At 32.7% G+C, this 134,244-nt stretch overlaps 1 protein-coding gene and 1 non-coding gene across 8 annotated transcripts; one reads left to right on the top strand and one right to left on the bottom strand.

The window, feature by feature from the left end:
- Nucleotides 1–25,065: 25,065 nt before the first annotated feature.
- On the top strand, nucleotides 25,066–104,946 carry vap (RAS p21 protein activator vap). Of its 7 annotated transcripts, none has more exons than XM_073976377.1 (9): nucleotides 25,066–25,618; nucleotides 38,227–38,460; nucleotides 93,674–93,787; nucleotides 98,172–98,244; nucleotides 98,311–98,720; nucleotides 98,790–99,639; nucleotides 99,711–100,617; nucleotides 104,456–104,606; nucleotides 104,675–104,946. In XM_073976377.1, exons 2-9 carry the CDS (start codon nucleotides 38,232–38,234, stop codon nucleotides 104,821–104,823), a joined length of 2,883 nt encoding a protein of 960 aa, XP_073832478.1. In that variant the 5' UTR covers nucleotides 25,066–25,618; nucleotides 38,227–38,231; the 3' UTR covers nucleotides 104,824–104,946. The 7 variants fall into 7 exon arrangements, with proteins under 7 accessions (XP_073832478.1, XP_073832472.1, XP_073832471.1 ...); XM_073976371.1 differs by having other exon boundaries at nucleotides 25,130–25,618; nucleotides 93,422–93,787; XM_073976374.1 differs by lacking the exons at nucleotides 25,066–25,618; nucleotides 38,227–38,460 and adding exons at nucleotides 81,437–81,604; nucleotides 81,923–82,799.
- Nucleotides 104,947–125,934: 20,988 nt separating this feature from the next.
- Nucleotides 125,935–126,006, bottom strand: TRNAA-CGC (transfer RNA alanine (anticodon CGC)). Its single transcript has one exon. It is a non-coding gene; the product is annotated as a tRNA-Ala (tRNA).
- Between the last annotated feature and the right edge of the window lie 8,238 nt (nucleotides 126,007–134,244).

The following is a 134,244-nucleotide window of genomic DNA, read 5'->3' on the forward strand; positions in this document are numbered from 1 at the left end:
TTCTATTAAAATATGAAGAAAATGTAATTTATCAAAAAATTTCCTTTCCAATTTAAAAAAAAACAACAACTTCCACTGAGGGAAATTTTTATTTTTAACTCAAAATCACCTTTTCCCTACTCATTAAAAATAATAATTTTTAAAGCTTAACAAAAATTAACCAAAAAATTATTTCAAATTAAAAAAGCAAAATTAATTAAAAAAATTCAAATTAAAAAAAAATAGAAAAAGGAAAATGCAAAAACAAAATTTTTCCACAGAGGGAAATTTTTAAATAATTTTTAATTTTTCTCTAATTTCTTTAAAAATGTTAATTTTTAATTTTAACAAAATATTTCAAAAAATAAGTCACAAAATAAAAAAAAATTGACGAATGCAAAAATTTCTCTTTAAGGGAAATTTTTATTAATGAGAAAAATTGAATTTTTCCTTCATATTTTAATAGAAAAATTAAAAAAAAAAAAATTATTTTTATTGTATGCACTAAAAATCAAAAAAAAATTTTTAAGTTTTCTATTAAAATATGAAGGAAAAATTTAATTTATCAAAAAATTTCCTTTCAAAATGGAAAAAACAACAACTTCCACTGAGGGAAATTTTTATTTTATACTCAAAATCACCTTTTCCCTTCTCATTAAAAATAATAATTTTTAAATCTTAACAAAAATTAACCAACAAATTATTTCAAATTAAAAAAGCAAAATTTTTTCTTTATGGAAAATTTTTATTAATAACCAAAGTTAAATGTTTCATTAGTATTTTGGCAGAAATCTTTAACAATATTGATTTTGAATGAATACAAAAAATTCCCAAACAATTTTTCTTCAAGGAAAAATTTTGAGATTTGGTCCAGATTTTCTTATGGATTCCTAAAGACAAGAATTTCATCAAATGTCCCCTAAAACAAAGATTTCCTTTGAAGGAATATGGAGCTCAAAATTAAGTTAAATTTTGAGATTTAGTCTCCATTTGGTCCAGATTTTCTTATGGATTCCTAAAGACAAGAATTTCATCAAATGTCCCCTAAAAAAAGATTTCAGTTGAAGGAATATGGAGCTCAAAATTAAGTTTTTCCTTCTATTTTAGAAACAAAATTTTTCCAAAAAAATTATTAAAAAAATAATCTCATTAAGAGAATTTTTTATTTAATTTCCTTGCCTTACCCCTTGGCGAACAATGCCAACCTTTTTCCACTAATAAATTAGTTGTTTTAAAATAATAAAACAACAACAATGGGATTAAGCCAGACTATTTTGAAAAACAAAATGTTCGATATTTAATTTATATTTTAAAAAATATTGTGCCCAAAAACTAACATTTCAAAAAAAAAAAAACTGCGAAATTAGGCCAAACAAAAAGATCTAAGATTTTGTTTAAATGTTCACCAAAACAAAGATTTTTCCCACATTTTTGAAACAATTTTACTTAAAAAAATTTTCCCAAAAAATTATAAAAAAAAATCTCATTAAGAGAATTTTTAATAATTTTTATTTATACTTAAAAAAATGTTGTGCCCAAAAACTAAAATTTCCCAAACAAAATTCCCTCGACCCAAATTAAGAAACCTTCATAAAGACTACGAAATTAGGTCAAACAAAAATTTTTTGAATACTTATTTTAGAACCAGTTATTTTTCCAATATATTATGGTTACAGTTTTCCTATCTTCGATGACCCATAGTGACATTTTATGTAGAATATTTTCTACTTTAGCACCAATGTCCTAAAATTGAGTTTTGCAGGACATATTGGCTTAAGTCGAAGACCTTTAAATGTATCCCCAAAATACTTTATGTACTTCATTGTAGAACCAATGCTTTCTATTGTATAGATCATAGCTACAGATATCTTTTGTTCGGTGAACCACAGTGAAATTTGATGTAGAGAATTTTCACCTTTAACACCAACTTTCTAAAATACAGTTTTGAGGCACATATCGGCCCAATTTGAAAAGCTACAAAATTAACCCCAAAAATACTTATTTTGGTACTCCATTTGAAACCAATGATTTCTGTTTTATACTTCATAGCTACAGATATCTTTTGTTTTGTAACCCATAGTGAAATTTGATTTAGAATATTTTCACCATTAACATCAATGCCCTAGAATCTAAGGTAGATTATGGACCAATTGGAAAACTAAGAAATTAATTCAGAAAAATATTTGTTTATACATACTAAATTTGGAAACGATATTTTCTTGATATCTATTATAGCTAGAGGGTTTTTTCTGTCGGTGACCTATAATAGAATTTTATGTAGAATCTTTATTCCTTCCACAACAACTCTCTAAAGTGTAGTTTTGTGGAACATATCGCCCCAATATGAAAACCTTCAACATTAACCGCAAAAATGCTTATTTTAGTACTCCATTTGGAACCAAAGCTTCCAACGGTTTATAGCATAGCTACAGATATCATTTGTTCTGTGACCCATAGTAAAACTAAATTTAGAATATTTTCTCCTTTAACACCAATGCCATAGAATTGAGTTTTGCGGGACATATCGCTTCAGTTTGAAAATCTACAAAATTAACCCCAAAATTACTTATTTTAGTACGCCATTTGGAACTAATGTTTTCTAGGGTATATATCAAAGCGACCGATATCTTTTGTTCTGTGACCTACTGTAAAATTTGTTATAAAATATTTTCATCTTTAACACCAATGCCCTAGAATTGAGTTTTGCGGGACATATCGGCTCAAGTCGAAAATCTAAAATATTTCATATACTTCATTTTGGAACAAATGATTTATGTTGTATAGATCATAGCTACAAATATCTTTTGTTCGGTGACTCATAGTGAAATTTTATGTAGAATATTTTCTCCTTTAACACCAATGCCCTAGAATTGAGCTTTGCGGGACATATCGCTTCAGTTTGAAAACCTACAAAATTAACGCCAAAAATACTTATTTTAGTACGCCATTTGCAACTAATGTTTTCTAGGGTATAGATCATAGCTACAGATAGCTTTTGTTCTGTGACCTACTGTAAAATTTGTTATAAAATATTTTCATCTTTAACACCAATGCCCTAGAATCTAAGGGAGATTATGGACCAATTGGAAAACTAAGAAATTAATTCAGAAAAATATTTGTTTATACATACTAAATTTGGAAACGATATTTTCTTGATATCTATTATAGCTGGAGGTTTTCTTTGGTCGGTGACCTATAGTAGAATTTTATGTAGAATCTATATTCCTTCCACAACAACTCTCTAAAGTGAAGTTTTGTGGGAAATATAGCCCCAATACGAAAACCTTCAAAATTAACCCCAAAAATACTTATTTTAGTACTCCATTTAGAACCAACGCTTCCAACGGTTTATAGCATAGCTACAGATAACATTTGTCCGGTGACCCATAGTAAAACTAAATGTCGAATATTTTCTCCTTTAACACCAATGCCCTAGAATTGAGTTTTGCGGGACATATCGGCTCAATTCGAAAATCTAAAATACTTTATATACTTCAGTTTGGAGCAAATGATTTCTATTGTATAGATCATAGCTACAGATATCTTTTGTTCTGTGACCCACTGTAAAACTTGTTATGGAATATTTTCATATTTAACACCAATGCTCTAGTATTGAGTTTTGCGGGACATATCTCTTCAGTTTGGAAACCTACAAAATTAACCTCAAAAATACTTATTTTAGTACGCCATTTTGGAACCAATGCTTTCAATGGTTTATAGCATAGCTACATATATCTTTTGTTCTGTGACCCACTGTAAAATTTGTTATAAAATATTTTCATCTTTAACACCAATACCCTAGAATTGAGTTTTGCGGGACAATTGGCGCAATTCGAAAATCTAAAATACTTTATATACTTCATTTTGGAACAAATAATTTCTATTGTATAGATCATAGCTACATATATCTTTTGTTCGGTGACTCATTGTGAAATTTTATGTAGAATATATTCTTCTTTAACACCAATGCCCTAGAATTGAGCTTTGCCGCACATATCGCTTCAGTTTGAAAACCTACAAAATTAACCCCCAAAAATACTTATTTTAGTACGTCATTTGCAACTAATGTTTTCTAGGGTATAGATCATAGCTACAGATAGCTTTTGTTCTGTGACCTACTGTAAAATTTGTTATAAAATATTTTCATCTTTAACACCGATGCCCTAGAATTGAGTTTTGCGGGACATATCGGCTCAATTCGAAAATCTAAAATTTTGGAACCATTGATTTCTATCGTCTAGATCATAGCTACAGATATCTTTTGTTTTGTTACCCATAGTGAAATTTGATTTAGAATATTTTCACCTTTAACACCAATGCCCTAGAATCTAAGGGAGATTATGGACCAATTGGAAAACTAAGAAATTAACTCAGAAAAATATTTGTTTATACATACTCAATTGGGAAACGATATTTTCTTGATATCTATTATAGCTAGAGGTTTTCTTCGGTCGGTGATCTATATTAGAATTTTATGTAGAATCTTTACTTTATTCCTTCCACAACAACTCTCTAAAGTGAAGGTTTGTGGAACATATCGTCCCACTTCGAAAACCTTCTAAGTTAACCCCAAAAATACTTATTTTAGTACTCCATTTGGAACCAAAACTTCCAACAGTTTATAGCATAGCTACAGATAACATTTGTCCGGTGACCCATAGTAAAACGAAATGTAGAATATTTTCTCCTTTAACACCAATAGCCTAGAATTGAGTTTTGCGGGTCATATTGGCCAATTTCGAAAAGTATTAAAATAACCCAGAAAAGACTCCAAAAAATACTTCTTTAATAGGAACAATTTGAAAGCCATATTTTCTTGATGTCTGTTATAGCTACAAGTTTTTTCTTTTAGAGAACCCATAGTAGAATTTAGTGTAGAAAATGTGTTCCTTTGGAACCAAGCTGCTAAAATTAAATTTTAAGAAAATATTAGCCCAATTTGAAATTATCCCAAAAAAACTTTATTTTAGAACATAAATGAAATCCCATGTGTTCTATAAATTCTTTTTGGGCACAGACTTCTCTTGTTTGGTGACTTATTGTGAAATTTGGTGTAGAACAATTTTTCCATTGGGACCAACGTGGTAAAATTAAAACTTATGGGCGATATTGGTCCAATTCAAAAACATTAGTCATTAACCTCAAAAATTCTCTTTTTATTTGCTCAATATGGGACCATTATTTGCATGATATAGTCTATAGCTACAAATTTTCTTTTTTCGGTGGCCCTTTATGAAATCTGATGTATAATTTTTCCCTCTTTGATACTCTTCCCTTACAATAAAGTTTTGCTAGAAATATCGGTCAATTACGAAAAGTATCAACGTACCAAAAAATACTTTTTAATTGGCACAATTTGAAACTCATGTTTTCTGCATATTTTTAATAGCCACAAATTTCTTTTGTTTGGTGACCCATAGTAAAATTTGGTGTAGAATATTTTTCCCATTGGATGCACGTATCTAAAATTAAACCTAAAGGGAGAAATTGGCCTAATTCGGAATACTACGAAATAAACCTGCTAAAATGTTTCACACATATCGGAACCGCTATTTTCTAGATAACTTTATCTGACCCCTAGTGAAATTTGATGTAGAACATATTTTCCATTGGCACCAACATTGTAAAATGAAGTATTGCGGGTCATATCGGCTAAATGGAAAAACCTAACCATAAAATCAAATTTGTTATGTGCTCAAGTTGTATCCGATATTTTCTTCATACCCTTAAAAGCTACAGATTTTTTTTGTTCTGTGACCCTTAATGAAATTTGATGTAGAATATTTCTCCCTTTTGAAACTTTCCCCTACAATGAAGTCTTGCTGGAAATATCGGGCAATTACGAAGAGTATGAAATTATTCCAGAAAAAAACAAACAAAAAATACTTCTTTAAAAGCCACAATGTGAAATCCAAGTTTGCTGGATATCTTTAATAGTTACAAATTTCTTTTGTTTGGTGACTCATAGTAAAATTTGATGTAGAATATTTTATCCATTGGAACCAAACTCCTAAAATGGAAATTGAAGGGTGAAATTGGCCTAATTCTGAATACTACCAAATAAAAACCTAAAAATGCTTCATATACAGACAACAATTGATTCTGATAGTTTCTTGATAACCTTTGTAGCTACAGATTTATTTTGTTCTCTGACCCCTAGTGAAATTTGACGTAGAACATATTTTCCATTGGCACCAACATTGTAAAATGAAGTATTGCGGGACAATTCGACTCAATTGGAAAACCTAACCCTAAATTTTTATGTGCTCAAATTGTAGCCAATATTTTTTCATAACCTTAATAGCTACAGTTTTCTTTTGCTCTGTGACACATAGTAAAATTTGATGTAGAACACATTTTCCTTTGGCACCTACTTGCTAAATTTAAATATTCCGGGTCATATGGGATCAAATGGAAAACCTAACCCCAAAATGAATTTTTTTTCATGTGCTCAAGCTGTAACCGACATTTTCTTCATACCATTAAAAGCTACAAATTTCTTTAGTTCCGTGACCCATAGTGAAATTTGATGTAGAATATTTCTCCCTTTGACACTTTTCCCTACAATGAATTTTTGCTGGAAATATCGGGCAATTACGAAGAATATGAAATTATTCCAGAAAAAAAACGGAAAATACTTCTTTAAAAGCCACAATGTGAAATCCAAGTTTGCTGGATATCTTTAATAGTTACAAATTTCTTTTGTTTGGTGAGTCATAGTAAAATTTGATGTAGAATATTTTATCCATTGGAACCAAACTCCTAAAATGGAAATTTAAGGGAGAAATTGGCCTAATTCTGAATACTACCAAATAAACACCTAAAAATGCTTCATATACAGACAACAATTGATGCTGATAGTTTCTTGATAACCTTTGTAGCTAGAGATTTGTTTTGTTCTCTGACCCCTAGTAAAATTTGATGTAGAACACATTTTCCATTGGTACCAACTTTGTAAAATGAAGTACTGCGGGTCATATCGGCTAAATGGGAAAACCTAACCACAAAATCAAATTTGTTTTGTGCTCAAGTTGTACCCGATATTTTCTTCATACCCTTAATAGCTACAAATTTGTTTAGTTCCGTGACCCTTCATGAAATTTGATGTAGAATATTTCTCCCTTTGACACTTTTCCCCACATTGAAGTCTTGCTGGAAATATCGGGCAATTACCAAGAGTATAAAATAATTCCAGAAAAAAAACCGGAAATACTTCTTTAAAAGCCATAATGTGAAATCCAAGATTGCTGGATATCTTTAATAGTTACAAATTTCTTTTGTTTGGTGACTCATAGTAAAATTTGATGTAGAATATTTTATCCATTGGAACCAAACTCCTAAAATGGAAATTTAAGGGAGAAATTGGCCTAATTCTGAATACTACCAAATAAACACCTAAAAATGCTTCATATACAGACAACAATTGATTCTGATAGTTTCGTGAAAACCTTTGTAGCTACAGATTTATTTTGTTCTCTGACCCCTAGTGAAATTTGATGTAGAACATATTTTCCATTGGTACCAACTTTGCAAAATGAAGTATTGCAGGACAAATCGACTCAATTTGAAAACCTAACCCCAAATTTTTATGTGCTCAAATTGTAGCCAATATTTTTTCATAACCTTAATAGCTACAGATTTCTTTTGCTCTGTAACCCATAGTAAAATTTGATGTAGAACATATTTTCCTTTGGTAACTACTTCCTAAATTTAAATATTCCTGGTAATTTGGGATCAAATGGAAAACCTAACCCCAAAATGAAATTTGTTATGTGCTCAAGTTGTATCCGATATTTTCTTCATACCCTTAAAAGCTACAGATTTTCTTTGTTCTGTGACCCTTACTGACATTTGATGTAGAATATTTCTCCCTTTGACACTTTTCCCTACAATGAAGTCTTGCTGGAAATATCGGGCAATTACGAAGAGTATTAAATTATTCCAGAAAAAAAAAACAGAAAATACTTCTTTAAAAGCTACAATGTGAAATCCAAGTTTGCTTAATATCTTTAATAGTTACAAATTTCTTTTGTTTGGTGACTCATAGTAAAATTTGATGTAGAATATTTTATCCATTGGAACCAAACTCCTAAAATTGAAATTTAAGGGAGAAATTGGCCTAATTCTAAATACTGCCAAATAAACACCTAAAAATGCTTCATTTACAGGCAAAAATTGATTCTGATAGTTTCTTGATAACCTTTGTAACTACAGATTTATTTTGTTCTTTGACCACTAGTGAAATTTGATGTAGAACACATTTTCCATTGGTACCAACATTGTAAAATGAAGTATTGCGGGACAAATCGACTTAATTGGAAAACCTAACCCCAAAAAATTGATTCTGATAGTTTCTTGATAACCATTTGTAGCTACAGATTTATTTTGTTCTCTGACCCCTAGTGAAATTTGATGTAGAACATGTTATCCATTGGTACCAACATTGTAAAATGAAGTATTGTGGGACAAATCGACTCAATTGGAAAACCGAACCCCAAATTTTTATGTGCTCAAATTGTAGCCAATATTTTTTCATAACCTCAATAGCTACATATTTCTTTTGCTCTGTGACCCATAGTGAAATTTGATGTAAAATATTTCTCCTTTTGACACTTTTCCCTACGATGAAGTCTTGCTGGAAATATCGGGCAATTACGAAAAATATGAAATTATTCCAGAAAAAAAACAAAAAATACTTCTTTAAAAACCACAATGTGAAATCCAAGTTTGCTGGATATCTTTAATAGTTACAAATTTCTTTTGTTTGGTGACTCATAGTAAAATTTGATGTAGAATATTTTATCCATTGGAACCAAACACCTAAAATGTAAATTTAAGGGAGAAATTGGCCTAATACTGAATACTTAACAAATAAACACAAAAATTGATTCTGATAGTTTCTTGATAACCTTTGTAGCTACGGATTTATTTTGTTCTCTGACCCCTAGTGAAATTTGATGTAGAACATGTTTTCCATTGGTACCAACTTTGTAAAATGAAGTATTGCGGGACAAATCGACTTAATTGGAAAACGTAACCCCAAAAAAATTGATTCTGATAGTTTCTAGATAACCATTTGTAGCTACAGATTTATTTTGTTCTCTGGCCCCAAGTGAAATTTGATGTAGAACATATTTTTCATTGGTACCAACATTGTAGAATGAAGTATTGCGGGACAAATCGACTCAATTGGAAAACCTAACCACAAAATCAAATTTGTTATTTGCTCAAGTTGTATCCGATATTTTCTTCATACCCTCAATAGCTACAAATTTCTTTAGTTCCTTGACCCATAGTGAAATTTGATGTAGAATATTTCTCTCTTTGACACTTTTCCCTACAATCAAGTCTTGCTGGAAATATCGGGCAATTACGAAGAGTATGAAATTATTCCAGAAAAAAAAAAAACTGAAAATTCTTCTTTAAAAGCCACAATGTGAAATCCAAGTTTGCTGGATATTTTTAATAGCTACAAATTTCTTTTGTTTGGTGACTCATAGTAAAATTTGATGTAGAATATTTTATCCATTGGAACCAAACTTCTAAAATGGAAATTTAAGGGAGAAATTGGCCTAATTCTGTATACTACCAAATAAACACCTAAAAATGCTTCATATACAGAAAACAATTGATTCTGATAGTTTCTTGATAACCTTTGTAGCTACAGATTTGTTTTGTTCTCTGACCCCTAGTTAAATTTGATGTAGAACATGTTTTCCATTGGTACCAACTTTGTAAAATGAAGTACTGCGGGTCATATCGGTTAAATGGGCAAACCTAACCACAAAATCGAATTTGTTATATGCTCAAGTTGTATCTGATATTTTCTTCATACCCTTAAAAGCTACAGATTTTTTTTGTTCTGTGACCCTTAATAAAATTTAATGTAGAATATTTCTCTCTTTGACACTTTTCCCCACAATGAAGTATTGCTGGAAATATCGGGCAATTACGAAGAGTATGGAATTATTCCAGAAAAAAAGAACAGAAAAAAACTTCTTGAAAAGTCACATATGAAATCCAAGTTTGCTGGATATCTTTAATAGTTACAAATTTCTTTTGTTTGGTGACTCATAGTAAAATTGTAGAATAATGTAGAATATTTTATCCATTGGAACCAAACTCCTAAAATGGAAATTTAAGGGAGAAATTGGCCTAATTCTGAATACTAACAAATAAACACCTAAAAGTGCTTTATATACAGATTCTGATAGTTTCTTGCTAACCTTTTGTAGCTACAGATTTATTTTGTTCTCTGACCAATAGTGAAATTTGATTTAGAACATATTTTCCATTGGTACCAACTTTGTAAAATGAAGTATTGCGGGGCAAATCGACTCAATTGGAAAACCTAACCCCAAATTTTTATGTGCTCAAATTGTAGCCAATATTTTTTTCATAACCTTAATAGCTACAGATTTCTTTTGCTCTGTGACCCGTAGTAAAATTTGATGTAGAACATATTTTCCTTTGGTAACTACTTCCTAAATTTAAGTATTCCGGGTCATATGGGATCAAATGGAAAATCTAACCACAAAATAAAATTTTTTCATGTGCTCAAGCTGTAACCGACATTTTCTTCATACCCTAAATCGATGCAGATTTCTTTTGTTCGATGACTAATAGTGAAATTGGATGTAGAATATTTTTGCCTTTAACAATATTTCACTAAAGTGAAGTATTGCAGGAAAATCGGGCTTCATTGTGGAACATGAAACAAAGGGAATTTTCTTATTTATGAGAAAAATCAATATTTTTTTTATGCACTTTATATAAAAAATGTTATTAAAAAATAAATCCAAATAATATATAAAAATAATTTTCTTAAATCATGTTTATATCATTCTTAATTAAAATGAAATGATGATAAAAATGAACTTGTACGGTATTCTATTAAAAAAAAAATATTATCCTTTTTAATAAAATAATGTAAACAGACTTTTGTCATCCATGAACGTTGAATGGCAATTTAAAGGATTTTTATTTTTTTTTTGTGTATATTTTCCTTATTCAAATTTTCCCTTAATAAAAATTATTATAACAAAATTTTTATATAGTTATTAAGAAAACAAATCTAATTGTATGTTGTACAAAAAAAAACAAAATATGTATGTGGTTCCTAATCTAGTCCTTTATATTATATACAATATACTATATCTAAAGAAATATATAATAGTTTAAAAAACATACCGTTTTAATGGTATGGTTAAATGTGTATACATCAGTGTATTATTTACTAACACAAAAACAAAACCCAACAAAAAAAAAACTGCTTAAACCAAAAACCAACAATTTAGTTAATGTTAATAAATAATTTTTATTATTATAATTTAATATAAAATTTACTTAATACAAAATGTACTTAAAAACCAAATATGTTGCCATATGTATGTATATCCCAAAGAATGAAAGAAAACAATTTTCGTAAAACTTAACCTCAATGTTTAGTTTGTAAACCTCTCCAAAGAAAATGCTATGCCAATGTTTGTAATCCCAGCTTGCCATATTAGTTTTAGTTAAATGTTTTTCTTATAAGAATTTTGTTCATTAATTTTTATTCTTTTAACTTATAAGACATATCTTTTTGTTTAATTAGTTTTAATTTATTTAATAGCTTTTAATTTTTAGTTGTTATTACTTTTTGTATTATTTTAAAGATTTAGTTGTTTAAACTTATAAAAACTAAAATAAGTTATTACACAAGAAGGCCATTGCATAAAAATTAGGTAGACAAATTAATGGATTTGTCCCCTTAATAATAACATAGTGAAATGTGTACCCAGACCCAAATCATTGTCACCATTAAGACGTTATGTTCATTAACTTGTCTTCTACATGTTGTCAATTATGTTACACATTGACCTTTCTTAGTTAAGCCACGAGTATTGATGTACTTAATTCTTCTTCTTCTCTATTTTGCCATTATTCAAATGTACTTAAGTTTTTCTTCATCTGTAATTTTAATTGTCATTATTAGTTTTTAAAATGTAATATTTAGCAACAACAAAAAAAAGAGAAACACACACAAAGCCCAGAATCCTAAATGTATTTTTTCTGTCTAGTCTCTTTGTAAATAATATACAGAATATTTTAATAAAAAAAGAGTAAATTTATTATTAAATATTAAAAATGTGTTATTTTATTAATAAATATAGAATTTATTGGTCGGTGGTCTAGAGTGAAATTTCATGAGGAACAATTTTTCCATTGAAATCAACTTCCTTAAATAAAATTTTTAGAGGAAATTTTGTGCTTCCTTAAATCAGTATTTTATCTCATATGGGATTATAGCTACAAACTTTGTTTGTTAGGTGACTCATAATGAAATTTGATGTAGAATAATTTTTCCATTGACGCCAAGTTTCTAAAGTGTAGGATTGTGGGTGATTTTGGTCCAATTGAAAAATGTGCCTTTTCATAAAATCAATTTGAAACGCATATTTTCTTGATAAATATTAAAGCTAGAGATTTCTTTTGTTCGGCAACCCATAAATAAATTTTAAAATCCCTATTTTCTTGATATATGTTATAGCTGGAGATGTATTTTGTTCGGCGACTTATAGTGAAATTTAGTGTAGAACAAATTTTCCTTTAGCAGTAACCCGCTAAAGTTATGTCTTTTGGGATATATTAGGTCTTTTCCAAATAAAGTACGAAATTAACCTAAAAAATATGTTTACTTAAACTCATTTTGGAACTCTCTCACTTGTGCGGTCCCATTTCACATGCAGGGCAAAGTTTTAAAGTTTTGGGTATCGTGCCATCAATTCTGGTCAAATATGAATTGAGGCGGCTACAGCGTCTGGATCTTAACTGGACTAAAACCACTCTTTACAATGATACCCATATTAATTATCATTATCCGTTCAAAAATGACGAAGTTATAAACAAGGGAATTTCCGGGACTTCAAAGGCCAATATCTCGGGAAGTATGAAATTCCCCATGGTAAAATAATTAATTATTATGTGTGTTTGTTTACTCAAAATTTGTACAAATTGTTACTGGATGTTGTTCGTTTACTCTACAGTGCAATGCAAAAGACCTTAGCCGATTACAAGAACTTACTGGGCTTGTACAAATTTGTACAAATTGTTGAGTAAACGAACACATTAATTATTGTACCATGCATGGTGGGATAACACTATGTTTACATTTACGAAATCCACTCGATTTCAACTGTCAATTCCATTGCTCAAACGTCAAATGAAATCCACTCGATTTCAGATGAGTTTTCATTTGACGTATACGCAAAGGAGTTGACAGCTGAAATCGAGTGGATTTCGTAAATGTAAACATAGTCTAAGAAGGTATTACATCAAATCGTGTCAAACGTCAAATTTGCACACAATAATAGCCCTGTTCCTTTACGTTCAAGAATCTTCAAGTTTTACAACTTTTTACTCGAAAAGCGTTCCTTTACTTCAGACACAATACAATTCATATGGGAGCAGTTTTCAACTTTTACTACTTTTGCCGGTTTTACCATTTTCAGAAGTAAAGGAACAGACCAAATGCATTACTGTGAATTGTTTGTTTACATTTTGTATGTGATTTTATTCAAAATAACGCATTTTGACAACTGGAATGAAGATCAGCTGTTTCTTGCGTTACACCTAATTATTCCATCATGGTACCATGGAAATTAATTAATAATTAATTATTGTAGGTACCATGGGAATTCCCATAGATATATGTACATATGTATGTATCAGAGACGTACGCAGGGGGGCCAGGGGGCCCGGCCCCCTACCAAAATTGTTTGGTCCAATAAATTTTTTTTGAGCCACTTTAAGAAATTTTTACGTTTTTTCACTAAAATAATTTTTTACTTTTGGAATTTTCAAATGAAAACTTATATGCTGTTTATATTAGAGCTTTTTGCGGTGTTAACCTTCTTTATGAGGATTTGTTTGACGTATATGTAATGGAATTGACATTTAAAACCCAGTGGGTTTGTTAAAACCGGTTATATATAAACGTACTATTAGATTGTTCTGAATGTCATGTACTAAAAATTTAATTTATGAACAAGTTGTCTAAGAAATATTTAACATTTTTTGTTTGAATACTCTTTTTGAGAAAACTTCCAGTGAAATCTGTATTACTTCTTTTTCTCATTTTTTTATGGAGAAAAATTTATTGTTGTGCGTCATAAAGTGCTAATATCTGCTATAAGTAGCATACCCACCTGCATGTTTTCCTATCATTAACAAAGTTGTAGCTGAAAACAACCGCAAACAAAATTAATGCTCAAACATTGGTTAAATGGTATTAAAATCTGCTGCAATTTCGGATATTAGGCTAACGATAAAAATGTACCTCATCGAAATAATGGCCTTTGACTTCTCATATGTTTCGACAAAATCCGCTTCAAATAATTTGGTGTCGATTTAGCCCAGTTCTTTCGTCTGTCTGGCTCTAGCGCATGATAACTCTCGAACGGATCAACCGAACTTTAAGTCATATAGGTCCACTCCTTTTTTCCCACAAGTCTACCATTGTCGAAGGTCCAAATCGATTTCTTCGAGACATAGATTAAGTTCGAATATGGATTATATCGGTTCACTCCTTCAGGTACCTCCCATACAAAATTTCAATATCCGATTTCACCGAAACTTTGAACATCCTAAAATTACTTCTGGACGTACATATGTACAGTGGCGGCCAGCTAATTACGGACAATAAAGTCAGTTTAATAGATTACTCGATTTCATTTAAAAATGTAAAGATTTTGGTGAAATAAGTTTTCTATATAAGGTATTGCTAGAAGCACTATCGAGTGATGTCAAAACATTCTGAGAAGGACATCCCACTTCTCTAAAAGTGGCCCATATTAGCTAATTAGGGACATTAGTAGAAAAATCAACTTTAAGGTTATTTGATTCACATTTTTGTACAAGAATTGCTTGTATTAGTTAGTTTATACCCTAGACAGACGGCAGAGTTAATTTGCATTAAAAATGTCCTAATTTGAATTAATTTTTCACCCTGACAGACGATAGTATCTGCATTTATGAAACAGCTGTTTGTGTTGTTTGTTTGTACCCAGCAGACCATTTCATAAAGTTTTACAAAAGTTCGCCAAAATATGCGAAACAAATATACTTTCTACCATTGACCTTTTCACCACGATAATGCAAAAATAAATTAAATTTATTCGCGATATTTTTGAGTCCTTTTAATATTAAAAAATGTATCAAAACTCTAAGTCCGGGCCACACTAAGAGTAGAAAGTAAAATAAAATGTAAAATAAAACGGTCTGTTTGTTTCATACGAATATTGCAACAAAGCAAAATTGCAGAACACATGAAACCTTGTACACTAGTTTCTTGAAATTATGCATTTTTCCCAAAAAATGCGAAGTTTCATGTAAAAATTTCATTGAAATTACTCTAGTGTGGCTCGGGACTAAAGGAACATTTTAAGAAGATATTATTTTCGATAGAATTGGTATGGTGGGTAATGAAATGCTTGTGAAAATAAAAATTTTAAAAAAAGGATTTGATAGAAGGCACGAAAAACGATTAGCTGCTATTCTATTCGAGAAAGACCACTACTTATTTGAAAGAAACGCGAAAATTTCTGATTTGTTTTCCTTTTTTATTTTCTTAAACATGGAAATTTGACAAAAAAAAACAATTGATTTTCAATGCAAATTGTGTCTCAGAACATGAATATGCTCTCTCTCCTACATGAATACGGGCTCTCCTTTACAGCATTGCCATATTGAAAAACCTAAATTCAGTTTAAATTTCCTTTGATTTTGTGCATTAATACTATGTTTACATTTACGAAATCCACTCGATTTCATCTATCAATTCCTTTGAGTATACGTCAAATGAAAACTCATCTGAAATCGATTGGATTTCATTTGACGTTTGAGCAATGGAATTGACAGTTGAAATCGAGTGGATTTCGTAAATGTAAACTTACTATAAGAATGTGGATAATGCACGAAATAATTTGAATTAAGACAGTTAATGCAAATTAACGCTGCCGTCTGTCTAGGGTATTATAGTGTATTCAACTGATTTCATGCTTTACACCCACAGGACCTTTAAAGGACCGTAGTATTACTATAATCCCTTATAATGTGCTTTAGGCCTTATTTTCCGTTAATGCAGCGAAAAAACTTTTATTTATTTGGCTCTTAGAAACAAAAATTATATTTATAATAACCTCAGACAACATTCCGAGCCATACACTGTAATTACCGCTGCATACTGGGTGTAGATTTCTCCTTAAATTGCATATTAACCAGTTTGTGTGAGTCAACAGAGTAAAAATCCTATTTGAAGGATCTGTTATGAGGCATTTTTAAGTCAACAAAATATGGTAATATGGCCATTAATGCCGACATAATGTCAAAAAAAAAATATTTTGCCTCTACCTATAAAATTGAGCAAAATTTAGTGTGAGATCATTTACATACACAATTTTTACAAAGGCTGAAAAAACCCCAACATTGATGGAAGCCCCAGGGACCCTTGTGTTAGATTTTGTATGGAACGAAGTACATTTCCTCATCGAAACCAATCGATATTACTCATTTTTGAGGGAAAAGAAGTTGATATTACTGGAAAAATTATTCGGTGCATATAAACAGAAAGATGGTTTAATTGTATAGTTTTGAAATCTCACACACAAATTTTCCTCGATGCCGAAAAACTCCAGTTGTTGAAAGAAGTAAAAAATATTTTTAACACATTATGTCAGCATGCTAATTACCAGATTATCATATTTTTTTGATTTAAGAAAGCCTCATATTTCGTCCTTAAAATAGGATCTTCACCCTAGTTACTCATCCAAACTGGTTAATAAGTAATTTAAGGAAAAATGTATACCCAGTATGGAGCGGTAATTGCAGTGTATGGTTCGGAATGATGTCTGGGGTTACTAGAAATATCATTTTTGTTTAAAGAGCCAAAAAAAGATCTGCATATTCGTAGTGCTTTAATGGAAAATAAGGCCAAAAGCACATTATTAGGGATTATAATAAGACTTCGGTCCTTTAAAGGACTTGTGGTGGGGGTAAAGCATGAAATCATCTGTATACACTATTAACTAACCAAATACAAACAATTCTGTTATAAAAGTGTGTTCCAATTAACGTTAAGTTAATTTTACTACTAATGTCCCTAATTAGCTGACCAGGCTAATATGGACCATTTTTAGAGAAGTGGGATGTCCTTCCCCCACATATGGGGAATCTCAGAATGTTTTGACATCACTCGATAGTGCCTATACCAATACCTTATATAAAAAATTTATATCATAAAAATCTTCCCTAATTAGCTGGCCGCCACTGTATATCAAGTACCAAGAGGGTATATATGGGACAACATCTTCGGATACTTCCCTCACAAAATTTCAAAATAAGTGCAATATAAGGGCTGTTCGAGAATCCATTGGACATGTTTGCCAATGCTACTCCTTGCGGTCTTGTTTACAGCGATATTCTATTTTTCGTGGGTAAGTCGAATGCTTCCTGACATAACGGTTCAAAATCTTACCATGACCAACTAAAATGACGGATTGACACTATAACTATCAAAAGGAATGACTACCGAAGTTAGGTCTACTTCCACAATGGACCATTCTTGCAGGTATCTTCTCCACAAAAGTGCAAAACTTTTGCGCTCTTATCGAAGTCAAATTTATGATTACAACATACACATTTATTCGCAACAATCGTGAAGTTTTATACCCAAATGTTTCGATATTTTTGTCGGAAAGTGTATTCGTCAACGAAATTCTGAAACTCCCTTACTGCACAATTTTTAGGACAGAGATATTGGTTTTAAAGCCCATATTCGATCTGTCTATAGATTAAAGTCTATACTTTTAAGACTGATTCTTTTCTACTTGTTTTCGAGAAAACAAAAGTTATGAATTTTCATAAGTTGGTGCCGACAGAAGTGCATAATCTTTGGTCAAAGTCCTTGGAAAGTTTTAAATGTCATTGAGTTCATAAACATCTAATCGTATAATTAAGGTAGAAATAAGGCGGAACAACCATTGGGATATCAGTAGTGCGATTCTCTAACTCTTTTTTTGAGTTACCGACAAAAATCGTTAACATTAAAACGCAAAATTATGAATCAAAAGTTGGAATAAGAGTTGACAACACTGTTGCTATCGGTAGAACATTACGACTACTTTTTATTGGTCGCTAACTTACCGAATAATATCGTTAATTACCGAAATTATAAACATTTTAATTTTACCGACATTTGTCGGTAACTCAAAAAATGAGTTAGAGAATCGCACTACAGATGGAGTTTTTCCGACTTAACCTATTTTGTCAGGACTTAGCTAAAATTTTGCCGAGCCCGAATGTGGGTTTCGTAGTCTCAAACAGTACTGAGTGTAGAATTCGGAGTATATTGCCAAGTTTACACTTGCGCTCCAAAATCCACTGGATTTCACGAAATCCTGAAATACACCCCGGTGTTTACAATTATTTTTTTTTGATTTCAAACATATCACAATGATAAAGGTAGATGCATATTTGCAGCTGATCGAACATAAATTTTCAAAACAATTTATTGTAAATTGATTTAATCGTCAAAAATATGCGACAATATAGAACTTTACAACTTTATTTGGAAAATTATCGTAAAATTATCTATATATCGTATTAATTGTGTATAGTATGTACTAACAAATAAAAAAATAAAAAATTATTTTATCGTTGAGACATCATAATAATAAATTATGATAGATAAAAGTTTTGCTCAGAACCTGCAAAATATTAGTACTTGCAGTAGTGTTTCCATTTAGTGCTAAAAATGCGTTCCCGTACTCCGATATCTAGCAAGACTTGCACTTCTCTTTAAACAAAAATAGCGCCGAATAACACCCTCTTCTCCTGTTTTCTGCCATAAAATTTTGGCCTAGTAGAAACTATCAGCAAGCATGTTCATTGGTACCTAATATTATAGCTGATACGTTGATTTTGACATTTCTGCTGGAGTTTTTGCAATTTCCGTCATTTTTCCGTTCCCGCATTTTTTACGAAATTTGTATGGGGAAGCAATTTTTGACAATTCGGTCTATTTTCTAACATTACCATTAAAAAGGACGGGAACACAATGAAAAATAGCATTGTAACAATGTAATTTAATATCTTTTCACATTGTTTACAAATTTTGATATTAAAATTTTTTGTTCCAGCAATTCGCACATCTACCTTGTTTATTGTGATACGTGAAAAGTGTTGCAACTTTTGGTACTTTTTTAGGCAAAAGCAAGGTTGTATATCATGTGTACTGTGATTTCATCACGAAATGAGATGATTTCATTTTTGTATGCGAAATCATGATAAATTTAGCTTGATTCCGCGCGAAATCACGAAACGCCTTCGAAATCACGAAACGACGCCGAATGTAAACCAAGCATTACCCATAAGCTCAAAACATTTTCATGAAAATTTTCATAGTCTGACACAAGACTATGGAATTCCCCATGGTACAAAAATTAATTATTAATTAATTATTGTACCATGGAAATTAACTAATAATTAATTATTCTACCATGGACAATTCTCATAGAAAAATATGTATATATGTATGTATGTATATTGTTGTTCAGGATAATGAGATCTTTTTGTGGTGAAATTTTCAAAAGGATCGGGAGGTCGCTATATATCCGTCGTATGCCGCGGAGGTTACTAGGCGTTTACACAAGACAGATTGTCTGCAAATACAACTCTGATTCAACAACACATACATACATACATTCCATAGTAGAGTAAAATCATAAAATTGCTGTAGTGGGGAATTCGATTTAAGAACGCCTAATTTCATGCAATTTTTTAATGAAATTCACGCTAGTGTGGACCGGGACTTGCTGAAACGTCAAATGAAATCCAATGGATTTCGGATGAGTTTTCATTTGACGTATACGCAAAGGAATTGACAGCTGAAATCGAGTGGATTTCGTAATGTAAACCAAGCATTAGCTTTGTTCATTTACTTACCTGAGGTTACCATTTTTAACCTGCAAAGCATTCCTTAACCCCAAAAAGTGGTAAAACTGGCAGCAATTTTTAAGAGAGTGAGAGAGCAGATATGCCTTTCTCTTCTACCACAGGCTCTCTCATGAACATTTTTACCGGAAATGTAAAGGAACGAAAAAAATGAAGAGAAAGTCATTTTTGCTCTCTATCCTCTCTCACTCTCTTAAAAATTGCTTTCAGTTTTACCACTTTTTGGGGTTAAGGAACGATTTGCAGGTTAAAAATGGTAACAATCCCCAGTCCTGGTGGCATAACACTGTGTTAACACCAACAGACTTGACGATAGTCCCAATTTACATTAGGCGAGTTTACTTGCGGCAATTGTCAGTTTGTCGGTGAGAGAGGGTGTTGAGAGGCAAAGGGTTACCATATTCCTCACCCCTCTCTTCATCAAACTGACAATTGCCGCAAGTAAACTCGCCTAATGTAAATTGGGACATAGTTGTATGAAGTACAAAAAATGGTAACAACAGGTAAGTCTGTGTTTAGACACACAAATTTCTCGGGAAAGTAAATTGAGTTTTTGGGAGAGAGGGGAGAGGAAAGAGCTCCTCAATACTCTTTCCTACCCCCTAATGCCTAAAAACTGAATTTACTTTCCCGTGTGTCTAAACACGGACTAAGTAAAGGAACCCAACTGAAGAAATTTTTCTGTTAACTCCCTTGTTCTCTGTCAAATTATAAAGGAATGCCAGAGCCTCTTTGGAAATCCGCCTGCTTTCCCCTTTAGGAGGCTCTGACATTCCTTTATAATTTGACATTTGGGAAGCAAACAAAGCAAGCGACGATTGATTCTGTTCTGGCTTTTAACTCTCTGTTCTTCATTGAAAACCTGTGCTAAAACTGGAAGAAATTTTTAAGAGAGTGAGAGAGGAGAGATATCAAAAATGCCTTTCTCTTCTACCACAGGCTACCAGACAAATGTCTACTGGTAAAAAATGGTATAACTGATTTTTCGACATTTGTTTGACGGTTATTTGACAATGAAGAAAAAATGAACAAAAACAGAAGAAAAAGTCGAACGCTGTTATGTGTCCCTTAGATGCAGCCTAATGATGCCTAGATAGCGCCGGCCAACTCCGTCGACTCCCTTGGGGTGAGTCCCATCCCGACATCTGGCCCAGGAACATCAACAATAAACAACTGTAGCACAACATTGAACAATCTACCATCACCTACTGGACACCACCACAATCCATACTAACTACTGGTCCATGGTTCTTAGCCGCCATGCAGGCGAAAAGGCTAAAAGATAAGGCCACTCCGCGCAAAAAAAAATTTCGCCCTCAGATTTGTGACTTTGTTTCTGTGAGGCACCGCAACAACGCTGACAAAACAAAATTAAAAACTGTGAAATAAAAGAAGAAAATTGAATTTTTATGTTTCTTTTTGACATTGCTACCAGTAGTGGGATTCTGTAACTCATTTTTGCTGTTATCGATAATTGTCGGTAAAATTAAAATGCTTATAATTTCGATAATTAACGAAATTTTTCGGTAAGTTAACGATGAATAAAAAGTAGTCGCTAGCCTCCACCGACACAAACAGTGATACCAACTTTTCTTTATGTTTTAGTCATACTTTTGCGATTTAATTTTACCGATTTTTGTCGGTAACAGCAAAAATGAGTTACAGAATCCCACTACAGATCTACAATTTTTTCGTTCCTTTACTTTTCTGGTAAAACTGTTCATGAGAGAGAAATTTTGCGCAATTTTGACAATTTTCTCTTTTACTACTTTGACCATTAAAAAAGTAAAGGAACAAAGCTATTGTATAGAATAGACAACTTCAATGATGCAAGTTTCATAAAAGTCTTATGCCAGACTATGAAAATTTTCATTAACATGAAAATGAGTTTATGGGTAAGAGGTGTGAAGGGGGTGAAACCCTGTACACAAGGTTCTGTAATCTTAAATTATTCTTTGTGTTTAAATTCGTAACTCTCAAACCAATGCAAAGCAATGAAAATATCAAAATTTTCATATGATTTCATATATGTGTGTAGACGTCAATGAAAATTTGGAAGAAAATGACAAAACGTTTTCAATGAAAATTTTCATAGTCTGGCATAAGACAAACATGTTAAATGTAAAATGCGTTTTATTAAATTTCGTTTGTGTTTTCATTATTATTTGCAAGAAAAAAACGCTCTATTAACAACATTGACAAACGAGGTACAGTTTGTCAAGTAATTGTTTTCGAACGAAGAAAACTAAAATTTTTCTATATTAATTTATGAAAAATGACTGATAATTGGGATAAAAATGTCGGTTTTTTTGCAGAAAATAGTTGGTAGACTTATTAAAGACAAGACAGGATGTATAAATAAAAAATTGACCCACGTAGTCCAACAAAAAATAACGAAAACCCATAACTACATATTATTCAAGCTGTCAAATAAATGTTTTCAAAATTTAATGGAGGTGCCAAAATAACCAATATTTTTGGTAAATTCTTGAAAATCATGACATTTGATGAATGTTATTCTTAAAAAGGTTTAACTACTAACAAGTATCAACAATATTATGCATAGAATATCCCTACTAGGAGGGTTACCATATGGACCAAGGGAGTACCAGGTCATATTACATGTAAACAGGGTCCTATAGGTCTTATACCGGGAATATCTGAAAACTAAGGCGTTTTATGAGTTTTTTTAGTTCGCCAGGATGGAATGCCATCAATTACAATAAATATTACATACATAATAAATAGATCAGGGGGTTGCCAGATCTACTAAAAGGTGACAGGTTATATAAACAGTAAACGAGGCCATCTGGATCCATAACCAGGGCTTAAAATTTGTTTATTTAACTCAAATTGAATTAAGGGATAAGGGAATTCTCCAACATAAACCAAAAAACGACATAAAAAATGCGCTTAGAAATGCATATATAAGATATTGTCAGTCTATGCTGATTTTTAATAGACCTCCGATTTCAACTGTATATAGCGAGTTCAGAGGAATTCTCTAAGTTTTTTTGCTTCCATGCTAACACTGAAGCATTATTTACCCATCAACATAATTTCCCCCTTAAAAATTTACTACAGTAGTACTGCAGAGTACGCGAAATGTGTCCAATAGGTCGAAGTATGCATTTCTGAAAACTGTCGAAACCTCTACCCCATACATTTCTAAGCAATATTGGTCTCCTACTTCGATATTTCCGATTGTTTAGTGAAATACCATTATCTCTTAATTAATTTTAAGTAAAAAACAAACTTCGGTGCCCAGTTTCGGGGCCCAGGTGGCCTCGTTCACTGTTTATATAACCTGGTACCTTTTTAGTCGATCTGGCAACCCTTCTGATCTAATTATGCTGTAGGTAATATTTTTTGTATTTGATGGCAGTCCATCCTCGTGAACTAAAAACTCATAAAACGACTTACTTTTCAGACATTTCCGGAGTAAGACCTATAGGACCCTGTTTACATGTAATATGACCTGGTACTCCCTTGGTCCATATGGTAACCCTCCTAGTAGGGATATTCTACACCTAATATTGTTGATACTTGTTAGTAGTTAACGCTTTTTAAGAATAACATTCATAAAATGCCATGATTTTCAAGAATTTACCAAAAATATGGATTATTTTGGAACTTCCATTAAATTTCGAAAACATTTATTTGACAGTTTGAATTATATGTTGTTATGGGTTTTCGTTATTTTTTGTTGGACTACCTGGGTCAATTTTTTATTTATACATCCTATCTTGTCTTTAATAAGTCTACCAACTATTTTTTGCAAAAAACCCGACATTTTTATCCCAATTATCAGTCATTTTTCATAAATTAATACAGAAAAATGTTAGTTTTCTTGGTTCGAAAACAATTACTTGACAAACTGTATGTCAAAATATTAGAATGTCTCGTCAACCATTGTAAATGAGTTAGTCCCGGGCCACACTAGAGTAATTTCAATGTAATTTTACAGGAAACTTTGGCTTTTTTGAGAAAAACACATAATTTCAAGAAACTAGTGTACACGGTTTCATGTGTTCTGCAATTTTGCTTTGTTGCAATAATCGTATGAAACAAACAGACCGTTTTATTTTACATTTTCTTTTACTTTCATGTCATAATTTCAGTGAAATTACTCTTACCCTGCGTTTACAAATGACAGGACAGTTGACTTCATGTATTGGTTGTCAAAATCCCAAAACTTGCCTTTGTGACGTAGGCGTCCAGACAACTGCAAAAACAGTTGTAAAATTATGAATGAAAATCATCGAATTCCTTTTGTTTTCCGTTCACATATTTTATTTTTGTTCACGTTCTTTTGTTTTCAACACATTTCTATTATTATCTCACACATTTTTACAAAAAATGTCAAAATTTTGTTAACCCGGCTGTCTGTGAAAGAATCATGGACAGCTGGTAGCCAAACGACAAATGTATGTATGTGTTAGTAAATCAGAGTTGTATTTGAAGACAAACTGCCTAGTGTAAACGCCTAGTTAGGGTGGCCCGGGACTTAAGGTTTTACTTTCTCTCTTGATTTTTTGGGGCTGGAGAGATGAAACTGTAAAATGTTCCAATTGTTTTCCCCCATACAAAAAGATTTTTCGGCATAAGTTGAGTTTACCAACTAAGCTCGGATCGGGATGAAATGTCTTTTCGCATATAGATCTCGTCTCCCTGATCACAAATATATACAAAATTTGTTGCGGAAGTCCATACTTCCCGAGATATGGGCCTCCGAAATTGCGAAAATTCCCCTGTTAAAGGCCGGCTGCTTAGAAAAAGATTTTAATTTAAAAGAAAATTGAGTTCCCGTCCCCGAGATTGGCTCCTGTCCCCTGTCCATCGGAGAAAGTCTTAAATCCCCGGCCGATGGCCGACTATTTAAGAAAAATTTACATTTTTAAAGAAATTTTTGTTCCCATAGTTGGTAAACTCAACTTGTTCCGATTTTTCTTGCTTATCTGTTTATTTTCTTACATTTTCCTACATTTCCTTAATTTTATACGACAAAAACGCCAAATAGGCAACACTGACAAACAAAGTACGTCAAAATTAAAGTAGCGCCGGCAATTCTAATTGGAAATGTCGCCATTTTGCAGTGAATGCCATTTACTTCATTCGATCTTCCATTTCATGACATTCGTTCGGTGTTGTTATTTCATGGTGATTAACAATTTGTCTTCTCCTGTTCCTTTTTATTCGTCTTTTTTGTATTAATTTCTCGGCTTCATATTTTCCTGGACGAGTTCGTCGTTTTTTCGTGTCAGTGAAAAATAATAAAAAAAATAAAGTTTCTATTGGAAAATTGCAAAAAAAAAATTACAACAAAAGTCAAGTGAAAACAACAAAGGAATTAAATAAATAAAATTGTAAAATTGGAGGCTTTTGGCAAATATTGCTTCGCATAATACTCATAATACTCCTTTGGCAATCGGAAAAATTTACTGTGCAAAGAAAAAGTGCAAAACGGAGTAAGGGGGCAGTAGAAAAAGTTTTTTAGTGAAAATGAAATGTTGTATTGTGAAATTGAAGTGATTTTTTTAAGCCATTAAGTGTGGTGAATTTTTTGGTAATTTTGTGTAATTTTTTTGGTATTAGAAAACATTAAAAACAATTGGAAAAAGTGGCTCTAAATCTGTGACATCTAAAGGTGAGTGAATGTAACTGCGCAGCCAACGACATGTCTTTGATTTTGTTAAGGGATACAAACAGGGGAATGAAAAAAAAAGGAATTTGAAGGCGACTGACTCGAATCTAACTAAAGACTAAACATGCGGCTTTTTTGCTTCCTTGTTTCCTGGTAAAAGGCTTTTCCGGCCTTATTGTTGTGTTGACGAGCCCCATTTACCACCCTTCACTTCTCTTTAAAGACTTTTGTCGAGATTTCCATGGCACCTCCACCCTTTAAACAACATCTTGTTATAGTTTCAACAAATTTACTTAAATTGGAGACCAATAAAACAAGATATTAAAATATTTGTGTTTCTTTTCTGTGGTTTAGACTTCAAGCCGCCTAATTTTGTTTAACATGTGTGTGGGTTTCAAGTTGGTTTCTGGTAAATAAAATAACTGCCATGCACTTACTTTGCTAGCCCCCATATCAGCATCATGTGTAAAGACGACATGAATGTGGGTGTTTGCAACAACACCACTACCAAGAAATCATAGTTAAAGTTTAAACAAATATTTAATTGTCTTTTAGGCCTCAGCTTGTGGAGATTGCTACACCTTTTTTTCACAATCATTCATTCATCTTCTTTGTGTTTTTTTTTGCCACTTCAGAGAGTGTGAGAAATCCATGGCAAAGAAAGAAACAACCAACAACAACCCCCCACCTCTTTCCACATTTATTAGTCATTCGTTAACATAAATATCCCATAAAGTTTTCATTCATTGTTTTTCCTTTGTTGTTGTTTCTGTTTGTGCGGTTGGTATTTATTGTTGTCTACACATTTAGACACATTTTTCCTTTAGAGTCTCCAGTCTCCTTTCCTGGTGGGTGTGTGTGTCTAAGGCATAGATGTAAGGCTAACAGCCTGCCTGCCTTTCTTGCTGTTCGGCTGTCTGCCGTTGTTTCCTTTTCCTGGGATTTCCTGCGCCTGCCTATATTTTGGTATTTCTTTTGCTTTCCTTTTCATTTTCATTCCTAAACAAAACTTTGCCAAGACCGCTAAATTTGTTTCTTTTGAAACCAACCACCCATTTGTTAGTTGTTTTGATTTTTTTACATGGCAAATAAATAACCAATTTATGTCCATATATGGCTTTGTTTTCTTCAAGGTTAGGTTAGGCTTTTTCTGCCTTCAAGAAACTTAGGTGTATTTTATCAGCTCCTCTCCGTTTGTTCTGAAATTTGTACCACATCTAATCCTTGGTGTGCTCATCACAAAGATATAGATTTTTACCTGGGGAAAGGTAATTCTCTAGAAATGAACCTTTGGAACAAATTGAATTCTCTACCAGCTGGCAGAAAAAATCTGAAATTTTTTTTAAATTGTAAGTTTTTTCTAAGTATCCGGCCTTCGGCCCGGGATTTGAAACTTTCTCCTATGGACAGGAGCCAATTTTTGGGCACCGGAACAACATTTTTTTTTAATTTAACTTTTTTTCTTACTTTAACAAGAGAATTTTCGGAACTTCGGAGGCCCATAACTGGGGAAGTATGGACTTCCCCCCAACAAGCTATATATTTTTGTAATCAGGACGTAAAGATCTACCTGTGGTAAACATTTCAGATTTATCCGCCACCTGGTAGAGTATTCAATTTATGCCATGCATTTGTTTAGCATCACCATTTTGATTGTAATGGAATTTTCACCAAATCTGGATCTTGTGCTGCTAATTACGGGGTTACGCATATTTTGTGGTGGGATTCTCAACTTTTCGGGGTAGAGCCCCGAACAAAAATTGATAAATTTTTTCGGCCAATCCCATGGCAGTGGGTACTTTGTACCAGATTGACCCGAAACCAAAATCCTTTCGGTCAGCGACAACATCAAAACTATTCTGCTAGAGCAACACTATTTTTGGGTCCATATCTCTGGATGTACGTCGTGGTGTTTTATGTGAGTACCTAACAGAGAGGCTCTAAAAAGCAACTCTGCTATAAGAGAGGGACTAAAAAGCACCACTTCTATAAGCAGAGTTTCTAAAAAAACTCCTCTTCTATAAGAAGACGTACTAAAAAGCGTCTCTTCTGTAAGAAGAGGTACTATAAAGCACTTCTTCTATAGGAAGAGGTTCTAAAAAGCACCTCTTCTATAGGAAGAGATTCTAAGAAGCACCTCTTCTATAGGAAGAAGAGGTACTAAAAAGCACCTCTTCTATAAGAAGACGTACTAAAAAGCACCACTTCTATAAGCAGAGTTTCTAAAAAAACTCCTCTTCTATAAGAAGACGCACTAAAAAGCGTCTCTTCTGTAAGAAGAGGTACTATAAAGCACTTCTTCTATAGGAAGAGGGTCTAAAAAGCACCTCTTCTATAGGAAGAGATTCTAAGAAGCACCTCTTCTATAGGAAGAGGTTCTAAAAAGCACCTCTTCTATAAGAAGAGATACTAAAAAGCAACTCTTCTATAAGAAGAGGTACTAAAAAGCACCTCTTCTATAGGAAGAGATTCCAAAAAGCATTTCTCCTATAAGAAGAGGCACTAAAAAACACCACTTCTATAAGAAGAGGCACTAAAAATACCACTTCTACCGGAAGAGGTAATAAAAGCATCTCTTCTATAGGAAGAGGTTTTAAAAAGCACCTCTACTATAAGAAGAGATACTAAAAAGCAACTCTTCTATAAGAAGAGATGCTAAAAAGCACCTTTTCTATAGGAAGAGTTTCTAAAAAGCACGTCTTCTATAGGAAGAGATTCCAAAAAGCACTTCTTCTATAGGAAGAGGTTCTTAAAATCACCTATCCTATAGGAAGAGGTTCTTAAAATCACCTCTCCTATAGGAAGATGTTCTAAAAAGCACCTCATGTATAGAAAGAGGTCTTAAAAAGCACTTCTTCTATAAGAAGAGGTACTAAAAATCACCTATTCTATAAGAAGAAGTGCTAAAAGCACCTCTTCTATAGGAAGAGGTACTAAAAAGCACCTCTTCTATACGAAGACGTACCAAAAAGCGTCTCTTCTGTAAGAAGAGGCACTAAAAAGCACCTCATCGGCAAGAGAGGTACTATAAAGCACATCTTCAATAAGAAGAGGTACTAAAAATCACCTCTTCTATATGCACGCATGTTGATCTAGGGGTTCTCTTCTGTATTGCTGGACCTCTCCCTCTAGATCCTTCCTGTTGTGGCTGAATGTGTCGTCGGGCATACCCACCAGATGGTGATTGGGTTGACTCTCTCGCTAACACCCAAACAAGTATTGCAACGAAAGCATCTCATTGTGTTGCTGTACTGGAAGAATCTTAGCCTCCTTATGTAGATGGCCGACTGAAGACTTGAGGAGGCACACTGTTGCTGTTCTCAGGGCGGCATTCTGACAGGTTTGAATCTTTTTCTAATTCGTATCACATAATCTCGGGAACCAAACTGGAGCCGCATAGCTTACCACAGACCGACTTATCGCGTTATATGTGGTCAACAAGGTTTCTTTATTTGCACCCCAAGTGCTGCCGGCTAGGGACTTGAGGACATTGTTCCTGCTTTTCAGTTCGTCGCAGATAGTTGTGTCGTGTGCGCACGACTTGAATGTAGTATCAAATGTGACCCCTAAAATTTAGGGGCAGTTTGTGGTCGGAATTCTGCTACTGTCGAAAATGACATTCAACTCTCGTCCAAACTGAGCTGTCCATGTGCTGAACAGAGAAAGTGGCTGTAGATTTTATGGCGGAAATCGGCATATTCCTCGAGTGGAAAAATGTGGTAAGATCGGTTAAATAGGTGTTCAGTCCCTTAGATGTCACCAGGGAAGTTACCGCCAAACCTACTCATCTAACTCCAGTGGATCTGTGGCTACATACCATCGAAGCAGCCATTTTCCTTGAACTGGAGATAGACCCAGAGCCAGATTGAACAGTTGAACGAACATACAAACATAATAATAAACACAGTTACAACAACAATCTCTTCTATAGGAAGAAGTTCTAAAAAGCACTTCTTCTATCGGAAGAGGTTCTAACATGCATCTCTTCTATTGGAAGGGGTTTAGAAGGCACCTCTTCTATTGGAAGAGTTTCTAAAAAGCACCTCTTCTATAGGAAGAGGTTCTAAGAAGATGTTCTAAAAAGCACCTCTTCTACAGGAAGAGTTTCTAAAAAGCACCGCTTGCATAGGAAGATGTTCTAAAAGCACAACTTCCATAAGAACAGACACTAAAAAGCACATCTTCTATAGGAAAAGTTTCTAAAAAGCACCTCTTCCATAGGAAGAGGTTCTTAAAAGCACGTCTTCTATAAGAAGATATTCTTAAAATGATATCTTCTATAAGTAGAGGTTCTAAAAAGCACCTCGCGTATAGGAAGCGGTCCTAAAAACACCACTTCTATAAGAGGTTCAAAATGCGCCTCTTCTATATGAAGAGGTACTAAAAAGCACCTCTTCTATAGGATGTGGTTCTAAAAAGCAGCTCTTCTATAAGAAGAGATACTAAAGAGCACCTCTTCTATAAGAAGATGTTCTAAAAAGCACTTCTTCTACAGGAAGAGTTTCTAAAAAGCACCTTTTCTATAGGAAGAGTTTCTAAAAAACACCTCTTCTATAGGAAGAGGTTCTAAAAAGCACTTCTTCTATAGGAAGAGGTTCTATTAAGCACCGCTTCCATGTGAAGAAATTCTAAAAAGCACCTCTTCTATAAGAAGAGGTTCTAAAATGCATCTCTTCTATAGGAAGAGGTTCTAAAAATCTGCTCTTCTAAACGAAGAGATACTAAAGAGCACCTCTTCTATGAGAAGATGTTCTAAAAAACACCTCTTCTATAGGAAGAGGTTCTAAAAGGCACCTCTTCTATAAGAAGAGATACTAAAAAGCACCTTTTCTTTAGGAAGAGTTTCTAAAAAGCACCTCTTCTATAGGAAGTGGTTCTAACAAACACCTCTTCCATAAGAAGAGATACTAAAAAACACATCATCTATAGGAAGAGTTTCTAAAAAGCACCTCTTCTATAGGAAGTGGTTCTAATAAACACCTCTTCCATAAGAAGAGATACTAAAAAACACATAATCTATAGGAAGAGATTCTAAAAAGCTCTTTTTCTATAGGAAGTGGTTCTAAAAAGCACCTCTTCTATAGGAAGAGGTTCTAAAAAGCAGCTCTTCTATAAGAAGAGATAATAAAGAGCACCTCTTCCATAAGAAGATGTTCTAAAAAGCACCTCTTCTATAGGAAGAGGTTCTAAAAAGCACTTCTTCTATAGGGAGAGGTTCTATTAAGCACCGCTTCCATGTGAAGAAATTCTAAAAAGCACCTCTTCTATAAGAAGAGGTTCTAAAATGCATCTCTTCTATAGGAAGAGTTTCTAAAAAGCCCCTCTTCTATAGGAAGTTGTTCTAAAAGGCACCTCTTCTATAAGAAGAGATACTAAAAAACAACTCCTCTATAAGAAGAGATACTAAAAAGCACCTTTTCTATAGGAAGAGTTTCTAAAAAGCACCTCTTCCATAGGAAGAGGTTCTAACAAACACCTCTTCCATAAGAAGACATACTAAAAAGCACATCATCTATAGGAAGAGATTCTAAAAAGCTCCTTTTCTATAGGAAGAGGCTCTAAAAAGTACCTCTTCTACAGGAAGAGTTTCTAAAAAGCACCTCTTCCATAAGAAGAGAAACCAAAAAGCACATCTTCTATAGGAAGAGGTTCTAAAGAGCACCTCTTCTATAGGAAGAGGTTCTAAAAAGCAGCTCTTCTATAAGAATAGATACTAAAGAGCACCTCTTCTATAAGAAGAGGTTCTAAAAAGCACCTTTTCTATAGGAAGAGGTTCTAAAAGCACCTTTTCTATATTAAGAGATTCTAAAAAGTACCTCTTCCATAAGAAGAGATAGTAAAAAGCACCTCTTCCATAGGAAGAGGTTCTAACAAACACTTCTTCCATAAGAAGAGATACTAAAAAACACATCATCTATAGGAAGAGATTCTAAAAGCACCTCTTCTATAGGAAGTGGTTCTAAAAATCATCTCTTCTATAAGAAGAGATACTAAAGAGCACCTCTTCTATAGGAAGAGGTTCTAAAAATCACTTCTTCTATAGGAAGAGGTTCTATTAAGCACCGCTTCCATGTGAAGAAATTCTAAAAAGCACCTCTTCTATAAGAACCCAGCAAAATGTTTGTAGCCAAAGAAGTAGTTAAATCATGAGTGCAAGTGATTCCGGACTACATCTTTTTACGTGAAAGAAGTCATGATTTTTACAAGGGCATGGTGCAGTGAGGATACTGTCTAATTTACTTCTTAAGCACACATTTTGCATTAGTTCTTTGTAGTGAATAAATCACAACAACATATGATTCAACTACTTCTTTGGCTACAAACAAAGATGTAGTTCGAAATCACTTTTATTATTTTTTGTATACAAATTACTTTTTATGGATGCAAACATATTGCTGTTATTATAATTAACAAGAAACAAATTAAGTTCTTTGTCTTGTTAAGTTTTTTTTTTTTTTTGCAAAATTTTGAAATTTCTAAAATGTGAAAAATTTATGAAATGGATTCAAATCGGACATTGTCAAAATGTGAAGAACGGACTGCATTTTTCATGACTCGGCGTGGACTGCTTCAAAAAAAGCTATTCAATCACTACTTCACAAGGAACAACTTCAAATAAATTTTGCTGGGAAGAGGTTCTAAAATGCATCTCTTCTATAGGAAGAGGTTCTAAAAAGCACCTCTTCTATAAGAAGAGATACTAAAAAGCACCTTTTCTATAGGAAGAGTTTCTACCAAACACCTCTTCCATAAGAAGAGATTCTAAAAAGCTCATTTTCTATAGGAAGAGGCTCTAAAAAGCACCTCTTCTACAGGAAGAGGTTCTAACAAACAGCTCTTCCATAAGAAGAGATACTAAAAAGCTCATCATCTGTAGGAAGAGATTCTAAAAAGCTCCTTTTCTATAGGAAGAGGTTCTTAAAAGCACTCTTCTATAGGAAGAGGATCTAAAAAGCACCTCTTCCATAGGAAGAGGTTCTAAAAAGCACCTCTTCCATAAGGAGAGATACTAAAAAGCCCATCTTCTATAGGAAGAGGTTCTAAAAAGCACCTTTTTTTCTATAGGAAGAGGTTCTAAAATCACCTTTTATATAGGAAGAGGTTTTAAAAAGCATCTCTTCCACAGGAAGTGTTTCTAAAAATCACCTCTTGCAGACGAAGAGGTTCTAAAAAGCACCTCTTCTACAGGAAGATGTTCTAAAAAGCACCTCTTCGATAAGAAGAGGTACTAAAATGCGCCTCTTCTATAAGAAGGGGTACTAAAAATCACCTCATCTATAAGAAAATGTACTAAAAAGCTCCTCTATTATAAGAACAGGTTCTAAAAAGCACCTCTTCCATAGGAAGAGGTTCTTATAAGCACGTCTTCTATAAGATGTTGTTAAAATGACCTCTTCTATAAGAAGAGGTACTAAAATGCGCCTCTTCTATAAGAAGAAATACTAAAAAGCACCTCTTCTATAAGAAGCGGTACTAAAATGCCCTTCTTCTATAAGAAGAGGTACTAAAAAGCTCCTCTTCTATAAGAAAATGTACTAAAAAGCAACTCTATTATAGGAAGAGGTTCTAAAAAGCAACTCTTGTATAGGAAGAGGTTCTAAAAAACACCTCTTCTATAGGAAGAGGTTCTAAAAAGCACCTCTTCTATAGGAAGAGGTTCTAAAAAGCACCTCTTCTACAGGAAGAGTTTCTAAAAAGCACCTCTTGCATAGGAAGAGGTTCTAAAAATACTTCCTCTATAGGAAGAGGTTCTAAAAAGCACCTCTTCTATAGGAAGATTTTCTAAAAAGCACCTCTTCAATAGGAGAGATACTAAAAAGCACTTCTTATATAAGAAGAGGTTCTAAAAAGCACATCTTCTATAGGAAGATGTTCTAAAAACACTTCTTCTATAGGAAGAGGTTCCATTAAGCATCACTTCTATGTGAAGAAATTCTAAAAAGCACATCTTCTATAGGAAGAGTTTCTTCCATAGGATGAGTTTCTAAAAATCACCTTTTCTATAGAAGAGGTGCTTTTCTAGGTACAAAAAGCACCTCTTCTATACGAAGATGTACTAAAAAGCACCTTTTCTATAGGAAGAGGTAATAAAAATACAAGTATATAATAACTAATATATCCTCCTTGCTACAACGAGCACGGTAACTTACATATAACGTACCTGAATTAGCCGAAACTCAGCACTTCGTAAAATTTCTTCCAAAAGTACATCAAGTTCCACGAAGGTCTGTCTTTGGATACCACCTCCCTCACAAAAGCAATTTAAGGCTGTTGGGGATCGTTTTGAAAAAATTTCCTAAAGCTTTTTTATTTTTATTTTTTCAAGGGATGCCCATGTTGTCCTGTATACAGCGATATGATGTTTTTCGTGGGCATATCCATGCTCGCTAACTTTCCACTACAAAAGCTCTAACAAAAGTCTACGCTACCTAAAATGGCTTTGCGATGCCCACTGTAGCTCGAAAACAAATAAACCGATCAGCATATGTTTTTGTGGGAACATTTAGAACCTAAAAATCTTGTCTTTGGGGCCACCGTGGTGCAATGGTTAGCACGTCCGCCTTCGGCGTGCACTCATTGACATGAGAGAAGTCTCCCTTGCCCCTTCGGGGATGTTGTGGGAACATATGTATGTATGTAATCTTGTCTTTAAACGAAACGGAATTAAAAAAATATCCATTTATCCAATTGTGAACTGTTAAAGTCAAAATTTCGATTTTAACTAAAAAAATGGATAGTTTTTTCGCCATAAATCCGTCAATTTTTTTTAAATCTTTCGCTTAAGTACAAGCTTTTTATATATATAATAATAATCCCATAAAAACATTTGAAGATCGGAAGATCCGTTTTCGAGCTACAGTGGGGCACCGCATTCAAAAAAGCCATTTCGAGAAAACCGCGTTTAAAACTTCGATGTTACATACAAATCACAATGAATTTTCTCTTTCCAACGCTCATATCTTAGCTAATTTTGCAACATATTCTATTCACCTGTACTTTAAAATGAGACAATAAAAAATTTTCGATTTTCTAAAATTTGTAAGTGGCCATAACCCCTTAAGTGCAGTTTGTGAGCTGTATCAGGATGATTTTGAAATTTTCACCTAAGGAGCACCTTCCTGTTTATAGCGATATATTGTTTTTATACCCTCAGCCTTTAGGCTATGAAGGGTATATACACTTTCATACGGGCAAAATGTGCCTCATCGAAATAATGGTTTTAGACCCCAAGTATGTTTGGACGAAATGTGTTTCAGACAATTTGGAGTCGATTGAGCAATGTCCGTCCGTCTGTCTGTCTGGCTGGCTGGAGCGCACGATAACTCTCGAAGGGATGAACCGATTCGGTTCAAATTTTGGCTTTCGTAATATTTTGTCCAAACTTAGTTTAAGTTCGAAGATGAGCTATATCGGTCCACTCTTTCCGGTACCTCCCCCACAAAAGTTCGAAAATGTTCGGAAAATTTGTACGCACGATAACTCTTGAAGGGTGTAACCGATTTGGTCCATACTTTGCCCATCGTGGAGCGTGTACCAGACTTAGATCAGGTTTTAATATGGACTCAATCGGTCCACTCCGTCGGGTACCTCCCACACAAAATTTTGGAAAAGTTCAGTTTAGGAACATCTCTCGAATCGCTTTGATTTTTGCTTTAGCAACTTGTATTCACTGCCCTCCATACGACGGTATAAGTTTCATCAGGGGCAAGTCCATACTTCCTGAGAAAATAGCCTGAAAGGTGCAAAAAACCCCTATGACACCGTGTGAGGAGGTTAGAGGGCAAAATAACTCTCGAACAGGTCTGCCGATTCGGTCCAAAGTTTGGCCTTAGTAATATTTTGTCCAAACATAGTTTAAGTTCGAAGATAAGCCATATCGGTCCACTCCTTCAGGTACCTCCCCCACAAAAGTTCAAAAATGTTCGGAAAAATTGTGCGTACGATAACTCTTGAAGAGAGTGGCCGAATTGGTCCATACTTTACACATCCTAATATATCTACCAGATATAGATCAGGTTCAAATATGGACTATATTTGTCCACTCCATCCGGTACCTCCCACTCAAAATTTCGGATACATGTTCACTTTAAGACCTGCTTTCGAATCACTTTGATTTTTGTTGAAGCAACTTGCATTGCTGCCTCAATTGCGATGGTAAAAGTTGTTTCAGGGGCAAGTTCATACTTCTTGAGCAAACATCCCTGAAGTTCTAAAAAACCCCTATGGTACCATATGTAGTGGCTGGAGATCCATTCTTTTTAGTATCTCCTCCGCAAAACTTTTGATATTAAATCCTAATCAACATTTTTGTCAGTCAAACGCCCAAAATTCTTAAAACTCCCTAAATACATGCGTTTTTTGGAAAAAAAATTGTTTCAATATACACAGGCTGAGGGTATATCTCGGTCGGCAAAGCCGACTGATACTTTTTTACTTGTTTGTGGACAAGTTCAAACTTCGAGACATAGTGATCCAAATGCTATAAACAAACTACGATGAACAACTAAAATGGCTGGCACGCTAACTATCGAAGGGAGTGACTGACATTAGCCTAATCATTGCATATCGTAATATTTCTCTCAAAATTTAATCAAGTTCGATGGTGGGCAAAATCAAACAACTCTTACTGGTACCACCCCCACAAAAGTTTTAAATTTTCGCTTAAATGAGGTTTAAGGGATGTTCGAGGATTGCTTTGAAAACGTAATCGAAGCTAGTACTTGTGATTCTGGTTATAACGATATGTTTTTTGTGGGAAGTCCAAGCTTTCTGACAGAGTGACCCAAAAGCCCTAAAAAATCCTAAAAATCTCTTAGGCTTAAATAATGTTAGAAGATAGATTATGTTGGACAAATTTCTCAGGTCCTCCTGCATAAAAGTTTAAAATTTTCGTTTTAGTGCAGTTTTAGGGCTGTTCGAGGATTGTTTTGAAATTTTCAACGAAGGTACAGTCGAAATCGCTTATAACGTCCTCGTTTATAACGTCATATCGGTTATAACGACGATATCCAAAAGTCCCAAATCTTGGGGGCCCTTTATAGCCCGATCGCTTATTACGACATATTAGTTATAGCGACAAATTCCGTCGGTCCCTTGACCGACGTTATAAGCGATTTCGACTGTAGTTCTTGTGAATCTGATTACAACGATATGATGTTCTTCGGGTGCTAGTCTATGCTTACTGACAATACATGCTTACAATGTTTAGTACATGTTAGTACAGAATATCCATTGTTTGTTTTATATTTGTAAAGAATAATGTATTTTTGTAACAAATTTCTTTAGAAGAGCTGCATATTCGGACGTATGAAAAACTTTTTTTGGGCATATTTTTAGTTCATCATTCCCTTAGGGAATTCAAAACTAACTCATAACCATGTGCTCTCTAATTACAGCTTAATATCATCCCTGCACCAATTGTCATTTTACTGTCACTAAGAGAGAGAATACTAACAACATCTTTCTTCATATAGCCAAATGCAACTCATTAAGTTCTCACAATAAGCGAAATATTTGCACTGCTTTCTCATTATCATCATCAACAATAAAAAATAAAAACAACAATAACAATATTCACCAAATAACAACAACAACACGGCATTAAAATGGGGCCTCCTTAAGTCAATGAGAACCTCATTTCTTTGCCAAGAATTCCATAACAAAAAGAAATATTTGTTTCACCAGCAAAGAGTGATAGGGAAAGTATCCCTTACAGCAGTGCATTGTAAAGAAAACAACATTCTTTGGACATCACTTGTCCTGCTTATTTTTTTTGTAAAGAAAATCCTCTTTGAAGTAGAAGTGCAACAACAGCAACAACAAACAATGAAATGGAACACTGCCTCCTTTAGGCATTTTTTGTGCTGAAAAACAACACCAGCAGCAGCAACAGCATCATCAACTTCATCAGTTCGCAGCATCAGTCAGTCACACACATGCATGACACTTGTCTGGAATGTTGCAATTTGCCAGAAACTATAACGAAAAGGTGCAAACTAAGCGATTAAGAAAAAGTTTACGCAGAAAACGGAAACGCGAAGAAGATAAAATAAATCATTAACTTAACAACCAACAAACAAACAAGTCAACCTCAATTTAAGCCAAAGCGTGCCAAATAAAAAAAGAAGGCAACAAAAACTAGTAACCTTTAAAAACACTGCCATATTTATTAAACAAAACAACAACAAAAGTAGATTTTCTCTACAGATTCAAGAGAAATTTCAAGAATCACTAAGCATCCTCATCATACTTGCTAATTTTCATCAGAGGATTTTCTTGGTATTGGCCATACTCATTAATCAATTGGCATAATCATCAGCGCCAGGAAGAAGAGGAAAAGAACAACGTTATTGTAACACACGTTTGTTGTGTTCCCATCTCATAGCCATACATCCATACCTAACCAACCTGGTCATTATCGACAAATACATAACTTTGTGTGTCATATTTGCCATATTGCATTAAGCTAAACAAACGGTCTGCTTCGTTTGCATCACCAGCTTGCTTCTCCCTCACATCCATACCCATACCTTTTTCTACCTTTGCTGTAATTTAATAAAAAACATTCAAAATTCTACCCAATATTTTACCCTTGCCTCCCAAAATGGCAGATTTAATGCGCCTGGGCAACGTGGATGTTGTCATACAAAAGGACAAACTTGGCTCACCGATTGGCGGCTCAGATGATGGTAATTTAGCAGCCTTTGGTGCTGGCATTAACAACTTTGGAGGCAGTGGTGGTGGCGTTGGCGTAGGTGGAGGCGGCGGCGGTGTTGGCTTCGATATGGGTGATTTACAACAGGAATTGGATCAGGATGAGTTCGATGGCATGAATTTGATAAATGGTAAGTTTGGAATTTTAAAATGTATATTTTTTAATTTTTTGTTTCATTTTTTTTTATGAAAAATGGAAGGTAATGCAATGTGGAATCAAAATGTAAAAGTTTTTAGTATATTTTTTTTTTGTATTAAAATGGCAAAATAATATATGTTAGTGCCCTCCCTCAGCCTTTAGGTTAACCACGGTATATACAATCAAATACAAAACAATGGTTATTGAAATCAATTCAACTTCCGTCTGTCTGTTTGACTCGTAACTCTTAAGCCATGCACTTGGTAATAATTTCTCCAAACTTACATCAAGTTCGAAGATGGGCCATATTTTTAGTCCACTCCTCCGGGTAACTCCTCCACAAAAAATTCAAAACTTTTCACTAAAATGGTGCGCACAATTACTCTCAAAAATTTTTACACATGGTATTATTTTTTCCAGACATAGATTTGGTTCGAATATGGAATACACAAATTCGAACATTTTTTACAAAACTACAGTTTAAGGCCACGGATCGTTTTGATAATGGTCCAAAAGTTCTAAAAAAGTCTCTGCTGGCACCAACTAAAATGATTGATAAGGGCAATGACTTCGAATTGATTATCCGATTTGACCGAAACTTTGAATATTGCAAAATTTTTGCCAAACGACAACACCTTCGGGTACCCCTTTCACAAAAGTTGAAAATGTTCACTTAAGTCAAGTCTAAAATGTGTTTGTGGTTCGTTTTAACATTTTTACCGAAGGTACTCCCCGTGGTAAGGTCCATGGTGACCCAAAAGCTCAAAAAAACTAAAATGGATGATTGGGACAAAAGCTATCAAAAGGATAAAGTCCCAATATTAGATCCAAGTCCATGTAGAGTCCCAAAAAAAAAACTTCTTCTATAGGAAGCGGTTCTAAAAATCAGCTCTTCTATAGGAAAATGTTCTTAAAACCATCTATTCTAATGGAAGAGGTTCTAAAAAGCACGTCTTCTATGGGAAGAGACTCTAAAAAGCAGCTCCTCCAGAAGAAGAGGTTCTTGAATGCACCTCTTCTATAGCAAAAATCCCCTCTTCTCTAAGAAGAGTTTCTAAAAATCAACTCCATTTTAAGAAGAGGTTTGTTTTAGAGGATGTTTTAAAAAGCAACTCCACTCTAATAAGAGGTTCTAAAAGCACTTCTTCTCTAGGAAGTGGTTCCACACAGTACCTCTTCTCTAGGAAGTGCTTCCATGCAGCACCTCTTCTCTTTGAAGTGGTTCCAAACGACACCTCTTCTCTATAGTAAGAGGTTCTAAAAAGCCATTCTTCTATAGGAAGCACTTCTTTTAGAGGAAGACGTTCTAAAAGGCACCTCTTCTCTAACCCTTTCGGCCCCAACGTTGCTTATAAGCAACTTCGATTTTAACGTCGTGTTATTTAAAACTAACGGAATTTTTTCCTCAAAGAACACATTGCTTTGGCTAATTGTAGTCCTAAGAATGCAAAAATTATAAAAAAGTGCCAGTTGTATCCCGATCAACGGAACTACGATGCATTATTCAGTGTGAAGTCTGGAAAATCACGGCATGTCAAAAATCGATGTGTACAGTCCAAATTATTTAATTTAATTTTTTTTTTAATTTTTATTTGACAAACACAGTAACCTAGCCCATAGGGCCATGAGCGGTTCCAAAAACAGCTATACAATAACTACTCTCAGATACTTATATCTAACAATATTTCTTAGCATATCATGAATAGAATTAAACATAAATAAAAGCAAAAGCATGTAAATTAAGAAATGAAAATATATAACAAAATAATCATTAATAGAATCAGCTATGCAACAATATATCATTACAAACTAAGGCAACATTTGTGAACGCTGTATTTGATTACGATTAAAATGAGCACATAATTTATTCTTGTAACATTTTAAGGAGGAATTAAATGTCTTGAGACATGGTGGCAGATTGTTATAAACACGCGAAATTCTAACATAAAACGATTTTTCCAAAAAAGGAGTCAACTGCGGAACAATTATCTGTTTGTTCCTCTCAGAACGAGAAAACGTGAACAGACTCAACACACATAAAGGGGTCTTCAACTTAAAAACCTTATAGAAGAATAACATAGACCGCAAACTCAAAAAATTTTCAAACGTGCAGCCAAGAAACTCTTTCACATAAGCAGATATATGATCACGACGTTTAACACAGAACACATAACGCATAACACTATGGAACAAAAGTTTCAACTTACGCAAAGCACAACCCGGACTACCCCCAAAAATCTCAACACAATACAAAAAGTGAGGCTTAATCAGTGCATGGACCAACTGAATTCTAATGCTCTTAGGCAGAGCTAAGTCCAAACAGTACAACTTCCTTAGAATAAAGTTCACCTTGGACACCAAAGAATTCACATGCACATCAAACACCAAACCACTATCAAGAAACAAACCAAGACATTTCATAGAGCTTACAACATTTATAGGAGTACTATAGATGGAAACACTTATTGAATCCTCTTGCATGTTTCCGAAAAACATAACTTTAGTTTTCTGAGTATTGATGGAGAGTCCATTGCAAGACAACCAAGTAACCAGCATATTCACATTAAAATCAATCGACGACTGCAGAACATCCAAAAACACAAATTCTCCTTTAAACAAAATTTGCACATCATCAGCAAAAGCAAACGACATACAATTCCTACTATTAATACAACTCAACAAATCATTGACATACATCACAAACAACAGCGGGCCAAGAACAGACCCCTGAGGAACACCACTACTCACTGGAAGCATACGAGAAACATTATTTTTACAACAGACGTACTGACGTCTATTGAACAAATAAGAAAAAATTAACTTGCAAGCCGAGGACGAAAAGTTATACAAACTATGCAGTTTGCTAACCAATTTGGCATGATTTAGTTTGTCAAAGGCCTTTTCCAAATCCAGTGACAGTAAAACACAACACCCTCCAGCACTAACTGTATTCCTTATATTGTCAGTCAAACCAACAAGAAGTGATGTCGTGCTACGATTACTCCTAAATTGAGGTTCCTAAGTTGAGGTTCCACAAAGCATCTCTTCTCTAAGAAGAGGTTCTAAAAAGCACCTCTTCTCTAAGAATAGATTCTAAAACACCTCTTTCATAGGAAGAGTTTTTAAAAGGTAGCTCTTCTTTAGGCAGAGGTTATAAAAAGCACCTCTTCTCTATAGATGATGTGTTTTAGGAACCTGTTTCTATAGAAGAGGTGCTTTTAAGAACGTCTATCTATAGAAGAGGCCCTTTATAAAACCTATTCCTATAGAAGTGGTGTTTTTTAGAACTTCGTCTTATAGAAGATATGCTTTTTAGAACCTCGTCTTATAGAAGATATGCTTTTTAGAACCTCGTCTTATAGAAGAGGTGCTTTTTAGAACTTCTTATAGAAGAGGTCCTTTTTAAAACCATTCTTATAGAAGAGGTGCTTTTAGAACCTCGTCTTATAGAAGAGGTGCTTTTTAGTTACTCTTCTTTTAGAAGAGATGCTTTTTAGTACCTCTTCTCATAGAAGAGGTGTTTTTAAGTACCTCTTCTTTGCCTCTTCTTATACAGGTGGAGCTTTTTAGAACCCCTTTCTATAGAAGAGGTGTTTTTAAGAACCCTTTTTCTATAGAAGAGATCCTTTTTAGAACCTGTTCTTATAGAAGAGGTGCTTTTTAGAACCTGTTCTTATAGAAGAGGTGCTTTTTAGAACATATTCTTATAGAAGAGGTGCTTTTTAGAGCCTCTCCTTAGAGAAAAGGTGCTTTGCACATCTTCTTATAAAAGAGGTACTAAAAAGCACCTCTTCTTATAAAAGAGGTACTAAAAAGCACCTCTTCTTATAAAAGAGGTACTAAAAAGCACCTCTTCTTATAAAAGAGGTACTAAAAAGCACCTCTTCTTATAAAAGAGGTACTAAAAAGCACCTCTTCTTATAAAAGAGGTACTAAAAAGCACCTCTTCTTATAAAAGAGGTACTAAAAAGCACCTCTTCTTATAAAAGAGGTACTAAAAACACCTCTTCTTCTAAAAGAGGTACTAAAAAGCACCTCTTCTTCTAAAAGAGGTACTAAAAAGCACCTCTTCTTATAAAAGAGGTACTAAAAAGCACCTCTTCTTATAAAAGAGGTACTAAAAAGCACATCTTCTTATAAAAGAGGTACTAAAAAGCACCTCTTCTTATAAAAGAGGTACTAAAAAGCACATCTTCTTATAAAAGAGGTTCTAAAAAGCACCTCTTCTTATAAAAGAGGTACTAAAAAGCACATCTTCTTATAAAAGAGGTACTAAAAAGCACCTCTTCTTATAAAAGAGGCACTAAAAAGCACATCTTCTTATAAAAGAGGTACTAAAAAGCACCTCTTCTTATATAAGAGGTACTAAAAAGCACATCTTCTTATAAAAGAGGTACTAAAAAGCACCTCTTCTTATAAAAGAGGTACTAAAAAACACCTCTTCTTCTAAAAGAGGTACTAAAAAGCACCTCTTCTTCTAAAAGAGGTACTAAAAAGCACCTCTTCTTACAAAAGAGGTACTAAAAAGCACCTCTTCTTATAAAAGAGGTACTAAAAGCACCTCTTCTTATAAAAGAGGTACTAAAAAGCTCCTCTTCTTATAAAAGAGGTACTAAAAAGCACATCTTCTTATAAAAGAGGTACTAAAAAGCAACTCTTATATAAGAAGAGGTACTATAAAACACCTCTTCTTATAAAAGAGGTACTAAAAAGCACCTCTTCTTATAAAAGAGGTACTAAAAAGCACCTCTTCTTATAAAAGAGGTACTAAAAGCACCTCTTCTTATAAAAGAGGTACTAAAAAGCACCTCTTCTTATAAAAGAGGTACTAAAAAGCACATCTTCTTATAAAAGAGGTACTAAAAAGCAACTCTTATATAAGAAGAGGTACTATAAAACACCTCTTCTTATAAAAGAGGTACTAAAAAGCACCTCTTCTTATAAAAGAGGTACTAAAAAGCACCTCTTCTTATAAAAGAGGTACTAAAAAGCACATCTTCTTATAAAAGAGGTACTAAAAAGCAACTCTTATATAAGAAGAGGTACTATAAAACACCTCTTCTTATAAAAGAGGTACTAAAAAGCACCTCTTCTTATAAAAGAGGTACTAAAAAGCACCTCTTCTTATAAAAGAGGTACTAAAAAGCACCTCTTCTTATAAAAGAGGTACTAAAAAGCACATCTTCTTATAAAAGAGGTACTAAAAAGCAACTCTTATATAAGAAGAGGTACTAAAAGCACCTCTTCTTATAAAAGAGGTACTAAAAGCACCTCTTCTTATAAAAGAGGTACTAAAAGCACCTCTTCTTATAAAAGAGGTACTAAAAAGCACCTCTTCTATAAAAAGAGGTACTAAAAAGCACCTCTTCTATAAAAAGAGGTACTAAAAGCACCTCTTCTTATAAAAGAGGTACTAAAAGCACCTCTTCTTATAAAAGAGGTACTAAAAAGCACCTCTTCTATAAAAAGAGGTACTAAAAAGCACCTCTTCTATAAAAAGAGGTACTAAAAAGCACCTCTTCTATAAAACGAGGTACTAAAATGCACCTCTTCTATAAAAAGAGCTACTAAAAAGCACCTCTTCTATAAAAAGAGGTACTAAAAAGCACCTCTTCTATAAAAAGAGGTACTAAAAAGCACCTCTTCTATAAAACGAGGTACTAAAAACCCCTCTTCTATAAGAAGAGGTGCGAAAAAGCACACTTTCTTTTCCCATTTGTAGAAATGCCAAATTTCTTCACAACATATTTCATTTAAAGGTCATTATTCCTGTCAACTCTTTTTATCTTCTTTTAATAATCCCACAGTCAATGTTCTCTAGCATTATTTCCCCATACGGGAGGAGCCCGCAACAAACTATGGATATAAGGCACTAACCTTAGTGGATAACAATAGTTCAAAGGAAGAAGCGGAAGTAGGAAACGGAAAATATAACAGTTTCAAATAGTTTTATTCTGCCACATGGGAAGACACAGATAGCTCTTCACATATCCCATAGAAGAAAATCTCAAACAATAGAGCTTCTGCTTCTTTAGAATTTCAGGTAGGATTGAAACAGTTCTCCACCCTGTCAATTTATAATAATTATCACTCACATCTAGAAACGATTTCGTTTTAAAAGAATACCATTGCATATCTGACAAAAGAAGTCGTCAGCCATCAGAGGAGGCTTTAAATAGTTGCCGGCAATTAAATTTCACTAAAAATTCAATGCAATACAAACAAAGATCTATCCACCCTCCATGGCTTCAAAGCTTCTAAATGAAACTATTTTAGAGTGCAGACATTAGGTTCGCCGGCTTTGGCTGGCATAAAGTTTGTTTGTGTGTCTGTCTGTTGGTCGTATGTATAGTTTTGCATAATGTTCCAGTTTATAAAAGACAGAGGAATTAGACGGTTCGTTCGTTCGTTCCTTGTTGTTGTTGCTGTTGTTTGTTGACGTTATATTTGTATGCAAATAATGCCACATGAAACAAAAATTCCCTGCATCGCTCCCCCCAAATGAAGGAGGCAGGCATTCAGGCAGTCATGTAAGGTAAATTATTTTACATGTGTGTGACGACGACTCCCTCCATGGATGAATCACTCGGAAATACGCCGTTTTTTGCCACCATTTATATGCTAAAATAAAAAACCAACAAACACACAATAGGCCCGTCCGACCAAGAAGGCAAAGGAAGAAGAAACAACGAAAACAAATCCCCGCAAAAGCACTTAACACACAAACCAAAGACCAGACATGGAGTAGTCTCTGTCATCTAGTCCGCCTGACGATTGGTTAAATTATACACAAAACCCCAAGACGGCGATGGCAACAACGATGAGTGGGGCTAGAAGACAGACAGACACATGGACACAATCATTGCAAAATGACTAGAAAGGAAACAAAGTGTTGATGTGTAGAAAATGCTTAGCTTAGGTATACTTGGCGTCCACGAAGACACCTTCATTAGGGAAAGACACACACACATCATAACGACTTATTTGGAAAAGGAATTATGCAAACAAATGGACAAAAGCTAAACAGAACAGTAGCAGAATGTAAATTGTAGGGATTTTTGGGAGAGGGGAAACGTTTATGATCCGAAAACTTAATAGCCGATTTGTAGCTTAAGTTAAAAGCTTTAACCGTAAACAGCAGGTATCTTATCGACCATTAAGATTAAATCTTATCCTCTCAACATCAATGCAAATGGAGACTTAAAAAACGGCAAGTTGCGGGTCATAATTGGTCTTAATAGCCTGTGAATCATTCCTTAAATTCCTTTCTAATTGCTACACCAACATAGATATAGAGGTGATATAATATTAGACATAATTCACAAAGGACCCAAGCCAGGGGTGAATGGGAATATTTCGCATAACCAAGACGCTTCTTACTGTAAAGTTTATTTCTGAGTTTTAGTACATCTTCTCAATGAAGGGGTGCTTTCCAAATTGTTCCAAAAACGTCCCAGAAATGACAAGGGGGACTTCTCCCATATTAGCTCAATGGTATGGGACCTACTGTTTATCGCCGAGTCCGAATGTCGTGTCTTAAGACACCACTTACAGAGAAGTTTTACAAGCCTGAAATACTCAAGAAATGTCGCCAAGATTACTGAGGGGTATTTTTCCACCGTTGAAAAATGTTTGATGTTGTCTGGTCGGGGAATCGAACCGACGACCTTCAGCGTTCAAGGCGGGTGTGCATACCAGTGCACAACGGTGGTGCTTTCCAAAGCCTCCTCTAAAATAAGGCGAGATTTTTGATGTCCTTTCTTAAATATGGCGGACTTCTTTGTTGACCTTTCACAAATACGACGGTTTTTTTTTGTACCATTCTTAAAGAACGGATACCTCTAATACACATTCTCAATGCATCTTATCAAGGGATGCTTCTTAGTGCCTTCCTTACCGAAGAGGTGTTTTTAGTATCTCTTCTTATAGAAGAGATGCTTTTTAGTGCTTTTAAGTGCATCTTCTTATAGAACAGGTGCTTTTTAATTCAATTCTTCGTATAGAACAGGTGCTTTTTAATTCAATTTTTAGTACCTCTTCTTATAGAAGCGGTGCTTTTTAGTACCTCATCTTATAGAAAAGGTGCTTTTTAGTATCTCTTATAGAAGAGGGATGCTTTTAAGTACATTTTCTTATAGAAGAAGTGCTTTTTAGTTCTTATAGAACTGGTTTTTACTACCACTTCTTATAGGAAGTACCTCTTCTTATAGAAGAGTTTCGTTTTAGTACCTATTCTTATAGATGAGGTGATTTTTCATACCTCTCTTTTAGAAGGGGTGCTTTTAAGTACCTCTTCTTTTAGAAGAGTTTTTTTTTAGTACCTCTTCTCATAGTAGATTTGCTTTTTAGTACCTCTTCTTATACAAGAGGTGCTTTTTAGTACCTCTTCTTATACAAGAGGTGCTTTTTAGTACATCTTATTATAGAAGAGGTGCTTTTAGTACCTCTTCTCATAGAAGAGGTGGTTCTTAGTACCTCTTCTTATAGAAGAATTTCTTTTTAGTACCTCTTCTTATAGAAGAGGGCTTTTTAGTACCTCTTCTTATAGAAGGTGTGCTTTTAGTACCCCTTCATATAAGAGGTCCTTTTTGGTTCTTCTTATTTTAGAATGGGTGCTTTTAAGTACCTCTTCTTATAGAAGATTTGCTTTTTAGTACCTCTTCTTATAGAAGAGTTTCTTTTTTGTACCTCTTCTCATAGAAGTGGTACTAAAAGCACCTCTTCTTATAGGAGAGGTCCTGTTTAGTACCTCTTCTTATAGAAGAGGTGCTTCTTAGTACCTATTCTTAAAGAAGAGCTCCTTTTTGGCATCTCTTCTTATAGAAGATGTGCTTTTTAGTACCTCTTCTTGTTGAAGAGTTTCTTTTTTGTAGAAGATGTGCTTTTTAGTACCTCTTTTTATAGAAGAGTTTCTTTTTTGTACCTCTTCTCATAGAATATGTGCTTTTTAGTACCTCTTCTTATAGAAGTGGTACTAAAAGCACCTCTTCTTATAGGAGAGGTACTGTTTAGTACCTCTTCTTATAGAAGAGGTGCTTTTTAGTACCTATTCTTATAGAAGAGCTGCTTTTTGGCACCTCTTCTTATAGAAGATGTGCTTTTTAGTACCTCTTCTTATAGAAGAGTTTCTTTTTTGTACCTCTTCTCATAGAAGATGTGCTTTTTAGTACCTGTTCTTGTAGAAGAGGTACTTTTTAGTACCTCTTCTTTTAGAAGGGGTGTTTTTAAGTGCCTCTTCTTATAGAAGAGTTTCTTTTTAGTACCTCTTCTCATAGAAGATGTAATTTTTAGTATCTCTTCTTATAGAAGATGTGCTTTTTAGTACCTCTTCTTATAGGTGAGGTGCTTTTATTACCTCCTTCCATAGAAGAGGGCTGTTTAGTAGCTCTTCCTATAGAAGAGTTTCTTTTTAGTACCTCTTCTCATAGAAGAGGTGCTTTTAGTACCTCTTCTCATAGAAGTGGTGCTTTTAGTACCTCTACTTGTAGAAGAGGGCTTTTTAGTACCTCTTCTTAAGGTGCTTTTTAGTACCTCTACTTATAGAAGAGATGCTTTTTCGTACCTCTCTTTTAGAAGGGGTGCTTTTAAGTACCTCTTCTTATAGTAGATTTGCTTTTTAGTACCTCTTCTTATAGAAGAGGGCTTTTTAGTACCTCTTCTTATAGAAGAGGGCTTTTTAGTACCTCTTCTTATAGAAGAGGGCTTTTTAGTACATCTTCTTATAGAAGAGGTGCTTTTAGTACCTCTTCTCATAGAAGAGGTGGTTCTTAGTACCTCTTCTTATAGAAGAATTTCTTCTTAGTACCTCTTCTTATAGAAGAATTTCTTTTTAGTACCTCTTCTTATAGAAGATGTGCTTTTAGTACCCCTTCATATAAGAGGTCCTTTTTGGTTCTTCTTATTTTAGAATGGATGCTTCTAAGTACCTCTTCTCATAGAAGATGTGCTTTTTAGTACCCCTTCTTATAGAAGAGGTGCTTTTAGTACCTCTTCTCATAGAAGTGGTACTAAAAGCACCTCTTCTTATAGGAGAGGTCCTGTTTAGTACCTCTTCTTATGGAAGAGGTGCTTCTTAGTACCTATTCTTAAAGAAGAGCTGCTTTTTGGCATCTCTTCTTATAGAAGATGTTCTTTTTAGTACCTCTTCTTATAGAAGAGTTTCTTTTTTGTACCTCTTCTCATAGAAGATGTGCTTTTTAGTACCTCTTCTTATAGAAGAGTTTCTTTTTTGTACCTCTTCTTATAGAAGATGTGCTTTTTAGTACCTGTTCTTATAGAAGAGGTGCTTTTTAGTACCTCTTCTTTTAGAAGGGGTGTTTTTAAGTGCCTCTTCTTATAGAAGAGTTTCTTTTTAGTACCTCTTCTCATGGAAGATGTAATTTTTAGTACCTCTTCTTATAGAAGAGGTGCTTTTTAGTACCTCTCCTCATAGAAGATGTGCTTTTTAGTACCTCTTCTTATAGGTGAGGTGCTTTTAGTACCTCCTTCCATAGAAGAGGGCTGTTTAGTAGCTCTTCCTATAGAAGAGCTTCTTTTTAGTACCTCTTCTCATAGAAGAGGTGCTTTTGTACCTCTTCTCATAGAAGAGGTGCTTTTTAGTACCTCTTCTTATAGAAGAGGTGCTTTTTAGTACCTCTTCTTATAAAAGAGGTGCTTTTTAGTACCTTTTCTTATAAAAGAGGTGCTTTTTAGTACCTATTCTCATAGAAGATGTTCTTTTTAGTATCTATTCTTATAGAAGAGTTGCTTTTTAGCACCTCTTCTTATAGAAGAGATGCTTTTTAGTACCTCTTCTTATAGAAGAGTTTCTTTTTTGTACCTCTTCTCATAGAAGATGTGCTTTTTAGTACCTCTCCTCATAGAAGATGTGCTTTTTAGTACCTCTTCTTATAGGTGAGGTGCTTTTAGTACCTCTTCTCATAGAAGAGGTGCTTTTAGTACCTCTTCTTATAAAAGAGGTGCTTTTTAGTACCTCATCTTATAGAAAAGGTGCTTTTTAGTATCTCTTATAGAAGAGGGGTGTTTTTAAGTACATTTTCTTATAGAAGAAGTGCTTTTTAGTTGCTATTCTTATAGAAGAGTCCCGTTTTAGTACCTCTTCTCATAGAAGAGTCCCGTTTTAGTACCTCTTCTCATAGAAGAGGTGCTTTTTGGTACCTTTTCTTATAAAAGAGGTGCTTTTTAGTACCTATTCTCATAGAAGATGTTCTTTTTAGTACCTCTTCTTTTAGAAGAGGTGCTTTTAGTAACTCTTCTCATAGAAGAGGTGCTTTTTAGTACCTATTCTTATAGAAGAGGTGCTTTTAACGCCTCTTCTTATAGAAGAGGTGCTTTTTAGTACCTTTTCATATAAAAGAGGTGCTTTTTAGTACCTCTTCTTATAAAAGAGGTGCTTTTTAGTACCTATTCTCATAGAAGATGTTCTTTTTAGTACCTCTTCTTTTAGAAGAGGTGCTTTTAGTAACTCTTCTCATAGAAGAGGTGCTTTTTAGTATCTATTCTTATAGAAGAGTTGCTTTTTAGCACCTCTTCTTATAGAAGAGATGCTTTTTAGTACCTCTTCTTATAGAAGAGGTGCTTTTTAGTACCTATTCTCATAGAAGAGGTGTTTTTTAGTACCTCTTCTTATAGAAGAGGTGTTTTTTAGTACCTCTTCTTATAGAAGAAGTGCTTTTTAGTACCTCTTCTTACAGAAGATGTGCTTTTTAATACCTCTTCTTAAGGAAGAGAGGCTTTTTAGTAGTTTTTCTTAAAGAGGAGGTTCTTTTTAGTTTCTCTTCTTATGGAAGAGGTGCTTTTTCGTACCTCTTCTTACAGAAGAGGGGCTTTTTAGTACATCTTCTTATAGAAGAGGTGCTTTATAGTACCTCTTTTTATAGAAGAGGTGTTTTTTAGTACATCTTCTTATGAAGAGTTGCTTTTTAGTACCTCCTCTTATAGAAGAGGTACTTTTTGGTACATCTTTTTATAGAAGAGGTGCTTTTTAGTACATCTTATAGAAGAGGTGCTTTTTAGTACGTCTTCTTATAGAAGAGGTGCTTTTTAGTACATCTTCTTATAGAAGAGGTGATTTTTAGTACATCTTCTTGTAGAAGAGGTGCTTTTTAGTACATATTCTTATAGAAGAGGTGCTTTTTACTACCTCTTCCTATAGAAGAAGTGATTTTTAGTACCTCTTCTTATAGAAGAGGTGCTTTTTACTACCTCTTCCTATAGAAGAAGTGATTTTTAGTACCTCTTCTTATAGAAGAGGTGCTTTTTAGTACCTCTTCTTATAGAAGAGGCTCTTTTTAGTACCTCTTCTTAAAGAAGAGGTTCTTTTAGTACCTCTTCTTATTGAAGAAAAGAGGTGCTTTTTACTACCTCTTCCTATAGAAGTGCTTTTTAGTACCTCTTCTTATAGAAGAAGTGCTTTTTAGTACCTCTTCTATAGAAGAGTCGCTTCTTTGTAGACACCACTAAAGTTAGCATTTCTTGTGGTTTCTATTTTTTTGTAATAATTTTTATTGATTGCAGTTACATTGTATTGATCATCGATTATTTGCAACCAAATAATAATAGAATATTTCCGCGATATATATTTTTCCTCTATGACGATCATGAACATTCATTCCATCATCATGACCACCAATATAAGTGCTACTAAAGTAGTTTTTAATAGTTGAATATAAAATTGCTTGACTGACTCACACTTTCGATTGACTAGTAGTGAGCACAACAATCACATGGCACAGTCATCATATTATGGGTGCATCTACCTCAGATTGTTAAGTTTGACCCCCTAACGGCCTCTTTCTTTCGCAGCAGCAACACAAACATAAGAAACACTATTCAATTTACACTTTGTCTAGAAGTCTTCATTCTTTGCCTTCTGGCACATCATCTCCTCCACAAACAACCCAAACCCATCCTCAGCTCCATCACACAATCAGTGTTGATATGTTTTTTTGTATTTCTTTTGTATTCACATTTGGTCACAGTCCGTTTTCATTGTTGTTATTATTTTTTTTTATTTTATTATTATCACCATTTGATGGTTGACTTTATTTAGGTTTTCTGTTGCTTTTGTTTTCTTATTTGCAGTTCTGAAACGACTGCAGTAGTGGATGATGATGACTGACTGACTGAATGACAGACCGACTGCCAGGCAATCATCAGGGAGTTCTTTATGATTTTTGTTGAGCAATCACATTTAAGAAAAGATGAAGAGGGGATGGAGGGAGTGTGTCTTGGTTTCTTGTTGTGTTGACCTATTGCCATGGAAATTTCAATGAAGTACTTAGATATTTGCATAAAAACAATAACAACAACAAAAGAGGAGACGCTTTTTAGTACCTCTTCTATAAAAATTACATCTTCTATAAGAAGAGGTTCTTTTTAGTACTTCGTTTAATAGAAGAGGTGCTTTTTAATACTTCGTTGTATAGAAGAGATGCTTTTTAGTACTTGGTTGCATAGAAGAGGTGCTTTTTAGTACTTCCTTGTATAGAAGAGGTGCTTTTTAGTACTTTTTAGTACTTCGTTGTATTAGAAGAAGCTCTTTTAGTACTCCTTCGTATAGAAGAGGTGCTTTTTAGTACTTCGTTGTATAGAAGAGGTGCTTTTTAGTACTTCGCTGTATAGAAGATGTGCTTTTTAGTACTTCGTTGTATAGAAGAGGTGCTTTTTAGTACTTCGTTGTATAGAAGAGGTGCTTTTTAGTACTTCGTTGTATAGAAGAGGTGCTTTTTAGTACTTCGTTGTACAGAAGAGGTGCTTTTTAGTACCTCGTTGTATAGAAGAGGTGCTTTTTAGTACGTCGTTGTATAGAAGAGGTTGTATAGAAGAGGTGCTTTTTAGTACTTCGTTGTATAGAAGAGGTGCTTTTTAGTACTTCGTTGTATAGAAGAGGTGCTTTTTAGTACTTCGTTGTATAGAAGAGGTGCTTTCTAGTACTTCGTTGTATAGAAGAGGTGCTTTTTAGTACTTCGTTGTATAGAAGAGGTGCTTTTTAGTACTTCGTTGTATAGAAGAGGTGCTTTTTAGTACTTCGTTGTATAGAAGAGGTGCTTTTTAGTACTTCGTTGTATAGAAGAGGTGCTTTTTAGTACTTCGTTGTATAGAAGAGGGGCTTTTTAGTACTTCGTTGTATAAAAGAGGTGCTTTTTAGTACTTCGTTGTATAGAAGAGGTGCTTTTTAGTACTCCGTTGTATAGAAGAGGTGCTTTTTAGTACTTCGTTGTATAGAAAAGGTTCTTTTTAGTGCTTCGTGTTATAGAAGAGGTGCTTTTTAGTACTTCGTTGTATAGAAGAGGTGCTTTTTAGTACTTCGTTGTATAGAAGAGGTGTTTTTTAGTACTTTGTTGTATAGAAGAGGTGTTTTTTAGTACTTCGTTGTATAGAAGATGTGCTTTTTAGTACTTCGTTATATAGAAGAGGTGCTTTTTAGTACTTCGTTGCATAGAAGAGGTGCTTTTTAGTACTTCGTTGTATAGAAGAGGTGCTTTTTAGTACTTCGTTGTATAGAAGAGGTGCTTTTTAGTACTTCGTTGTATAGAAGAGGTGCTTTTTAGTACTTCGTTGTGTAGAAGAGGTTCTTTTTAGTACTCCGTTGTATAGAAGAGGTGCTTTTTAGTACTTCGTTGTATAGAAGAGGTGCTTTTTAGTACGTCGTTGTATAGAAGAGGTGCTTTTTAGTACTTCGTTGTATAGAAGAGGTGATTTTTAGTACTTTGTTGTATAGAAGAGGTGCTAATTAGTACCTCTTCAAATAGAAAAATTATATTTTAACATCTCTCCATGTAGAAGACGTTTCTCTTCTTATAGAAAAGTTGCTTTTTATTACCTTTTTTTATATAGAATAAGTGTTTTAGTATCTTTTCTTATAGAAAATGTGCCTTTAGTACCTCTTTGTACAGAAAATGTGCTTTCTGAACTTTTTTTTTTTTCTTTCGCTGCAGCATAAAACATGTTTAACAAAAATGCATTTTCCTCCTTTGCATTCACCTTAAGTTGGTGCCTTAATTCCAAAAATGTTACACATGTTTTTGTGGCTGATTACAAGGGACTATTTCCTCACCTAATCACCCGCAAATGTGGCCCAAAAACTGTTGCTGACTAACTCTCCACCAATTTAATGGCCCGACATGGCCAAAATGTTTCCTTTTTGACCAAAAGTTGACAAAACAATACACTTAAAGTTTCAGTTATTGTTTTTTATGGCTTTTAAAACAAAAAACGACAACAACAAAAAATTGTATTAAAACTTATTGTAAACTGTTACCAAATAAAGCACGTGCTACAAATACTTTGGCCAAGTTGCCTTAGTTCAAGAGGCACGGAGGGAGAGTGGGGAGCTGGGCTTGGAATTTCTAGTTGTGGGTTAAAATTTGTAAACATTTCAAATAAACGACCAACAACGACCCATAGTTGTAATGGTGGCCCATATTGTGGTGAGACCATGGCTAAGTTTACACAACAACAACAGCAGCACTCGCAAACATTTTTTTTCAGGTAACTAGTCATCGATTCGTGTGACGCGTTTTCTTTTTCAATTTTTTTTTTCATTCGACTGCCTTTACTTTAGACCATCTTTGGTCATTGCTTCCTTCGTATGACCACAAAGATGGATTATGGAGCGTTGAAAACATGACCATTGTAGCGTTTTATTACCATTCACATTGTTGTTGTTGCTGGTCTTTTTTTCTTTGAGGTTTGTTGTGAATTTTAATGGACAGGAATTTAATGGATTTTGTTGTTAATATCGACAATAAATATAAAAAGCTCACCTCATTAAAATTTGTCTTATTGATAAAAAATAAATAAAATAAAAATTGTAAATAAATTTGTTAAGCATGCCATTGTTTGTGTTTTGTTTATTTATATTTTTTATTGATAATTGTAAAGTGTTATTTATGTATTATTAATAAAAATGTTGATCTTCTTCAGAAAAGGTAGCCCGAAATGTTGATCAATCAAGCAACCCTTCTTATAGAAGAGGAACTAAAACACACCTTAGAAAAGGTACTAAAAGCACTTCTTAGGGAAAAGCTTCTTTTTTTAGTACCTCTTCTTATGGAAGAGGTGCTTTTTAGTACCTCTTCTTATGGAAGAGGTGCTTTTTAGTACCTCTTCTTATGGAAGAGGTGCTTTTTAGTACCTCTTCATATGGAAGAAGTGCTTTTTAGTACCTCTTCATATGGAAGAGGTGCTTTTTAGTACCTCTTCTTATGGAAGAGGTGCTTTTTAGTACCTCTTCATATGGAAGAGGTGCTTTTTAGTACCTCTTCTTATGGAAGAGGTGCTTTTTAGTACCTCTTCTTATGGAAGAGGTGCTTTTTAGTACCTCTTCTTATGGAAGAGGTGCTTTTTAGTACCTCTTCTTATGGAAGAGGTGCTTTTTAGTTCCTCTTCATATGGAACCTCTTCTTATGGAAGAGGTGCTTTTTAGTACCTCTTCTTATGGAAGAGGTGCTTTTTAGTACCTCTTCTTATGGAAGAGGTGCTTTTTAGTACCTCTTCTTATGGAAGAGGTGCTTTTTAGTACCTCTTTTTATGGAAGAGGAGCTTTTTAGTACCTCTTTTTGTGGAAGAGGTGCTTTTTAGTACCTCTTCTTATGGAAGAGGTGCTTTTTAGTACCTCTTCTTATGGAAGAGGTGCTTTTTAGTACCTCTTCTTATGGAAGAGGTGCTTTTTAGTACCTCTTCTTATGGAAGAGGTGCTTTTTAGTACCTCTTCTTATGGAAGAGGTGCTTTTTAGTACCTCTTTTTATGGAAGAGGAGCTTTTTAGTACCTCTTTTTATGGAAGAGGTGCTTTTTAGTACCTCTTCTTATGGAAGAGGTGCTTTTTAGTACCTCTTCTTATGGAAGAGGAGCTTTTTAGTACCTCTTCTTATGGAAGAGGTGCTTTTTAGTACCTCTTCTTATGGAAGAGGCGCTTTTTAGTACCTCTTCTTATGGAAGAGGCGCTTTTTAGTACCTCTTCTTATGGAAGAGGCGCTTTTTAGTACCTCTTCTTATGGAAGAGGTGCTTTTTAGTACTTCTTTTTATGGAAGAGGTGCTTTTTAGTACCTCTTTTTATGGAAGAGGTGCTTTTTAGTACCTCTTCTTATGGAAGAGGAGCTTTTTAGTACCTCTTCTTATGGAAGAGGTGCTTTTTAGTACCTCTTTTATAAGAATTTTTGCTTTTTAGTACCTCTTTTATAAGAATTTTTGCTTTTTAGTACCTCTTTTATAAGAATTTTTGATTTTTAGTACCTCTTTTATAAGAAGATGTGCTTTTTAGTACCTCTTTTATAAGAAGAGGTGCTTTTTGGTACCTCTTTTATAAGAAGAGGTGCTTTTTAGTACCTCTTTTATAAGAAGAGGTGCTTTTTAGTACCTCTTTTATAAGAAGAGGTGCTTTTTAGTACCTCTTTTATAAGAAGAGGTGCTTTTTAGTACCACTTTTATAAGAAGGGATGCTTTTTAGTACCACTTTTAGAAGAAGAGGTGCTTTTTAGTACCTCTTTTATAAGAAGAGGTGCTTTTTAGTACCTCTTTTATAAGAAGAGGTGCTTTTTAGTACCTCTTTTATAAGAAGAGGTGCTTTTTAGTACCTCTTTTATAAGAAGAGATGCTTTTTAGTGCCACTTTTAGAAGAAGAGGTGCTTTTTAGTACCTCTTTTATAAGAAGAGGTGCTTTTTAGTACATCTTTTATAAGAAGAGGTGCTTTTTAGTACCTCATTTATAAGAAGAGGTGCTTTTTAGTACCTCTTTTATAGGAAGAGGTGCTTTTTAGTGTCACTTTTAAAAGAAGGGACGCTTTTTAGTACATCTTTTATAAGAAGAGGTGCTTTTTAGTACCTCTTTTATAAGAAGACGTGCTTTTTAGTACCTCTTTTATAAGAAGACGTGCTTTTTAGTACCTCTTTTATAAGAAGAGGTGCTTTTTAGTACCTCTTTTATAAGAAGGGGTGCTTTTTAGTACCTCTTTTATAAGAAGAGGTGCTTTTTATTACTTCTTTTATAAGAAGATGTGCTTTTTAGTACCTCTTTTATAAGAAGAGGTGCTTTTTAGTACCTCTTTTATAAGAAGAGGTGCTTTTTAGTACCTCTTTTATAAGAAGAGGTGCTTTTTAGTACCTCTTTTATATGAAGAGGTGCTTTTTAGTACATATTTTATAATAAGAGGTGATTTTTAGTACATATTTTATAATAAGAGGTGCTTTTTAGTACCTCTTTTATAATAAGAGGTGATTTTTAGTACATATTTTATAATAAGAGGTGCTTTTTAGTACCTCTTTTATAAGAAGAGGTGCTCTGTAGTACCGCTTTTATAAGAAGAGCTGCTTTTTAGTACCTCTTTTATAAGAAGAGCTGCTTTTAGTACCTCTTTTATAAAAAGAGGTGCATTTTAGTACCTCTTTTATAAGAAGGGGTGTTTTTTAGTACCTCTTTTATAAGAAGAGGTGCTTTTTAGTACCTCTTTTATAAGAAGAGGTGCTTTTTAGTACCTCTTTTATAAGAAGAGGTGCTTTTTAGTACCTCTTTTATATTAAGAGGTGCTTTTTAGTACATATTTTTTAATAAGAGGTGATTTTTAGTACATATTTTATAATAAGAGGTGCTTTTTAGTACCTCTTTTATAAGAAGAGGTGCTTTTTAGTACCTCTTTTATAAGAAGAGGTGCTTTTTAGTACCTCTTTTATAAGAAGAGGTGCTTTTTAGTACCTCTTTTATAAGAAGAGGTGCTTTTTAGTACCTCTTTTATAAGAAGAGGTGCGGTGCTTTTTAGTACCTCTTTTATAAGAAGAGGTGCGGTGCTTTTTAGTACCTCTTTTATAAGAAGAGGTGCTTTTTAGTACCTCTTTTATAAGAAGAGGTGCTTTTTAGTACCTCTTTTATAAGAAGAGGTGCTTTTTAGTACCTCTTTTATAAGAAGAGGTGCTTTTTAGTACCTCTTTTATAAGAAGAGGTGCTTTTTAGTACCTCTTTTATAAGAAGAGGTGCTTTTTAGTACCTCTTTTATAAGAAGAGGTGCTTTTTAGTACCTCTTTTATAAGAAGAGGTGCTTTTTAGTACCTCTTTTATAAGAAGAGGTGCTTTTTAGTACCTCTTTTATATTAAGAGGTGCTTTTTAGTACATATTTTTTAATAAGAGGTGATTTTTAGTACATATTTTATAATAAGAGGTGCTTTTTAGTACCTCTTTTATAAGAAGAGGTGCTTTTTAGTACCTCTTTTATAAGAAGAGGTGCTTTTTAGTACCTCTTTTATATTAAGAGGTGCTTTTTAGTACATATTTTTTAATAAGAGGTGATTTTTAGTACATATTTTATAATAAGAGGTGCTTTTTAGTACCTCTTTTATAAGAAGAGGTGCTTCTTATGGAAGAGTTGCTTTTTAGTACCTCTTCTTATGGAAGAGGTGCTTTTTAGTACCTCTTCTTATGGAAGAGGTGCTTTTTAGTGCCTTTTTTATAGAAGAGGTGATTTTTAGTACCTCTTTTATAAGAAGAGGTTCTTTTTAGTACCTCTTTTATAAGAAGAGGTGCTTTTTAGTACTTCTTTTATAAGAAGAGGTGCTTTTTAGTACCTCTTTTATAAGAAGAGGTGATTTTTTAGTACCTCTTTTATAAGAAGAGGTGCTTTTTAGTACCTCTTTTTATAGAAGAGGTGATTTTTAGTACCTCTTTTATAAGAAGAGGTGCTTTTTAGTACCTCTTTTATAAGAAGAGGTGCTTTTTAGTACCTCTTTTATAAGAAGAGGTGCTTTTTAGTACCTCTTTTATAAGAAGAGGTGCTTTTTAGTACCTCTTTTATAAGAAGAGGTGCTTTTTAGTACCTCTTTTATAAGAAGAGGTGCTTTTTAGTACCTCTTTTATAAGAAGAGGTGCTTTTTAGTAAATCTTTTATAAGAGAACGTGCTTTTTAATACCTCTTTAATAAGAAGAGGTGCTTTTTAGTACTTCTTTTATAAGAAGAGGTGCTTTTTAGTACCTCTTTTATAAGAAGAGGTGCTTTTTAGTACCTCTTTTATAAGAAGAGGTGCTTTTTAGTACCTCTTTTATAAGAAGAGGTGCTTTTTAGTACCTCTTTTATAAGAAGAGGTGCTTTTTAGTACCTCTTTTATAAGAAGAGGTGCTTTTTAGTACCTCTTTTATAAGAAGAGGTGCTTTTTTTAGTACCTCTTTTATAAGAAGAGGTGCTTTTTAGTACCTCTTTTATAAGAAGAGGTGCTTTTTAGTACCTCTTTTATAAGAAGAGGTGCTTTTTAGTACCTCTTTTATAAGAAGAGGTGCTTTTTAGTACCTCTTTTATAAGAAGAGGTGCTTTTTAGTACCTCTTTTATAAGAAGAGGTGCTTTTTAGTACCTCTTTTATAAGAAGAGGTGCTTTTTAGTACTTCTTTTATAAGAAGAGGTGCTTTTTAGTACCTCTTTTATAAGAAGAGGTGCTTTTTAGTACTTCTTTTATAAGAAGAGGTGCTTTTTAGTACCTCTTTTATAAGAAGAGGTGCTTTTTAGTACTTCTTTTATAAGAAGAGGTGCTTTTTAGTACTTCTTTTATAAGAAGAGGTGCTTTCTAGTACTTCTTTTATAAGAAGAGGTGCTTTCTAGTACCTCTTTTATAAGAAGAGGTGCTTTTTAGTACCTCTTTTATAAGAAGAGGTGCTTTTTGGTACCTCTTTTATAAGAAGAGGTGCTTTTTAGTGCCTCTTTTATAAGAAGAGGTGCTTTTTAGTACCTCTTTTATAAGAAGAGGTGCTTTTTAGTACCTCTTTTATAAGAAGAGGTGCTTTTTAGTACCTCTTTTATAAGAAGAGGTGCTTTTTAGTACCTCTTTTATAAGAAGAGGTGCTTTTTAGTACCTCTTTTATAAGAAGAGGTGCTTTTTAGTACCTCTTTTATAAGAAGAGGTGCTTTTTAGTACCTCTTTTATAAGAAGAGGTGCTTTTTAGTACATCTTTTATAAGAAGAGGTGCTTTTTAGTACCTCTTTTATAAGAAGAGGTGCTTTTTAGTACATCTTTTATAAGAAGAGGTGCTTTTTAGTACCTCTTTTATAAGAAGAGGTGCTTTTTAGTACCTCTTTTATAAGAAGAGGTGCTTTTTAGTACCTCTTTTATAAGAAGAGGTGCTTTTTAGTACCTCTTTTATAAGAAGAGGTGCTTTTTAGTACCTCTTTTATAAGAAGAGGTGCTTTTTAGTACCTCTTTTATAAGAGGAGGTGCTTTTTAGTACCTCTTTTATAAGAAGAGGTGCTTTTTAGTACCTCTTTTATAAGAAGAGGTGCTTTTTGGTACCTCTTTTATAAGAAGAGGTGCTTTTTAGTACCTCTTTTATAAGAAGAGGTGCTTTTTAGTACCTCTTTTATAAGAAGAGGTGCTTTTTAGTACCTCTTTTATAAGAAGAGGTGCTTTTTAGTACCTCTTTTATAAGAAGAGGTGCTTTTTAGTACCTCTTTTATAAGAAGAGGTGCTTTTTAGTACCTCTTTTATAAGAAGAGGTGCTTTTTAGTACCTCTTTTATAAGAAGAGTTGCTTGTTAGTACTTCTTTTATAAAAAGAGACGCTTTCTAGTACCGCTTTTATAAGAAAAGGCGCTTTTTAGTACCTCTTTTATAAGAAGAGGTGCTTTTTAGTACCTCTTTTATAAGAAGAGGTGCTTTTCAGTACCTCTTTTATAAGAAGAGGTGCTTTTTAGTACCTCTTTTATAAGAAGAGATGCTTTTTAGTACCTCTTTTATAAGAAGAGGTGCTTTTTAGTACCTCTTTTATAAGAAGAGGTGCTTTTTAGTACCTCTTTTATAAGAAGAGGTGCTTTTTAGTACCTCTTTTATAAGAAGAGGTGCTTTTTAGTACCTCTTTTATAAGAAGAGGTGCTTTTTAGTACCTCTTTTATAAGAAGAGGTGCTTTTTAGTACCTCTTTTATAAGAAGAGGTGCTTTTTTTAGTACCTCTTTTATAAGAAGAGGTGCTTTTTAGTACCTCTTTTATAAGAAGAGGTGCTTTTTAGTACCTCTTTTATAAGAAGAGGTGCTTTTTAGTACCTCTTTTATAAGAAGAGGTGCTTTTTAGTACCTCTTTTATAAGAAGAGGTGCTTTTTAGTACCTCTTTTATAAGAAGAGGTGCTTTTTAGTACCTCTTTTATAAGAAGAGGTGCTTTTTAGTACTTCTTTTATAAGAAGAGGTGCTTTTTAGTACCTCTTTTATAAGAAGAGGTGCTTTTTAGTACTTCTTTTATAAGAAGAGGTGCTTTTTAGTACCTCTTTTATAAGAAGAGGTGCTTTTTAGTACTTCTTTTATAAGAAGAGGTGCTTTCTAGTACTTCTTTTATAAGAGAGGTGCTTTTTAGTACCTCTTTTATAAGAAGAGGTGCTTTTTAGTACCTCTTTTATAAGAAGAGGTGCTTTTTGGTACCTCTTTTATAAGAAGAGGTGCTTTTTAGTACCTCTTTTATAAGAAGAGGTGCTTTTTAGTACCTCTTTTATAAGAAGAGGTGCTTTTTAGTACCTCTTTTATAAGAAGAGGTGCTTTTTAGTACCTCTTTTATAAGAAGAGGTGCTTTTTAGTACCTCTTTTATAAGAAGAGGTGCTTTTTAGTACCTCTTTTATAAGAAGAGGTGCTTTTTAGTACCTCTTTTATAAGAAGAGGTGCTTTTTAGTACCTCTTTTATAAGAAGAGGTGCTTTTTAGTACCTCTTTTATAAGAAGAGGTGCTTTTTAGTACCTCTTTTATAAGAAGAGGTGCTTTTTAGTACCTCTTTTATAAGAAGAGGTGCTTTTTAGTACCTCTTTTATAAGAGGAGGTGCTTTTTAGTACCTCTTTTATAAGAAGAGGTGCTTTTTAGTACCTCTTTTATAAGAAGAGGTGCTTTTTAGTACCTCTTTTATAAGAAGAGGTGCTTTTTAGTACCTCTTTTATAAGAGGAGGTGCTTTTTAGTACCTCTTTTATAAGAGGTGCTTTTTAGTACCTCTTTTATAAGAAGAGGTGCTTTTTAGTACCTCTTTTATAAGAGGAGGTGCTTTTTAGTACCTCTTTTATAAGAAGAGGTGCTTTTTAGTACCTCTTTTATAAGAAGAGGTGCTTTTTAGTACCTCTTTATTAAGAAGAGGTGCTTTTTAGCACCTCTTTATTAAGAGGAGGTGCTTTTTAGTACCTCTTTTATAAGAAGAGGTTTAGTACCTCTTTTATAAGAAGAGGTTTAGTACCTCTTTTATAAGAAGAGGTGCTTTTTAGTACCTCTTTTATAAGAAGAGGTGCTTTTTAGTACCTCTTTTATAAGAAGAGGTGCTTTTTAGTACATCTTTTATAAGAAGAGGTGCTTTTTAGTACCTCGTTTATAAGAAGAGGTGCTTTTTAGTACATCTTTTATAAGAAGAGGTGCTTTTTAGTACCTCTTTTATAAGAAGAGTTGCTTGTTAGTACTTCTTTTATAAAAAGAGACGCTTTCTAGTACCGCTTTTATAAGAAAAGGCGCTTTTTAGTACCTCTTTTATAAGAAGAGGTGCTTTTTAGTACCTCTTTTATAAGAAGAGGTGCTTTTCAGTACCTCTTTTATAAGAAGAGGTGCTTTTTAGTACCTCTTTTATAAGAAGAGATGCTTTTTAGTACCTCTTTTATAAGAAGAGGTGCTTTTTAGTACCTCTTTTATAAGAAGAGGTGCTTTTTAGTACCTCTTTTATAAGAAGAGGTGCTTTTTAGTACCTCTTTTATAAGAAGAGGTGCTTTTTAGTACCTCTTTTATAAGAAGAGGTGCTTTTTAGTACCTCTTTTATAAGAAGAGGTGCTTTTTAGTACCTCTTTTATAAGAAGAGGTGCTTTTTAGTACCTCTTTTATAAGAAGAGGTGCTTTTTTTAGTACCTCTTTTATAAGAAGAGGTGCTTTTTAGTACCTCTTTTATAAGAAGAGGTGCTTTTTAGTACCTCTTTTATAAGAAGAGGTGCTTTTTAGTACCTCTTTTATAAGAAGAGGTGCTTTTTAGTACCTCTTTTATAAGAAGAGGTGCTTTTTAGTACCTCTTTTATAAGAAGAGGTGCTTTTTAGTACCTCTTTTATAAGAAGAGGTGCTTTTTAGTACCTCTTTTATAAGAAGAGGTGCTTTTTAGTACTTCTTTTATAAGAAGAGGTGCTTTTTAGTACCTCTTTTATAAGAAGAGGTGCTTTTTAGTACTTCTTTTATAAGAAGAGGTGCTTTTTAGTACTTCTTTTATAAGAAGAGGTGCTTTCTAGTACTTCTTTTATAAGAGAGGTGCTTTTTAGTACCTCTTTTATAAGAAGAGGTGCTTTTTAGTACCTCTTTTATAAGAAGAGGTGCTTTTTGGTACCTCTTTTATAAGAAGAGGTGCTTTTTAGTACCTCTTTTATAAGAAGAGGTGCTTTTTAGTACCTCTTTTATAAGAAGAGGTGCTTTTTAGTACCTCTTTTATAAGAAGAGGTGCTTTTTAGTACCTCTTTTATAAGAAGAGGTGCTTTTTAGTACCTCTTTTATAAGAAGAGGTGCTTTTTAGTACCTCTTTTATAAGAAGAGGTGCTTTTTAGTACCTCTTTTATAAGAAGAGGTGCTTTTTAGTACCTCTTTTATAAGAAGAGGTGCTTTTTAGTACCTCTTTTATAAGAAGATGTGCTTTTTAGTACCACTTTTAAAAGAAGAGGTGCTTTTTAGTACGTCTTTTATAAGAAGAGGTGCTTTTTGGTACCTCTTTTAGAAGAATAGGTGCTTTTTAGTACCTCTTTTATAAGAAAAGGTGATTTTTAGTACCTCTTTTAGAAGACGAGGTGCTTTTTAGTACCTCTTTTATGAGAAGAGATGCTTTTAGTACCTCTTTTATAAGAAGAGGTGATTTTTAGTACCTCTTTTATAAGAAGAGGTGCTTTTAGTACCTCTTCTATAAGAGGAGGTGCTTTTTAGTACCTCATTTGTAAGGAGAGTTGCTTTTTAGTACCTCTTTTATAAGAAGAGGTGCTTTTTAGTACCTCTTTTATAAGAAGAGTGCTTTTTAGTACCTCTTTTATAAGAAGAGGTGCTTTTAGTACCTTTTTTTAAGAAAAGGTGCTTTTTAGTACTTCTTTTGTAAGGAGAGTTGCTTTTTAGTACCTCTTCTATAAGAAGATGTGCTTTTTAGTACATCTTTTATAAGAAGAAGTTTTTTTAGTACGTCTTTTACAAGAAGAGGTGCTTTTTAGTATATCTTATAAGAAGGTATGCTTTTTAGTACCTCTTTTATAAGAAGAGGTGCTTTTTAGTACCTCTTTTATAAGAAGAGGTGCTTTTTAGTACCTCTTTTATAAGAAGAGGTGCTTTTTAGTACCTCTTTTATAAGAAGAGGTGCCTTTTAGTACCTCTTTTATAAGAAGAGGTGCTTTTTAGTACCTCTTTTATAAGAAGAGGTGCTTTTTAGTACCTCTTTTATAAGAAGAGGTGCTTTTTAGTACCTCTTTTATAAGAAGAGGTGCTTTTTAGTACCTCTTTTATAAGAAGAGGTGCTTTTTAGTACCTCTTTTATAAGAGGAGGTGCTTTTTAGAACCTATTTTATAAGAAGAGGTGCTTTTTAGTACCTCTTTTATAAGAAGAGGTGCTTTTTAGTACCTCTTTTATAAGAAGAGGTGCTTTTTAGTACCTCTTTTATAAGAAGAGTTGCTTGTTAGTACTTCTTTTATAAAAAGAGACGCTTTCTAGTACCTCTTTTATAAGAAGAGGTGCTTTTTAGTACCTCTTTTATAAGAAGAGGTGCTTTTCAGTACCTCTTTTATAAGAAGAGGTGCTTTTTAGTACCTCTTTTATAAGAAGAGGTTTAGTACCTCTTTTATAAGAAGAGGTTTAGTACCTCTTTTATAAGAAGAGGTTTAGTACCTCTTTTATAAGAAGAGGTGCTTTTTAGTACCTCTTTTATAAGAAGAGGTGCTTTTTAGTACCTCTTTTATAAGAAGAGGTGCTTTTTAGTACCTCTTTTATAAGAAGAGGTGCTTTTTAGTACCTCTTTTATAAGAAGAGGTGCTTTTTAGTACCTCTTTTATAAGAAGAGTTGCTTGTTAGTACTTCTTTTATAAAAAGAGACGCTTTCTAGTACCGCTTTTATAAGAAAATGCGCTTTTTAGTACCTCTTTTATAAGAAGAGGTGCTTTTTAGTACCTCTTTTATAAGAAGAGGTGCTTTTCAGTACCTCTTTTATAAGAAGAGGTGCTTTTTAGTACCTCTTTTATAAGAAGAGATGCTTTTTAGTACCTCTTTTATAAGAAGAGGTGCTTTTTAGTACCTCTTTTATAAGAAGAGGTGCTTTTTAGTACCTCTTTTATAAGAAGAGGTGCTTTTTAGTACCTCTTTTATAAGAAGAGGTGCTTTTTAGTACCTCTTTTATAAGAAGAGGTGCTTTTTAGTACCTCTTTTATAAGAAGAGGTGCTTTTTAGTACCTCTTTTATAAGAAGAGGTGCTTTTTAGTACCTCTTTTATAAGAAGAGGTGCTTTTTAGTACCTCTTTTATAAGAAGAGGTGCTTTTTTTAGTACCTCTTTTATAAGAAGAGGTGCTTTTTAGTACCTCTTTTATAAGAAGAGGTGCTTTTTAGTACCTCTTTTATAAGAAGAGGTGCTTTTTAGTACCTCTTTTATAAGAAGAGGTGCTTTTTAGTACCTCTTTTATAAGAAGAGGTGCTTTTTAGTACCTCTTTTATAAGAAGAGGTGCTTTTTAGTACCTCTTTTATAAGAAGAGGTGCTTTTTAGTACTTCTTTTATAAGAAGAGGTGCTTTTTAGTACCTCTTTTATAAGAAGAGGTGCTTTTTAGTACTTCTTTTATAAGAAGAGGTGCTTTTTAGTACTTCTTTTATAAGAAGAGGTGCTTTTTAGTACTTCTTTTATAAGAAGAGGTGCTTTTTAGTACTTCTTTTATAAGAAGAGGTGCTTTTTAGTACTTCTTTTATAAGAAGAGGTGCTTTCTAGTACTTCTTTTATAAGAGAGGTGCTTTCTAGTACTTCTTTTATAAGAGAGGTGCTTTTTAGTACCTCTTTTATAAGAAGAGGTGCTTTTTAGTACCTCTTTTATAAGAAGAGGTGCTTTTTGGTACCTCTTTTATAAGAAGAGGTGCTTTTTAGTACCTCTTTTATAAGAAGAGGTGCTTTTTAGTACCTCTTTTATAAGAAGAGGTGCTTTTTAGTACCTCTTTTATAAGAAGAGGTGCTTTTTAGTACCTCTTTTATAAGAAGAGGTGCTTTTTAGTACCTCTTTTATAAGAAGAGGTGCTTTTTAGTACCTCTTTTATAAGAAGAGGTGCTTTTTAGTACCTCTTTTATAAGAAGAGGTGCTTTTTAGTACCTCTTTTATAAGAAGAGGTGCTTTTTAGTACCTCTTTTATAAGAAGAGGTGCTTTTTAGTACCTCTTTTATAAGAAGAGGTGCTTTTTAGTACCTCTTTTATAAGAAGAGGTGCTTTTTAGTACCTCTTTTATAAGAAGAGGTGCTTTTTAGTACCTCTTTTATAAGAAGAGGTGCTTTTTAGTACCTCTTTTATAAGAAGAGGTGCTTTTTAGTACCTCTTTTATAAGAAGAGGTGCTTTTTAGTACCTCTTTTATAAGAGGAGGTGCTTTTTAGTACCTCTTTTATAAGAAGAGGTGCTTTTTAGTACCTCTTTTATAAGAAGAGGTGCTTTTTAGTACCTCTTTATTAAGAAGAGGTGCTTTTTAGCACCTCTTTATTAAGAAGAGGTGCTTTTTAGTACCTCTTTTATAAGAAGAGGTGCTTTTTAGTACCTCTTTTATAAGAAGAGGTGCTTTTTAGTACCTCTTTTATAAGAGGAGGTGCTTTTTAGTACCTCTTTTATAAGAAGAGGTGCTTTTTAGTACCTCTTTTATAAGAAGAGGTGCTTTTTAGTACCTCTTTATTAAGAAGAGGTGCTTTTTAGCACCTCTTTATTAAGAAGAGGTGCTTTTTAGTACCTCTTTTATAAGAAGAGGTTTAGTACCTCTTTTATAAGAAGAGGTTTAGTACCTCTTTTATAAGAAGAGGTTTAGTACCTCTTTTATAAGAAGAGGTGCTTTTTAGTACCTCTTTTATAAGAAGAGGTGCTTTTTAGTACCTCTTTTATAAGAAGAGGTGCTTTTTAGTACCTCTTTTATAAGAAGAGGTGCTTTTTAGTACCTCTTTTATAAGAAGAGGTGCTTTTTAGTACCTCTTTTATAAGAAGAGTTGCTTGTTAGTACTTCTTTTATAAAAAGAGACGCTTTCTAGTACCGCTTTTATAAGAAAAGGCGCTTTTTAGTACCTCTTTTATAAGAAGAGGTGCTTTTTAGTACCTCTTTTATAAGAAGAGGTGCTTTTCAGTACCTCTTTTATAAGAAGAGGTGCTTTTTAGTACCTCTTTTATAAGAAGAGATGCTTTTTAGTACCTCTTTTATAAGAAGAGGTGCTTTTTAGTACCTCTTTTATAAGAAGAGGTGCTTTTTAGTACCTCTTTTATAAGAAGAGGTGCTTTTTAGTACCTCTTTTATAAGAAGAGGTGCTTTTTAGTACCTCTTTTATAAGAAGAGGTGCTTTTTAGTACCTCTTTTATAAGAAGAGGTGCTTTTTAGTACCTCTTTTATAAGAAGAGGTGCTTTTTTTAGTACCTCTTTTATAAGAAGAGGTGCTTTTTAGTACCTCTTTTATAAGAAGAGGTGCTTTTTAGTACCTCTTTTATAAGAAGAGGTGCTTTTTAGTACCTCTTTTATAAGAAGAGGTGCTTTTTAGTACCTCTTTTATAAGAAGAGGTGCTTTTTAGTACCTCTTTTATAAGAAGAGGTGCTTTTTAGTACCTCTTTTATAAGAAGAGGTGCTTTTTAGTACTTCTTTTATAAGAAGAGGTGCTTTTTAGTACCTCTTTTATAAGAAGAGGTGCTTTTTAGTACTTCTTTTATAAGAAGAGGTGCTTTTTAGTACCTCTTTTATAAGAAGAGGTGCTTTTTAGTACTTCTTTTATAAGAAGAGGTGCTTTTTAGTACTTCTTTTATAAGAAGAGGTGCTTTCTAGTACTTCTTTTATAAGAGAGGTGCTTTTTAGTACCTCTTTTATAAGAAGAGGTGCTTTTTAGTACCTCTTTTATAAGAAGAGGTGCTTTTTAGTACTTCTTTTATAAGAAGAGGTGCTTTTTAGTACTTCTTTTATAAGAAGAGGTGCTTTCTAGTACTTCTTTTATAAGAGAGGTGCTTTTTAGTACCTCTTTTATAAGAAGAGGTGCTTTTTAGTACCTCTTTTATAAGAAGAGGTGCTTTTTAGTACCTCTTTTATAAGAAGAGGTGCTTTTTAGTACCTCTTTTATAAGAAGAGGTGCTTTTTTTAGTACCTCTTTTATAAGAAGAGGTGCTTTTTAGTACCTCTTTTATAAGAAGAGGTGCTTTTTAGTACCTCTTTTATAAGAAGAGGTGCTTTTTAGTACCTCTTTTATAAGAAGAGGTGCTTTTTAGTACCTCTTTTATAAGAAGAGGTGCTTTTTAGTACCTCTTTTATAAGAAGAGGTGCTTTTTAGTACCTCTTTTATAAGAAGAGGTGCTTTTTAGTACTTCTTTTATAAGAAGAGGTGCTTTTTAGTACCTCTTTTATAAGAAGAGGTGCTTTTTAGTACTTCTTTTATAAGAAGAGGTGCTTTTTAGTACCTCTTTTATAAGAAGAGGTGCTTTTTAGTACTTCTTTTATAAGAAGAGGTGCTTTTTAGTACTTCTTTTATAAGAAGAGGTGCTTTCTAGTACTTCTTTTATAAGAGAGGTGCTTTTTAGTACCTCTTTTATAAGAAGAGGTGCTTTTTAGTACCTCTTTTATAAGAAGAGGTGCTTTTTGGTACCTCTTTTATAAGAAGAGGTGCTTTTTAGTACCTCTTTTATAAGAAGAGGTGCTTTTTAGTACCTCTTTTATAAGAAGAGGTGCTTTTTAGTACCTCTTTTATAAGAAGAGGTGCTTTTTAGTACCTCTTTTATAAGAAGAGGTGCTTTTTAGTACCTCTTTTATAAGAAGAGGTGCTTTTTAGTACCTCTTTTATAAGAAGATGTGCTTTTTAGTACCACTTTTAAAAGAAGAGGTGCTTTTTAGTACGTCTTTTATAAGAAGAGGTGCTTTTTGGTACCTCTTTTAGAAGAATAGGTGCTTTTTAGTACCTCTTTTATAAGAAGAGGCGCTTTTTAGTACCTCTTTTATAAGAAGTGGTGCTTTTTAGTACCTTTTTGATAAGAAGAGGTGCTTTTTAGTACCTCTTTTATAAGAAGTGGTGCTTTTTAGTACCTCTTGTATAAGAAGATGTGCTTTTAGGTAGGTACCTCTTTTATAAGAAGAGGTGCTTTTTATTACTTATTTTTTTATGGAACAGGTATTTTTTAGTACCTCTTCTTATGGAAGAGGTGCATTTGGGTATTTCTTCTTATGGAAGAGGTACTTCTTAATACGATTTCTTATGGAGAGGTGCTTTTTAGTACCTCTTTTATAAGAATATCTCTTTTAGAAGAAGAGGTGCATTTTATTTTTAGTACCTCTTTTGTATGAAGATGCAGAGTTAAGTAGGGAGGACACGATTCATAACTTCTGCTTCCATTTCAACTTGAAATGTTTGATCAATGTTTGCTTGGCTCCAGTGACCCAATGCTCTTATCCATTTCCATTGGAAGTGTCATGGTCGCTGCTGCCTTCGATACTCTTGTTTGTTTAACAGTTTATCGCAAATACTGGTGGCATACAATCTCCTACAACTGTAAACATATGGTCGGCCAAGCGCAATTCCCTCCCTACCACTACTGGTAGCTGTTTTAATCTTCCTTTAGTTATTGTGCATGGTGCACTGCTGTCCATTATCAGCAATGGCTTGCACAAATATTAAACAGCAAGAAGAAGAAACATAGCAGAGCCATATGACCCAGCGACCATTATTTTCTGTTGCATACATTTTGTATCGGTTCTTTGTCGTAGTGACTGGCTGGCAGGCTGGGCAAACAAGCGGGTTGACTGGCCACCACTTAGCTAGTAGCTCCTAGTCGTAGTAGGTTTTGCTACTGCAATTGTTTATTTATTTTTCTACATTATCATCACCTACATGTGAGCGAGTGGCGGACAACACTCTTCGCCTTCTCATTTGCCATTGTTTAATGTTCGAACACATTTTTTATTGTTTTTCTGTTTTTATTTGTTCTCGTATTTCAATCAAAGATAACAACAATCAAAGGAATTTCTTTCTTTGTGGTTGTTCAGGGTAGGGTGAGGGGGTTTCGGAAACGATTTGTTTCGTTCTTCCGTATTGACGAGCGCTAACCAATATTGTGTGTTATCTTTTTAAAAATTGCATACAAACGTCGCTGACCTATCCCAAAACAAGAAATATAGTAGCAGACTTTTAAAGATGACCAGCCAAAAGAAGTCCATATGGTTTCATATAGAAAACCAGAAAATTCTTAAATGGAAGTCTAGGAGATATTCTTAAAGAAGACTAGGAGATCTTCTTATGAGATATCTTAAGCTCTTATTATAGAAAACCAGCAAGTCTTCTTCGAGAAGATGCCTGCTTATGGAAGACCATATGGTCTTCTTTTGAAACTGAAAGTGGTCTTCTTATGGAATATAAAAACAACACATTTTCTTGACGAAGGCCAGAATATGTTCTTATAGAATACCAGGATGTCTTTTTACAAAAGAGCTGGAGATCTTCTTCTTGCAGGAGCCCACGAGGTATTTTTATAGAAGATGGAGGTCTTCTTATAGAACACCAACAGGTAGTTTGTATATAGTATCTATAAGGCCCGTAGGTCTTCTTCTTATAGAATCCCGGAGATCTTATAGATGGCTTATAGGTCGCCTTCTTATAGAAAATATCGTCATCTTTTTATAGAAGACCAGTAGTTCACCTTTTTATGGTAGACTAGTAGGTTTTCTTCGTGTAGAAGACTAGTAGAACTTCTAATTATGGAAGACACGGAGGCCTTGTCTTCTAGAAGATCACTGGTTTTCCAAAGAAAAAGAAGCTATTCTTTGGAAAACCAGTGGCTCCTCTTCTTATAGAAGAATAGGAAGACTTCTTATAGAGGACCAGTAGTTCTCCCACTCATAGAAGATTAAGAGTTGTTCATATAATAGAATACCTGGAAATCTTCCTATTCTCTGTAGGTCCTTTTTTCCTATAGAAGAAATTTCTGTGGCTTTCTTATGGAAGATGTGTTTTTAGAAGTTTTTATAGGAGAGAGAAGCTTTTTGGTACATCTTCTTGTAGAAGAAGTGCTTTTTAATACCTCTTCTTATAGAAGATGTGCTTTTTATTTTTAGTACCTCTTCTTATAGAATAGGTGCTTTTTAGTAACTCTTCTTATGGAAGAGGTGCTTTTTAGTACCACTTCTTATAGAAGAGGTGCTTTTTAGTACCTCTTCTTATGGAAGAGGTGCTTTTTAGTACCACTTCTTATTGAAGAGGTGCTTTTTAGTACCACTTCTTATTGAAGAGGTGCTTTTTAGTACCACTTCTTATTGAAGAGGTGCTTTTTAGTATCTCTTCTTATAGAAGAGGTGCTTTTTAGTACCACTTCTTATTGAAGAGGTGCTTTTTAGTACCTCTTCTTATGGAAGAGGTGCTTTTTAGTACCACTTCTTATTGAAGAGGTGCTTTTTAGCACCTCTTCTTATGGAAGAGGTGCTTTTTAGTACCTCTTCTTATGGAAGAGGTGCTTTTTAGTACCTCTTCTTATGGAAGAGGTGCTTTTTAGTACCTCTTCTTATGGAAGAGGTGCTTTTTAGTACCTCTTCTTATGGAAGAGGTGCTTTTAAGTACCTCTTCTTATGGAAGAGGTGCTTTTTAGTACCTCTTCTTATGGAAAAGGTACTTTTTAGTACCTCTTCTTATGGAAGAGGTGGTTTTTAGTACCTCTTCTTATAGAAGAGGTGATTTTTATTACCTCTTCTTATGGAAGAGGTGCTTTTTAGTACCTCTTCTTATAGAACAGGTGCTTCTTAGTACCTCTTCTTATGGAAGAGGGGCTTTTTAGTACCTCTTCTTATGGAAGTGGTGCTTTCTTAGTACCTCTTCTTATAGAAGAGGTGCTTTTTAGTACCTCTTCTTCTATTAGAGGTGCTTTTTAGTACCTCTTCTTATAGAAGAAGTGCTTTTTAGTACCTCTTCTTATAAAAGAGGTGCTTTTTAGTACCTCTTCTTAAAAAGAGGTGGTTTTTAGTACATCTGCTTATAGAAGAGGTGCTTTTTAGTACCTCTTCTTCTATTAGAGGTGCTTTTTAGTACCTCTTCTTCTATTAGAGGTGCTTTTTAGTACCTCTTCTTCTATTAGAGGTGCTTTTTAGTACCTCTTCTTATAGAAGAGGTGCTTTTTAGTACCTCTTCTTATAGAAGAGGTGCTTTTTAGTACCTCTTCTTATAGAAGAGGTGCTTTTTAGTACCTCTTCTTATAGAAGAGGTGCTTTTTAGTACCTCTTCTTATAGAAGAGGTGCTTTTTAGTACCTCTTCTTATAGAAGAGGTGCTTTTTAGTACCTCTTCTTATAGAAGAGGTGCTTTTTAGTACCTCTTCTTATAGAAGAGGTGCTTTTTAGTACCTCTTCTTATAGAAGAGGTGCTTTTTAGTACCTCTTCTTATAGAAGAGGTGCTTTTTAGTACCTCTTCTTATAGAAGAGGTGCTTTTTAGTACCTCTTCTTATAGAAGAGGTGCTTTTTAGTACCTCTTCTTATAGAAGAGGTGCTTTTTAGTACCTCTTCTTATAGAAGAGGTGCTTTTTAGTACCTCTTCTTATGGAAAAGGTGCTTTTTAGTACCTCTTCTTATAGAAGAGGTGCTTTTTAGTACCTCTTCTTATAGAAGAGATGCTTTTTAGTACCTCTTCTTATAAAAGAGGTATTTTTAGTACCTCTTCTTATAGAAGAGGTGCTTTTTAGTACCTCTTCTTATAGAAGAGGTGCTTTTTAGTACCTCTTCTTATAGAAGAGGTGCTTTTTAGTACCTCTTCTTATAGAAGAGGTGCTTTTTAGTACCTCTTCTTATAGAAGAGGTGCTTTTTAGTACCTCGTCTTATATAAGAGACGCTTTTTAGTACCTCTTCTAATAGAAGAGGTGCTTTTTAGTACCTCTTCTAATAGAAGAGGTGCTTTTTAGTACCTCTTCTTATAGAAGAGGTGCTTTTTAGTACCTCTTCCTCTATTAGAGGTGCTTTTTAGTACCTCTTCTTATATAAGAGGTGGTTTTTAGTACATCTTCTTATGGAAGAGGTGCTTTTTAGTACCTCTTCTTATAGAAGAGGTGCTTTTTAGTACCTCTTCTTATAGAAGAGGTGGTTTTTAGTACATCTGCTTATAGAAGAGGTGGTTTTTAGTACATCTGCTTATAGAAGAGGTGCTTTTTAGTACCTCTTCTTATAAAAGAAGTGGTTTTTAGTACATCTGCTTATAGAAGAGGTGCTTTTTAGTACCTCTTCTTCTATTAGAGGTGCTTTTTAGTACCTCTTCTTCTATTAGAGGTGCTTTTTAGTACCTCTTCTTCTATTAGAGGTGCTTTTTAGTACCTCTTCTTATAGAAGAGGTGCTTTTTAGTACTTCTTCCTCTATTAGAGGTGCTTTTTAGTACCTCTTCTTATATAAGAGGTGGTTTTTTAGTACATCTTCTTATAGAAGAGGTGCTTTTTAGTAAATTTATTTTTTTATAATTAAATGAATTTTGTTTAACTTTTTTATAACAAATGACAATAAAATATTTTAATTTAATATTATTTTCAAGAAATCTGATCACAATAATGCAACAGCAACAACATGAACAATTTAAACGAAAAATCTTCATAAATTTCACATTGAATGCTGACCGCGCAAGTTGAACCCAAAAGATCACCCAACGAATAATTTCAAAAAATAATGGCTACAATTTATTGGAGACCCCTTTCACATGAATTGACCTTTTGGCCAATAATTTGATGGAAACATTTTCATTTTCAAGAAACCCAATACACAACAAAAGTTTTGGGATTTTCAATAATTTATTTAAAATTATGATGTCTGATTTAGATTCAAACAATATTCAAATATAAACAAATCATTATTTAAATCGATGGTCAAAGGTGATCAAATGGAGGGAATGATGATGATGCAAGGCATGGGGAGAAGAGGTAGGGTCCAAAAGTTTTAAAAATTAAATAAATACATATAAAAAAATTAAATATAGAAAGTGAAATATATAAAAAATAAATATAAAAAAATAAATATATAAAAAATAAATATTTAAAAAATAAATATTTAAAAAATAAATACTTAAAAAATGCAACGTTTGGGGTGATATAAATAAACTGAAATTATGGCAAGGAGAGCGATGACTAAGGAAAATATCGTTCCTTCCTGACCAATCTTTTCATAAAAACCCATAATTTCTTTTATAAAACCTTTCCTCTCTACCACAACCTGCAAAAATCTGAAAGTATTCCAATTTGCAGAATTTTTCCCTTTATAAACTTGAAAGATTTTTACTAAAGGAACACACACACCCACCTTATGCCTATAAATTCCGAAAGAAACAAACACTTCCTCCGACTTTTGCAATTTTAGACTTTGTAGCTCAAAGTTGTCGTCGTCGTCACTTTGGCTCATTGTAATAGGTCTGGTCTCTCAAATGTGAAATTCTTTACAAAATTTATCTATTAAATGGCGCCCAACGTTGCTAAGGGGAAATAAAACATCAACCAGCAGCATTGTCATGGCATACTGAATGCAAAAACAAACAGAACAGAAGAGAAACGGTAGTAGAAATTTTGCAGTCATCATGTCTACAGAATGCATAATTTTCAACAGTGCAACAGTAGAAACAGTGTTTCACAGGGGAATAAAAAATATTCGCCACAAAGTTTCCTTGGCAAGGAATGTTCAAAAAATACAGTTGTTTCATTCCCAACTGGTGTTTGAACCTCTACCGATTTTATATCTTCCTCCTTTGTGAAAGTTTTAAACCACTGTTCTGCAATATAGCGGTAATATAGATGATGTGACAACAACACAATAACATCGCTATAACTGCTACTGCTGATGATGATGATGATGACATTTGATAATGCATGTCGACGGCAATGCTTTTGTTCGATAGCAAAATGCTGCTGCTGTTCATGTACCACAAAGCTCCGCTCGCTGTAAGGTGATGTTAATAAAATTAGTAATCAGGTGGCAACTAATGAAACTTAATTGACATCTGTGTCATATCATTGTGTCATTCATTCATTCACTTGGCATACTAAGCCTGCTTTTGATGCAAGGTATTGACGGCAATTGACTGGTTGGTGGGGAAACGGGGGGGGGGATGGGAGTGAAGAAACAATTGTTACAAAGTTCCTATATAAAAACAGCAGCAGCAACAACAACAATTAATCATGACATGGCCAATTATTGTCGAGAAAATTGAAATGTTAATTTCAATTAACAAGAAACACAATTCAATTCCAATGAATTACAAAGAAAATTTTCACGTTTTGTTTTTGAATTTTTATTATTTTGAAATGGCGGGAATTTTTTCAGTCCAGAGTCTATTTGAAGAGAAGAGGCGCTTTTAGTACCTCTTCTCATAGAAGAGGGGTTTTTAATACCTCCTCTCATAGAAAATGTGCTTTTTAGTACCTCTTCTATAAGAAGAGGTACCAAAAAGCACCTCTACTATAAGAAGAGATACTAAAAAGAACATCTTCTATAAGAAAAGGTACTAAAAAGCTCATTTTCTATAAGAAGAAGTACTAAAAAGCACCTCTTCTATAAGAAGAGTTGCCAAAAAGAACATCTTCTATAAAAAGAGGTACTAAAAGCACCTCTTCTATAAAAAGAGGTACTAAAAGCACCTCTTCTATAAAAAGAGGTACTAAAAAGCTCTTCTTTTATAAGAAGAGGTACTAAAAAGCACATCTTCTAAGAGTAGAAGTACTAAAAAGCACCTCTTCTATAAGAAGAGGTACTAAAAAGCACCTCTCATATAAAAAGAGGTACTAAAAAGCTCTTTTTTTATAAGAAGAGGTACTAAAAAGCACCTCTTATATAAAAAGAGGTACTAAAAAGCTCTTCTTTTATAAGAAGAGGTACTAAAAAGCACATCTTCTAAGAGTAGAAGTACTAAAAAGCACCTCTTCTAAGAGAAGAAGTACTAAAAAGCACCTTTTCTAAGAGAAGAGGTACTAAAAAGCACCTCTTCTATAAGAAGAGGTACTAAAAAGCACCTCTCATATAAAAAGAGGTACTAAAAAGCTCTTCTTTTATAAGAAGAGGTACTAAAAAGCACATCTTCTAAGAGAAGAAATACTAAAAAGCACATCTTCTAAGAGAAGAAGTGCTAAAAAGCACGTCTTCTAAGAGAAGAAGTACTAAAAAGCACCTTTTCTAAGAGAAGAGGTACTAAAAAGCACCTCTTCTATAAGAAGAGGTTCTAAAAAGCACCTCTCATATAAAAAAAGTACTAAAAAGCTCTTCTTTTATAAGAAGAGGTACTAAAAAGCACCTCTTCTAAGAGAAGAAGTACTAAAAAGCACCTCTTCTAAGAGAAGAAGTACTAAAAAGCACCTCTTCTAAGAGAAGAAGTACTAAAAAGCACCTCTTCTAAGAGAAGAAGTACTAAAAAGCACCTCTTCTATAAGAAGAGGTACTAAAAAGCACCTCTTTAAGAAGAGGTACTAAAAAGCACCTCTTCTATAAGAAGAGGTACTAAAAAGCACCTCTTCTATATGAAGAGGTAATAAAAAGCACCTCTTCTATATGAAGAGGTAATAAAAAGCACCTCTTCTATATGAAGAGGTAATAAAAAGCACCTCTTCTATATGAAGAGGTAATAAAAAGCACCTCTTCTATATGAAGAGGTAATAAAAGCACCTCTTCTATATGAAGAGGTAATAAAAAGCACCTCTTCTATATGAAGAGGTAATAAAAAGCACCTCTTCTATATGAAGAGGTAATAAAAAGCACCTCTTCTATATGAAGAGGTAATAAAAAGCACCTCTTCTATATGAAGAGGTAATAAAAAGCACCTCTTCTATATGAAGAGGTAATAAAAAGCACCTCTTCTATATGAAGAGGTAATAAAAAGCACCTCTTCTATATGAAGAGGTAATAAAAAGCACCTCTTCTATATGAAGAGGTAATAAAAAGCACCTCTTCTATAAGAAGAGGTAATAAAAAGCACCTCTTCTACAAGAAGAGGTAATAAAAAGCACCTCTTCTATAAGAAGAGGTAATAAAGAGCACCTCTTCTATAAGAAGAGGTAATAAAAAGCACCTCTTCTATAAGAAGAGGTAATAAAAAGCACCTCTTCTATAAGAAGAGGTAATAAAAAGCACCTCTTCTATAAGAAGAGGTAATAAAAAGCACCTCTTCTATAAGAAGAGGTAATAAAAAGCACCTCTTCTATAAGAAGAGGTAATAAAAAGCACCTCTTCTATAAGAAGAGGTAATAAAAAGCACCTCTTCTATAAGAAGATGTACTAAAAAGCACCTTTTCTATAAGAAGAAGTACTAAAAAGCAACTCTTCTATAAGAAGATGTACTAAAAAACACCTTTTCTATAAGAAGAAGTACTAAAAAGCAACTCTTTTATAAGAAGAAGTACTAAGAAGCAACTCTTCTATAAGAAGAAGTACTAAAAAGCACCTCTTCTATAAGAAGAGGTACTAAAAAGCTCCTTTTCTATAAGAAGAGGTACTAAAAAGCACCTCTTCTATAAGAAGAGGTACTAAAAAGCACCTCTTCCATAAGAAGAAGTACTAGAAAAAACATCTTCTATAAGAAGAGGTACTAAAAAGCTACTTTTCTATAAGAAGAGGTACTAAAAAGCACCTTTTCTACAAGAAGAGGTACTAAAAAGAAACTGTTCTATAAGACTAGGTACTAAAAACCACCTCTTCTATAAGAAGACGTACTAAAACACTCCTCTTCTATAATAGGAAGTACTAAAAAGAACATCTATAAGAAGACGTACAAAAAAGCTTCTTTTCTATAAGAAGGGGTACGAAATAGCAACTCTTCTACAAGAAGACGTACTAAAAACCACCTCTTCTATAAGATGAAGTACTAAAAAGAACATCTTCTATAAGAAGAGGTACTAAAAAGGTCCTTTTCTATAAGAAGAGGTACTAAAAAAGAACATCTTTTATAAGAAGAGGTACTAAAAAGCACCTTTACTATAAGAAGAAGTAGTAAAAAGCACCTCTTATATAAGAAGAGGTACTAAAAAGACGCTCTTCTATAAGAAGAAGGTACTAAAGAGCTCCTTTTCTATAAGAAGAGCTACGAAAAAGAACCTCCTCTATAAGAGGAGGTAATAAAAAGCACCTTTTTTCTAAGAAGACGTACTAAAAAAGCACCTCTTCTATAAGAAGAAGTACTTAAAAGATCATCTACTATAAGAAGAGTTACTAAAAAACACCTTTTCTACTTTTTCTACTTGTACTTACTTAGCTGGCCAGTTACAGAACATTGGTTCTATAAGTAGCATCTGTTAGCCAATATAACTCTTCTTTATACCCTACACCACACTGTGGTAAGGGGTATTATGTCTTTGTGCATTTGTATGTACAGTCTGTCGCAAAAGTTAGTATACACCGTTGAAACCAAAATGTATTAGGGATAAATATCACTATAACTTATTGAAAACAACAAACAATTAGTTTTATTTGATAGACAAGAAGGTTGTCTTCCGTAATAACAATTAAAAGTGCGCAATATTTGCATACATTAGGAAATGTACGGTTCGAATCCCAAAAAGACCAAAATTTATATCGCAAAAGTTAGTATACAACGGAGAATCCTCCTGGAACTGTGTAAAAAATTCTTAATATTTTTGAACAAAATGAAACTAAATTTGTACCTACGATCATAAAGAGCATATTAAATGGTTTTAATGGCAGTTATAGTGCTTATAGTAACAAGTCCAACGTACACTGGATCGTAAATTCCACAAAAATTGGTCATCTACAAATATAACAACTGTAGCGACAAAATTCCGGATGTTATGTCTTGTTTATGCATTTTAAAGCCATGAAATGCTCAGAAAGGCTCTAAAGTTTCAATATGGGGTGATCTTGATCGAGTTTAGACTTGCCCCTTTTGAAGAAATGAGAATTTCTTGAAGGAAACCCATACGTTTGAGGCCGTTGTCCTTTTGAAACATGTAATAATCCTTAATCCTTACTAAAAAGGACTTTCCTTTTCAGTTAATTTTCTCACAAATTATGTCCCTTTTCACATTCCCACCAGAAATAAATAGTAGGAGAACCTCAAGTTCTGGTGTAAGCTCTACAGTGGTACTCCATCACCACAGAAGGATATGATAGCTAATTTAAAATTTTAATACAGAGCTTTCTCTGCTGTTATAACGCATGGATTGTGCAAAAACGTTCTGAAAAGCTGTGTTCGCTTCACTTAGGACCAAAATACAACTAAATGGATCAGTTAGAAGTAGTTCATTAGACATTAGTAGTAAATTATACACTAGGGATACGAGAAGCATGTCCGATACTGCTGAAAGGCCGGTAGGACAGTATAACTGTAGGGCTTACAACGGACCTTGAGGTTCTCCTACTATTTACTTTTGGTGGGAATATGAAAAGGGGCAACATTTGTGAGAAAATTGACTCAAAAGGAAAGTCCTTATGTGTAAGGATTAAGGATTATTACATGTTTCAAAAGGACAATGGCCTCAAAAGTATGGATTTCCTTCAAGAAATTTCCGTTTTTTCAAACAGGACAAGTCGAAACTCGATCAAGATCACCCCAAATTGAAACTTTAAAGCTTTTCTGAGAATTTCATGGCTTTAGAATTCATAAACAGGACATAACACTCGGAATTTTGCCGCTACAGTTGTTGTATTTGTAGATGACCAATTTTTGTACATTTTACGATCCAGTGTACGTTGGACTTGTCACTATAAGTACTATAACTGCCATTTAAACCAATTAATATACTCTTTATGATCTTAAGTACTGATTTAGTTTCATTTTGTTCAAAAATATCAAGAATTTTTTACACAGTTCCACGAGGATTCTCCGTTGTATACTAACTTTTGCGACATAAATGTTGGTCTTTTTGGGATTCGAACCGTACATTTGCTAATGTATGCAAATATTGCGCACTTTTAATTGTTATTAAGGAAGACAACCTTCTTGTCTATCAAATAAAACTAATTGTTTGTTGTTTTCAATAAGTTATAGTGACATTTATCCCTAATACATTTTGGTTTCAACGGTGTATACTAATTTTTGCGACAGACTGTATACATTTGTTTGTATACAAAAGGAAACGAAATATACCCATAGTTCCTTTTGGGAATATACATACATATAATCTCTTTCTGAGTCGATTTATGCATGTCCGTCCGTCTGTCCATGTATTTTTGTTCGTAACGTACAGGTCGCATTTTTTGTCCGATTCAGCTGAAAATTGGGGACAAAATTTTTTTAGCCATAGGAAGAACGCTATTGCTTTTGGTGGATATAGCTCCCATATATATTTTCGCCCGATTTCACGTATCTGCTGCACCAAGCACGCTATATACGTCCAATTTTGATGAAATTTTGAATGTGTGACTGAATTCGGTCTACAAATAAGTGTACCAAATTATATCGAAATCGGTTCAGATTTGGATATAGCTCCCATATATATTTTCGGCCGATTTCACGTATTTTCTGTACCAAACACGCTATATATTTCCGATTTCGATGAAATTTGGAATGCGTGACTGAATTCGGTCTAAAAATAAATGTGCCAAATTACATCGAAATCGGTTCAGATTTGGATATAGCTCCCATATATATTTTCGGCCGATTTGACGTATTTGCTGCACCAAACACGCTTTCACTGCCTCAAAATTATAGGAGCCAGCTTCAACAGTTGGTCCGAGCTCTATGGTCACATTGTGCGTCGACTTCTATAAGAAGAGGTATCAAAAAGTACCTTCTGGTACCTCCCTTACAATAATTAGGAATTTTCTGCGACAATGATAATTACATACATATAATTTTTTATAAATGTGGGTACTTTTCTATAATTACGAAAACATTTTCTATTATCCTATGTTGTATGATTTATTTTATTTTAACACATAAATAAATAAGTTAATTTATAATGTTGTTTTTTATATTGTTCGCTTAATTAGAAAACATTTGCCTTCCATTATTACCAATATAGAATGATGGCTTTACTTTCCGTTACTTCCAAAAAAAGGCATAGATATCTGTAACAGACAGTATTTTGCATAATTTCCTTTCCTATATTTCCACTTATTTGTCATTTTTGTCCTATTTCCTATATTTCCCCCTTGTATTTGCCCTTAAGTTTTATTTTTTCGCATTTAATCACATAAAATGTCGTCTTTTTTTATAATTCCCCCTTAATAACAGTGATTTGTGCTTTACTTTATTGCCAATGGTGGTTTGACGGCGTTCATTTCCTTCCCCAACAACGACTTTGAGGTTTACAGCTGACTTCTGTCTGTGATGATGTTGTGACCTTTTCTAATGTTTTGTTTATTTTTAAAACGGGTCGTGTGTGTTTTAGGAGAGAGCGAAATGGAGATAACCTCGTCGCTCTCTGGTGTTTTTGTTTTCAATGTTGATTTGCTCACAATTTATTGTTTTGATGATTTTTTATCTCCCAAAATTTGGGAGATATGTATGTGGCACCCACTCTCGGCCATTCTCTCTCACCCACCCACCCACATAAATGCATGCATGAACAAATGAAGTTGATTATCTCATAAAGTTCATGTGTTTTTTGTTGTTTACTTTCTTTTGCCATACATTTGCCTCTCGTATTTCACAAGATACTCTGTGAGAAATGAGAGCATAAAAATGTTGTGTTGTTGTTGTTTGACTAATTTATTTTGTTATGAAAAATGAGTTCGCGCTCGTGCTAACAACGAATAACTTGACTGAATGACTGGGTGTGTGAGTTCGTTTGTGGGGTTTTTGTTGCTGTTTTTTTTTTTCTTGGTTTGCCCGGTTTATAACGACGACTTCTCCCTCCGGGTCGGGTCTTGTGGGTTGTTTTTGTATTATTTATTATTTGTTGATTATGCAGAGCATAGAGTAGCCATAACATAACAAATGAGCGGCGCGGGTCTTGTATAAACACAACAGAGCACAACCAGTCAGCCATACGTCGTCGTTTTCCCCCCCATCCCATGTGATGTGTGTGGCAACGAGCCATTCATTTTTTTGTTCGTTGTTTTGAGAGTGAGTGGTGTGTGTGGTGTTTTTATGATGTTATTTGTTGCATTTTAAACAATTTCTATTTTATTAATAATTTTGTTGTGATTGCGCGCACACATGAATATTACGCGGACGGTGCGCGGGCCATATAAAACGATTTTCTTTTAATTTTTTTATTAAAAAAAGGAATAATACAAATTTCGTGCGTGAGCTCTCCTCGTCGGTGCGTTCGTTTCTTAATGTGGAGTTGTCACACAACAAATGTGTCCCCGTGAGGTGTTCTTCGTGCCCATTGTTGTTTGAAAGCTGTCACATTTGTCATTATTGTTTTTGTCAAAGTAGTGCTGCTGCTTCCTTTTGTGAAAATGAAAGGCCGTTGCCTAAGTTTGCCGCCGCCGCCAAATTCTATGGAATTCATAATTAAATTAAAAAGTCATTAAGACAAAAATAAAGGAAAATAGAAAGAAAAAAATATTCTAAAAAAGTAACAACAACAAATAAACGTGTGCCTCATAACTCAAAGTTAAAGAAGAAAAGTACAAAAAAAGAAGCAAATAGTGAAAATAAAACGTCTTGAAATCATTTATTACCAAAGAAACATGTGTCGTTTTTAATTAGCCTCCATTAAACCTCCGAAAAAATAGTTATTGAGGGGGTGGAGCGGTTTAAGAAGTGTTTAAAAGAAAATAACCGTTAAATACCAATTGGAATTTCCTGTCTTCCAAAAACAAAACACAAAACGAAAAAATAAACCCAAACCAAAGAAACAACAACAAGAGCTTTTCCTTTTCCGTTACAAAAACAACAAAACGCCACAGTCACAAGCAACCAACAACCATGTCATTACATAGCTATAAGTCTTCATTTTCCACGGAATCATCCTCTTCATCATCGGCCACTTCATTGTTTATGGATACGACGACGACCACGGCGACCCCCAACATTACCGGCAATGACATCAACGCCTCCACAGTTGACCACCAATTGATGCGTTATCACCACAATCATAATGGTGGCGGTGTTGTTAGTGTTGATCGGCAAAGTAAACGTGTTCTTGGCACCATCAACAACAAACTACTCCATGCTACTACTACTCTTCCAAACGCAGCCCATGATCATCTTCATGATGACGATGAAGTTGTTGATAATGATTTGTTGGTGGATTTGGATAATGTTGATGCCATTATCAATTATGTGATTAAAATGCAATACATTTGTAGTAAGTTGAAAACAACAAAAACAAAAACAACAAAACAAACAATTTACAAACATTTATTACAAAGTTTTATTACTACTGACTGGCGTTACTGCTACTGCTGTTATTCCTCTTGTTGTTGTTGCTGCTGCTTCTGTTTCCATTGGCTCTTTCCAATTCAATTCAATTAAAACATTTCCTGTTGCATGTTTTGGTCTCTACAGAAACATTTTCTTTTCACTAGACTACCGAATCATCCATCCAAACAATCATCCAACCAACCAACCATTCATTCATTCATTCATCACCATCATCGTCATGTTTTTAATTTTTACAACTGCAACAACAACGACAACAATTAAAATGTTCAAAACACAACAACAAAATGTTAATTAACTTGGGTTTTTGTTTTGTTTTGGAAAAAAAATGACAAATTAATTGAAATTTCATTTGAAATTTCACTTGAAATTTTACAACAAACAACAGTAAGGAAATGATGAGGGAAATCATGAAACTGGCCACCAATTTTTCCCTTGACCATAACAACTTTTTTCGCCACTGGAATGTTGATAATATTGAAATTTAGTTTCAAGGGAATTTAAAAAAATAAAAAAAAAATTAACGATAACTACTTTTTTCTCCGAAATTGTAGCGAGATAAGGCAAATTTGTGCTTAGAAAAGACTTCGGCAAAATACATTATTTATAGAAAATTTATTGATAAAATATTTTTCCCGTAGAGAAATTTTTGAATTTCGAAACGAAAAGTTGCCAATGACAGCTTTTCTCCATAGAAGAATTGTCGATAACAACTTTTCTCCATCAATAAGCTTTCGATAACAATTTTTTCAATGGAACATTGTCAATAACAATCGTCGGCTTTCCTTTTTCACTCGCATCATTAGGTCATTAAGCTCGTTTCTAACGAAAAATTAATTAAAAACAAGTAAAAAAGTATCAGTCGGCTTTGCCGACAGAGATATACCCTCAGCCTGTGTATATTGAAACAATTTTTTTTTCCAAAAAACGCATATATTTAGGGAGTTTTAAGAATTTTGGGCGTTTGAACTGACAAAAATGTTGATTAGGATTTAATATCAAAAGTTTTGCGGAGGAGATACTAAAAATAATGGATCTCCAGCCACTATATATGGTACCATAGGAGTTTTTTAGAACTTCAGGGATGTTTGCTCAAGAAGTATGAACTTGCCCCTGAAACAACTTTTACCATCGCAATTGAGGCAGCGAATGCAAGTTGCTTCAACAAAAATCAAAGTGATTCGAAAGCAGGTCTTAAAGTGAACATGTATCCGAAATTTTGAGTGGGAGGTACCGGATGGAGTGGACAAATATAGTCCATATTTGAACCTGATCTATATCTGGTAGATATATTAAGATGTGTAAAGTATGGACCAATTCGGCCACTCTCTTCAAGAGTTATCGTACGCACAATTTTTCCGAACATTTTTGAACTTTTGTGGGGGAGGTACCTGAAGGAGTGGACCGATATGGTTTATCTTCGAACTTAAACTATGTTTGGACAAAATATTACTAAGGCCAAACTTTGGACCGAATCGGCAGACCTGTTCGAGAGTTATTTTGCCCTCCAACCTCCTCACACGGTATCATAGGGGTTTTTTGCAACTTTCAGGCTATTTTCTCAGGAAGTATGGACTTGCCCCTGATGAAACTTATACCGTCGTATGGAGGGCAGTGAATACAAGTTGCTAAAGCAAAAATCAAAGCGATTCGAGAGATGTTCCTAAACTGAACTTTTCCAAAATTTTGTGTGGGAGGTACCCGACGGTGTGGACCGATTGAGTCCATATTAAAACCTGATCTAAGTCTGGTACACGCTCCACAATGGGCAAAGTATGGACCAAATCGGTTACACCCTTCAAGAGCTATCGTGCGTACAAATTTTCCGAACATTTTCGAACTTTTGTGGGGGAGGTACCGGAAGGAGTGGACCGATATAGCTCATCTTCGAACTTAAACTAAGTTTGGACAAAATATTACGAAAGCCAAAATTTGAACCGAATCGGTTCATCCCTTCGAGAGTTATCGTGCGCTCCAGCCAGACAGACAGACAGACAGACGGACGGACGGACATTGCTCAATCGACTCCAAATTGTCTGAAACACATTTCGTCCAAACATACTTGGGGTCTAAAACCATTATTTCGATGAGGCACATTTTGCCCGTATGAAAGTGTATATACCCTTCATAGCCTAAAGGCTGAGGGTATAATTAATATTAACAAGTAAAAAAGTATCAGTCGGCTTTGCCGACAGAGATATACCCTCAGCCTGAATATATTGAAACTTTTTTTTTCCAAAAAACGTATGTATTTAGGGGGTTTTAAAAATTTTGGGCGTTTGAACCGTCAAAAATGTTGATTATGATTAAAGATCAAACGTTTTGCGGAGGAGATACAAAAAGGAATGGATCGACATTGACCATTATGGAAGTGGATCTCCAGCCACTACATATGGTGCCATAGGGGGTTTTTACACCCTTCGGGCTGTTTGCTCAAGAAGTATGGACTTGACCCTGAAACAACTTTTACTATCGCAATTGAGGCAGCGAATGCAAGTTGCTTCAACAAAAATCAAAGTGAGTCGAAAGCAGGTCTTAAAGTGAACATGTATCCGAAATTTTGTGTGGGAGGTACCGGATGGAGTGGACAAATATAGTCCATATTTAAACCTGATCTATATCTGGTAGATAGGGTGCCACCGTGGTGCAATGGTATGCACACCCGCCTTGCACACATAAGGTCGTGGGTTCGATTCCCCAGCCAGGCAACATCAAAACACTTTTCAACGGTGGCAAAATACCCCTCAGTAATGTTGGCGACATTTCCTGAGTATTTCAGCCATGTAAAACTTCTCTACAAAAGTGGTGTCTTAGACACGCCGTTCGGACTCGGCGATAAACTGTAGGTCCCATATCATTGAGCTAATATGAATCGGGGTGCACTCATTGATATGAGAGAAGTCTCAATTGTCCCTTGTGGGATGTTTGTGGAACAATTATATTATATATATTATATATCTGGTAGATATATTAGGATGTGTAAAGTATGGTCCAATTCGGCCACTCTCTTCAAGAGTTATCGTACGCACAATTTTTCCGAATATTTTTGAACTTTTGTGGGGGAGGTACCTGAAAGAGTGGACCGATTTGGCTTGTCTTCGAACTTAAACTATGTTTGGACAAAATATTACTAAGGCCAAACTTTGGACCGAATCGGCAGACCTGTTCGAGAGTTATTTTGCCCTCCAACCTACTCACACGGTGTCATAGGTTTTTTTTGCAACTTTCAGGCTATTTTCTCAGGAAGTATGGACTTGCCCCTGATGAAACTTATACCGTCGTATGGAGGGCAGTGAATACAAGTAGCTAAAGCAAAAATCAAAGCGATTCGAGAGATGGTCCTAAACTGAACTTTTCCAAATTTTTGTGTGGGAGGTACCCGACGGAGTGGACCGATTGAGCCCATATTAAAACCTGATCTAAGTCTGGTACACGCTCCACGATGGGCAAAGTATGGTCCAAATCGGTTACTCCCTTTAAGAGTTATCGTGCGCACAAATTTTCCGAACATTTCCGAACTTTTGTGGGGGAGGTACCGGAAGGAGTGGACCGATATAGCTCATCTTCGAACTTAAACTAAGTTTGGGCAAAATATTACGAAAGCCAAAATTTGAACCGAATCGGTTCATCCGTTCGAGAGTTATCGTGCGCTCCAGCCAGCCAGACAGACGGACGGACATTGCTCAATCGACTCCAAATTGTCTGAAACACATTTCGTCCAAACATACTTGGGGTCTAAAACCATTATTTCGATGAGGCACATTTTGCCCGTATGAAAGTGTATATACCCTCGTTAGCATAAATGCTGAGGGTATAAAAATGATCTTCGCCTCAATAGGAAAAAATTATCAAATAAAAAACAATTTTTTTACTATGGACACATTGTCGATAACAACTTTTCTTCACGGAAACGATGTCAATAATAAATATTTCTCCATGGAAAATTTGTGAATAAGAACTTTTCTTCATACGACAATTTGTCGATAACAATTATTCTTCGTAGAAAAAAAAACACAAAAAAAATGCGATAAAAACTTCTATTCAAAAAAACGTTCTCGATAAAGAAAAGTTATCGATAACAAATATTCTTCATAGAAGAGAGGTCATTCATAACTTTTCTGTACTGAAAAGTTGGCGATAACAACTTATTTTTTTATTTTTATTTTTTCATAAAAAGGCTGGCGATAAAATTATTTATATAGAAAAATTTCTTCATAAAAATTTGTTAGTAACAACTTTTCGTCACCAAAAAGTTTTTGGTAACAACTTTTCTTCATAGAAAAGGTGTAGAAAACAGTTTTTCCCAATAGAAACGTTGTCGATAACAAATGTTCAGTAGAGAAAAGTTGTCGATAATAAAATGTCTTCATAGAAAAGTAAGTGACAACACATGTTCTTCATAGAAATGTTGTCGATAACAACTTTTTTCATAGTTGTCGATAACAACTTTTCTCTATAGAAAAGTTGTCGATAGTTGTCTCTATAGAAAAGTTGTCGGTAACAACTTTTCTCTATAGAAAAGTTGTCGGTAACAACTTTTCTCTATAGAAAAGTTGTCGGTAACAACTTTTCTCTATAGAAAAGTTGTCGGTAACAACTTTTCTCTATAGAAAAGTTGTCGGTAACAACTTTTCTCTATAGAAAAGTTGTCGGTAACAACTTTTCTCTATAGAAAAGTTGTCGGTAACAACTTTTCTCTATAGAAAAGTTGTCGGTAACAACTTTTCTCTATAGAAAAGTTGTCGGTAACAACTTTTCTCTATAGAAAAGTTGTCGGTAACAACGTTTCTCTATAGAAAAGTTGTCGGTAACAACTTTTCTCTATAGAAAAGTTGTCGGTAACAACTTTTCTCTATTGAAAAGTTGTCGATAACAAATTGTCTCCATAGAGAAATTATTGATATCAATTTCCCGTAAAGAAAATCGTCGACAACAACTTTTCTTCATAGAAAAGTTGTCGATAACAACTTTTAGTTCTAAAAAAGTTGCCAATAACTTTTTATTCTTTCGATGGCAACTTTTCTTCATAGAAAAGTTGTCGATTACATCTTTTTCTATAGAAATATTTTCGATAACAATTTTTTTGCCATGGAAACATTGTCGATTACAACTTTTATCCATAGAAGCTATCGATAAAAACATTCTGCATAAAAAAATTTTTGATAATTTTTATTTTTTCATAGAAAAACTGTCCAATAATTTTTTTATACAAAAATAATGTATTCATCAAAAAGATTTCTTTATAGAAAAGGGGTCGATAACAGCTTTTCGCAAAAGAAAAGTTATCGATAACAAATGTTCTATAGGGAAAAGTTCATAGAAAAGGTGTCGATAACAAGTTTTCTTCATATAAAGGTTTTCGATAACAACGTTCTGACGTTTTTTTTTCATGAAAAGGACTATAACAATTTTTCTCTATAGAAAAGTTGTCGATAACAACTTTTCTCTATAGAAAATTTGTCGATAACAACTTTTTTCTATAGAAAAGATATCGATAACAACTTTTCTCTATAGAAAAGTTGCCGATAACAACTTATCTCTATAGAAAAGTTGTCGATAACAACTTTTCTCTATAGAAAAGTTGTCGATAACAACTTTTCTCTATAGAAAAGTTGTCTATAACAACTTTTCTCTATAGAAAAGTTGTCGATAACAATTTTCCTCTTTAGAAAAGTTGTCGATAACTACTGTTCTCTATAGAAGAGTTTTCGATAACAACTTTTCTCTATAGAAAAGTTATCAATAACAATGTTTCTCCATAGAAAAGAAGTTTTTGCCATAAAAGAGTTATCGTTAACAACTTTCCTTGATTTAGAAATTGTCGATAATTACTTTTCATGGCAACTTTTCAGCATGGAAAGGTCTATAGTTTCTATTTTTCATAAAAAAGCGGTCGATATTTTTTTATAGAAAAATTTCTTCATAAAAAGTTAGTAACAACTTTCCGTAATCAAAAAATTTTTGGTAACAACTTTTCTTTACAGAAAAGGTGTCGATTACAACTTTTCATCATAGAAAAGGTGTCGATAACAGCTTTTCCCAAAAGAAATGTCTCTAACAAATTTTCTATAGGAAAAAGTTCATAGAAAAGGTGTCGATAACAAATTGTCTTCCTATAAAGGTTTTCGATATCAATTTTTCTAATAGAAAAGTAAGCGATAGTAACTTTTCTCAATAGGAAATTTTTCGATAACAACTATTATCCATATAAAAGCAGCAAGTAACAACGTTTCTTCATAAAAAGGCTATAAGGTGTCGATTACAACCTTTTTTCATAGAAAAGTTGGTGACTACAATTTTTTTCATAGCAAGGTTGTCGAAAACTACTTTTGTATGAAGATGAGTTGTCGATAACAACTTTTCTATGAAGAAAAGTCGTCGAACACGATTTTTATATGAATAAAAATTGTCGATAACAACATTTCAATGAGGAAAAGTTGTCGATAACAAGAGTTGATAACAACTTTTCTATGAAGAAAAGTTGTCGATAACAACTTTCTATAAAGAAAAGTTGTCGATAACAACTTTTCTTCATAGAAAATGTGTAGATAACAATTTTTTCCATAGAAAAATAGGCGATAACAAATTTTCTCCATAGAAAAGTTGTCGAAAACAATTTTTCTCCTAAGAAAATTTTTCGATAAAATCTTTTCTTCATAGAAAAGTAGTTGATAACAACTTTTCTCCATCGGTAACAAATCTTTTCTCATCGGTAACAAATTTTCTTCATAGAAAAGTTGTAGATAACAATTATTTTAGTAGAAAAGTTATCGATAACAAATTTCCCTAATATAATAGTAGCCGATAACAACTTTTCTCCATGGAAAAGTTGGCGATAACAATTTTCTCAATAGCAAAGTTGCCGAGAACAACTTGTTTCATAGAAAAGTGGCCGATAACGACTTGTTTAGGAACAAAAGTAGTCATCGACAACTATCCTATGAAAAGAAGTTGTCGATATTGTCGATAATAACTATTCTCTATGAAGAAAAGTCGTCGAACACGTTTTTTATATGAATAAAAATTGTCGATAACAACATTCAATGAGGAAAAGTTATCGATAACAACAGTTGATAACAACTTTTCTATGAAGAAAAGTCGTAGATATCAACTTTCTATAAAGAAAAATTGTTACCGACAAAATGTGTCGATAACAACTTTTTTCCATAGAAAAATAGCCGATAACAAATTTTCTCCATAGAAAAGCGGTCGAAAACAATTTTTCTCCTAAAAAAATTTTTCGATAACAAATTTTCTTCATAGAAAAGTAATTGATAACTTTTATCCAAACAAAAGTTATCGGTAACAAATTTTCTTCATAGAAAAGTTGTAGATAACAATTTTTTTAGTAGAAAAGTTATCGATAAAAAATTTCTCTAATGTAATAGTAGTCGATAACAACTTTTCTCCATGGAAAAGTTGCCGATAACAACTTTCTCAATAGCAAAGTTGCCGAGAACAACTTCTTTCATAGAAAAGTGGCCGATAACGACTTGTTTAGAAACAAAAGTAGTCATCGACAACTTTCCTATGAAAAGAAGTTGTCGATAACAACTTTTCTTCACTGCAAAGTTATCGATAACTACTATTCTCCATATAAAAGCCGACAATAACAATATTTATTCATAGTAATGTTGTCGATAACAAATTTTCTTTATAGATAAGTTGTCGATAACAAAATTTCTTCATAGCAAAGTTGTTGAAAATATTTTCTCTTCATATAAAAACTGTCAATAAAAATTTTCGATAGAAAAGTTGTTGGTGGCGGATAACGACTTTTTTAGGAACAAAAGTTGTCATCGACAACTATCCTATGAAAAGTAGTTGTTATTGACAACCTTTCTATGAAGAAAAGTTTTATAGACAACTTTTCTATGAAAAAAGCTTTTATCGGCAATGTTTCTATTAAGAAAAGTTATCGATAACAAATTTCCCTAATATATTAGTAGCCGATAACAAACTTTTTTAATAGGAAAATTGTCGATAACAACTTTTCTTCATAGAAAATGTGTCGATAACAGCTTTTCTTCATAGATAAATGGTCGACAGCAGTTGTTCTATGGGAAAAAGTTCATAGAAAAAGTGTCGATTTCAAGTTTTCCAACAAAAAGGTTATCGATAGCAACTTTTTTTTCGATAGGAAAGACAACTATTAACCATAACTTTTCCTTATAGACACGTTGGCAATGACAACTTTTTTTTTATAGAAAACAACATTTCTCCATAGAAAAGTTGTCGATAAGAACTTTTCTTCATAAAAAAAATTGTCGACAACAAATTTTCTCCATAGAAAAGAAAGCTGTTATCGACAACTGTTATTAGTAAAAAAGCTATTATCGACGGTTTTTCTTTATTGTAAAGTTTTTACCGACAACTTTTCTTTATGTAAAAGCTGTTATCGAAAACGTTTCTCTGTCGAAAAGTTGTTATCGACTAAATTTCTTATATGAAAACTTGGTATCGGCAGCTTTTCTTCATATAAATGTTTTTATCGACAATTTGCATTCATGGAAAAGTTGTACTCGATAACTTTTCTTTACAAAAATTGTTATAGACAACTTTTCTTAATAGAACAGTTGTTAACGAAAATTATACTTTGTAGGAAACTAGTTGTTGTCCCCTTTCTGTGGAAAAATTGTAATGGCCATCAACTGCTTTTTAACAACCCGTCTAAACAGAACATTAGTTGTCGACTACTGTTTTCTATAGAAAAATTATTATCGACCAATTTTTTTCCAGAACATTTATAAACGACCACTTTGCATAGCAAAAAATTGTGATAGAAAAATTTCCTTATTAATTTTCATAGAAAAACTGATATTTTTAATATTTTGGTCTGTTCCAGAACCTCAAGAATCCACTAATTTTTCCTATTTTTTTTTTTTTTTTTTTTGATATCGTAAAGGAAAATTTGTTATTGTTGTAAAAATTTGTAGATTCTTACAGTTCTGGAACAGAAATTTTTTCTATAAAAATGTGTTATCGCTTATTATTGTTACTTTATATTATAGTGTCCATTACCTCTCCAAAAGAACATCTTCATTTGCTGCTGATTAACACTACCATCATTTGTCTGTCATTTGCAAAAATACAAGCCATAAATTATGCCAAAACCGGAATTTGCGAAAAAAATCTAACATTTCGCTTGAAATGTGAGCCCATTTTGGGAGTTAATTCACGTTCAAAAAAAGTGATCTAAACACAAACGATGAAATTTATTCAAAATGCAAATGAAGGCAAGGAGGTATTGTCTATTTCAATTTTGGACAACATTTTAAATGAATCATTTGAATTTGACGCATTTCACACAAGAAATTCCGGTTGATTTTTGCCATAAAACCGTTGCAAATTTGATTTTCATAATATTTTGAAATGTCACACACAGATGATTAATAGGGAGATATGGTTTACCGATTCTATTTGCGTTTAATAAAAGTTTTTTTTTCTTTATCGAAAGAGAAGTTTGTTATCGGTAAGACTTTTGGGAAAAATGGGGTTATGGAGAGATCTTCTATGAAAAACAACTCTGAGGAAAAAATTGTTATTGACAAAAGTTATTCTCTATAAAACTTATGATTATGGTAATTCTGTAGTTATCGACAAATTTTCCGTAAAGAAACCCTGTCGGTAAACATTTTTCCGTGAAGAAATCCTAGCGATAACAAGTTTTCGATAAAGAATAGCAATTTTTCCCATTTATGGAAGTTTTCCATAGAACAAAGTTTTCGATAACGATAAAGAAAATTTGCCGATAACAACATTTGAGTAACAAAAAGTTGTTTTTTGAAGCATTTATATGTGAAAGTGGCAGTCGATTATTCTCTTTTTTGAAGAATTCATTTCCCCCTTAGGCTTATTAATTGAGTCCAAATTTGTTGCTCTGGCTTCCTTCTTCCTCCCTTTATTGTTCTTTTGCTTTCGTAAATAGTTTACGTTTATTATAAGAATAACGTAAAACACCTGCTTCCACTTTTGTTTTGTTTAGCTGACCATAAATTATGGCCTGTCGTTGTTGTTTTTTTTTTCTTCAACTAACTTGGCCATAAGTGTGAGTAAGTGATGAAGCCACATTTTGCGGCAAATAGCCGGCCAGTTTGGCAAATTTCACATTTCATATGGTTTTTTTCGGTACACACAAAAGGGAGTAGCAGGCAAATAGATGGACGGTCGGACAGACAGACAGTCAGTCAGAGAATCATACTACCCGTATAAAAAGTGTACAAAGAAACCAAATTTGTGGCCCAGACATAATTCTTTTCCAAAACGACCAAACAACCAACTTCAAGTATGGCATAATTTTTATTATTTTTTAATTTATTGTTTCTGCCATTTTGGTATATACCTATTTTGGCAGTGTTCTGGGAAATGTGGGAATGGTCAATAGAAATGAAATTAGGAACACCTGTGCGGAACCCATGAATCATGTTAAAATTCTTCCTAATACCACACCATATTGCAGTATCTTCCCATTTAACATTTATGTAAATATTTTCTATAATTTATTTTATGTTTTATTTTTTTTTCCTAATACAAATATTTAATTTATAGTTTTAAAACAATTGTCATTTACCACGATAATAATTGCTTCCCTTCTCTCCTTTGTGCTGTTGTTATTATCTTGGATCTATCTTCGTTATCGCTACAACTTCATCACCACTCAACACCATCATCAACATCGAAATTTTTCACAAAAATTTCATAACTTCTTCTTCGACTGGTGTCTTCTGCGTTTTCCCCGACTCCGTTGGCTGTGTGTGAAAATTTTTATTTGGTTTCCTGGAATTGCTTTGCAACTGGTAGGCGAACGACCTGCCATTATAGCGCCACCAGAAAGTGAATGGTATCATGGACGTTTGGATCGTTATTCTGCTGAATCACGTTTACGTGGAAGCAGCAAACTGGGAAGCTATTTGGGTAAGTGTTATTGAAGAGATGTGAATTTGAAATTCTTGAGAAACCAAAAAAAAAAAAAAAAAAGTAGAGAAAATGAGGAAAATATTTTGAATGAAATTTAACAAAAAATGACGCAGAGAACACATTTTTTTTTTATCGATAACAGCTTTACTATGCAGATAAGTTGTCGATAACAACTTTTCTATGGAGAAAATTTGTCGATGACAACTTCTCTATGTAGAAAAATTGTCGATAACAACTTTTCTTTGGAGAAAAGTTGTCGATAACAGCTTTTCTATGGAGAAAAGTTGTCGATAACAGATTTTCTATGAAGAAAAGTTGTCGATAACAGATTTTCTATGAAGAAAAGTTGTCGATAACAACTTTTCTATGGAGAAAAGGTGTCGATAACAACTTTTCTATGAAGAAAAGTTGTCGATAACGACTTTTCTATGACGATAACAAATTTTCTATAAAGAAAAGTTGTCGATAACAGCTTTTCTATGGACAAAAGTTATCGATAACAACTTTTCTATGAAGAAAAGTTGTCGATAACAACTTTTCTATGAAGAAAAGTTGTCGATAACAACTTTTCTATGAAGAAAAGTTGTCGATAACAACTTTTCTATGAAGAAAAGTTGTCGATAACAACTTTTCTATGAAGAAAAGTTGTCGATAACAATTTTTCTGTGGAGAAAAGTTGTCGATAAAAACCTTTCTATGTAGAAAAATTGTCGATAACATCTTTTCTTTGGAGAAACGTTGTCGATAACAACTTTTCTATGAAGAAAAGTTGTCGATAACAACTTTTCTATAAAGAAAAGGTGTCGATAACAATTTTTCTATGAAGAAAAGTTGTCGATAACAGCTTTTCTATGAAGAAAAGTTGTCGATAACAAATTTTCTATGGAGAAAAGTTGTCGATAAAAACCTTTCTATGGCGGAAAGACGTCGATAACAACTTTTCTATGGGGAAAAGTTTACGATAACAACTATTCTATGGAGAAAAGTTGTCGATAACAGCTCTTCTATAGAAAAGTTATCGATAATAAATTTTCTCTCTAGAAAGGTTAACGAAAATAGCTTTTCTCTATAGAAAATTTATCGATAACAATTTTTCTATGGAGAAAAGTTGTCGATAACAAAATTTCTGTGGAGAAAATTTGTCGATAACAACTTTTGTATGAAGAAAATTTGTCGATAACAACTTTTCTATGAAGAAAAGTTGTCGATAACAACTTTTCTATGAAGAAAAGATATCGAAACAACTTTTCTATGAGGAAAAGTTGTCGATAACAACTTTTCTATACAGAAAAGTTGCCGATAACAACATTTTTTGGAGAAACGATATCGATAACAACTTTTCAAGGTAGAAAAATGTCGATAACAATTTTTCTATGGAGAAAAGTTGTCGATAAAAACCTTTCTATGGCGAAAAGACGTCGATAACAACATTTCTATGGGGAAAAGTTGACGATAACAGCTCTTCTATAGAAAAGTTATCGATAATAAATTTTCTCTATAGAAAGGTTAACGAAAATAGATTTTCTCTATAGAAAATTTATCGATAATAGCTTTTCTCTATAGAAGAGTTATTGATAATAACTTTTCTCTTCATAGAAGTTATCGGTAATGACTTTTCTCGATAGAAAACTAATCGACAATAGCTTTTCTCCATAAATATTTATCGATAACAACTTTTCTCCACGGAAAATGTATCGATAATAACTTTACTCTAAAGAAAAGTTATCGATAATACATTTTCTCTATAGAAAATTTATCGATAACAATTTTTCTATGGAGAAAAGTTGTCGATAACAAAATTTCTGTGGAGAAAATTTGTCGATAACAACTTTTGTATGAAGAAAATTTGTCGATAACAACATTTTTTTGGAGAAACGATATCGATAACAACTTTTCTATGAAGAAAAGTTATCGAAACAACTTTTCTATGAGGAAAAGTTGTCGATAACAACTTTTCTATGAAGAAAAGTTGTCGATAACAACATTTTTTTGGAGAAACGATATCGATAACAACTTTTCAAGGTAGAAAAATGTCGATAACAATTTTTCTATGGAGAAAAGTTGTCGATAAAAACCTTTCTATGGCGAAAAGACATCGATAACAACATTTCTATGGGGAAAAGTTGACGATAACAGCTCTTCTATAGAAAAGTTATCGATAATAAATTTCCTCTATAGAAAGGTTAACGAAAATAGATTTTCTCTATAGAAAATTTATCGATAATAGCTTTTCTCTTCATAGAAGTTATCGGTAATGACTTTTCTCGATAGAAAACTAATCGACAATAACTTTTCTCCATAAATATTTATCGATAACAACTTTTCTCCACGGAAAATGTATCGATAATAACTTTACTCTAAAGAAAAGTTATCGATAATACATTTTCTCCATGGAAAAGTTGTTGATAAAATTTTTTGCCTAGAAAGGTTATCGATAATAACATTTCTCCATAGAGCAGTTATCGATAATAACTTTTCTTTATTGAACAGTTATCGATAATAACTTTTCTCCATAGAAAAAGTTATCGATAATTACTTTTCTCCATAGAGAAGTTATCTATAAAAAATATCGATAATAACTTTTCCCTACAGGGTAGTACAATTTTTAATGCAAATGTTATCGATGTTGTCGATAACAACTTTTCTATGGCGAAAAGTTGTCGATAACAGCTCTTCTATGGAGAAAGTTTGTCGATAACAGCTTTTCTATGCAGAAAGTTTGTCGATAGCAGCTTTGCTATGGAGAAAAGTTGTCGATAACAGATTTTCTATGGAGAAAAGTTGTCTATAACAGCTTTTCTACGGAGAAAAGTTGTCGATAACAGCATTTCTATGGAGAAAAGTTGTCTATAACCAGTTTTCTATGAAGAAAAGTTGTCGATAATAACTTTTCTATGAAGAAAAGTTGTCGATAACAACTTTTCTATGGGGAAAAATTGTCGATAAAAACTTTTCTATGGGAAAAAATTGTCGATAAAAACTTTTCTATGTAAAAAAATTCTCGATAAGAAATTTTATTCTTGGAGAAACGATATCGATAACAACTTTTAAAGGGAGAAAAATGTCGATAACAATTTTTCTATGGGGAAAAATTGTCGATAAAAACCTTTCTATGTCGAAAAGACGTCAATAACAACTTTTCTATGGGGAAAAGTTGACGATAACACCTATTCTATGGAGAGAAGTTGTCGATAACAACTTTTCTGTAGAAAAGTTAACGATAATAATTTTTCTCTATAGAAAGGTTAACGAAAATAAAAAAAAAAATCAAATAGCTTTTCTCTATAGAAAAGCTATCGATAATAACATTTCTCTATAGAAAAGCTATCGATAATAACTTTTCTCTTCATAATAGTTATCAGTAATGACTTTTCGCGATAGAAAACTAATCGACAATGTCTTTTCTCCATAAAACATTATCGATAATAACTTTTCTCCATAAAAAATTATCGATAATGACTTTTCTCTACAGAAAGTTTATTGATAATAACTTTTCTCAAAAGATAAGTTATCGATAATACATTTTCTCCATGGAAAAGTTATCGATAATATTTTTTCCCCCAGACAAGTTATCGATAATAACATTTCTCCACAGAGCAGTTATCGATAATAACTTTTCTTTATTGAGCAGTTATCGATAATAACTTTTCTCCATAGAAAAGTTATCGATAATAACTTTTCTCCACAGAAGTGTTATCGATAATGGATTTTCTCTATACAAAATGTATCGATAATAACTTTTCTCTACAGAAAAAGTATCGATAATAAATTTTACACTATAGAATTGTTATCGATACAATTTTTTCTCTATAAAAAGATATCAATATAATTGTTCTTTAAAGTTTTCGATAAAATTATATTAATTAATTATAATAATTACTTTTCTCCATAGAGAAGTTATCTATAAAAAATTTCGATAATAACTTTTCCCTATAGGGAAGCTATCGATAATATTTATCTCTATAGAATAAAATTTCCCTATTGAAAAGTTATTGATAATAACTTTTCTCCACAGAAGTGTTATCGATAATGGGTTTTCTCTATAGAAAATGTATCGATAATAACTTTTCTCTACAGAAAAAGTATCGATTATAAATTTTACACTATAGAAATGTTATCGATACAAATTTTTCTCTATAAAAAGATATCAATATAATTGTTCTTTAAAGTTTTCGATAATAACTTATCTTCTCTATAGAAAATATATCGATAAAAGATATCAATATAATTATTCTTTAAGTTATCTCTGTAGAAACAATAGCATAGTTATCGATAACTTTGTTTGTAAAAACACAAATGTTTTTCTCTTTTTATCGATATCAAAATTTCTTTATTGAAAGTTTAATTTAATTTTTCTCTTTCTCTTCTCTTCTTTTTCTAGTCCGTGAAAGTGATCGCAAACCTGGTTCATATGTCCTCAGCTATTTGGGTCGTACTGGCATTAATCATTTTCGGTAAGTTGTTTTTGGATCTCAAGCCTAACAGCAGATGTCCTAACCTCTTTATTTTCCTCTTTCCAGTATCACAGCCGTTTGTGGTGACTTCTATATTGGAGGTCGTCAATTCATTTCTCTCAGTGATTTAGTCGGTTACTATACCTCATGCAGTGATCTGTTGAAACGTGAACGTCTAGTATTCCCAGTGCCACCTCCCGAACCGGTGAATGATAAGAAACGGGTTGTGGCCATTCTCCCCTATACCAAAATGCCCGATACAGATGAGTTGAGTTTCCAGAAGGGTGACATTTTCTTTGTTCACAATGACATGGGCGATGGATGGTTGTGGGTTACCGCCCATCGTACCGGTGAACAGGGTATGATATTCAGAGAATTGGTGGAGGATTTAGATCCGGCCATAGATCCAAATACAGTATTTCCATGGTTTCATCCAAATTGTACTAAAAATGAAGCTGTTGATATGTTAGTTAAGGGTAAGAAGGAAGTGAGGAATCTTGGAAATGGAATAGATTTAATTTGCTTTTAATTCTTTCTTGCTTCAGCTGGTCCTGGTAGTTTCCTGGTACGTCCCAGTGACAATTCTCCGGGTGACTATTCTCTATTCTTCCATATCAACAATCAAATACAACGTTTTCGCATTGAAAAGAAGGGTGTCCGCTACCTAATGGGTGGCCGGACATTTGAGTGCTTGGATGCGGTGATCAATCGCTATCGCAAGGAACAAATTGTGGAGGGCCATTGCCTGAGTCACCCCGTGGTAAATGGCACCCAACCCGAATATAGCCAACAGTATGTGGTGGAAAAGGCGGCCGAAAAGATTTATGCCACTTTACGCGAATGCCGAGATCAAATTGGCCTCAAGAAAATCAAGGGCATCAAACACCATGGCCATCTCAATAAGAAATCCGATAAAACCGCCAAATGGAAACAACTGTATTTCGCCCTTATCAGTGAATGTTCCGAAACACATTTGTGCTTCTATGACAATCCTAAAAAGACTAAACCCAAGGGACTTATCGACTTGTCCTGTGCTTATCTCTATCAGTGCCACGATTCGCTGTGGGAGCGTCCCTATTGCTTTCAGATTGTTGAGAGAGCTTTGCCCTGTTTGGCCACTGTAACGTATTTGTGTGCCCCTAGTCAAGAGAGCTATACCGAATGGATAAATGCATTGAAGGCCCAGTGTGCCTCACAGCTGAGCAAGGCCCAGAAGAAGGTGCCACGTCTAAGGGAATTGCGATGCCTCAATTTACACATACTCGAAGCTCATAGACTGCCATTTAAACTAGTGCCACATCCCTACTGTAGTATTTCACTGAATCAAGTCAAGGTGGGTAAGACAAAGGTCAAGATTGCCCCGGATCCAGTGTGGGAAGAGGAGTTTGTGTTGGAGTAAGTAACTAAACGTTTTAGGAATCGAACAACTTATTTAAACCTTGTGTACTTTCTGTGTTTATTTCCAGTGATGTCCCACCAGATGTAGTCTCCCTAACCATCACCCTTGTCTCACGCGGCAAACGTGGAAAGGACAGTGAAGTTGCTGAACTCACCATTGATTTGGCCAGCCTTAAAAATGGCCAAGAAACGGAAGAGTGGTACCAGCTAACCGGCATGACTCCCATGGGTGAATGGGGCTCTTTGCGCTTGCGTATGCGTTATCTTGATGATCTCATTATGCCATGTGAAGAATACAGTCCTCTTCAACAACTCCTCCTGGAACCCGAATTATATTCCGTCAAGGCATTAGCCGAACTGTGTCACAATGATCGGGTACCCTTGGCCACCGCCCTTTTAAGGGTATTCCGCCATGAAAAACGTGAAACGGAATTGATACGAGTCCTTTGCCAGGCGGAAATTGCCCGTGAAAATGAAACCACAACCCTGTTTAGGGGTGCCAGTTTGGCCACAACACTCATGGATTTGTATATGCGCACCGAATGCACGGGATTCCTGCAATCGGCCGTTTCGGAAACTATACAACGCATCTTGGATAGTAAACAATCGGCTGAATTGAATCCCACCAAAATGGATGTCAATGATGATGCCTGCTCCAATGCTGAGTTCCTTTTACAAATTCTTGATTTGGTTACCCACTCCATATTCACATCGCCCGAGGCGTGTCCTCGTTCGGTGCGTTACATTTGCAATTGCCTGCAGAAGGCGGTGGTGGCCAAATGGCCAACGGAACGTTTGGTTCGTACCCGGGTCGTGTCGGGCTTTATATTTCTGCGTTTGCTATGCCCATCCTTGCTGAATCCACGTCAATTTGGTTTGGTTAGTGAGACACCACCGACAGCAGCCACTCGTTCGCTGGTTATGGTGGCAAAGTGCTTGCAGAATTTGGCGAATTTAATTGAATTTGGTGGGAAGGTAAGTAACGGAATATATTTTATTTTTTAATAAAAGTTGATAAAAATCTTGCCGATAACTTGTAAGAAATTTATCGTTTACCAATTTTAAGTATAGAAAATCAAATGACGTGTTTTAGGTATAGAAGAGTTGTCGATGACGAGTTTCACATTGGTAATCCATGCGATAACTTTGTTATCGGCAACTTTTTTCCAAAGAAAAGTTGTTATCGACAACCTTTCTGCATAGAAAAGTATTTATCGATAAATCTACTAGATAGAAAATTAGTTATCTACAACTTCTCTCTATAGAAAAGTAGTTATCGACAACTTTTCTCCATGAAAATGTTGTTATCGACAACTTTTCTCCATAGAAATGTTGTTATCGACAACATTCGTCCATAGACAATTTGTTATTGGCAACATTTCTCCATAGAAATGTTATTATCGAAAAACTTTTTCCCACAGAAAAGTTGTTATTGTCAACTTTCCCCATAGAAAAGTTGTTATCGACAATTTTACCCCATAGAAAAGTTGGTTTCGATAACTTTTTTTCTCCATATAAAAGTTATTATCGCAATTTTTTTAAATAGAAAAATTGTTGTCGACAACTTTTCTCCATAGAAAAGTTGCTATCGACAATTTTTCTCCATAGAAAAGTTGTTATCGCAATTTTTTCCATAGAAAAGTTGTTATCGACAAGCTTTTCTCCACAGAAAAGTTGTTATCGACATCTTTTCTTCATAGAAAATGTGTTATCGATAAATTTTCTCCCCATAAAAGTTGTTATCGACAACTTTTCTCCATAGAAAAGTTGTTACCGGCAACTTTTCTCCATAGAAAAGTTGTTACCGGCAACTTTTCTCCATAGAAAATTTATTATCGACAAATTTTCTCCATGGAAAAATTGTTATCGGCAACTTTTCTTCATAGAAAAGTTGTTATCGACAACTTTTTCCCATAGAAAAGTTGTTATCGTCAACTTTTCCCCGTAGAGAAGTTGTTATCGACAACTTTTCCCCATAGAAAAGTTGTTATCGACAAGTTTTCTTCGTGGAAAAGTTGTTAACGGCAACTTTTCTCCATAGAAAAGTTGTTATCGCAATTTTCTCCATAGAAAAGTTGTTATCGCAATTTTTTTCCATAGAAAAGTTGTTATCGACAAGCTTTTCTCCACAGAACAGTTGTTATCGACATCTTTTCTTCATAGAAAATGTGTTATCGACAAATTTTCTCCCCATAAAAGTTGTTATTGACAAAATTTTTCCACAGAGAAGTTGTTATCGACACCTATTATCCATAGAAATATAGTTATCGATAATTTTAATCCATAGAAAAGATGTTATCGACAACTTTTCTCTATTTGATGGGTGTTTATGACAATTTTTCTACATAAAACGGTCGTTATCGATGATTTTTCTCCGTAGAAAAATTGTTATCGATAATTTTTTGTTGTTATCGACAAGATTTCTTCATAGAAAAGTTGTTATCGACAACTTTTCCCCATAGAAAAGTTGTTATCGATAACTTTTCCCCATAGAAAAGTTGTTATCGATAACTTTTCTCCATAGAAAAGTTGTTATCGACAAGCTTTTCTCCACAGAAAAGTTGTTATCGACATCTGTTCTTCATAGAAAATGTGTTATCGATACATTTTCTCCCCATAAAAGTTGTTATCGATAAATTTTCTCCCCATAAAAGTTGTTATCGACAACTTTTCTCCATAGAAAAGTTGTTACCGGTAACTTTTCTCCATAGAAAAGTTATTATCGACAAATTTTCTCCATGGAAAAATTGTTATCGGCAACTTTTCTTCATAGAAAAGTTGTTATCGACAACTTTTTCCCATAGAAAAGTTGTTATCGTCAACTTTTCCCAGTAGAGAAGTTGTTATCGACAACTTTTCCCCATAGAAAAGTTGTTATCGACAAGTTTTCTTCGTGGAAAAGTTGTTAACGGCAACTTTTCTCCATAGAAAAGTTGTTATCGCAATTTTTTCCATAGGAAAGTTGTTATCGTCACGCTTTTCTCCACAGAACAGTTGTTATCGACATCTTTTCTTCATAGAAAATGTGTTATCGACATCTTTTCTTCATAGAAAATGTGTTATCGACAAATTTTCTCCCCATAAAAGTTGTTATCGACAAAATTTTTCCACAGAGAAGTTGTTATCGACACCTATTCTCCATAGAAATATAGTTATCGATAATTTTACTCCATAGAAAAGATGTTATCGACATCTTTTCTCTATTTGATGAGTGTTTATGACAATTTTTCTACATAAAACGGTCGTTATCGATGATTTTTCTCCGTAGAAAAATTGTTATCGATAATTTTTTGTTGTTATCGACAAGTTTTCTTCATAGAAAAGTTGTTATCGGCAACTTTTCCCCGTAGAGAAGTTGTTATCGACAACTTTCCCCATAGAAAAGTTGTTATCGACAAGTTTTCTTCATGGAAAAGTTGTTATCGACAACTTTTCCCCATAGAAAAGTTGTTATCGATAACTTTTCCCCATAGAAAAGTTGTTATCGATAACTTTTCTCCATAGAAAAGTTGTTATCGACAAGCTTTTCTCCACAGAAAAGTTGTTATCGACATCTGTTCTTCATAGAAAATGTGGTATCGATACATTTTCTCCACATAAAAGTTGTTATCTATAAATGTTCTCCATGGAAAAATTGTTATCGGCAACTTTTCTTTATAGAAAAGTTGTTATCGACAACTTTTCACCTTAGAAAAGTATTTATCGATAATTTTACCCCCACAGAAAAGTTGCTATCGACAGCTTTTCTCCTTAGAAAATGTTTTATCGACAAATTTTCTGCCCATAAAGTTGTTATCGACAAAATATTTCCACAGAGAAGTTGTTATCGACACCTATTCTCCATAGAAATATAGTTATCGATAATTTTACTCCATAGAAAAGATGTTATCGACATCTTTTCTCTATTTGATGAGTGTTTATGACAATTTTTCTACATAAAACGGTCGTTATCGATAATTTTTCTCCGTAGAAAAATTGTTATCGATAATTTTTTGTTGTTATCGACAAGTTTTCTTCATAGAAAAGTTGTTATCGGCAACTTTTCCCCGTAGAGAAGTTGTTATCGACAACTTTCCCCATAGAAAAGTTGTTATCGACAAGTTTTCTTCATGGAAAAGTTGTTATCGACAACTTTTCCCCATAGAAAAGTTGTTATCGATAACTTTTCCCCATAGAAAAGTTGTTATCGATAACTTTTCTCCATAGAAAAGTTGTTATCGACAAGCTTTTCTCCACAGAAAAGTTGTTATCGACATCTGTTCTTCATAGAAAATGTGGTATCGATACATTTTCTCCACATAAAAGTTGTTATCTATAAATTTTCTCCATGGAAAAATTGTTATCGGCAACTTTTCTTTATAGAAAAGTTGTTATCGACAACTTTTCACCTTAGAAAAGTATTTATCGATAATTTTACCCCCACAGAAAAGTTGCTATCGACAGCTTTTCTCCTTAGAAAATGTTTTATCGACAAATTTTCTGCCCATAAAGTTGTTATCGACAAAATATTTCCACAGAGAAGTTGTTATCGACACCTATTCTCCATAGAAATATAGTTATCGATAATTTTACTCCCTACAAAATATGTTATCGACAACTTTCTCTATTTGAAGGTTGTTTATGACAATTTTTCTCCATAAAACGGTCGTTATCGATAATATTTCTCCGTAGAAAAGTTGTTATCGACAGCATTTCTCCATGGAAAAGTTGTTATCGACAGCATTTCTCCATAGAAATGTTGTTAAGGAAAACATTTCTCCATAGAAAAGTTGTTATCTCAAGTTTAATATAATATTCGTTTCTTTATTTCCAGGAACAATACATGGAGGTTGTCAATCCTTTTATACTCAAAAACAAAGAACGTATGATTGTATTTCTCGATCAATTATCAATGGTGACAGATCCTAATCCACCGCCCGGCTGGAATTCAGAACAAAGCTCTAATCAATCTCCACAGGATACGGGTAAGTTATTTAAACGCATTTCCAATTGAATTTAAAATTAATTGCCTCTTTTATATCTTCCTCCTCAGGTCGTGAACTTGCTACATTGCATCATATATGTGTTTCATATTTACCGGAATTGCAAGAATTATCGAATATACTCTCAATTAAGAAATTAGTTACTGTTACCGATATGCTTACGAAACATAAAATCAAATATCGTGAAATGATTAGTTAAGAAGTTAACATCGAACCCTACTCGAACCACAGCAACTCAACTCTATAAGAAGAAAAAAACGTAAAGACACTCAGAAAACAGGAAGAAGACGAAGAAAAAAAATAAGGAAACACCACACAAAAATATATATTGAAACATATTAAGAATTCGAAATATTATAGAAGAAAGACATTTTATCCTCCCTATCCATCCTTGATTGATGAAGAAAATGAGGTTGATAAATGAAGAAGAATAATGAAAGTGAACCTAAACTGGTCCTTTTTCTAAAAATTTCATCTCTGTCTCTTTCTCTCTCAACTCCTAATTTTGTTTTCTTCAAATCGAAAGCAAAGCAAACAAATCGAAGAACATGGGAAACACATAAGAAAAATCTCATTTCATTCACATTACCAAATAAAAAAACACTCTTTTTATACAAACATATAAACAATAAATGATGAACAAACAAAACAAAAAAATAAAAAACATATTTATAATAACAGCAATTATTTCTAATATTTAATAATAAAATAAAAAAAACTGAAAACTAAATGAAAAACTCAAAAAACCGCAAATACTTCTTTATATACGTACGTACACAAACATACATACATATATTTATATAGAGACAACAACAAATGGAAACGGTCGCCACAACACAGACAACCAAAACACACAAATCTTGGAACACCAATTTACAACGATTTTTTGTATACAAGAAGAAAAATCGTAATATAATCGAGATTTTTATACGCTCTCTCTCTCTAACTCTCTCGCCTCCTCCATATGACCGATCAAGATGATGAAAACATAAAGAAAATTGTTAATTTGAAATTGCTTCGTTTTTCCAACTCTTCTATCCAACAAATTGCAACAATAACCATTGGGGAAAATATTTTGAAATGGAACGGTATATTTGAGAAAAGGGTTATGTAAATTATCGGTTATCGCTTTATAATGAATTAATATCGACACAAACAAATTGTAATCGATAACTTTTATGTAGAGGAAATTTATCTATAAATTTTCGATAAAGAAAAGTTGTTGATATCTTTTCTATAGGTAATCGTTGTTATCGATAACTTTTCAATAGAGAAACGTTGTTAGGGGTTACTTTTTTGTAGAGAAAATCTTCTATTGGCAACTTTTCTCAAAGAGAAAATACTTGTTTTCGTCAAGATTTAACGACAAGTTTTTTTGTAGAAAAAACTGTTATCGACAAGATTTGTATAGAGAAAAGTTATCAACTTTTTTTATAGAGAAAGTCGTTATTGAATAGTTTTCTATAAAGAAAAGTTGTTATCGACATCTTTTCTATGGAAAAAATTCGATATCGACAACTTTTATATGGAAAAAGTCGATATCGACAACTTTTCTAAGGAAAAAAGTCGATATCGAATACTTTTCTATGTAAAAAAGTCGATAACCACAACTTGTCTATGGGAAAAAGTCGATATCAACAACCTTTCTGTGGAAAAATGTCGACAACTTTTCTATGGCGTTATCCAAAACTTTTCTATGAAGAAACGTTTTTATCTGTGAAGAAAAGTTGTTATCGCCAACTTTTTTATGAAGAAAAGTTGTTATCGCCAACTTTTCTATGAAGAAAAGTTGTTATCGACAACTTTTCTATGAAGAAAAGTTGTTACCGACAACTTTTGTAGGAAGAAAAGTTATTATTTGCAACATCTCTAATGTTATCGACAACTTTCCTATGGAGAAAAGTTGTTATCGAAAACTTTCCTATGAAGAAAAGTTGTTATCGACAACTCTCCTATGAAGAAAAGTTGTTATCGCCAACTTTCCTATGAAGAAAAGTTGTTATCGACAACTTTTCTATGAAGAAAATTTTTATCAACAACATTTCTGTAAAGAAAAATTTTTATTGACAAGTATTCTGTGGAAAAGAATTGTTATTGCCAAAGTTAATATTTTGGAAAATTGTTATCACACCTTTTCTTCCTCATAGAAGGTGTTATCGACAACTTTTCTACTGAAAATACGGTTATCGACAAATTTTCTATAGAAAAAAGTTGTCAACGCCAAATTTTTTATAAAAAAAGTTGTTGGCAACAAATTTTTTATAAAAAAAGTTGTTGGCAACAAATTTTCTATAGAAAAATGTTGTTATCAACAACTTTTCTATTATTAAATTGTTATCGACAACTTTTCTGTGGAAATGAGCTGTTATTGACAAATTTTCTATGAAAAAAAGTTGTTATCGATAAATTTTCTATGGAAAAAAGTTGTTATCGGCAACTTTTCTATGGCGAAAAGTTGTTACCGGCAACTTTTCTATGGTGAAAAGTTGTTATCGACAACTTTTCTATTGCGAAAAGTTGTTGTCGACAACTTTTCTATGGAGAAAAGTTGTTAATGACAAATTTTCTATGAAGAAAAGTTGTTATCGAAAGAGTTTTCTATGGTGAAAAATTGTTACCGCCAACTTTTCAATGGTGAAAAGTTGTTATCGACAAATTTTCTATGGCCAAAAGTTGTTACCGGCTACTTTTCTATGGAAAAAAGTTCTTATCGACATCTTTTCTACGGCGAAAAGTTGTTATCGACAACTTTTCTATGGCGAAAATTTGTTACCGGCAACTTTTCTATTGCGAAAAGTTGTTATCGACAAAATTTCTATGAAGAAAAGTTGTTATCGACAACTTTCTTTTCTATGGCGAAAAATTGTTATCGACAACTTTTCTATAGAAAAAAGTTGTCAACGCCAAATTTTTTATAAAAAAAAGTTGTTGGCAACAAATTTTCTATAGAAAAATGTTGTTATCAACAACTTTTCTATTATTAAATTGTTATCGACAACTTTTCTGTGGAAATGAGCTGTTATTGACAAATTTTCTATGAAAAAAAGTTGTTATCGATAAATTTTCTATGGAAAAAAGTTGTTATCGGCAACTTTTCTATGGCGAAAAGTTGTTATCGGCAACTTTTCTATGGCGAAAAGTTGTTATCGACAACTTTTCTATGGCGAAAAGTTGTTATCGACAACTTTTCTATGGCGAAAAGTTGTTATCGACAACTTTTCTTTGGCGAAATGTTGTTATCGACAACTCTGCTATGGCGAAAAATTGTTACGGCCAATTTTTCTATGGTGAAAAGATGTTATCGACAACATTTCTATGTAGAATAGCTGTTATCTACAATTTTCTATGGAGATAAGTTGTTATCGATAACCTTTTTATGAAGAAAATTTGTTATGACAAATTCTTATGACGAAAGTTTATTATCGACAAATTTTTTATGAAGAAAATTTGTTATCTACAACTTATCTATGAAGAAAAATTGTTGTCGACAACTTGTCTATGAAGAGGGTTCTTATCGACAACTTTTTTATGAAGACAAATTTTTATCAAGAACATTTCTGTATAGAAAAAATTTTATCGACAACTTTTCTGTGTAAAAGAGTCATTATTGACAAATTTTCTATGATGAAAAGTTGTTATCGACAACTTTTTTATAGAAAAAAGTTGTTATCGACAACTTTTTGTGGACAAAAGTTGTTATCGACAAACTCTTCTATGGAGAAGAATTGTAATCGACAACTTTTCTGTTGAAAAAATTTGTTATCGACAACTTTTCAATGCAAAAAAGGTGTTGGCGACATGTTTTCTATGGAGAAAAGTTGTTATCGACAAATTTTCTACGAAGAGAGGTTGTTATCGATAAGATTTCTCTGGAGGAAAGTTGTTATCGACATTTTTCTATGATGAAAACTTGTTATCGACAACTTTTTTATGGAGAAAACTTGTTATCGACAAGTTTTCTATGGAGAAAAGTTGTTATCGACAACTTTTCAATGTAGAAAAGTTGTTATCGACAAGTTTTCTATGGAGAAAAGTTGTTATCGACAACTTTTCTATGGAGAAAAGTTGTTTGCGACATATTTTCTATGAAGAGAGGTTATCGATAAGATTTCTCTAGAGGAAAGTTGTTATGGATAATTTTTCTATGATGAAAACTTGTTATCGAAAACTTTTCTATGGAGAAAAGTTCTTATCGACAACTTTTCTATTGAAAAAAAGTTGTTATCAACAACTTTTTATGGACAAAAGCTGTTATCGACAAACTCTTCTATGGAGAAGAATTGTTATCGACAACTTTTCTATGGAAAAAAGTTGTTATCGACAACTTTTTTATGGAAAAAAGTTGTTATCGACAACTTTTCAATGGAGAAAAGTTGTTATCGACAACTTTTAATGGAGAAAAGTTGTTATGGACAAGTTTTCTATGGAGAAAAGTTGTTATCGACAAGTTTTCTATGGAGAATAGATGTTGTCTACACTTTTTCTATGGACATAAGTCGACAAATTCGTATGACTAAAGTATGTTATCGACAACTTATCTATGAAGAAAATTTGTTATCGACAACTTGTGTATGAAGAGAGGTTGTTATCGACAACTTTTTTATGAAGACAAATTTTTATCAAGAACATTTCTGTATAGAAAAAACTTTATCGACAACTTTTCTGTGTGTAGTTATCGACAACTTTTTTATAGAGAAAAGTTGTTATCGACAACTTTTCTGTAGAGAAAAAATGTATCGACAACTTTTCTACGGAGAAATGTTGTTATCGACAACTTTTCTATGGAGAACAGTTGTTATCGACAACTTATCAATGGAGACAAGTTGTTATCGACAAATTTTCTAGGAAAAAAGTTGCTATCGACAACGTTTTTATAGAGAAAAGGTGTAATCGAAAACGTTTCTATGGAGAAAAATTGTTATCGACAACTTTTCAATGGAGAAAAGTTGTTATCGACAAGTTTTCTACGGAGAAAAGTTGTTATCGACAACTTTTCAATGGAGAAAAGTTGTTATCGACAAGTTTTCTACGGAGAAAAGTTGTTATCGACAACTTTTCTATGGAGAAAAGTTGTTATCGACAACTTTTCTATGGAGAAAAGTTGTTATCGATAAGATTTCTCTAGAGGAAAGTTGTTATGTATAATTTTTCTATGATGAAAACTTGTTATCGGCAACTTTTTTATGGAGAAAACTTGTTATCGAAAACTTTTCTATGGAGAAAACTTGTTATGGACAACTTTTCTATGGCGAAAAGTTGTTATCGATAGGATTTCTCTAGATTTTTTCAAAAATTGTTCCATTTATCTTAACAATCTCCCCTTACCCATAATCCAATATCCCCACATAAAATACAAAAACCATAGTTAAAATGTTAAATATAATAGCTAACCACAATAAACAATAGTTTTTTCATTATAACAATAACTAAATAAAATTTCCTAACATAACCTATAACAAAAAACAAATAAAAAATAAACTTTATTAAGTTTTCTGGCATATCGATACACAAAACAAAAAAAAAAAAGAACTTTTTAAGACGCCCAGCAAAAATATACAACAAACAATAATCCACAATAAATCCTATGATAACAACAACAACAACTTTAACAATATACCTATTACAACAAGCAAGGATACAACAAGGAAACAAAACAATTTTACAGTGCAAAAAAACAAGAAAGTAAACATTTTTGCTCCCAAAAAAAAAACGTATAACATAATTATATCCCATTAAGATATATTTATAATTTCTTTAACTCGCCTGTTCAAGCTTTTTAATTTTATATGAAAATTTCTGTGCTATTGGAAAATCTATAAGTTGCCCTATTTAAAAAGATTTAAAATCAAATTAAATTAAAGTATTCTTTTACGATTTAAATGAACTTCTTCGCACACAGCCATATTAACAATATACACACACACAAATATATAAATATGAGTTTGTTAAGTTCTACATTAAGTTCAAAATGCTCTCCCTATAATATTATATATAATTAATTATATTATACATACATTTATAATGCATATATATTTCTATTTTTAAGCATTTCACCTATTATTCTTAAAAACAAACAAAACTGAAAGATAAAACATAACTGGTTGCAAGAAAAAAAAAACAAAATTTCTTCTTTTTTGTAAAAATTATTTTCAATTTCTTTGTATTTAAATTTGTATTTATTTTTTCACATGTTTTTGCCCCAACTTTCTGTGTATTTTATGTTGTTTTTATTCCTTGTTTTTTATTTATTTCTTTAAAGAAACCACACAAAATATACTCCCCCCATATATAAACAGAACGTAGTGTTGAAATAAAATTAAAAAAAAATAAGTAAAAAAAATAAATAAAATTAAAAATAAATAACAATTTTTTATATATACATATATGAAAAGAAATACATTTTGCATCCTAGTCAAAACAATAAAACATGTTTTCAATATTCTTGGGTTTTATTTGTGGTATCCGTTTGCAGATTAAAATCAAAAGTGAAAAGTTTGGGCGATTTTGAAGCAATAGAAATCGATAACAGATAGCAGCGGATGTCATGTAGAAATCCAGGGTTGTTTTTTATTTAAAAAGTAGTTGGGGAAGATATGATAAAGGTAAGTTTATAAAACTAATTATACGGGTATTCTGAGACACACTTCACCTCTCACTTCACACCTCAAGCATTTTGTTCACCCCATTTACGCTTATTTTTTGAATATTTTATGGACGGACTAGGGTGTACTCTTCTTTTTAAATACTCTAATAAATCTTAGCCCCAAGAAATTCGCAAAAATAGAGTGAACAAAATGCTTGAGGCATGTTCTGAGAGGTGAAGTGTTCTCAGAACATACCCGATAATGAATTCAAACCGTAGTCTTCAATAATTCCATTACTGTGCCAATATCTAATAAAAATTCCTTTCATTACCTTTTCTCCATAAAACATGAAGAAGATTGGCAATGCAAGTGGTTACATAAATTCAAAGCATACTTTTAGGCGCAATGATAATTTTTCATTTATTTAAAAAATATGTTAATGAAGGAATAAAAGCAAGGCAAATTGAAAGGAAATTTATACTGGAGATACAGGAACGTCATAGCAAAAACGAAGCGTGAGTGTCTCCTTACCCATTCATCAGGGGTTATCAGTTAAGAGTGCTCAAGACATTGGTTAAGAGGTTAAAGGATTGTAAGATAGATTCAATGGACGACCAAATCTAGAATGGAGACTTTCTAGACGACCAGTTGGGAGTCTTTATAGACGGTCGGAAGATGGTCTTTAAAGACGACGAGGAATCTTTATAGACAACTAGAAAAGTGTCTTAATAGAGGGCCTGAATACATTCTTTATAGATACGGGGAGTCTTTATAGACGTCCATAAGAGAAACTCTATAATTGACGCAAAAGAAGAGTTTAAAGTCGACCAGAAGTTAGTCTTTATATAGGGCTAGAAGGGAGACTTAATGGAAGGCTAGACGGGAGTCTTTATACATGGGCTGAATGCAGTCTTAATAGACGGCCAAAAGGGAGTCTTTATAGACGACCATATGGAAGTCTTTATAAAAACGGCAATGGGGCGGTATTTATAGACGGTCAGGAGGGAATCTTTATAGACACCTAGAAGGTAGTCTTTATGGAGGGCATGAAGGCAGTCTTTATAGACAGAGGGAGTCTTTATAGACGGCCAGATGGAAGTCCTTATAGACGGACAGGAAGGAGTCTTTAAAGACGGTCAGAGGGGATTCTTTTTAGTCGACCAGAAGGTAGTCTTTATATAGGGCTAGAAGAGTGACTTAATGGAAGGCTGGACGGGAGTCTTTATAGACGGACTGAATGCAGTCTTAATAGAGGGCCAGAAGGGAGTCTTTATAGACGACCAGGTGGAAGTCTTTAGAAACGGCGATGGGGCGGTCTTTATAGACGGTCAGGAGGAAATCTTTATAGACACCCAGAAGGTAGTCTTTATAGACAGAGGGAGTCTTTATAGACGACCAGATGGAAGTCTTTATAGACGTCCATAAGAGAATCTCTATAATTGACCCAAAGGAAGAGTTTAAAGTCGACCAGAAGTTAGTCTCTATATAGGGCTAGAAGAGAGACTTAATGGAAGGCTGGACGGGAGTCTTTAAAGACGGACTGAATGCAGTCTAAATAGAGGGCCAGAAGGGAGTTTTTATAGACAGCCAGGTGGAAATTTTTATAAACGACGATGGGGCGGTCTTTATAGACGGTCAGGAGGGAATCTTTATAGACACCCAGAAAGTAGTCTTTATAGACAGAAGGAGTCTTTATAGACGACCAGATGGAAGTCTTTATAGACGTCCATAAGGGAATCTCTATAATTGACCCAAAGGAAGAGTTTAAAGCCGACCAGAAGTTAGTCTTTATATAGGGCTAGAAGGGAGAGTTATTGGAAGGCTAGACGGGAGTCTTTATAGACGCACACGAAGGAGTATTTAAGATGGCCAGGGGAGGTTTTTTATAGTCGACCAGATTGGGGTATTTATAGACGACCAGAAGGGAGACCACCAGAGGATGTCTTTATAGATGGCCAGGAGGAAGCCATAGGCGACCAGGAAGGATTATTTATTAATCTTTATAGACACCCAGAAGGTTGTCTTTATGGAGGGCATGAAGGCAGTCTTTATAGACAGAGGGAGTCTATATAGACGACCAGATGAAAGTCTTTATAAACGGCGATGGGGCGGTCTTTACATACGGCCAGGAGGGGATCTTTATAGACACCCAGAAGGTAGTCTTTGTGGAGGGCATGAAGGCAGTCTTTATAGACAGAGGGAGTCTATATAGACGACCAGATGAAAGTCTTTATAAACGTCGATGGGGCGGTCTTTACATACGGCCAGGAGGGGATCTTTATAGAGACCCAGAAGGTAGTCTTTATAGACAGAAGAAGTCTTTATAGACGACCAGATGGTAGTCTTTATTGACGGACAGGAAGGAGTCTTTAAAGACGGCAAGTGGGATTCTTTATAGTCGACCAAACTGGTGTATTTATAGACGACCAGAAGGGAGTCTTGATAGACCATCAGAGGAAGTCTTTATAGATGGCCAGGAGGAAGTCATAGGCGACCAGGAGGAAGTCATAGGCGACCAGGATGAAGTTATAGGCGCCCAGAAAAGAATATTTATTAAAGTGTCTTTTAGAGGACCAAAAGGAAGACTTTATAGAGGGATAAACGAGAGTATTGGCGACGAGACGAAAGACTTTCTAGACAACCAGGAGAGAGTTCTTAACAGATATGAAGGAGTCTTTGAAGACGACTGAAACGGAATCATTACAGACGGCTTAAGCGGAGTCTTTCTACACTACTATACGGGCGTTTTTAAAAGCGATCAGAAGGTAACCTTTTTAGATAACCAAAAGGCAATCCTTCTAGACGACCATAGGGAGTCTTTGTGAACATACGCCAGCATACATACGCCAACAAAAATGGGGACCGGCCCTTCCGGCGTACGAAAGACTTTGTCTAAAAGACTAAATTCATTTTTGGCAAGATGTTTCAAACGTCAATTAAAGAAACCTTATTGACCTCTAGCAAAACAATACGCCAGTCTTAGGCCGCCATCAGACCATCTGCTTTTTCACATGGATGGCATCAGCTGTTCTGTATATTAGTATACCCAAAGTGACAACATACATGTGAAAAATCAGATGGTCTGATGGCCGCCTTAGGTATGCAGTGTGATATGCAAATGTTAAGGTAGAAACACAATGAAATACGCCGCTTTTTCACGCTCAGTTTCATGTAAAAGACTAAAGGCCAAGTACTACCTAATTTAAGTGAATTATGCTGCATTTGAATTAGGTAGTACTTGGCCTTTAATCTTTTACATGAAACTGAGCATGAAAAAGGCGGCGTATTTCATTCTGTTCACACCTTTAGAGCTACCCAATGGTAGAATATCAAACCTGTCAGAATGTCGCCCTGAGGACAGCAACAGGACTCCTCCTCATGACACCAGTGGAACACCTTCATGAGGAGACGAACATTTTATCCGTGTATCAGCACAACAAGATGTTGTCAATGTAGTAGTACCTGTTTGGATGTTACCGCCGTTAACATCCATGCCACAATCTAGTGGAGGAGAGACATTCATAACCTAGGAGGCATACTTGGATGTTGTAAGATACAGTGGGAATGTGGTACTTGGAAGAAGAAGAACATCAGCTGCCATGGCAAATTGATAGCACGAAACCCAGCATACATATGTTCTGCATGTGGATTGGGATCACACGCCAGGCTGCGTTTTTCAAACTGTCCAGCTAAATCGACTGACTCCTGATTCTTTATTGAAGCAGTCAAACTAGGTGGCTGAATTTTTGAATCTGGACACAGAGGTACCAGAACCCCTGATAACTTAAATAATACACCATTGAACATATTTGAGTTGTTACAACAACAACAATAATAATGTATATTATGTGGAGATATAAAAAAGATGGGAACGGCGGAGCATCTATTTTGCGGATGTCCCACGTCTTTTTCTTCAAAAATCAACGTTCTTGAAAAAAAAAAAATTACACTGTGCAACATTTTTGAGCCAATTGCGTGCAAACAACTTCTGTCCAGAATTTTATGAAAGTAGATGACCAATAGGCAAAAACCATATTTAGGTTTCGTTTTCTTAGATCGGTTTCGGGTTTTATGGCCTCATCTAAACATGGTTAAAGATCGAATTTTTGAAAACAAATCGGGGCTGTATCTCTGAAGCCAACACGAATCTTGTTTTGACATCTGCAGCAAACTTGTAGATAAGAGCAAGAAGAAAATATTTGGAGGAATAGTGAACTCGAAAAACTGCATTTATTGCCTCAAATTTTATAATATATATAAAAAATCTATAATTTGTGTATATTTCGAGCGTATCTCCCAAAATGTTAAATTCTTGTTAATGTTACCTTTTGGGAAAATATTCTCTGGAATGTAATACACAACTCTTCGGAACATTATGTTGTTGTAAAATGCCTCTATCGCCTTGTTTATAGCAAATTTTTCAACAACAATTTGGTAAATATTTCAATAATTCATTGAAATCCCCAACATGAGAATAAACAGCCTGTGTGAACATTGTTTGAAATAAGTTTGTAAAAGGTATGTTATGAACTACCCCTTAAATAACGTGAAAGAACCATTTTAGAGTTTCAGAATGTTCTGAAGAATTGATGGTGACATTATTTGGAAATTTTTTAGAATGGTTACTTGTTTCAACTCCCAACGGTTTAGTTGTTACTGACCAGAATTTCAGAAATTATGTAAACTTTTCTATATTTTAACGAGTTTGATGCGCTAGATGCAGCTTTTCCTAGTTCATCTTTTTGACACATAAGTTCTACTACTTTAGGGCTACAATATTGCTGAAGACTGCAAAGCAAAATTCCTGTTAGTTTCGGAGATAATGGTCCGATCACTGGAAAAAAGGCTCATTTTAGGTCGGTTTAGATGAGGCCATAAAATCTAAACCCGATCTAAGAACACAAAACCCAATTAAGGTTTTTGTAGTCTCAATATGTACTTTCAGAAAATGCCCATTAGAAGTTGTTTGCATTTCCAGTGTCGCACAGTGTTATTCAAAAAATCCACGTCCTTAAAAAAATAAAAAAAAAACGACTTTGTAAAGTAAGTTTAAAAATCCACGTCATTGAAAAATTTATTATACATTTCTCTCAAAAAAATATTGAAAAAAAAATATTTAAAAATATTAAAAAACCCACGTCGTTGATAAAAATGATTTAAAAAATCCACAAATTAACGTCCTTGAAATAATCATTAAAGAACCACGTCCTTGAAAAACAATAATTTTTGAAGAAAATTATTTAAAAATTACAGGTATTTGAAAAAATATTTTTTGAAGAAAACTGATGAGATCCAGTGGCGTGGATCGAAACTAGTCTTCCCTGCCTTACATTTTCCACTAATAAATTAGTTGTTTTAAAATAATAAAACAACAACAACAATGGGATTAAGAAAGACTATTATGAAAAATGAAAATTATTTAAAAAATCCAAAATCCAAGCCCTTAAAAAATAATTTAAAAATTCTCGTCCTTGAAAAAATAATTAAAAAATCCTCGTCCTTCAGAAAATAATTAAAAAATCCACGTCTTGAAAAAATATTTAAAAACCAACTTCCTTGAAAAATAATTTAAAAATGTACGTCCATGAAAAAATAATTTAAAAACCAACGTCTCTAAAAAATACAAAAAAATCATTTAAAAATTATTTAAAAAATCCTCGTCCTTGAGAAAATAATTTAAAAATCCACGTCATTGAAAAAATAATTTAGAAACCAACGTCTCTAAAAAATTATTTAAAAAATCCTCGTCCTTGAGAAAATCATTTAAAAAATCCACGTCCTTGAAAAAAATTATTTAAAAAATCCAAGCCCTTAAAAAATAATTTAAAAATCCTCGTCCTTGAAAAAATAATTAAAAAATCCTCGTCCTTGAGAAAAAAATTAAAAAATCCACGTCCTTGAAAAAATAATTTAAAAACCAACGTCTCTAAAAAATTAATTAAAAAATCCAAGTCCTTGAAAAAAAATTAATTAAAAAATCCACGTCCATGAAAAAATTAATTTAAAAATACTCGCCTCTCAAATTTTTTTTTAAAAATCCACGTCCTAAAAAAAATAAAGTAAAAAATAAAATAAAAACCAACGTCTCTAAAAAATTATTTAAAAAATCCACGTCCTTGAAAAATAATTTAAAAATCCACGTCCTTGAAAAAATAATTTAAAAACCAACGTCTCTAAAAAATTAACTAAAAAATCCAAGTCCTTGAAAAAAATTAATTAAAAAATCCACGTCCATGAAAAAATTAATTTAAAAATACTCGTCTCTCAATTTTTTTTTTAAAATCCACGTCCTAAAAAAAATAAAGTAAAAAATAAAATAAAAACCAACGTCTCTAAAAATTTACTTAAAAAATCCACGTTCTTGAAAAATTATTCAAAAATCCACGTCCTTGAAAAATAATTTAAAAACCCACGTCCTTGAAAAATAATTTAAAAATCCACGTCCTTGAAAAAATAATTTAAAAACCAACGTCTCTAAAAAATTATTTAAAAAATCCACGTCCTTGAAAAATAATTTAAAAATCCACGTCCTTGAAAAAATAATTTAAAAACCAGCGTCTCTAAATTTTTTTAAAAAATCCACGTCCTTTTTTTTTATTCCTTTATTGTTCCACTTGGGAGCATAGGGCTTCTACAAGAAAATTATATCTTATTTTATCGATACATATGGTTTTTATATCATTGATTGATTTATTTATTCGTAGTAATTCATTTTGGATTGTTCTGCGCCATGTGTTTTTTGGACGTCCTGGACGTCGAGATCCTTGAGGGTTCCATTCTAGAGCCGCACGAGGAATGCTGATCACCGGTTTTCTTAAAGTGTGCCCAATCCATCTCCACTTCCGTCTAGCGATTTGCTTTATAATAAATTCTTCTCTCGTCTTGATATGTAGATCTATGTTTGAGATAGTGTTTGGCCAAAATATGCCACAGATTATTCGGAGACATTTGTTGATGAATGTTTGAAGATTTTGGGCTACATTTTTTGATATGAGCCATGTTTCACTACCATAAAGAAGTGTTGACTTTACACATGAGTTGAAAATTTTTAATTTGGTGTTCTGGGATATTTGTGCTGCTCTCCAGATTTTATTTAAGCGGCCAAATGCTGATCTGGCTTTTTTCAGCCGGTTGTCAATGTCGTCGTCTACGCCGTTGTCAGTCGACATCATGCTGCCCAAATAACAAAAGCTTTTGACAAACTCGATATGGTGATTTGAAATCGTAAAACTGCAATCGACCGAGTTGTTTATTCGCATTGCAAAAGTTTTGCCAATATTAACATCCAGGCCTGCTTGTCTTGTCAATATAACTAGGTCATTCAATTTTTGTTGCATATCAGAGAATTTGTGAGACAGTAAGCAAATATCGTCCGCATACGCTAGATATTCTAGATGTTTGTGCATATCCCATACAATTCCTCTTTTCTTGTGGGACAGCTTCAACATAATTTCGTCTAGAACTACGGCGAATAGTAGTCCACGTCCTAACCAAAGATAAATATAAAATAAAATAAAAATCCACGTCCTTGAAAAATAATTTAAAAATTCAAGTCTTGAAAAGATAATTTAATTTAAAAATCCACGTCCATGAAAAAATTAATTTAAAAATACACGTCTCTAAAATTTTTTTTTAAAAAATACACGTCCTAAAAAAATAATTTCAAAATCCACGTCCTTGAAAAATTATTTTAAAATCCACGACCTTAAAAAAATTATTTAAAAAGCCACGCCCTTAAAAAATTATTTAAAAAGCCAAGTCATTGACAAAAAAAATATTTAAAAAATCCACGTCATTGAAAAAAAAATTATTTTACAAATTCACGCCCTTGAAAATATGAATTAAAAAATCGACGTCCTTAAAAAAATGATTTAAAAAATCCAAGTCTTTGTAAAAATTATTTAAAAAAAATCCACGTCAGTGAGAAAATGATTTAAAAATCCATGTCCTTAAAAAAAATATTTAAAAACCCACGTCATTGAAAAAAAAAATTATTTAAAAAGTCACGTCATTGAAAAAAAATAATATTTAAAAAAACCACGTCCTTGAAAAAATTGTTTCAACATTCAAATCCTTGATAAAAATTATTTAAACATTCAAGTCCTTAAAAATATTTAGAAATTCAAGTCCCTGAAAAAATGATTTAAAAAAATCCACGTCCTTGAAAAAATGATTTAAAAAATCCACGTCCTTGAAAAAATGATTAAAAAATCCACGTCCTTGAAAAAATGATTTAAAAAATCCACATCCTTAAAAAATGATTTAAAAAATCCACGTCTTTGAAAAAATGATTTAAAAAATCCACCTTCTTGAGAAACAACTTTAAAAATCTATCTTCTTAAAAAATTGATTATGTAAAAAATCCACGTCTTTGAAAAAATTATTTAAAAAATCCACGTCCTTGAGAAATAATTATTTAAAAAATCCACGTCCTTGAGAAATAATTTTAAAAGTCCAGCGTCATGAAAAAAATTATTTAAAAAATCCACGTCCTTGAAAAAAATTATTTAAATAATTCACCTCCTTGAAAAAAATTATTTAAAAAATCCACGTCCTTGAAAAAAATGAGTTAAAAAATCCACGTCCTTGAAAAAAATTATTTAAAAATCAACGTCCTTGAAAAATATTTAAAAACCAAAGTCTCTTAAAATTTATTTAAAAAATCCATGTCCTTGAAAAATAATTTAAAAATCCACGTCCTTGAAAAATAATTAAAAATCCACGTCCTTGAAAAAAATATTTAACAAATTCACGCCCTTGAAAAAATAATTTAAAAAGTCCAGGTACTTAAAAAAAATAATTTAAAAATCCACGTCCTTGAAAAATAATTAAAAATGCACGTCATTGAAAAAAAAAAAATATTTAACAAATTGACGCCCTTGAAAAAATAATTTAAAAAGTCCAGGTACTTAAAAAAAATAATTTAAAAATCCACGTCCTTGAAAAATGATTTAAAAAACCCACGTCTTTGAAAAAAATTATTTAAATATCCACGTTCTTAAAAACATTAATTTAAAAAAATCCATGTCCTTGATAAAACTTATTTGAAAAATCCACGTCCTTGAAAAAAAAAATTTCAAAAGTCCAAGTACTTGAAAAAAAAAATAATTTAAAAATCCACGTCCTTAAAAAAATACTTTAAAAAGTCCAGGTACTTGAAAAGAAAATTATTTAAAAAATCCACGTCTTTGAAAACAATTATTTAAAAAATCCATGTCCTTGACAAAAATAGTTTAAAAAATCCACGTCCTTGAAAAAAATTATTTAAAATATCCACGTTCTTAAAAACATTAATTTAAAAAATCCATGTCCTTGATAAAAATTATTTTAAAAATCCACGTCCTTGAAAAAATTAAAAAACCCACGTAATTGAGAAAAAATATTCAAAAATCCACGTTTTTGAACAAAAAATTAAAAAACACACTCCCTTGAAATAAAAAAATTAAAAAACCACTTCCTGGAAAAAATATTTATGAAATTCACGTCCATAAAAAATAAAAAAAAACCCACGTCCTTGAAAAAATATTTAAAAACCAACGTCCTTAAAAAATTGTTTAAAAAATCCACGCCATTGAGAAAAATTATTTGAAAAATCCACGTCCTTGAAAAAAATTGGGGGTTATCATGAAAGAAATTTCCCCGTGAGTTTTGTTTTTCCGCCGTTGCAACTTAAGGGAGAAAGTGTTAAAATTCACGGGAATTACCGTTCATGATAACCTCCATTAATAAAATCCACGTCCAGAAACAAAATTTTAAAAAGACCAGGTTCTTGAAGAAAATTTAAAAAATCCACGTGTTTGAAAACAATTATTTAAAAAATCCACGACCTTAAAAAATAATTTAAAAATCCACAACTTTGAGAAAAGATATTTAAAAAATCCACGTTCTTGAGGAATCTTATTTTAAAAGTCCATGTCCTTGAAAAAATTCATTTAAAAAGTCCATGTCCTTGAAAAAAATCATTTAAAAAATCCACGTCCTTGAAAAAATGTTGAATAAATCCACGCCAAAAATTAAAAAAAATCCACGTCCAGAAAGAAAATTTTAAAAATACCAGGTTCTTGAAAAAGGTTTTAAAAACATCCACGTCTTTGAAAGCAATTATTTAAAAAATCCATGTCCTTGAAAAAAATTATTTTGAAAAATCCACATCCTTGAAAAAAATATTTAAAAAGTCCACGTTCTTGAAAACTTTTATTTAAAAAATCCATATCCTTGAAAAAAATCATATAAAAAGTCCATGTCCTTGAAAAAAATATTTAATAAATCTACGCCATTGAGAAAAATTATTTAAAAATCCACGTCCAGAAAGAAAAATTTAAAAAATCCACGTTTGTGAAAAATATTTTTAAAAAATCAATGTTTGTAAGAAAAAATTGTTAAAAAAATCTACGCCCTTGAAAAAAATATTAAAGAATCTGCACCCTTAAAAAATTATTATAAAAATTAAAAAAATCCACGTCATTGAAAAAAATTATTTAAAAATCCACGTCATTGAAAATTTTTTTTCAAGAAAAAAAAATTATTTAAAAAATTTACGTTTGTGAAAAAATTATTAAAAAATCTAAGCCCTTGAAAAAATGATTAAAAAATCTACGTCCTTGAAAGAATTATTAAAAAAATCCAAGTCCTTGAAAAGAATATTAAAAAACCCATAAAAAACCTTGATAAAAATTATTTAAAATATCCACCTCCTTGAAAAACAAATATTTAAAGCATGCAAGTCCTTAAAAAATTATTTAAAAAAACACATATTTGAAAAAAAACAACAAAACAAAATATCTACGATCTTGAAAAAATTATTATATAAAAAATCCTCTTTCTCGAAAAAAAAAAATTATTTAAAAATCCATGTCCTTGAAAAAATTATTTAAAAATCCGCATCCTTGAAAAAGTTATTTAGAAAATGCATATCCTTCCAAAAATTAATTAAAAAATCCACGTCCTTAAAAAATTATTTAAAAAACCCACGTCATTGAGAAAATTATTTAAAAATCGACGTCTGTGAAAAAAAAAAAATAAAAAACCCACGTCCTTGATATAATGTTATTTAAAAAATCACGTCCTTAAAAAATTAATAGACCCACGTCCTTGAAAAAATATTGAAAAAACAACGTCTCTAAAAAATGATTTTAAAATCCACGTCCTTGAAAAAATGATTTAAAAAATCTACGTCCTTGAAAAAATTATTTCAACGTTCAAGTCCTTGAAAAAATAATTTAAAAATGCAAGTCCTTGAAAAAAACAATTTAAAAATGCAAGTCCTTGAAAAAAATAATTTAAAGAATCCACGTCCTTGAAAAAATAATTTTAAGAATCCACGTCCTTGAAAAATGATTTAAAAAATCAACGCCCTTAAAAAAATTATTTAAAAAATCCACGTCCTTGAAAAAAATTATTCAAAAAATCCACGTTCTGGAAAAAATTATTTAAAAAGAAAAGAAAATTTAAAAAAAAATCTACGTTTGTGAAAAAAATATTAAAAAATCAACGCCCTTGAAAAAATAATTTTAAGAATCCACGTCCTTGAAAAATGATTTAAAAAATCAACGCCCTTAAAAAAATTATTTAAAAAATCCACGTCCTTAGAAAAAATTAATAAACCCACGTCCTTGAAAAAATATTGAAAAAAAACGTCTCTAAAAATGATTTTAAAATCCACGTCTTTGAAAAAATATTGAAAACACAACGTCTCTAAAGAATGATTTCAAAATCCACGTCCTTGAAAAAATGATTTAAAAATCAACACCATTAAAAAAATTGTTTAAAAATCCACGTCCTGAAAAAATAATTTAAAAAATTCTTTTAATAAATTCCACGTCCTTGAAAAAATTATTAAAAAATCCACGTCCTTGAAAGAAGTTATTAAAAAATCCACGTTCTGGAAAAAATTATTTGAAAAGAAAAGTAAATTTTAAAAAATCTACGTTTGTGAAAAAAATAAAAGAAATCCACCCCTTAAAAAAATTATTAAAAAAATGTACACCCTTGAAAAAATTATTTAAAAATCCACGTCATTGAAAAAATTATTTAAAAATCCACGTCATTGAAAAAATTATTTAAAAATCCACATTTGTAAAAAAATATTTTAAAAATCCAAGCCCTTGAAAAATTTTATTAAAAATCCACGTCCTTGAAAAATGATTTAAAAAATCCAAATCCTTGAAAAAAATTATTTAAAAATCCACGTCCTTGAAAAAAAGATTTAAAAAATCCAAGTTCTTGAAAAAAAATTATTTAAAAAATCCAAATCCTTGAAAAAAATTATTTAAAAAATCCACGTCCTTGAAAAAGTTATTTAGAAAATGCATGTCCTTCCAAAAATTACTTAAAAAAATCCACGTCCTTTAAAAAACTATTTAAAAAATCCACATCATTGAGAAAATTATTTTAAAATCGACGTCTGTTAAAAAAATAAAAAAAACCCATGTCCATGATAAAAAATTATTTAAAAAATACACGTCCTTAAAAAAATTAATAAACCCACGTCCTTGAAAAATATTGAAAAAGCAAAGTCTCTAAAAAATGATTTTAAAATCCGGGTCCTTGAAAAAATGATTTAAAAAATCCACGTCCTTGAAAAAAATTATTTCAACGCTCAAGTCCTTGATAAAAATTATTTAAAAATCCAAGTCCTTGAAAAAATAATTTAAAAATGCAAGTCCTTGAAAAAAATAATTTAAAGAATCCACGTCCTTGAAAAAATAATTTTAAGAATCCACGTCCTTGAAAAATGATTTAAAAAATCAACGCCCTTAAAAAAATTATTTAAAAAATCCACGTCCTTGAAAAAAATTATTCAAAAAATCCACGTTCTGGAAAAAATTATTTAAAAAGAAAAGAAAATTTAAAAAAAAATCTACGTTTGTGAAAAAAATATTAAAAAATCAACGCCCTTGAAAAAATTATTAAAAAAAATTTAACCCCTTGAAAAAATTATTAAAAAATCCACGTCATTGAAAAAAATTATTTAAAAATCCACGTTTGTAAAAAAAATTATTTTAAAAATCTAAGCCCTTGAAAAAATTATTAAAAAATCCACGTCCTTGAAAAAAATGATTAAAATCCATGTCCTTGAAAAAATGTATTTTAGAGCCTCGTATAAATTATTAAAAAATCCAAGTCCTTGAAAAAAATATTAAAAAATCCATAAAAACCTTGATAAAAATCATTTAAAATATCCACCTCCTTAAAATAAATTATGTCAAATATGGACGTCCTTGAAAAAAAAAATATTTAAAAAACCACATATGTATATGAAAAAAAAATTATTTAAAAATATCTACGATCTTGAAAAAATTATTATATAAAAATACTGTTTCTCGAAAAAAAAAAAAATTATTTAAATAATACATGTCCTTGAAAAAATTATTAAAAAAATGCATGTCCTTCAAAAAATTATTTAAAAAATCCACGTCCTTGAAAAAATATTTTAAAAATCTACGTCCTTGAAAAAATTATTTAAAAAATCCATGTCCTTGAAAAAATTATTTAAAAAATCCACGTCCTTAAAAAAATTAATAAACCCACGTCCTTGAAAAGATATTGAAAAAACAACGTCTCGAAAAAATTATTTTAAAATCCACGTCCTTGAAAAAATTATTTAAAAAATCCACGTCCTTGAAAAAATTATTTAAAAAATCCACGTCCTTAAAAAAATTAATAAACCCACGTCCTTGAAAAGATATTGAAAAAACAACGTCTCGAAAAAATTATTTTAAAATCCACGTCCTTGAAAAAATTATTTAAAAAATCCACGTCCTTGAAAAAATTATTTAAAAAATCCACGTCCTTTAAAAAATGATTTAAAAAATCTACGTCCTTGAAAAAAGGTATTTAAAAAATAATTAAATTAAAATTAATTAAATTTAAAAATTATTTAAAAAAATACATGTCTTTGAAAAGTTATTTAAAAAATCCACGTCTTGGAAAAATATTTAAAAAATCTACGTTGTAAATCAAATTCTTATTAAAAAATTCTACGCCCTTGAAAAAATTACTAAAAAATCTGCACCCTTAAAAAAATTACTTAAAAAATCTACGTCCTTGAAAAAAGCTATTTAAAAATCCAAGTTATTGAAAAAAATTATTTTTTAAATAAAAATGATTTAAAAACATTTTTTTAATGTCCATGAAAAAAATTATTTAAAGATTCATGTACTTAAAAAATTATTTTAAAAAAATCCACGTCTTTGAAAAAATATTTAAAAAGTCCACGTTGTAAAACAAAATTATTAAAAAATCTGCAACCTTAAAAAAATTACTAAAAAAATCCACTTCCTTGAAAAAAGCTATTTAAAAATCCACGTTCTTGAAAAAATTAATTTTTTTAATAAAAATGATTTAAAAACATCTTTTAAAGTCTTTGAAAAAATTATTTAAAAATCCATAAAAAAATTATTTTAAAAAAATCCACGTCTTTGAAAAAATATTTAAAAAAATCTACGTCCTGGAAAAATTATTTAAAAATATCCACGACCTTGAAAAAAAATTATTTAAAAATTCCACGAACTTGAAAAAAATTATTTAAAAATATCTACGACCTTGAAAAAAAAATTATTTAAAAAATCCACGTCATTAAATCTTGTTTAATTCCACGTTATTGATGAAAATTCTTAAAAAAATTCCACTTTTATTCCTTCCTTATTGATGAGAAAATAAATATATAAAATAATAGTGTTTAAAATCAAAAAAGAAAAAAAAATTAAAGAACAATTGTATCGACCTGGAGATGCCGGGGTTTGAACCCGGGACTTCTCACATGCGAAGCGAGCGCTCTACCACTGAGCTACATCCCCTTGCCATTAACGTGTGGCAAATGTGTGTTTTGTTGTTAGGAGTAACAGCAGTTAAAGAGTGTACAGAACTTTTATGTGCGGCGCGCATTGCCAACCATTTGTGATGGTTGGCATGTTCTTAACATGTCTATATTAACAGACTGCTTTTTTTCAGTGATGCCAATTGGAAACAACTGGTCTGTTCCTTTACTTTAGAAAATGGTAAAACCGGCAAAAGTAGTAAAAGTTGTAAACTGCTCCCATATGAATTGTATTGCGTCTGAAGTAAAGGAACGCTTTTCGAGTAAAAAGTAGTAAAACTTGAAGATTCTTGCACGTAAAGGAACAGAGCTAACTTGTATGTATAAATACTAAACTTGAAAACGCTAAGACGTCGATAACATTGTCTGCTTGTTGAAGAGGGCACAGGTTCAAACCTTGGCCGGGGCAGTCGAGCTTGATGTGAGTTGGTATTTATTGTACAAAGGTCATTTATTTCTGAAAGTTTTATTTAATTGAGCTGAGTTTGTACTGAAAAAGTGATATCTAGCGAAGTCCACACACATCCAACCAATATGCCCAATCTATCAAACTTCCGAAGTTTGACAAATCTACCCTACTTTTTATAGCAGAGAACAGTGATTGAATTTCAAACCCCCTTTTTTTGCCTTGGGAAATAAAACCACAAATCATGTTTTTTATTGCAAATACTTTGTCTTCATTTTTTTATTTATTTTTTTACCATTTATTTTCATCATAATTCTTCATGTCGTTCATCTTCTTCTTCTTTGTCATTATTTTTATTGCATTTTTTGTTGAGTTTATTGAATGAATTTCAAGTTTATTGTTTTTCTATATGTATTTATGTATGTTTTATACTGATGGATGTTTTCAAAGGTTTGTAAGTTTTCTTTTACACTACAGTAGTCTACAGGATATCCTTTCTTTAGGTTTATGGTATTTTCTTCTTCTAATGGATTTTTATTTTTGTTTTAATACTAAAGGCTTAAATATGAAATATGTCTATGTATATACTAAATATTTCGGTTTATATATATGACAATATATGTAGTAATGTAATGGTATATTTATGTGGCTATCTGTGGGTATGTAAAGATAATTGAAGCATTGTTTTACATAGAGTTTTTGTTATAGATATTTTTTGAAAAAAAGTTTTGGGGGCAAGCTATTTTGGTATGTTTTGCCAATAGTTTTTTAATGGGAATGGATTTTGTTTACAAAAAATAAGAATTAAAAAATATTTACAAGAAAATATTAAAAAAAAGAAAAAAAAAATAAATGAAAAAATGAAAATTTAAATATTTTTAAACACAAAACGTTGCACACACAAACCAATACAATTTTGTATTTTTGCTGCATACATGCTGAGTTAACTGAACTTTATATCTTCCCCACATCAATTCGTTTTGGCTTAAAAAAAGTAAAAAAAAAAATCGATTGACGACAAAAAATAAAAATATTTTGTTAATTTTTAAATTTTATTCCACAAACCTCGGCACACCTAAGCATGATAAAAACTCCCCACTGGTTAATGGTCCGAAGAGTTAGCAAAATATTTCACTTTGATCATATCAATTCGTTTGGGCTGGGAAAACTCAAAAACATTTTCGGAAATAAAAAAATCAATAATTAGAAAAATTTAAAAAAATGAAATGATTTTTTTAATTGCAAAACGGTACACACTCAATCCAATAATATTTTGTATTTTTGCTGAGTACATGCTGAGGATAACTGAATACCTATGGTTTCCATATATCAATTCGTTTCAGCTAAAAAAATAAAAAAACATGTTGGATTGAAAATAAAAAAAATAAAAATATTTTTATTTATTAAATTTTATTCAAGTAACCTCTGCACACTTAAGCGTGATAAAAACTTCCTATTGTCCAATGGTCTGGAGAGTTACAAGAATGTTACAGTTTGTCCATATCAATTCGTTTGGGCTTAAAAAAAATGACTCAACAAAGAACAATAAATTAAAAAAAAACTATTTTTTAACGAAATTTTAGTTTAATTTTTAAATTTTATTCCACAAACCTCTGCACACTTAAGCGTGATTAAAACTTCCTATTGTCCAATGGTCTGGAGAGTTTCAAGAATGTTGCAGATTGTCCATATCAATTCGTTTGGGCTTAAAAAACTCAAAAAAAAAAAAAACAATAAATAAAAAAAACTATTTTTTTAACGAATTTTTAGTTTAATTTTTAAATTTTATTCCACAAACCTCTGCACACTTAAGCGTGATAAAAACTTCCTATTGGCCAATGGTCTGGAGAGTTACAAGAATGTTACAGTTTGTCCATATCAATTCGTTTGGGCTTAAAAAATTGAACCAATTAAAAAAAATCAAAAACTTTAAGAAACAAAATAATTTTATTTTGTTTTTTTTTTTTCAGAAACTTCTGCACACTTTAACATGGTAAAGACCCCATATACGCAAAAAGTCTGAAGAGTTAACAGAATATTGCAGTTTGTCCATATCAATTCGCTTGAGCTCAAAAAATCAAAACCAAAACGGTTTGTCCGTTTGGAATTAAAAATGAAAAATATTTTTTACATTCCATATAGGAATATAAATATTTTTATTGTTTTTAATTTAATTTATTAAAAAAATCTTGACACTTATACCATAGACAGACGGCAGCGTTAATTTGCATTAACTGCCTTAATTCAAATTAATTCGTGCATTATCCACATTCTTAATGCACAAAATCAAAGTGAATTTAAACTGCATTTAGGTATTTCAATATGGCAATGCTGTAAAAGAGAGCCCATATTCATGTAGGAGAGAGAGAGCATATTTATGTTCTTAGACACAGGGATGCCAACTGTTCCGAGGTAAAAATCGCTACAGCCACATACGCACCACAGGTCTGTAGCGATTTTTACTTTAAAACAGTTGACATTACCGCTTTGTACGTCAAAAATCACCACAAGTAGTGGGAAAACCACCAACTTGACACCCCTGCTTAGACACAATTTGCATCGCAAACAACAACACAACAGTTGTTTACCAGCAAACAGCTGTTTCGTAAATGCAGAAACTGTCGTCTGTCAGGTTAAAATTAAATGTCCATCCTAATGCAAATTAACGTTTGTCTGTCTGTCTAGGGTATTAAACAAGGCAATGACTTCTTATAGGCCACTGGTCGGAAGAGTTACCAGAAAATTTCAATTTGTCCATATCAATTAGCTTGAACTAAAAAAAATAAGAGCATATAAAAAAGTTTATTTTTATTTGAGATTTCAAAGTTTTAAAAAGTTTTGTTCAATCAACCTCTGCACACATGAACAAACCTAATATTTTCTAAAAGAGGACCCTTTGCTGATTCTCAAATATGCCCTAACTTATCCATATCAATTCGTTTGTTCATAAAATTCCCATTTAAAAATATTTATTTTTCTTTCAAAGCACTCCATGTTGTACCCTCAAGATTCAAAGAAGTTTGTTCCGCCAAACTCTGCACACATGGGGAAACGAATTACGTTCTGAAAGAGGAGGCACTGGTGATTTTCAAACATGTTCCAGTTTTTCTAGATCAATTCAATTTTTCATAAAATTGCTACTTAAAAAAATATTTGTTTTTCCATATCACCTGATATTGGTCTTTGTAAGATTTAAAGAACTTTGTTCAACCAAACTCTGCACACATGAACATACCAAATATATTCTAAGAGAGGAAGCACTGGTGATTCACAAATGTGGCCTAGTTTCCTTAGATCAATTCGTTTGTTCAAACGATAGCCGCTTTTTAATAAATATTTTTCTTCCAAAGCACATTAATTTTGACCCCCTTCGATATTTAAAAAAAAAAACTTTGTTCGACCTAGCTCTGCACACATGGACAAACCAAATATATTCTGAGAAGGGACGCAATGGTGATTCACAAATGTGATCTAGTTTCCTTAGATCAATTCGTTTGTTTATAAAAATTCTATTTTTTAGAAAAATATTTTTGCTTACAAAGGACTCCATATTGACCCTTCAAGATTTTAAGAACTTTGTTCAACCGAACCCTGCACACATGAACAAACCTAATATTTTCTGAAAGAATACCCCTTGCTGATTCTCAAATATGCCCTAGCTTATCCATATCAATTCGTTTGTTCATAAAATTCCCACATAAAAATATTTATTTTTCTTTCAAAGCACTTTATGGTGGCCCCTCCAAATTCAAAGAAGTTTGTTCCGCCGAACTCTGCACACATGGGGAAACGAAATATTTTCTGAAAGAGGAGGCACTGGTGATTTTCAAACATGTTCCAGTTTTTCTAGATCAATTCGTTTTTTAATAAAATTACTACTTCAAAAAATATTTGTTTTTCCATATCACCTGATATTGGTCCTTGTAAGATTTAAAGAACTTTGTTGAACTAAACTCGGCACACATGGACATAACAAATATATTCTAAGAGAGGACGCACTGGTGATTCTCAAGTATGCCCCAGTTTTTCTATATCAATTCGTTTTTTCATTAAAAATTGCATTCATTTAAAGATTTTTCTTATTTTTTTTCTTTAATTGATCACATTGGATTTTTGGAGAATGATTAATTTTGTTCGGCCAAACTCTGCACACTTGGACAAGCACATTTACTCTGATAGAGGACCTATCTCAGATTCTCATATATGTCTCAGTGGCTCTATATCAATTTGTTAGTTAATAAAAATTTATATTTTTTTTAAATAAATTTAAATTTTCTTCTAAAGAACTCTATATGACCTCTTTCCAATTTGAAGAATTTTGTTCTATGAACTTCTGCACACTTCGACAAATCAAATATGTTCTCATAGGGGATATTTTCCTAATTCATAATTATACCTCAGCTTACCCATATCACTTTGTTTGTTTATAAAAATTAGCATTTTTTAAAGTATATTTTAATATTCCTCCAAAGTAATTTATATTGGGTCTTTAAGGTTTTAAAAATTTTGTTCAATCAATCTCTGCACACTTGGACAAATCAAATATTTTCTGATAGGGGACTTTCTCCAGATTCTCATATATGCCACAGTTAGTCTATATCAATTCGTTTGTGTTTAAAAATGTATCTTTTTAAAATATATTATTTTCTTTCAAAGTACTTGATATTGGTCTTTCAAGATTTAAAGAACTTTGTTCAACCAAACTCTGCACACTTTGGCAAACCAAATATATTCTGAAAGAGCACCCTTTGCTGATTCTCAAATATGTCCCAAATTTTCTAAATCAATTCGTTTGTTCATAAAATCGCCATTTTGAGAAAAATATTCTTTCTTCCAAAAAACCGCATATTGGCCCTTCATGGTCTAGAGAACTTTGTTCAACCAAACTCTGCACACTTGAACAAATCAAATATATTCTGAAAGAGCACCCCTTGCTGATTCTCAAATATGTCACAGTTTTTCTATATCAATTCGTATTTTCATAATATTGCGACTTTTAGAAAATTATTTTTTTTCTCCCAACGAGCTTTATACTGGCACTTCAAGAATTAAAGAAGTTTGTTCAACCAAACTCTGCACACTTGGACAAGCTAAATATATTCTAGAAAATGGCTTATTTCTGATATTCAAATATACCCCAGTTTTCCTATATCAATTCGTTTGTTCATAATATTGCCACTTTTAGAAAAATAGTTGTTTCTTCCAACATAGAGCTCGAATTGAAGAATTAAAGAACTTTGTTCCACCAAACTCTGCACACTTTGGCAAACCAAATTCATTCTGAAAGAGGACGTATTGCTGATCCTCAAGTATGTCTTAAATTTTCTAAATCAATTCGTTTGTTCATAAAATCGAAATTTTGAGAAAAGTATTCTTTCTTCCAAAAAAATCGCATATTGGTCCTTCATGGTCTAGACAACTTTGTTCAACCAAACTCTGCACACTTGAGCAAATGAAATATATTCTGAAAGAGCACCCCTTGCTGATTCTCAAATATGTCACAGTTTTTCTATATCAATTCGTTTGTCATAATATTGCAACTTTTAGAAAATTATTTTTTTCTCCCAACGTGCTTTATATTGGCACTTCAAGAATTAAAGAACTTTGTTCAACCAAACTCTGCACACTTGAACAAATCAAATATATTCTGAAAGAGCACCCCTTGCTAATTCTCAAATATGTCACAGTTTTTCAATATCAATTCGTTTGTTCATAATATTGCGACTTTTAGAAAATTATTTTTTTCTTCCAACGAGCTTTATAGTGGCACTTCAAGAATTAAAGAATTTTGTTCAACCAATCTCTGCACACTTGGACAAGCAAAATATATTCTGAAAAAGGACTCATTTCTGATTCTCAAATATATCCCAGTTTTCCTATATCAACTCGTTTGTTCATAATTTTGCCGCTTTTAGAAAAATAGTTTTTTCTTCCAACGAACTCTATATTGGAACTCTATTGGAAGAATTAAAGAACTTTGTTCCACCAAACTCTACATACTTTGGTAAACCAAATACATTTTGAAAGAGAACGTACTTCTGATTCTCAAATACGTCGCAAATTTTCTAAATCAATTCGTTTCTTCATAAAATCGCCATTTTGAGAAAAATATTCTTTCTTCCAAAAAACCGCATATTGGCCCTTCATGGTCTAGATAACTTTGTTCAACCAAACTCTGCACACTTGAGCAAATCAAATATATTCTGAAAGAGCACCCCTTGCTGATTCTCAAATATACCCCAGTTTTTCTATATCAATTCGTTTGTTCATAATATTGCCACTTTTAGAAAAATAGTTTTTTCTTCCAACGAACTCTATGTTGGCACTTAAGGAAATGAAAAACTTTGTTCAACCAAACACTGCATACTTTGGCAAACCGAATATATTCTGAAAGAGAAAGTATTGCTGAATGTCAAGTGTGTCCCAAATTTTCTAAATCAATTCGTTTGTTCACAAAATCGCCATTTTGAGAAAAATATTCTTTCTTCCAAAAAAACCGCATATTGGCCCTTCATGGTATAGAGAACTTTGTTCAACCAAACTCTGCACACTTGAGCAAATCAAATATATTCTGAAAGAGCACCCCTTGCTGATTCTCAAATATGTTACAGTTTTTCAATATCAATTCGTTTGTTCATAATATTGCCACTTTTAGAAAAATAGTTTTTTCTCCCAACGAGCACTTCAAGAATTAAAGAACTTTGTTCAACTAAACTCTGCACACATGAACAAACCTAATATATTCTGACTAAGGGCCCATTACAGATTCCCAAACATGTCTTCGCTTTCCTATATCAATTCGTTTGTTTATAAAAATTGGCATTTTTTAAAAAAATGTCTCTAAATTTGTTAAATATTATAGAGTGTCTTTAAGATTTAAATAATTTTGTTCAACAAAACTCTGCACACATGGACAAACCAAATACATTCTGAAAGAGGACATATTGCTGATTTTCAAACTGATATCAGTTTGCCAAAATCAATTCGTTTGTTTATAATAATTGGTATTTAACTTTCTTAATTGTATGCCAAAGTTCTTCATAATGAGTTTCACAAATTTGAAGAATCTTGTTCTACAGAACTCTGCACACTTGAAGAAACCAAATATTTTCTGAAAGAAGACACCTTGCTGATTCTCATATATACCTCAGTTTTCCTAGATCAATTCGTTTGTTTATAAAAATTGGCATTTTTTAAAAAAATTTCTCTAAATTTGTTAAATATTATAGAGTGTCTTTAAGATTTAAATCATTTTGTTCAACAAAACTCTGCACACATGGACAAACCAAACACATTCTGAAAGAGGACGTACTACTTGTCCTCAGATATGTCCCAGTTTTGCTATATCAATTCGTTTGTTTATAATATCTCCACTTTTAGAAAAATATTTTTTCTTCCTAACATTTCATATTGGGTCTTGAGGATTCAAGGATATTTGTTCAACCGAACTCTGCACACATGGACAAACCAAATATATTCTGATAGAGGACCTACTCCAGATTCTCATATATGCCACAGTTAGTCTATATCAATTCGTTTGCTTATAAAAAATTTCAAAATATATTTTTATTTTCCTTCAAAGTACTTCATCTTGGGTCTTCAATAATTTAGGAATTTTGTTCAACCAAATTCTGCACACCTGGACAAATCAACTAATTTCTGACAGAGTACAGTCTACACGTTTTTAGATATATCTCAGTTTGGGTATATAAATTCGTTTTGTAGAAAACAAAAATAATTGCTTAAAATTAATTTTTTAATAAAAAAAAATAAAATATTTTTTTCGTAATACAAATTGATATGGATGTCATA

Source organism: Musca autumnalis, unplaced genomic scaffold (genome assembly GCF_047663935.1).
Source record: "Musca autumnalis isolate F117 unplaced genomic scaffold, ASM4766393v1 scaffold_3, whole genome shotgun sequence".
NCBI lineage: Eukaryota > Metazoa > Arthropoda > Insecta > Diptera > Muscidae > Musca > Musca autumnalis.

Coding starts and splice junctions, on each gene's coding strand:
- vap (XM_073976370.1), top strand. CDS start 38,220: ATGGCAGATTTAATGCGCCTGGGCAACGTGGATGTTGTCATACAAAAG. Junction 38,461..93,421: donor TGGCATGAATTTGATAAATG/GTAAGTTTGGAA, acceptor TTTAATTTATAG/TTTTAAAACAATTGTCATTT. Junction 99,640..99,710: donor GAAGAGGAGTTTGTGTTGGA/GTAAGTAACTAA, acceptor GTTTATTTCCAG/TGATGTCCCACCAGATGTAG.